General features: G+C 41.1%; 2 protein-coding genes across 18 annotated transcripts; one reads left to right on the forward strand and one right to left on the reverse strand.

Moving 5' to 3' along the window:
- Positions 1–8480: 8480 nt before the first annotated feature.
- On the forward strand, positions 8481–40134 carry CLCC1 (chloride channel CLIC like 1). Of its 7 annotated transcripts, none has more exons than XM_054499867.2 (12): positions 8481–8647; positions 21858–21997; positions 22386–22487; positions 24584–24691; positions 28242–28463; positions 28683–28823; positions 30798–30891; positions 32183–32280; positions 32543–32689; positions 34882–35223; positions 37329–37652; positions 39490–40134. In XM_054499867.2, the coding sequence occupies exons 2-11, from the start codon at positions 21869–21871 to the stop codon at positions 37605–37607; spliced, it is 1662 nt and encodes a 553-aa protein (XP_054355842.1). In that variant the 5' UTR covers positions 8481–8647; positions 21858–21868; the 3' UTR covers positions 37608–37652; positions 39490–40134. The 7 variants fall into 7 exon arrangements, 4 of the variants coding, with proteins under 4 accessions (XP_054355842.1, XP_063520645.1, XP_063520646.1 ...); XR_008504267.2 differs by having other exon boundaries at positions 8504–8647; positions 37329–37657; XM_063664575.1 differs by having other exon boundaries at positions 8509–8647; positions 21868–21997.
- Positions 40135–40239: 105 nt separating this feature from the next.
- Positions 40240–98019, reverse strand: GPSM2 (G protein signaling modulator 2). Of its 11 annotated transcripts, none has more exons than XM_054491162.2 (16): positions 96118–98019; positions 87748–88051; positions 76228–76449; positions 75692–75827; positions 75227–75369; positions 74568–74691; positions 74339–74454; positions 71372–71527; positions 70083–70191; positions 69063–69192; positions 58793–58863; positions 54396–54572; positions 50607–50763; positions 48987–49201; positions 41910–42183; positions 40240–40576 (listed from the first exon to the last, which is right to left on the reverse strand). In XM_054491162.2, the coding sequence occupies exons 2-15, from the start codon at positions 87801–87803 to the stop codon at positions 41944–41946; spliced, it is 2052 nt and encodes a 683-aa protein (XP_054347137.1). In that variant the 5' UTR covers positions 87804–88051; positions 96118–98019; the 3' UTR covers positions 40240–40576; positions 41910–41943. The 11 variants fall into 11 exon arrangements, with proteins under 11 accessions (XP_054347137.1, XP_063520643.1, XP_054353628.1 ...); XM_063664573.1 differs by having other exon boundaries at positions 87748–87819; positions 96118–96364; XM_063664568.1 differs by lacking the exon at positions 40240–40576 and adding an exon at positions 81530–81622 and having other exon boundaries at positions 41489–42183; positions 87748–87819; positions 96118–96373.
- Between the last annotated feature and the right edge of the window lie 16876 nt (positions 98020–114895).

The following is a 114895-nucleotide window of genomic DNA, read 5'->3' on the forward strand; positions in this document are numbered from 1 at the left end:
GGGGCGGCCGGGCAGAGGCGCTCCTCGCTTCCCAGACGGGGCCGCCCGGGCAGAGGCGCTCCTCGCTTCCCAGACGGGGCCGCCCGGGCAGAGGCGCTCCTCGCTTCCCAGACCGGGCCGCCCGGGCAGAGGCGCTCCTCACTTCCTCCCAGACCGGGTGGCAGCCGGGCAGAGGCGCTCCTCACCTCCCAGATGGGGCGGCCGGGCAGAGGCGCTCCTCACTTCCCAGAGGGGGCGGCCGGGCAGAGGCGCTCCTCACTTCCCAGATCGGGCGGCCGGGCAGAGGCGCTCCTCACTTCCCAGATGGGGCGGCCGGGCAGAGACGCTCCTCACTTCCTCCCAGACGGGGTGGCGGCCGGGCAGAGGCGCTCCTCACCTCCCAGACAGGGCGGCCGGGCAGAGGCGCTCCTCACTTCCCAGACTGGGCGGCCGGGCAGAGGCGCTCCTCACCTCCTAGACGGGGTGGCCAGGCAGAGGCGCTCCTCACTTCCCAGACGGTGTGGCGGCTGGGCAGAGGCGCTCCTCCCTTCCCAGATGGGGCAGCCAGGCAGAGGCGCTCCTCACTTCCTCCCAGACGGGGTGGCGGCCAGGCAGAGGCGCTCCTCACTTCCCAGAGGGGGCGGCCGGGCAGAGGTGCTCCTCACTTCCTCCCAGACGGGGTGGCGGCTGGGCAGAGGCACTCCTCACCTCCCAAACGGGGCGGCCGGGCAGAGGTGCTCCTCATCTCCCAGACGGGGCGGCCGGGCAGAGGTGCTCCTCACTTCCTCCCAGACGGGGTGACGGCCGGGCAGAGGCACTCCTCACCTCCCAGACGGGGCCGCCAGACAGAGGCGCTCCTCACTTCCCATACGGGGTGGCAGCCGGGCAGAGGCGCTCCTCACTTCCCAGATGGGGCAGCTGGGCAGAGGTGCTCCTCACTTCCTCCCAGACGGGGTGGCGGCCAGGCAGAGGCGCTCCTCACTTCCCAGACTGGGCGGCCGGGCAGAGGCGCTCCTCACTTCCCAGACTGGGCGGCCGGGCAGAGGCGCTCCTCACTTCCCAGACTGGGCGGCCGGGCAGAGGCGCTCCTCACCTCCTAGACGGGGTGGCCAGGCAGAGGCGCTCCTCACTTCCCAGACGGTGTGGCGGCTGGGCAGAGGCGCTCCTCCCTTCCCAGATGGGGCAGCCAGGCAGAGGCGCTCCTCACTTCCCCCCAGACGGGGTGGCGGCCAGGCAGAGGCGCTCCTCACTTCCCAGAGGGGGCGGCCGGGCAGAGGTGCTCCTCACTTCCTCCCAGACAGGGTGGCGGCTGGGCAGAGGCACTCCTCACCTCCCAGACGGGGCGGCCGGGCAGAGGTGCTCCTCATCTCCCAGACGGGGCGGCCGGACAGAGGTGCTCCTCACTTCCCCCCAGACGGGGTGACGGCCGGGCAGAGGCACTCCTCACCTCCCAGACGGGGCGGCCGGACAGAGGCGCTCCTCACTTCCCATACGGGGTGGCAGCCGGGCAGAGGCGCTCCTCACTTCCCAGATGGGGCAGCCGGGCAGAGGCGCTCCTCACTTCCTCCCAGATGGGGTGGCGGCCGGGCAGAGGCGCTCCTCACTTCCCAGACGGGGCGGCCGGGCAGAGGTGCTCCTCACTTCCTCCCAGACGGGGTGGCGGCCGGGCAGAGGCGCTCCTCACCTCCCAGACGGGGTGGCCGGGCAGAGGCGCTCCTCCCTTCCCAGACGGAGTGGCCAGGCAGAGGCGCTCCTCACCTCCCAGAGTGGGCGGCCAGGCAGAGGCGCTCCTCACTTCCCAGAGTGGGCGGCCGGGCAGAGGCGCTCCTCACTTCCCATAGGGGGTGGCAGCCAGGCAGAGGCGCTCCTCACTTCCCAGATGTGACAGCTGGGCAGAGGTGCTCCTCACTTCCTCCCAGACGGGGTGGCGGCCAGGCAGAGGCGCTCCTCACCTCCCAGAAGGGGCGGCTGGGCAGAGGCGCTCCTCACTTCCCATATGGGGTGGCAGCCGGGCAGAGGTGCTCCTCACTTCCCAGACAGGGTGGCGGCCAGGCAGAGGCGCTCCTCACCTCCCAGATGGGGCAACCGGGCAGAGGCGCTCCTCACTTCCTCCCAGACGGGGTGGCGGCCAGGCAGAGGCGCTCCTCACCTCCCAGACGGGGCGGCCGGGCAGAGGTGCTCCTCATCTCCCAGACGGGGCAGCCGGGCAGAGGTGCTCCTCACTTCCTCCCAGACGGGGTGGCGGCCGGGCAGAGGCACTCCTCACCTCCCAGACGGGGCGGCCGGGCAGAGGCGCTCCTCACTTCCTCCCAGACGGGGTGGCGGCCGGGCAGAGGCGCTCCTCACCTCCCAGAAGGGGTGGCCAGGCAGAGGCGCTCCTCACCTCCCAGACGGGGCGGCCGGGCAGAGGTGCTCCTCATCTCCCAGACGGGGCAGCCGGGCAGAGGCGCTCCTCCCTTCCTCCCAGACGGGGTGGCAGCCGGGCAGAGGCGCTCCTCACATCCCAGACGATGGGCGGCCGGGCAGAGGCGCTCCTCACTTCCCAGATAGGGCGGCCGGGCAGAGGGGTTCCTCACATCCCAGACGATGGGCGGCCAGGCAGAGATGCTCCTCACTTTCTAGACGGGGTGGCGGCGGGGCAGAGGCTGTAATCTTAGCACTTTAAGAGGCCAAGGCAGGAGGCTGGTAGGTGGAGGTTGCAGCGAGCCGAGATCACACCACTGCACTCCAGCCTGAGCACCATTGAGCATTGAGTTAGCGAGACTCCGTCCGCAATCCCAGCACCTCGGGAGGCCGAGGCAGGCAGATCACTCGAGGCCAGGAGCTGGAGACCAGCCCGGTCAACACGGCGAAACCCCGTCTCCACCAAAAATACAAAAACCATTCAGGCGTGGCGGCGCGCGCCTGCAATCCCAGGCACTCGGCAGGCCGAGGCAGGAGAGTCACCGGAGCCCGAGGCAGGGAGGTTGCAGCGAGCCGGATCATGGCAGTACAGTCCAGCTTCGGTAACAGCGGGAGACCGAAGAAAGGGGAGAGGGAGAGGGGGAGGGGGAGGGGGAGGGGGAGGGGGAGGGGGAGGGGGAGGGGGAGGGGGAGGGGGAGGGGGAGGGGGAGAGGGAGAGCTGTTTCAAACTATAAACTATAAATTAAGTTCCTCCCAAAGTTAGTTTGGCCCACGCCCAGGAATGAACAAGGACAGCTTGGAAGCAAGATGGAGTTGGTGAGGTCAGATCTCTTTTACTGTCTCAGTTATAATTTTGCAATTTCAACTTAGGAAGAAATAAAATACAGCTAGCTTGTGGGTATTCCATAGGTACACAAATTTTCTACCTTTCAGGCATGCAGAAGGGAATTCTGCTAAAAGTAGGCCGCAGTCTTTTTTTTTTTTTTTTTTTTTTTTTTTTTTTTTTTTTTTTTTCAGATGAAGTCTCTTGCTCTTGTCCCCAGGCTGGAGTGCAATGGCATGACCTTGGCTCACTGCAACCTCCACCTCCCAGGTTCAAGTGATTATCCTGCCTCAGCCTCCTGAGTAGCTGGGATTACAGGTGCTGGCCACCACTCCTGGGTAATTTTTTTATTTTCAGTAGAGACAGAGTTTCACCATGTTGGCCAGGCTGGTCTCGAACTCCTGACCTCAGGTGATCTGCCCGCCTTGGCCTCCCAAAGTGCTGGGAATACAGGCATGAGCCACCATGCCCGGCCCAGTCTCTTCTTTAGTTTACTTTCATGTTGAATTTCACACATTTTAGATATCTATTAGATAAGTTGTGTTAAGTTTAAAACTAGGAAAATAAGCTATTTCTTAGAGACCAGTTCAAGTTCATGGTTAAAAATATTCATAAAACTGTGTATTCAACTTTCATCACTGTCAGGGAGAAGAGATTCTCCTGGACATGAGGTATGGAATTCATTTCTTTTACTGCAGTACATTAGATAATAAGCATCAAGGCTGGGTGTGGTGGCTCACGCCTGTAATCCCAGGACTTTGGGAGGCTGAGGGGGTGGATCACTTGAGGTCAGGAGTTCGAGACCAGCCTGGCCAACATGGTGAGGACCAAGCTCTGATTTTTTTTTTTTTTTTAAATCTTCCTATCTAAGGGGTCTGGGGAGTCATGCCTTACAAACCATGAATTCTCATCAGATGGGTTTTATTTAATCATGTATATCGTGACTTACTTTCCAGTCTGACTCTGGCATAACAAGAAAATCAAAATGTTTTACCCCAAAATACATTTCCTTGCCATACCTTGAAATTGCCCTGCAAAGTCTTTTGTGGGAAAAATGCACATCCTATAGAGAATCCCTTTTCCCTTTGTTTTCCTTCCTTCCTTTCCAGATCCAGGAGATAATCAACTAAGAACCAGGCACCTTTTTAATTCCTGTAAGAAACATTTTACAACCTGCTCTCTCTGAAGTCTTTTATCTGAGCGCTTCCTCTGCCCAATAAAACTCCGTCTCCACAATCTTTTATCTTAACCTGAACATTCCCTTTGATCCCAGGTCTTCAGACAAACTCAACCAATTGTCAACCAGAAAATGTTTAAATTTACCTGTAGCCTGGAAGCCCCTGCTTTGAGTTGTCCGGGCTTTCTAAGCCAAACCAATGTATTTGTTAAATGTATTTGATTGATGTCTCATGCCTCCCTAAAATATGTAAAACTAATCTGTACCCTGACCACCTTGGGCACATGTTCTCAGGAGCCCCTGAGGGCTGTATCACGGGCCATGGTCACTCATATTTGGCTCAGAATAAATCTCTTCAAATATTTTACAGAGTTTGACTCTTTTAGTCAACAATGGTGCAACCCTGTCTCTACTCAAAAAAAAAAAAAATTAGCTGGGTGTGGTGGCGTGTACCTGTAATCTCAGTTACTCGAGAGGCTGAGGCAGGAGAATCGCTTGAATGCGGGAGGTGGAGGTTGCAGTGAGTCAAGATTGTGCCACTGCACTCCAGCCTGAGCGACAGAGCAAGACTCCCTCTCAAAATAATAAGCACCAGAAATTGTTATATTTGCTTCAATAAATAGCTGGTTACATATGTCCTTTTTTGTTTGTCTCCACATGTCTTCTGCATGGAGTGACTAGGTTCTCTGAGGTTCACATAAAAGAGAAAATGAGAGGACTGAAGTATCTATACTCTTGGGGTCCATCTCATTTGGCAGTGCAAGGACGGGGAATTGGGGTGGATGGGTAGTGCAGAGGTTCTTAATTATTCCCAGGGAGGACTTTTAGAGGTCTTTTCCAATTTTATTTGTGTGTGTGTGTGTTTTGCCTCAAGTTGAGAGATTATTTCTATTTTTAAAATGTTTAATTTTTTTATTGCATTGTGTTATATTGACAAAGTCTTGCTCACTATAGCCTAGAACTCCTGTGCTCAAATGATCCTCCTGCCTCACTCAGCCTCCCGAGTAGCTAGGACTACACGCACATGCCACCATGTGGGGCTAATTTTTTTTTATAGAGATGGGTGTCTCACTATGTTGCCTAGGCTGGTCTCAAACTCCTGGCCTCTTAACAATCCTCCCATCTTGGTCACCCAAAATGCTAGCATTACAGGCATGAGACACCACATCTGCCCCCAAATTTTATTTTTAAAATGTTTACTTTTCCAAAATTGTAATGTCGACGGAGTCAAACTCTGTAAAATATTTGAAGAGATTTATTCTGAGCCAAATGTAAGTGACCATGGCCCATGACACAGCCTCAAGAGATCCTGAGAAGATGTGCCCAAGGTGTCTGGGCTACAGCATGGTTTTATATACATTTTGGGGAGCATAAGACATCAATCAATACATGTTAAATGTACATTGGTTCAGTCCAGAAAGATGGGACAACTCAGAGGTAGGGGTTGGGGGATGGACCTGCTTGCTGTCACATTGGTATCTTACTGCTACAAAGTGTGTCAGTGTTAAGGTCTCTGGTTTTTGTTTTTGTTTTGTTTTTTTTCCTGAGACAGAGTCTTGCTTTGTCACCCAGGCTGGAGTGCAATGGCATGATCTCAGCTCACTGCAACACCCACCTCCCAGGTTCAAGCGATTCTCCTGCCTCAGCCTCCCAAGTAGCTGGCATTACGGGCCCACTGCTATGCCTGGCTGGTTTTTGTGATTTTACTAGAGACAGGGTTTCACCATATTGGCCAGGCTGGTCTTGAACTCCTGCCCTTAAGTGATTCACCTGCCTTGGCCTCCCAAAGGGCTGAGATTACAGGCATGAGCCTCCGCAACTGGCCTCAGGTTTACTTTAGAATGCCCTTGGCTGAGAGGATGGGTCTATTCAGTTGGTTGGGGGGCTTAGAATTTTATTTTTGTTTTATAGGAAGAAGCCAAAGGACACAACAGAGTGAAAAGGCAACCCACTAAGAGGGAGAAGATGGGGCTGGGCATGGTGGCTCATGCCTGTAATCCCAACACTTTGGAAGGCTGTGGCAGGAGGATCACTTGAACCCAGGAGTTTGACACCAGCCTGGGCAATACAGGGAGACCCTGTCTCTAAAAAAAAAGAAAAGAAAAGAAAAAGTGGGAGAAGATATTTGCAAATCCTATCTGATAAGGTGGTTAATATCCAGAATATATAGGGAACCAAAACACAACAAAAACCCATTAAAAAATGGGCAAAGCCAGGAGTTCAAGGCTGCAGTGGGCCATGATCATGACACTGCACTTCAGCCTGGGTGACAAAGCGAGTCCCTGCCTCTTAACAAAACAAAACAAAACAAACAGGTAAAGTACTTGAATAGACATTTCTCCAACAAACATATACAAATGGCATGGCCAATAAGCACATGAAAAGATGCTCAACATCACTGGTCATTAGCAAAAGGCATATCAAGACCACAATGAGATACACCTATTAAGATGGCCACTATACAAAAATAAAAAGATGTCAGCGGAAATGTGGGGAAACTGGAACTCTTGTGCACTCTTGGAAGGAATGTAAAATGTTGCAGCCACTATGGAAAAGAGAATGGCAGTTCCGCTGGGCGCAGTGGCTCATGTGTGTAATCCCAGCACTTTGGGAGGTCGAGGCGGGTGGATCACGAGGTCAGGAGTTCGAGACCAGCCTGGTCAACATAGTGAAACCCCATCTCTACTAAAAATACAAAAATTAGCCAGGCATGGTGGCACACGCCTGTAGTCACAGCTACTCAAGAGGCTGAGGCAGGAGACGCTTGAACCCGGGAGGCAGAGGTTGTGGTGAGCCGAGATCATACCACTGCACTCCAGCCTGGGCAACAAGAGTGAAATTCCATCTCAAAAAAAAAAAAAGAGTACGGCAGTTCCTCAAAAAATTAAAAATAGAATTACTACATAATCCAGCAATTCCACTTCTGTATATATACTCAGGAGTTGAAAGCAACAGATATTTGAACATCTGTATGTATACCCAAAAGGGTTAAAAAACAGATATTTGTATATCCATGTTTACAGTATTATTTCACGGTAGCCAGAAGTGGAAACAACCTGTTATCCATTAACAGATGACTGAATGAACTGGTATATACATAAAATGGAATATTATTCAGCCTTAAAAGAAATTCTGACACGTTACCACATGGGTGAAACTTGAGGACATTATGGTAAGTGAAATCACTTACAAAAAGACAAATGCTGTATGAGTCTTTATATGAAATACCTAGGGTAGTCAAATTCATAAAAGACAGAAAGAATAATGGTAGTTGCTGGGAAAGAGGGAGGGGAAGAATGAGGAGTTACCACTTACTGGGTACAGAGTTTCAGTTTTGCAAGATGAGTGCTGGAGATGGATGGTGGTAATGGTTGCATAACAATGTGAATGTATCTAATACCACTGAATTGTACCTTTAAAAATGGTTAAGATGGTAAATTTTACCATCTTCACGGTTTCCCGAGATTGCAAGGCCAGCAGTTAAAGACAAAACTATTTCCAACTGCCCTACAGTGTGCAGACCTTTCACTTGTCCTGCCCTGAGTAGAACTACATTTGTCATTCGTGATCCTCCCTTTAAAAAATTATGCTTGTGGCCAGGCGCGGTGGCTTATACCTGTAATCCCAGCATTTTGGGAGGCCGAGGCGGGCAGATCACCTGAGGTCAGGAGTTCGAGACCAGCCTAGCCAACATGGTGAAACCCTGTCTCTGCTAAAAATACAAATTAGCTGGATATGATGGTGCGCGCTTGTAGTCCCAGCTGCTCGGGAGGCTGAGAGAGGAGAATTGCTTGAACCCGGGAGGCAGAGGTTGCAGTGAGCCGAGATTGCGCCACTGCACTCCAGCCTGGGCAACACTGTGAGACTCTGCCTCAAAAAAAAAAAAAATCATGTTTGTGTTTCATGGCGAATGTTACACATTCAAACTTATCAAATATATTAATAGTAAGAAAATATGTTTCCTATCCGTTGTATATATTTGAGTTCCAGGCGAGATTTCCTTCGCAGAAAGAGTTCCTGTAAAAGAAAATCCGCGGCGAAAATAACCCGCGCGCAGAGGCCGGTCCCGCTACTAGCCCCGCCCAATCAACGAGGCCAATCAGCGGCCCGCAACGGGGAAGGGACACGCAGCCGTCAGCCGAGCAATTCGATGACGAGGCTCAGGAAGCGCGCTGAAACGCTGAGCGGCGGCAAGCTGTGCGACCTCTTCTGCGGCCGGCCTGGGCAGGTGTCTTCCTCGAGAGGCAGGCAGGGGATCCGAGACGTGAGTCCGTGCAGTTGGGTGTGTTGTGCGGCGTGTGGGGCGGGGCGTTACGCCCTGGCGGGTCCCGCGGACTCGCGGCGCGGACGCTGGAGAGGCCGCAGGCGCGACCTGGGGCGGGGACCGTGCTGGCTGCGCTGCGTCCGCTCTGGCCTGTGGGTGCCCCGGGCTCCTCCCTCAGCTCCCGCGCCGGCGGCTGCCTGTCCGCCGCGGTTGCGCGCATTCTGGGGAGGTGCTCGGCCCAGAGAGCGGCCTACGGAGAAGGCACAGCGAGGGCAAAGCGAGACCCGGGCGCACGTTGAATTCTGTTGGCTTTGGTTATCTCTGAAAACTTTAAGCATAATTTGAATAAATGCTGTCAGCAGAATAGGTCGGATTTAGTTGTAGTTAATTTTCTAAAATTTCAAATCTGTGAATTAACACAGTTAACAACAACAACAAAAACGGACACAAAACAACCTCCAAATTGGATTTTTTTTTTTTTGAGACGGAGTATTGCTGTGTCACCCAGGCTGGAGTGCGGTGGCGCTATCTCTGCTCACTGCAACCTCCGCCTTCCGGGTTCCAGCGATTCTCCTGCCTCAGCCACCTGAGTAGATGGGACCACAGGTGCGCGCCACCACGCCCGGCTAATTTGTAAATTTTATTTGTAGAGAAGGGGTCTCCCTGTGTTGTCCAGGCTTGTCTCTAACTCCTGGGCTCAAAGGATCTTCCCATCTTGGCCTCCCAAAGTGCTGGGATTACAGGCGTGAGCCATCGCGCCTGGCTCCAAATCTGATTTGAGTGTAAAAAGTTAGCCACACCATAAGCTGTAGGTTTATAACTGGGTGGTGAAAAACAATTCAGGTTTTATTTATAATAGTGATTATGAAGTGTTCTTCCCAGACTAGCTTTATCGTCATCTGGGAAATTGTTAAAAATGCAAATTCACAAGTTTGAGAGCCATGGTTCCAAGAAACTGCATAAACACACGAACTAAGTTGCAGCCTCCCGACTTATGCCCTGGTACTTCTAGCCTAATACAGGGTTTGACTCTACTAATCCAGGTTAGTCTTACCTTTCCCATTACTCATGTGCATTCGTTGAAACCAAAGACTTTTTCTTTTGTGACCATTTTTACTCACTGCCTGGCCGTCTGCACGACGATCTGTGTTTCCTGGTAGTTCTCCAGTCTAGTAGCTACTATAAACTACTCTCCCTATTTCCCGCTCTGTAGAGATGTCGTTCCAACAGGTCCTCTCCACTGTAAGACCGTATCCTCTCAGAGAAGCCCCTGAGAGCCATTAGTACTTTTGCCCTGGAGAGGCAGTTTAAGTAGAGCCAGTCTGGGTTTTACTAGCCTAGTGGTCTTAGGCAAGTTACTTTGTGTGATCTGTAAAATGAAGATGAGTGAAGATAAGAGTACTACTTCCAGTAGTTTTGGGAGGATTAAATTAGTGTAGCAGTGCTTAGCACATAGTAACAAAATATTAGCTACTTTTTTTTTTAGACGGAGTTTTGCTCTTGTTGCCCAGGCTGGAGTGCAATGGCGCGATCTCCGCTCACCGCAACCTGCACTCTCTGGGTTCAAGCGATTCTCCTGCCCCAGCCTCCCGAGTAGCTGGGATTACAGGCATGCGCCACCACTCCCTGCTACTTTTGTGTTTTTAGTAGAGACAGGGTTTCTCCATGGTGGTCAGGCTGGGCTGGAGCTCCCAACCTCAGGTGATGCGCCCGCCTTGACCTCCCAAGGTGCTGGGATTACAAGCATGAGCCACCGTGCCCGGCCTTTAGCTGCTATTATATATATTATAATTTAAAAATTATTAGTACCGAAGCCTGAGACAGGAGAGAAATGGTAAAAATAGTAGGGACTGCGGGAGAGAGAAAGAGTAGTGTCCCCTGACAAGTACTAGAATGACATAGGTGCCACCATTAAACGAAACTAGCTAGGATGGTTACTTTTGATTAACACTTTGCTACTCAAAAGTGTGGTCTGCGGCATCACCAGGAGCTTGTTAGAAGTGGAGAATCTCAGACCTACCTCAGATTTACTGAATCAGAATCGTTTTTGTTTTTTTTTTAACAAGCTCTTCAGCAGGTTTAGGTGCAGCTTTGTTTGGAGGAAGTGTGAGATTCGTTTTAGGATTTCTCAAGGAGTTCCAGCCTTCAATCAGTGACCATGGGGATCTGGCAGGAGGGCTTGAATTTCTAGCTGATTCTCCTATTCTGTCTTACCCTCCTGTCTTCCATCATTTCTGCATTGCTAATCTCTATCCCTGGAGAAATCTATGGAACTGCTTGGTCATTACTGTAGAAAGTAACATAGTTGCCAATAGTATGACTTTGTGGATGTCACAGTCAAAACTCAACTGCCTGGCTGGCACGGTGGCTCACCTGTAATCCCAGCACTTTGGGAAGACAAGGCGGGGTGTGGGGGGATCCTTTGAGCTCAGGAGTTAGGGACCAGCCTGGGCAACATAGCAAGACCCTGTCTCTATAAAAAAGAAAAAAAAATCTCATCTGCTTGACAGGCTTTTCATTCACTTCCCTTTTATAATGCCTTCTGTAGTACTTTTTTACCCCTCCAAATCTCCATTTCCCCCATCTTAACTTCCTCACATACAGTGTTAGAAATGCAAATTACTCTTAGTAATTTCTCTGTCCACTTGATATCATATTATAATATGAAATCTGTCAGTTTCTCTTTACTTTAGAAATTTTGTCTTTATCCCTCTTCATTCATTTCTATTTATGGAGTGTATAACCTCATTGCCTATGAAGAACCCTTCCCGTAATCTTAATTTCATGCACTCCCATATTGGAGCCTCTCTCCAGTTTACACACTCCCTTTGTCACCTACTTCTTAACCACTTAGAGAATTAGGCTTCTCACTGTCATTCTCTGAAAGGTCATAAATGGCCAACTAATTAACCAATCCAATGGCTTTTTTTCCAGACTTTATTCCTCTCCACTTCTCTGAAGTATTTTTTTTTTTTTTTTTTTTGAGACGGAGTCTTGCTCTGTTGCCCAGGCTGGAGTGCAGTGGCGTGAACTCGGCTCACTGCAAGCTCCGCCTCCCGGGTTCACGCCATTCTCCTGCCTCAGCCTCCCGAGTAGCTGGGACTACAGGCACCCGCAATCACGCCCGGCTAATTTTTTTTGTATTTTTTAGTAGAGACGGGGTTTCACTGTGTTAGCCAGGATGGACTCGATCTCCTGACCTCATGATCTGCCCGCCTCGGCCTCCCAAAGTGCTGGGATTACAGGCGTGAGCCACCGCAGCCGGCCTTCTCTGAAGTATTGAATATGCTTGATACTACTTTCTTGAAATTAAGTCCCTCCTTGGTTTTTGCCCATTGCATTTTTTGGCTTGCCTTCTATTGCCCTGATTAGCCTTCACTCTCCTCTCTGGTATTTGCTTCTTCCGTGGCTTTCTTGCTTAGTTGAACTCTTAATTTCTTCCCAGTTATTCAGTATTTCTAAGTATCTCCAGAGCATAACAGCGATTTTAGTGTTTTTTGTTTGTTTGTTTGTTTTTTAATTGAGTCAGGGTCTTGCTCTGTCACCCAAGGTGGAGAGCAGTGGCGTGATCACGGCTCAATGCAGCTTCAACCTCTCCGGCTCAAGTGATCCTCCCACCTCAGCCTCTCCAAGTAGCTGGGAATATAGACGTGTGCCACCACACCCAGCTAAATTTTGTTTTAAGTTTTGTAGAGATGGTAATCTCCCTAAGTTGCCCAGGCTGGTGTCAAACTCCTGGGCTCAAGTGATCCTTCTGCCTTGGCTTCCCAAAGTGCTGGGATTACAGGCGTGAGTCGCCACAACCGGCCAGAAACTATTGTTCTGTATATTTTGTGCAGAGCTTTGATTGTTCAGGCAGGAGGGTAAATCTGGTCGCTGTTACCCCATCTTGGCCAGAAGTAGGAGTTGGGGAAGTGTGTTGGAGTAGAGAGTCCCCCCTTTACCCTTGGGGGATACATTCTGAGATCCTAGTAGATGCCTGAAACTTCAGATAGTACTGAACCTTGTATACATTCTATGTTATTTCCTATACATCTACTCCTCTGCTAAAGTTTAATTTATCAGTTAGGCACAGTAAGAGATTAACAGCAATAACTAATAAAATAGAAAAATTATAACAATACACAATAATAAGTTATGTACTGTGGCTGGAATTTTTTCACTTGAGGTGCGACAGCAAAACTAGCATGAATTTCTTTCTCCTCCTGTACAATTTCATGGATACAAGTTTTGTTCTTAACATAGATCTTAGCAACCTCATCATATGAGCTTTTTTTCTTTAATTTTTTTTTTTCTTTTGAGTTGGATTCTCACTCTGTCACCCAGGCTGGAGTACAGTGGTGTGTTCTCAGCTCTCTGCAACCTCCATCTCCCAGGCTCAAGCGATTTTTGTGTCTCAGCCTTTCAAGTAGCTGGCATTACAAGTGTGTGCCACCATACCCGGCTAATTTTCATATATTTATTTATTTATTTATTTTGAGATGGTGTTTCACTGTTGTTGCCCAAGCTAGAGTGCAATGGCGCCATCTCGGCTCACCTCAACCTCCGCCTCCTGGGTTCAAGTGATTCTCCTGCCTCAGCCTTCCGAGTAGCTGGGATTACAGGCATGTGCCACCACGTGCTCGGCTAATTTTGTATTTTTTTGTAGAGATGGGATTTCTCCATGTTGGTCAGGCTGATCTCGAACTCCCGATCTCAGGTGATCCGCCCACCTCGGCCTCCCAAAGTGCTGGGATTATAGGCATGAGCCACTGTGCCTGGCCTATTTATTTTTTGAGATGGAGTCTCACTCACTCTGTCGCCCTGGCTAGAGTGCAGTGGTGTAATCTTGGCTCACTACAACCTCCGCCTCCTGGGTTTAAGCAATTCTCCTGCCTCAGCCTCCTGAGTAGCCGGGACTACAGGTGCTCACCACCATGCCTGGCTAATTTTTGTATTTTTAGTAGAGACGGGGTTTTGCCATGTTGGCCACGCTGGTCTTGAACTCCTGGGCTCAAGTGATCCACCTGCTTGGCCTCCCAAAGTGCTGGGATTACAGGCATGAGCCACCACGCCAGCCCTTTATTAAGTTGAGAACTTTCACTTTTTCACTTAAAGGAGGCACTTTATGGCTTCTCTTTGACATATCTGAATTGCCAGCATCGTTAATCCTGTGCTTTAGGGCCATTATTAAGTATAGATTTCCTTGAACACACACACTGAGATACCACAGCAGTCGATTTGACAACCCAGATGGATACTAAGTGACTGGAGTGTGACATCTACAGTGTGGACATTGTCCCAGGTGCGATGGAACAGGACAGCAAGAGAGTTCCTCACACTACCCAGAGCTGCGCATAATTGAAAACTTAGGAACTGTTTACTTCTGGAATTTTCCATTTAATATTTTCAGACTGCAGTTGACTGTGGGTAACTGAAACCTCAGAAAGCAAAACCATAGATGGGGGTACCACTGTAGAGTTACTGTGTCACCTTGATCCAAAACCTTTACCTGAATGATTCCTTTAACCATTCCCGCTATGCTTTCTCTGTTAAAGCTGCTGTACCAAATCCAGGGGTCAGTTTGCTGCCCTCTGATCGCCTGACCTCTTAGCAGCATTCAACATATTTGTCTGTTCTCTCCTTTCTTCACTTGGCTTCTGGAATTCCAGCCTCTCGGTTTTCTTCCTGCCTGATAGCACTCACTAGAAGTATCTCTTGCTGGTTCCTCCTTTTCTTTCTGATCCCCGAATGTTGGCTTGCCCAGTCTTTTGTCCTCATAATAGATCTTCTGGTGATCTTACCCAGATCATCTCTTTTAAACCCTATCTACATCCTGATGGTTCTCAAATGCAGTCCCACTGCTCTCCTTAGCTTCATCCTGCATATTTACAATCTCTACTTGGACATCAGTGGACACCTCAGATTTACTACATCCAAACAAAACTCTTGATCTTTCAGAACTTGCAGTCTTCCTCAGTCTTTTCCCTTCTCCCAGTTGCCCTGGCCACAAACATAGAAATCGTCCCAAATCTTCACTTGTCCTTACCTACATCCAAATTTTCAGCAATTTCTATAGTGTATTTCTGTATTAGAGTAGCAAGAGATGTTATAAGAAATAAACCCCTATATTTCAGGATATGCCATAAAGGAGATTGATTTTTGCTCACATGAAAGTGAAAAGCTATATTCCCACTTAGTGGCCTTCCAGGTGGTCATTTAGGGGCCCAGGCGCCTGCATAGTTTGGTTGCCCTCCTCCAGGGCTCAGTGTCCTGGGCATTCCCTGGTTGGGAGAGGGCAGCTGGGAGGTTTTCATGGGCCAGACTTGGATGTGGTGCGTATCCCTTCTACCCGTTGCATTGGCTAGAACTTAACTATTACGTGGCCATACTTCACAGAGAGGCTGAGACATACAGTCATCATTTGTCCAGAAGGAAGAAGAAATATGCCTAGTGACCTATTAGCTGGTCATTTGGCCAGATGCAGTAGGGTCTACCTACAGATTTTTAAAATCTGACCATTTGTTGTCACCTTTGCTGCTGTCTTTAGCTCATGTCACCTTCATCTCTGAACTGGATGACTACAGATCCTCCTAACCTCCTGATAATCTTCCATTCTAATCTCTACATAGTACCCATAGTAATTTCTTTTAGAATGTAAACCAGATTCTATCACGCCCCTATTTAAAAGCCTCAAGTGGCTTCCTGTTACACGTAGAGTGAAAACCACACTCTTTACTGTGGTTTACCACTCCCTCCCTCCCCACCTCCCTGCCTCCCAGCTCATTCCCAAGACCCAGCTGTTCTGGCCTCCTTTCTGTTCCTTGACTGCTTCAGCTTCTTCTCCACTCAGGGCCTCTATACTTGCTGTGTCTTCTCTCTGGATGTTCTCCAAATCTTCCTAAGATTATCTTATTTTTCTCCTTAAATGTTCTTGTGGTTATCTACTTGCATGTAACAAACCACTCTAAAGTGTAATGCCTTTTTTTTTTTTTTTTGAGACGGAGTCTCGCTCTGTCACCCAGGCTGGAGTGCAGTGGCGCGATCTTGGCTCACTGCAACTTCCGCCTCCCAGGTTCAAGCGATTCTTCTGCCTCAGCCTCCCGAGTAGCTGGGACTACAGGCGCGTGCCACCATGCCCGGCTAATTTTTTGTATTTTTAGTAGAGACGGGGTTTCACTGTGTTAGCCAGGATGGTCTCGATCTCCTGACCTTGTGGTCCGCCTGCCTCAGCCTCCCAAGTGCTGGGATTACAGGTGTGAGCCACCGTGCCTGGCAAAGTGTGTAATGGCTTTAAACAACACTTTTATTACTGCTGGTGATGTTGTGGTTTTATGGGGTGTGATTGGGCTCAGCTGGATAGTTCTTTTATTCTACATGATGTTGGCTGGGTCACCAAGTCAGTCACCAGAGGTTGGACTGGAACCACCAAGATGGCTCACCCACATGGCTGGCCATTGACATTGGCTGCAGGCTGGGAGCTCAGTGTGCCCCTGCACCTCTTCGTGTGACTTGGCCTTCTTACAAGGTGGCAGCTGGCTTCCAAGAGGGGCGTGTTCCCACAAAATATGTTCTGTCTTAGGATTCTCCAGAGAGACGGAACCAATGAAGGTGGGAGGATGGATGGATGAGAGGGGATTCATTAGGGGAATTAGCTCACATGATTATGGGTACCGAGAAGTACCATGATAGGCTGTCTACAAGCTGGAGACCCTGGAAGGCCAGTAGCCTGGCTCAGTCCAGGTGTGAAAACCTTAAAACCAGGGAAGCTTATGGTGTAATTTTCAGTCTGAGGCTGAAGGCCTGAGAACCTAGGGGCTGTTGGTATAAGTCTGGGAGTCCAAAGCCTGGAGAGCCTGGAGTTCTGATGTCCAGTGACAGGAGAAGAAGAGTGTCCCTGCTCCAGGAGAGAAAAGATATTCCTTTTCTCTTTTTTGTTCTATTAGGGTCCCCAGCTGACTGACTGGTGCTCGCCCCTACAGAGGGTGGATCTTCCACACTCAGTCAACTGACTCACAAACCAGTCTTCCCTGGAAACTCCTTCAGACACATCAGAAGGAATGCTTTGCACTTCTCTAGGTATTCCTTAGTTCAGTCAAGTTGACACTTAAAATTAACCATCACATGTTCCAAAGTGAAGTAGAAGCAGGCGACCCTCTTGAAGGCTAGGCCTAGAACCATTGTAGCCCCACTTCAACCAAAGGATTTTGGTTCAGTAGTCACAGGACCAGCCTAGATTCAGGAGAGGGGGAAATACACTCCATCTTTCTGTGGGGAGAGTGACAAAGCATTTGTGACCGTCTTAGATCTTAGGGGCCTACCCTGAAATACCCAGCATCGCCTAATCCATATGTACCACTGTCTTGCTTTGTCTTCTTAGGATTTATCACTATCTTGAGTTACATGTTTTTGTTTTTGTTTTTTGCCAACTTACTGTCCTTCCCCCCTAGAATGTAAGCTTCCTGAAGAAGACCTTTGTCTGTGTAGATTCCTGGTATCCCTGTCACTTAAGACAGTGCCCAGCACGGTGGCTCATGCCTGTAACTGCAGCACTTTGGGAGGCCGAGGCGGGTGGATCACCTGAGGTCAGGAGTTCAAGACCAACATGGAGAAATCCCTGACTAACATGGAGAAATCCCTTCTCTACTAAAAATACAAAAAATTAGCTGGGTATGGTGGCACATGCCTGTAATCCCAGCTACTTGGGAGGCTTAGGCAGGAGAATTTTTGAACCCAGGAGGCAGAGGTTGCAGTGAGCCAAGATCGCGCCATTGCACTCCAGCCTGGGTGACAAGAGCGAAACTCCATCACACACACACACACACACACACACACACACACACGAGCGAAACTCCGTCACACACACACACTGCCCAGTATACAGTAGGTATTTGGTAAATGTTGAACAAATGAATGCTGAACTCCTTCCACAACCATATTCTCATTATGAATTTCTTTTTAAAATTAACATCACTATTTTTGTTGCTGGTAGGCCAAGGTCTGTAGAATTGATCTTCAGAGTGTGCCACGTGTGTTCTTTCTGGTTTTGTTGCCACCACTCTTTTAGGTCAAGTCCCACATCCTTTTTCTGCTTCAGCCTCTTTGTTGGATAATGAATCCAGGTTTTCCTCCTCCTGTGCGCTTAGTGCTAGTTGTTGTTGTTGTTGTTGTTGTTGTTTTAGACCGAGTTTTACTCTTTCACTTAGGCTGGAGTGAAATGGCACGATCTCGGCTCACTGCAGCTTCTGTCCCCCACCCAGGTTCAAGCAATTCTCCTGCCTCAGCCTCCCAAGTAGCTGGGATTTACAGGTGTGTGCCACCATGCCTGGCTAATTTTTGTTGTTGTTGTGGTTTTATTAGTGACTGGGTTTCACCATGTTAGCCAGGATGGTCTCGATCTCCTGACCTCATGATCTGCCTGCCTCGGCCTCCCAAAGTGCTGGGAGTTAGTCGTAAGCTTTTTTCCTCAGCAGTGTCGTCACCACCCACCCACCTCTACCTCTCACCGTATCCATCCTTGCAATTGCAATTGCTGAAGCATACACTTTGCCCTCTGCCTCTCCCATCTTGAGCACTTAAGATGTTACCCATACCTCGGATTCCCATTCTTGTGCAGTCTTTCCACTTTCTAGTTTCTCCAGTCGGACGTGCTTTCTTTCTTTTTTTTTTTTTTTTTGAGTCGGAGTTTCACTCTGGTTGCCTAGGCTGGAGTGCAATGGCGTGATCTTGGCTCACTGCAACTTCTGCCTCCCAGGTTCGAGTTATTCTCCTGCCTCAGCCTCCCGAGTAGCTGGGATTACAGGCATGCACCACCACACCCAGCTAATTTTGTATTTTTAGTAGAGATGGGGTTTCTCCATGTTGGTCAGGCTGGTCTCGAACTCCTGACCTCAGGTGATCCGCCCGCCTCGGCCTCCCGAAGTGCTGGGATCACAGGCGTGCGCTACTGTGCCCGGCCAGATGTGCTTTCTTTATCCTTTGAACCTCTAAAATCCTTGAGTCCTTGCTATGGCTTTATTTGCATTTGCTGCTTAACAAACATTTACTGAATGTCTTTCACGTGCCAACCACTGGGCTGGGTGTTGAGGTTGGGGAGATGGAGGGACAAGATAGAGAGGCTAGTGGGAAGGTGACTTCAGATTTAGGTAAGATATTACCTTTCCCTAGAGAAGTTCACATTAACAGTGGTTTTCTATCTTGGCTACAGATTAGAATCGCTTGGGGAGCTTAAAAAAATCCCAGTGCCTGGGTCCTAATCCCAGAGATTCTGATTTAATGGTTTTGGGATATGGCCGAAACATTGGGAGTTTTAGAAGCTCCTCAGGTGATTCTAATATGGAGCCAAGGTTGAGAGCCATTGTGCTAATGGAAGAGACAGACCGATAAATGGCTAATTTCATTGCTTCCAATGCCAGAGGAATATACAGGGCACATGGGGAACAGGAGTATTTAATTTAGCCTAGAGTGATTTTTATTGTACAACTAGACTGTAAGCTGTTTATGGGCAGGGCCCAGGGCTTTGTCATCTTGGGGTTCTCTTGCCTGATTCTTATATGTAGTAGGTATAAGATAGGCTGCCCAACAGAACTTTCTTCGATGATAAAAATGTTCAAATGTTCTGTATCCACCCTGTCCAATATGGTAGCCACTACCCATATGTGACTATTGAGTTCTTGAAATGTAGCTAGGGGGAATGAGGAACTGAATTTTAAATTTTATTTAATTTTAAATAAATAGCTACATAGAGGAGTTATTAAGTGTTTAAATTATTTGACTGTTTATGCAGGGGCTTAGGTAAGGCAGGTTATTTTCTCTGAATGGTTTTGAAGTTTAGTCACTGCATTTGAATCGTAAATTCCCACCTTTTTTTTTTTTTTTTAAAGGCGGAGTCTCACTCTGTCACCCAAGCCTGGAGTGTAGTGGCGCGACCTCAGCTCACTGCAACCTCTGCCTCCTGGGTTCAAGCGATTCTCCCACTTCAGCCTTCTGAGTAGCTGGGATTACAGGCACACACCACCATGCCTGGCTGAGTTTTTGTATTTTTAGTAGAGATGGGGTTTCAACTTGTTGGCCAGGCTGCTCTCGAACTCCTGGCCTCAAGTGATCCGCCCAGCTTGGCCTCCCAGAGTGCTGGGATTACAGGCGTGAGGCATTGCACCTGGTAGTTTCCCACTTTTCTTATTTCTCATTTGTTAAAAAAAAACAGAGGGGGCCAAGCGCTGTGGCTCATGCCTGTAATCCCAGTACTTTGGGAGGCCAAGGCGGGGTGGAGGTCGGGAGTTCGAGACCAGCCTGACCAACATGGAGAAATCCCATCTCTACTAAAAATACAAAATTAGCCAAGTATGGTGGCACATGCCTATAATCCCAGCCACTTGGGAAGCTGAGGAAGGAGAATCGCTTGAACCTGGGAGGCAGGGATTGCAGTGAGCCGAGATTGCGCCATTGCACTCTAGCCTGGGCAACAAGAGCAAAACTCTGTCTCAAAAAAAAAAAAAAAACCCGAAAAAATAGGGGGGAAGTTTATTAAAATGCCTGTTTTTAAATTGACTTTATTGAGCTATAAATCACATACTATATAATCCACCCATTTAAATTGTCGAGTTCCACCAGGTGCAGTGGCTCATGCCTGTAATCTCAGCACTTTGGGAGGCTGAGGTGGGGAGGATAGCTTGAGCCTAGGAGTTTGAGACCAGCCTGGGCAATATAGTGAGACCCTATCTCTACAAAAAAGTTAATTAATTTTTAAAAATTAGCCAGGTGTGGTGGTGTAAGCTTGTAGTCCCAGCTACTCAGGAGGCTGAGGTAGGCAGATCACTTGAGTCTGGGAGGTTGAGGCTGCAGTAAGCTGGTATTGTGCCACTGCATTCCGGCCTGGGCAACAGAGGGAGAGACTGTGTCTCAAAAAAAAAAAAAAGTATACAATTCAACGGTTTTGGGTATATTTGCATGTATTTGCAACCATTATCATAATTTTAGAACATTTTTCATTACCTCAAAAGGAAACCCTGTACCCTTTAGCTACTATACTCCCAAACCTTCAGCCTTAACCACCTGTTAATCTACTTTCTGTCTTAATAGATTTGCCTATTCTGGACATTTCATACATATGTACTCATATAATGTGTGGTCTTTCATATCTGTTTTTTTTCATATAATGTAGCATTTTCAGGGTTCAACTGTGTTATAGCATGGTGTCAGTACTTCATCCCTCTTTATGGCTCAATAATATTCCATTGCATGGCTATACCACGTTTTATTTATCAGTTAATGGAAATTTGTTTGTTGTTTTTTCTGTGATGGGGGTCCCACTCTGTCACCCAGGTTGGGGTGCAGTGGTGTGATCTTGGCTCACTGCAACCTCTGCCTCCCAGGCTCAAGTGATCCACCTGCCTCAGCCTCCTAAGGGGCTGGGATCACTGGCTTGCGCTACCACGCCTGGCTAATTTTTTGGTTATTTTTTTCATTACCTAGCCTGGTCTTGAACTCCTGAGCTCAAGTGATCCACCTACCCAAAGTGCTGGGATTACATGTGTCAGCCACCACACTTGGCCCCGTTGATGGAAATTTGGGTTTTTCCCACCTTTTGGCTATGACGAAAAATGTGGCTCTAAACATTCATGTATAAGTTTTTGTGTGGACATATATTTTCATTTCTTTTGGGTATATACCTAGGAATGGAATTGCTGGGCCACATGGAAAAATACCTGTTTTCTTATATCAATGAGCATATTATGCATATATGCATGTTTTTTATATATGAACACCAATTTATTTTTATTTTGTGTACCTTCTTCCTTACTGTTCAGAAAGTGTTAACTCTAGAAGGAAGTAGTTTTCATTACAAAACAATCTGGCTGGGTGCAATGGCTCATGCCTATAATCCTAGCACTTTGGGAGGCCAGGGTGGGAGGATCAGTTGAGGCCAGGAGTTTGAGACCAGCCTGGATAACATAGTGAGACCCTGTCTCTACTAATTAAAAAAAAAATTATCCAGGTGTGGTGGCACACGCCTGTAGTCCCAGCTAGCCAGGAGGACCTCTTGAGCCCAGGAATTGGAGGATGCACTGAGCTATGATTGTATCACTGTACTCCAGCCTGGGCAACAGAGCAAGACTCTGTCTCTAAAAATAATAATAATAATAATAATAATAATAATAATAATAAACCCAAAACCCAATTTATTTTAAAAATAATTCTGTTTCATTATACATATTAAAAATTGTTTTAGCCTTATACAGGATGCTGTGTTCTTTGCTCCTTTGTGAATGTCTGTTGCTGGTAGCTGGTTATGCTCATGATGATGACTGGATTGACCCCACAGACATGCTTAACTATGACGCTGCTTCAGGAACAATGAGAAAATCTCAGGTATTAAAAAAAATTCGTGCATGTGTGTGTGAGACCTTATCAGTCCCATGATGGAAATAGTCTAGCTCTGTTGTTTTGCACAGAGCTATGAGGGTCATGGATCCATGATTAGCAGTTATGTAGAATATTTTCCTGACACTGTTAATCTAAAATTATTTCAAACATACCTGGTATTGAATTTGAATGTAAAGCCCTTGAAGTAGCAAAATAATATGATTTTAGTTCTTAGTGTGTACATTTGAAACTTTTTTTGTGGTTCAGTACAATTTCAGAATATAACATGCAGAGTCATAGAAATGATGAAGTCAGAATCTTAGTCTTCATTAACCAAAGGCTATTTTTGTAACTAAACTATAAAGAAATAAAATGTTTCTATACTCTCTTTTAGGCAAAATATGGTATTTCAGGGGAAAAGGATGTCAGTCCTGACTTGTCATATGCTGATGAAATATCAGAATGTTATCACAAACTTGATTCTTTAACTTATAAGGTTAGTTTTTTTATTCATAAATTTTATATTTTTATATTATGTTCAATCGCTCTATATTCTTGTCTCTGCTGATAAACTTGTATTTCTAGTGTTTCCGTGTACCGTATGATTTTTATATGTCAAATTTTTCTTTGGATACTCTAACCTTGGTTTCTCATTAGTTATTCCAGCCTTGGTTTTTCTAATAGTACCTTGTGTTTTCCTGTAATAACATTGACATCTCTGTGTTGTTAAGTATTTCTTTACCAGACTGCAAACTTCTTGGTGCAAGGAATTTGTTTCATTCATCTTAATTCTCTATCACCTGTCGCAGGGCTGAGGCATAGTAAACTCTCAACAAATGTGGCAAATGAAGAAATGTGTCTATTACCAGCTTATAAGCATAAGAGTTACTCTTAAGAAGGATTATCATAATTTAGTGTGTAATAGCTATTCATTCCTTCATTTATCCAATCCTCTTAAAAAATGTAGCTGAAGAAGAGTTTACACAAAAATAAATAAGTCAAAGGATGTGAATGTAGTCGTTATTTGCTGTGGGAGCCACCCTCAGTTGGCTGCTTAGGTAGGGTGAACTGGTAGCAGTGTGGAGGTAAGGAGGAAGGCCTGGAATGGAGAAGGGGGGTGTCAATGAGATCAGTGGAAGCTGCAGAGGTCCAGCAATGCTGAAGGTCTGAAATGAGGCAGTGATGGGTTGAAGATAAGAGGCAGATATTAAACTTTTATGAGGTAGAATAGGCAAATGTTGATGGCTTAGGGAAGTAGTGGGGATAAGGGATAGGGAAGAGCTAGAGTGAATGAGTCCCAGCTTGAGAGACTCGGAGAGTTTGTTAATTGAGATCCAGATATAGCCCAATAAGATCTATACCCACCTGCTTGTGATTCTTATTAAATGCGAATATTATGTCACCTGAGTGCTTGAGAAGACGTGCTTGGATAAAATTTGCTTCACTCCCATGACTTGAGGAAGCCACAAGAAAAGAAAAGGAAAAAAATTGCTTCATTTTGTGTATTATTACTGTATAGTGAGCTATACGAAAGTTTGATTGCATAGCAAAAATGCAGAAATACCTTTTTGCAGAATTTTTTTATTCCATTGCGACTGGTTTAAACATTGTAAGGAACATGATTAGTAAAATGGAATCTTGAATTTTTTTTTTTCCCTAAGTTGTTTCTTTAAGGTTTAGAAAATAAACTGGTTTTACAAACCTTGCCTGAGGGCAAAGGAAATTGCTGTGTCCTTCTATGTCCTTCTCTGCTCAGTGTCCTTATTTTAAGTCTGTGTGCTGCTCAATTATTGTCATGTTTATCCACTGACGTGCATTTCAGTGCTCGACTCATGGTCCACACTCAGTTAAAAAATGCAAGTTGATGATCACAAAGTTATGTTAGTGTTTGAAAGCTATCCACTACCCTCAGCGACTTGCCTGCTGGGTTGCTGGTGGCAGAGCTAAGTTCATAGGAAGTCTGCTTCAGTGTAGAATTGTGTGCTGAAGGGTTGCAATGTGGATGGTACCCTGTAGAAGCTGCAGTTCCTGCCTTCCTGAGCATTCCATACAGCATGGGATGATTAATTGCTAATTAAAACATTAATAAAAGGCCAAAAGTCATATGCACATTGAAGAAATATTCTGTTGTGTCCTTCATTTCATCTTCTGGCTTCATCTTGTCTGTTTCTCTGTCCCTTTGTCTCTCTCTGTGTATTTATTCTGCTCTTCCCTGCTGCCCTTCCTTCCTTCTTTCTCTTGTTAAATTGTTGCTTTGGAAGTAGAAAGGGGCAGATTGGTCCAGATGCTCTGCTTGTGGATCTCTGCCTCCTGGACTTTAGCTTTAAAGTTGCTGAAAGTCAGCAGAAAAACTGCCAGGTTAGGGCTAAGTACGGGATCTGTGCTCCTTATTTGTTGCCTACTTGCCCTTTGCAAAGATAACATGGGGAAGCAGGCCAGCTCTGCACTGTAATGTGTTATAGCTGATAAATGCAAGCTTGATCAAAACAACTAGCTCCTTACCTCGATTCCGATGGCAGCACTAGGCTAGAAACTTAACCCTTATATTATACGTTGACTCTAACTAATGTTGAATTGATTTTATGGTTGCAGATTGATGAGTGTGAAAAGAAAAAGAGGGAAGACTATGAAAGTCAAAGCAATCCTGTTTTTAGGAGATACTTAAATAAGATTTTAATTGAAGCTGGAAAGCTTGGACTTGTGAGTATTTGATGGTGTGATACTAATCCATATAGTATATATTTTTATTTATTAATTTCAAATAATAGGAAGAAGTGAAAGCATCATGATGCTTTTTAACAGAGACCACCTGACTGACTCTTTAACCAGCAGCTATTCATTCAGGATTAAAGGCACTACTATACTGCTTTGCAGTGGTCTGGTGGAAGATGAGCAGTGCAGACCGCTCTTTCTCCTCTAGTTTGTATGGATTTACTTACTCAGCTCTGTGCACTGCTCCACCAGTTAATGGAGGTGAGGAGGTGGGGTGATAATTCTGTCCTGATCCTATTCCTTGTTTTCTCTCAATATATGCTGAGAAAAAGAAAAATGTGTTTTATGTAGTTTTTGTCCTTGTTGTTTACTGTGGTGAGTGCTGCTTTATAGACATATTGTTCATAATTATTGTTAAAATGTCCTTTTTTTTTTTGAGACAGAGTCTCGCTCTGTTGTCCAGGCTGGAGTGCCGTGGTGCAATCTTGGCTCACTACAACCTCTGCCTCCCGGGTTCCAGCAATTCTCCCTGATTCAGCCTCCCGAGTAGCTGGATTACAGGCACCTGCCACCATGCCCAGCTAATTTTTGTATTTTTAGTAGAGATGGGGTTTTGCCATGTTGTCCAAGCTGTCTTAAACTCCTGACCTCAGGTGATCTGCTTGCCTTGGCCTCCCAAAGTGCTGGGGTTACAGGTGGGAGCCACTGTGCCCGGCCAAAATTTCTGTTTTTAAGAAGTCACTGTTTTCACTTTGGGAAGTGAAAACTTCCCAGACTTTAATGCATTAATTTAGTTTTAATTCACTTACCAAAGTGAAAACATCAAGAAAACTTAAATTTAATAACTTATAACATTTAGAAAGCTCATTTAAAAGCTCATAGACTTTTTTTTTCCTATTGTGTGTGCCACCAGAATTGATTTAGAGAGTCAGAGACCAGCCTTTGGTATTGATCTGGCCATTAGCCCCACCTACCAGAAGTGGTCACAGGCAGATCCCTGAAAATGAAAGGCCCTTGCATCAGCACAGTGTCGGCTGGCAGAACTTGCCATATACTCCATCTTCCTGGTACAGTAAGAAGTGACCAAAAGAAAAAGGAGTGTTAGATGAATAACAATGCCACCTTATTCTGGAATTGTAGAAGCAGATGCGTTCTCATACGTACAGTCTGTAATTTGAGTCTTACAGCTATGTACAGGGTGGAACAGAACCTAGATAAGGAAACAGATGGAACCAAAAATACTTAAGATGGAAATGCTGGAAAATATTTAGTTTCTGATTTTTTTTTTTTTTGAGACGGAGTCTCGCTCTGTCGCCCATGCTGGAGTGCAGTGGCGCAGTCTCGGCTCACTGCAAGCTCCGCCTCCTGGGTTTACACCATTCTCCTGCCTCAGCCTCCCGAGTAGCTGGGACTACAGGCGCCCACCACCATGCCCGGCTAATTTTTTGTATTTTCAGTAGAGACGGGGTTTCACTGTGTTAGCCAGGATGGTCTCGATCTCCTGACCTTGTGATCCGCCCGTCTCGGCCTCCCAAAAGTGCTGGGATTATAGGCATGAGCCACCGCGCCCGGGCATGTCCAGCTAATATTTTTGTGTTTTCAGTAGAGACAGGATTTCACCATGTTGGCCAGGCTGGTCTCAAACTCCTGACCTCAAGTGATCTGACCGCCTCGGCCTCCCAAAGTGCTGAGATTACAGGTGTGAGCCACCATGTCCCACCTTGTATTTACTGTTTATAAAAGAAAAAGGAATTTTATTTGTATCAACTGGCTAATTAATGCAAAATTTGTTTACAGTGATTTTGCTAAGCTGAACTCACACTAAAAAAGGTAGTTATAAATATGTATTTTATGGAAACCCATTATTTTGTTGCTCTTTTGAGATCCTTCTTGTTTTTCTTGTTTGCACTAATACAGATTTTAGGCTATCTGAAAACTGTCTGGAAATGAAAAGTCATGCAGTGAATCATAAAATGAAGATGCACAGTTGATCCTCATTCTTCATAGATTCTGTATTTATGAATTGACCTCATTAAGTCTGTGTAACCCCAAAGTCAATAATTGAGGTGTTTTGTGGTTACTCTGGGACACTGTGAAGAGTGGTAAAAAATTTGGGTTGCCTGTTGCAGGCATTCCCAGCTGAGATGGAACAAGGCAATCAAAACTGTTTTCTTGTTTCAGCTCTTACTGCAAACAAGTGTCTTTTTTTGTGGTCTATTTAGTGGTATATTTTTTCATGCTTTTTTGAGGGGAGAGGGTTTTTTTTTTTTTTTTTTTTTTTTGAGACCAATCATTAAACAGCATGATTTCGTTGTTTAAAATGGCCCTCTGATGTAGTGCTGAGCTGAGGTCTAGTGTTTCTAAGTGCAAGAAGGCCATGATGTACTTACAGAGAAAAGGAAAAGGTGTGTATTAGGTAGGCTTCAGTCAAGCGTAAGGTATAGGACAGTTGTCCATGTGTTCAATGTTAGTGAATGAATGATATGTATATTAAATAAGGTGTCCATAAACAGGAATGTACAGAAACACACATAAAACAAGGTTATGTACTGATCAATTGATAAAAATGTTATGACAGGTTTGCACGAACCAAACCCTATATTTATTATAGGAGTAATGGTTCAGTACTTGCTAATTGGTGTTTGAGGTGACTTTATAGAAGATAACTACTGTGAGGCCAGGCGCAGTGGCTCATGCCTGTAATCCCAGCACTTTTGGAGGCCATGGCGGGCAGATCACGAGGCCAGGAGATCGAGACCGTCCTGGCTAATGTGGTGAAACCCCGTCTCTACTAAAAATAGAAAAAATTAGCCAGGCGTAGTGGCAGGAACCTGTAGTCCCAGCTACACGGGAGGCTGAGGCAGGAGAATGGCGTGAACCCAGGAGGCGGAGCTTGCAGTGAGCCGAGATTGCGCCACTGCACGCCAGCCTGGGTGACAGAGCGAGACTCCGTCTCAAAAAAAAAAAAAAGATAACTACTGCGAATAGCAAGAATCAACTGTATTTTAGTGAAATTTACAGTATCTTTTTTGCGTAGAGTTCTAGAATTTTTAAATGTTTTTCACATGTATTATCTTTGGTTTTCATGTTGGCCTGTGAAGACAGGTGGATATTATTTTTTTTTTTTAGAGACAGGGTCTTACTCTGTCTCCTATGCTGGAGTGCAGTGGTGTGCTCATAGCTTACTGCAGCCTTGAATCCCGGGCACAGACAATTCTTTGCCTCAGCCTGCTGAGTAGGCAGGAGCCAGGTGCACACCACTGCACACAGCTAGTTGTTAGAATTTTCTGTAGAGATGGGGTCTCGCTTTGTTGCCCAGGCTGGTCTTGAAGTCCTGGCTTCAAGCTGTCCTCCCACCTTGGCCTGTCAAAGCACTAGGATTATAGGTGTGAGCTGCCTCGCCCAGGCTATTATTCTTATACATATGAAATACTGCAAACTAATATTTAGTTCCAAATGGGCTTTTGTCTTAAAATGGTTCACCAAGTAGTAATCAAATTCTTTTTCTATTGTTTGTTTTTTGGTAAATTTAATTTAGCCTGATGAAAACAAAGGCGATATGCATTATGATGCTGAGATTATCCTTAAAAGAGAAACTTTGTTAGAAATACAGAAGTTTCTCAATGGAGAAGACTGGAAACCAGGTGCCTTGGATGATGCACTAAGTGATATTTTAATTAATTTTAAGTTTCATGATTTTGAAACATGGAAGTGGCGATTCGAAGATTCCTTTGGAGTGGATCCATATAATGTGTTAATGGTAAGATGGGATGAGGGCAAGGGCAACGTCATTAAGTTTCCTTTTTAAAATACTTTCCAAACGCCACCATAATTATGTTAAGAACCTATACTAGGTCACTCATACCGTATTGATGAACAAGCCACAAAATTGTAGAAATGATTTTGTGCTTTGAGTCCAGTTCTTTTTAGCTGCCCTGAGTGTTTTTGGTGGCTGATTTCTGCTTCTCTCTGTTTTAAGGTACTACTTTGTCTGCTCTGCATCGTGGTTTTAGTGGCTACCGAGCTGTGGACATATGTACGTTGGTACACTCAGTTGAGACGTGTTTTAATCATCAGCTTTCTGTTCAGTTTGGGATGGAATTGGATGTATTTATATAAGGTATTACATGGATGGAGGGTATTACAATTTTAACACATTTATTCACAATGAAAGAAGACTCTAATCCATTGAGAGCAATCTTGCCTTGGATGTGTGTTGGAGGCAGTGATTCGAGGTGGCCCACGCTGGAGAGGAATTAAATGGACAATTCTTAGCTGACTGTTTTTTGATTCCTTGACCAGTTAGTGGGTAAAAAAGTTCAGTCCTAATTTTCATAACCCAGTTACTGTTAACATTTCGGCATCTAAGTCAGAATAAAGCCAGGTGGGTTGGGTATGGTGGCTAATGCCTGTAATCCCAGCACTTTGGGAGGCTGAGGTGGGCAGATCACTTGGTCAGGAGGTCAAGACTAGCCTGGCCAACATGGTGAAACCCTGTCTCTACTAAAAATACAAAAATTAGCCGGGCCTGGTGGTGTGCATCTGTAGTCCCAGCTACTCAGCAGGCTGAGGCAGGAGAATTGCTTGAACCTTGGGAGGTTGCAGTGAGCCAAGATCGCGCCGCTGCACTCCAGCCTGGACCACAGAGTGAGGTCCGTCTCAAAAACAAGGAAGAAAAAAAAAAGAATAAAGCTACGTGGATACATTTAAAAATTATCACGTAGGTAATTTAGGGTATGTCATTCTATGTCTTTGCTAGAAATGATACCAAAATATTATTTTTTAAAAATTAGGTTATTTTTTGAATAAGTGGTATATTCATGGCAGAGAATTTAGAAAAGACAGATACAAAGAAATTAATTTTTAAAATCACCTATAATTTTATCACCTAGAGAAAATCTGTCAATAGTTTGAGGTATTTCTTTCTAGATTTTTCTAGATTTTAATTATCTTTCAAAGTTGGGATCATACGGTATATAGAAATTGGAAAGGACCACTACTGTTCCCATTAACATAGCATAAATAATAATTATTGAAAGAAAATTTTAGATCTTTCTAGCAGAATGAGTCAAGTAGCCAAGTATTTTCAATGATTTCATCTGGTTAAAGCATTGTGACATTTCCTTAACCTTTTGCTCTAAGTATTATAGTATTTAGAACTAATTATTTACAAATTAAACGCAGATTCTGTGTGGAAGGAAAGTTGCTTGAGTATTGTCACCTCAATGATTGTATATTGGTCATTGTACTGGAAATTATCCAGTGCAAAATAGGATATCATCAACTATAAAAGAAAATAAGTAGTCATTTAATTTGTATGGCTAGAACTAATTGTTGTTGTTGTTGCTGTTGTTTTTGAGACAGTCTCACTCTGTCCCCCAGGCTAGAGTGCAGTAGTGAAATCTCGGCTCAGTGCAACCTCCGCCTCCCAGGTTCAAGCGATTCTCTTGCCTCAGCCTCCCGAGTATCTGGGACTACAGGGCCGTGCCATCACGCCCGGCTGAACTAATTTTTAAAAACAATATTTTTAGTAAAGTTTTCCTTTTTCATTATAATTACTTACAGAGAAGGCAATTGTAGTTAGTACTTTATGCTTACTTGTTGCATTAAGGCTGTACTTTTCCATGAACTGGAAATAACTACTCTTTACAAATAATATGTTTTCCTATAATCCTAGCACTTTGGGAGGCTGAGGCGGGCAGATTACTTGAGGTCAGGAGTTCAAGACCAGCCTGGCCAACATGATGAAACCCCGTCTCTACTAAAATTACAAAAATTAGCTGGGCATGGTAGCAGGCACCTTTAATCCCAGCTACTCGGGAAGCTGAGGCAGGAGAATCGCTTGAACCCGGGAGGTGGTGGTTGCAGTGAGCCGAGATTGTGCCACTGCGCTCCAGCCTGGGGGACAGGGCGAGACTCCGTCTCAGGAAAAAAAAGAGAAAAAATAGTAATATGTATTTTTTTAATTAAAACTTTTATAACAGTCTGGTTTGGATGAATGGTAAAGACACTCTTTGAATGAAGGTCTTTTGCATGTGTAGGCCTAACCTTCATTGGTAACGGCCTCTCCTGGTTCCCTTTTGGTGTTGGTCAGCTAGCTTTTGCACAGCATCAGGCTGAAGTTGCCAAGATGGAGCCATTAAACAATGTGTGTGCCGAGAAGATGGACTGGACTGGAAGTATCTGGGGTAAGGTGTTTGTGCACTTGTCCTTATTTTGAATAGAAATTCTGAGAATGAGAGAACATAGAACAAAGAGAATGATAAAATAACAGAGGAGGCTTTCCATGACTGAATCTTTAATATCAGAAGAACATGCAAGAAGCATTTTAGATTTAAAACCAGTGACTTTTTGTGCTCATCTAAAGTCACAGGGAAGGAATAGAAGTTGTATATATGTTGGCTCTGATATTATCTGTCTTCCTTCATAAGACTGTGTGAAGGATCCTATGCTCGCTTTTGTTCATCTCGTCCTTTGCACAGTGTCTGGCATATTCTCAATAGAAGTTTATTAAACAAGTGAATGAATGTATATATGAATTAATATCCATCTTAAATTTAATGGCCTTATATTGACTTGTGAAATTTTATGTTATAGCTTTACTCTTTTTTAACTACGGGAAAAATTAGTTTTTTTATTCTTTCACATTTTATAAACATTCTCATGAATGTCCACTACCTTTGGTTGTATGTATCTAGCAATGGGGATGGTTTAATAATGTTCCAAGGCATTTTATAAATGCAAGTCCATGACTGACACAGAATTCTGCAGATGGGTTCCAAAATAAATGTTTCTTAAAAAGTTGTGGGAACTAAACCAATTCAGCCTTGCTTCCTGGCTTCAGTGGACAGTGAAATGCCTCCTCTAGCTCAGGCTAGTTTCCCAACGTATATAAGCCTGATTTGGAAAAATCAGAACTAATATTCCACTTTATTTTGTAAACTCCATAAAGAACTGACTTTTTAAATTAAAAATTTACTGAGGTAATTGTGGATTCACACAGTAAGAAATACTAGAGAGAGAGCCCACGTACTCTTTCCCCATTTTCCTCCAGTGGTAACCATCTTGCACAGCTTTAATAGTACAATATCAGAGCCAGGATATTGACTTTGATACAATCCACCAGTCTTATTTCTTTTTTTTATCTACCAGTCTTATTTCGACTTCCCATTTTACCTGTACTCATTTGTGTTTGTGAAGCATTGCTTTTAAAGTGTTTACCTTTTAGACATTTTTATAAAATACAATTTTTTATCTGGATAAAACATGTATAATTTGAATGGATTTTTAAAACATGATTTTGGACATAAGATGAAAAATTTAAAAATCAGCATTACAGGGAGTCTACTTAAAACTTAAGATAATTTAAAACTCATTGGTGGGTGGTCAGGGAGGGTCAAAACCAAAGTAATGTCTTGTTTGGGAATGAAATGCAACATTAAAAGAAATGATCAGTGTTTTGTCTGTTTCTCTAAACAGAATGGTTTAGAAGTTCGTGGACCTATAAGGATGACCCATGCCAAAAATACTATGAGCTCTTACTAGTCAACCCTATTTGGTTGGTCCCACCAACAAAGGTATAGCATATATTTTGTAAAAATTACTTAAAGTAAGTCAGAAATCCCTTGTATTTTAAAGAAATTTAGTGTTTGAGTCATTTTGCTAATAAGCGTTTGTCCGAGAGAAAATACTTTTGCACAGTGATTTTCACATTAAAAATGGCACAACAGCATTTTAATTTATGTAACATACTTTCAGCATCAGTACACAATGAATTTTGATGCATTCTGTACTTTAGTCCTGTGAGGAGAAAATTAAGTTGCTTTTCTCTCATTTTAGGCACTTGCAGTTACATTCACCACATTTGTAACAGAGCCATTGAAGCATATTGGAAAAGGAACTGGGGAATTTATTAAAGCACTCATGAAGGAAATTCCAGCGCTGCTTCATCTTCCAGTGCTGATAATTATGGCATTAGCCATCCTGGTTAGTATTAATATATTAGCACTGTTGGGCCAGGCGTGGTGGCTCATGCCTGTAATCCCAGCACTTTGGGAGGCCTAGGCAGGTGGATCACCAGGTCAGGAGATTGCGACCATCCTGGCTAACACGGTGAAACCCCGTCTCTACTAAAAAAAAAATAAATAAATTAGCCGGGCGTGGTGGCGGGCGCCTGTAGTCCCAGCTACTCGGGAGGCTGAGGCAGGAGAATGGGGTGAACCTGGGAGGCGGAGCTTGCAGTGAGCCGAGATCGCACCACTGCACTCCAGCCTGGGCAACAGAGCAAGACTCCGTCTCAAAAAAAAAAAAAAAAATATATATATATATATATATGTGTGTGTGTGTGTATATATATATATGTGTGTGTATATATATGTGTATATATATATGTGTGTATATATATATATGCACTGTCAGTATTTAGCAAGATTTATATTAAATCTTAGTATTAATATTAGTAATACTGGTTAGTATTAAATATTAGCACTGTCAATATTTAGCAAGATTTACAGAAAAAAAGGCAATGCTAAAATTATTGGGCTTCTTTGATGTTGTAAATCAGGCTAAGTCACGCTTAATGAGAAGGTGATTTTTAAGTGATACAGATTTTTTTCCTCCTCTCTGCCCCTCTAAATGATACAGATATATTATACTTACTTGTATATTTTTATAATCAAGAAAGTAGTTCTCTAGTTTGATTGCATATGTCGTAGCAGTGATTTAGAATAATAACCTCTTTTTAAATGTGTTCTTTAACCTTGGTAAATTAATACACAGGAAATAGGAAGTTGATTTCTGTCTCCCAGAAAGGGGGCCTTCTTATTTCTAGTCTGAGTTTTTGCAGCAGTGAGAAGGATAGAGCATTGAGTTTGACACAGAACCAGAAAGGGATGTGGAAGAACATGGGTATGCTGAGAAACAGTTTGGGGATCCAGGAGCAGACATTAAGAAGAAATATTACTCGTCAACCATCCATGGTCTATTCAGTGTTTTTTGTTATCGATTTTTTAGCTATTACCCAAGTAAAGCAGTTGTCGCATAAAACAAAAAGAACTCAGATGTGCCAAGGGAAATTCTCTTCCCTAAGGATACAAGATTCACTATCTCTGTTCACTTTGAAATCGTTTCTTTTTTGGTTTTGTTTTTTGACTTGTGATTACAGGATTATGTGGTTGACGGGTATTTTTTTGTTAGGTGACATTAGTTCTATCGTCATAGTTTAGTCTCTGAAACTGAAATTATCAGCAGAGTCTTCACCATCTGTTTTTGTTTCATGTGTTCCCTAAGGAAAGTTATGCTCTTTGACTTTTGCTGCTTCTGTCTTCAAATAGTAGTGTTTGAAAAACCAGTACAGAAATTTTCAAAGTTTCTGTTCTCAGGACCTCTTTGCAGTCTTAAAAATTGAAGCCCACAAACAGCTCTTACTTAAGGTGATTATATTTATTGATACTTACATATTAGGAGTTAAAACAAATTTAAAACATATGAGTACTGTACACGCAAGCACGCATCCCCTGAGTCTGAGTGAGGCTGTCACTCTAGCATCTGGAACGCTCCGTTGTACACTCAGGAGGGGACAGTGAAAAAGACAAATAATAATGTCTTTGTATTATGAAAAGTTTTGATCTCATAGATCTCCTGAAAGTCTCAGGTATCCCCCGGGGGTCCCTGGGCCACACTCTAAGGAACTGCTGCCTACTTTTTCCCATGGAATGTGAATCAAAACCTGCTGAATTTTAGCTGTAACTTAAGCCTAGTTTATATTTGTAAAAAGAAAATGTACAGGAGATTGTTTACATAATGATATACAACTTTAAATATTTTCAGCATTTACCTTATATGATGGGCATGAATCTAGAAACATGAATAATTATCAGACTAGAACCTTCTAATTTAAATATCTAGGCTTCAGCCTGCCATTGTTATAGTTCAGTCGAAATGTGTCTAGCTGATTAAAATGTCTACTGAAAGATTTATTAAGTTTTATTGGCCACTCTGGCCTTGTATTAATCTAAAGAGGTCTCTAATGAAAAAAAGTCAAATTAACATGTTTATGTCTATAAATGCCACAAGTAAGTTAAATTACATAACTTTGTTAGCACTCTGAATAAAATGCCTCATAACTTTTGTAAGTTAGCCATTGAGTCCTCAGGAAAATGTATTTCTTTTCCTTATAGAGTTTCTGCTATGGTGCTGGAAAATCAGTTCATGTGCTGAGACATATAGGCGGTCCTGAGAGAGAACCTCCCCAGGCACTTCGGCCACGGGATAGAAGACGGCAGGAGGAAATTGATTATAGACCTGATGGTGGAGCAGGTGATGCAGATTTCCATTATAGGGGCCAAATTGGCCCCAGTGAGCAAGGCCCTTATGCTAAAACTTATGAGGGTAGAAGAGAGATTTTGAGAGAGAGAGATGTTGACTTGAGATTTCAGACTGGCAACAAGAGCCCTGAAGTGCTCCGGGCATTTGATGTACCAGGCGCCGAGGCACGAGAGCATCCCACGGTGGTACCCAGTGTAAGTCAGCAACTTTTTTATTCTGCTGTCCCTTCATTACTGGTTCTAAATGCTTCTGGAAGAGTTCTGATTGTTTTTACTCTTTTACCCCTCACCCTTAATTATATCATGAGTGATATAGTCACTCACTCTCTCCCCTTTCTGGTCAAAAGTTAGTTCAGCTTCCTCAGAAGAAATAAAATTAGATTTAACTTTTATGTAAAATACAATATAACAGTAGTCTGTTAGAGCAGATGGTAATTCACATGAACCTTCATGGGAAGCCAGCATATGAGATGACAGAAATTTCTATCTTTGAAGAGATCAGAGAGAAGGCAGCACTGAAGGCCCGGAGCTCTAGGGAAGGTGCAGTAGAGCCCTAAAGGATTAGCTGGATGGAAGAGTGGGCTGGGGCCAGGGATCAAAAACATTGCTTCCCCAAATCTTCGGTGTCATTGGCTGGCTAGACTATACTTTTTACCTGTAGAATGGTGAGAAGTTTTTCACCATTATCAGTCTTTTAAAGGGACATTTCCATTTCTGTTTGAGAGAGGAATTTGTATTGTCATTTGAAATGTTTAAATTGCAGCTGTTAAACCTTTGAAATAGTTATGAGCATAACAGAATCTGGGAAATTATAGAATCCCTTCCCATAGTTTCATATAAATAAAACATATCTACATGTATCTAGAAAGATGGACCAGGCACGGTGGCTCACGCCTGTAATCCCAGCACTTTGGGAGGCCAAGGCAGGCGGATCACTGGAGGTCTGAAGTTCAAGACTAGCCCGGCCAACATGGCAAAACCCCATCTCTACTAAAAATACAAAAAAATTAGCCAGGCATGACGTGGTACGCACCTGTAATCCCAGCTACTTGGGAGGCTGAGACAGGAGAATTGCTTGATTCCAGGGGGCGGAGGTTGCAGTGAGCCAAGATCGTGCCATTGCACTCCAGCCTGGGTGACAGAGTGAGACATCGTCTCAAAAACAAACAAAACAAAAACTTAAGATGGTCCTTCCAGCTTTTATAGTTAGTAATTACCTGTCGCCTATCTCAGAAGTCTTCCAGTGACTTCGTATCTCACTTGAGGGGAAAGCCAGTATCACAGTAGCCTAGAAGCCTCCTTGGTCTCCCCTTCCCCTCTGGTCACCTCTTCTCCCTCCATACTCACTCTACTTTAGCCATAAGGGCTCCTGACTGTTCCTTGAACTTGAGAGCCTTTGTACCTGCTGTTCATTCTCTCTACAGTCTTCATTTATATATCATATGGTTACTTTCTTCAGGCCTTTACTCATTTTTATTATTTTTGGAGACAAGGTCTCACTCTGTGGTCAAGGCTGGGGTGCAGTGATCGTAGCTCATTGCAGCCTCAAAATCCTGGGCTCAACCGATTCTTTTGCCTCAGCCTTCGAGTAACTAGGACTATAGGCATATACGACCATGCCTGGCTAATATTTTTTATTTTTTGTGGAGATGGGGTCTTGCTATTACCCAGGCTGGTCTCAAACTCCTGGCCTCAAGCAGTCTTCTCACCTTGGCCTCCCAAAGTTATGGGATTACAGGTGTGAGCCACCATGCCTAACCATATCACTTTTTCAGACCACCCTAATTTAAACTGTAATTTGACCCTACCAGCCCACCCACATTCAGCACTCATCTCTTCTCTGCTTTTTTTACATAGCCTCTTTAATTCAACATATCATACTTGTGATTTTCTTCTAACCTAAATATAAGTTCCAGTGAGAACAGTTTTATGTATTTTGTTCCTGCTGTATCCCTAACACCTAGAACTTAATATATGCTCAAGAAATATTTGTCAAATGAATTATTCTCACCAGGCAAGAGAAGTTGACAATACTGATGAACAATTCTCTTGACCCCTTCTAAGCTGGGCCACTAGACCACCCAGTATATGCCCTAAGCGTTCCCACTGCTCCGTGAGTGTACTGTGGAGTTTGGTGAGGTATAATAACATTTATATAATTATAACCCAGCACCGGACCCTGGATTTGAAAGAGTTTGGAGCTTGCTACAACGGATTTGGGTGGGAACTTTTTAGATATGTTTGATTACTAAGACTTCACATTACATTAAACAGTTAAAATGTAATTTTGTACTTTATAGCATAAATCACCTGTTTTGGATACAAAGCCCAAGGAGATAGGTGGAATCCTGGGGGAAGGCACACCGAAAGAAAGCAGTACTGAAAGCAGCCAGTCGGTCAAGCCTGTCTCTGGCCAAGGCCAAGACACATCAGGGAATACAGAAGGTTCACCCGCAGCGGAAAAGGTCCAGCTCAAGTCTGAAGCCGCAGGCAGCCCAGACCAAGGCAGCACATACAGCCCCGCAAGAGGTGTGGCTGGACCATGTGGACAGGATCCGGTCAGCAGCCCCTGTGGCTAGAGGAACACCAGCACAAACAACAGCCTCAAGTCTCTTTCGAGCTTTGTAAAGTATACTCTTCACTTTCTTTCTCTTCTCTGCAAGAATTCTGATTACTACAAAGGTGCCAACTTCAACATTCACATTTCAACTTCAACATTCACATTTTTACTGACAATTAGAATTAACAAACACATGTTATATATGTAAAAGCTTTTAATTTCATCTTCTCTTTGATATTTACATCCCATAAAGTAAGAAGTGTTTATTTTAAGATGAACAGATGACAGGCATCACTGATTCTGGATAGTTAAGGAGGCCAGTTTGAATTGGGGACATTGAAAAAGAAATTTTATCATTACAGGCACTTACAGGAACCCACTAACCAATTTACATTGCCTAGTGGAATCCACTAGAGTTAAGGCCACCCACTTGATGCCTCCAGCATCTTCATGCAGCCATGAAGTATCGTTACCAGGATCAGTCTGACACCTCAGCTTAATCTCTACGTAGGCTGCCCACAGGTCATTGTGGCTTTGTAGTTTCATCTTTTCCACAGCTATTACTACGCCTGCATCCTTATTGTCCCTTTTACTTTATGTTTACTTAGAGAAAACTGAAGACTGCCAGGGCAATTTAGATAACATAGCTTGTTATATTGGTAATCTGTTTTACAGAGTCAGTCGACTGAAAATGACTTTATTCTTTTCCCCCACCAACTGAAGTGCATGGGCTTTTTATAAGACCTATTTTTTGTGTTACTCAGAATCCTACCAGTGGATACTATTAGATATTACCATATCTTAATTCATATTATAGCAAATCATATTGTCTTGTCCATAGGAAGTTTGCATTTTTAGAGATCTATACACAGAGAATACCATGATGAGGAAGAAGAGAGTTGGGTGTCTTCCTTAACTGCAGACAGAACTTCAATCAGCACTTCACATTAGTCTTTCTGATTATCAAAAGCATTCCTCATTTTAAACTTTTTAAAAAGCAATGCATAAATGTTGTACCTGTCCTTAGCAGACTTCACAGACATCAGGTGTCCTTTGTTTTAACCATATTTCATACTACAAGTTATGTTCAACTGCTTACTAAAAGTGATACCAGTCAGGAATAAAGTCTTTAAATTTTCATGCAGATATTTGTATCCCAAGCACTTGCTTTTTCATTTTAATATGAAATGCAGAATACACATGTTTGGATCCAGGAAGTGTTACTATGTGCCTGTAACAATTTAATTTTAGGCCAGGTGCAGTGGCTCATGTCTACAATCCTAGCACCTTGGGAGGTTGAGGGAGGATGATCGCTTAAGCTCAGGAGTTCAAGGCTATGTACTAAAAATAAAACTAGCCAGGCGTGGTGGTATACGCCTGTAGTCCCAGCTACTTGGAGGGCTGAGGCAAGAGGATCGCGAGGTGGCAGTGAGTTATGATCGAGCCACTGTACTCCAGCCTGGGTGACAGAGCAAGACCTTGTCTCAAAATTATACATGTTAATAAATATATTCTAGTTTAATATTGTAAACATCTTTAAAATTTCATCAGAAAGGTTATTTTTTCTAAGAAGTGCAAAAGGATTTTAGGATTTTTAACACAGAGGACATGTAACAAATGAATCCTGACAGACACCTGCAGTTTAGAATAAATTTGTGAACATCCATGCGTATGAAGTGTCCTCTTGGGACAAGACATGTTCACACTGACTTGGGGAATATGCCTCCAAGGTGAGAGCTGTCTTTTGAACTGTGATCTGACTCTGAAAAGTAGTGAATGCCCCAGGTGATAGACTGTAACTGTGAGTGGAATTAATGCTGCTTGCATGCCTTTTAATCCAAAACCAAATGCTTTTAAAAAATTTTTAAATAAAATTTCACCTTTGTATTCTTTCATTACAGATATCCATTTGGGGATGAAGTCTACTTTGACAGCTAGCAAGGCAACGTGCAACTGCTGTTGAATGATGACAGCAATTCAGGAAAGACTTAAATATGAAAGCAAATTGAAGACATCAGGGCCAGTTTATTATCAGAAAAGAGATAAGACTTGTTTATTGACTAGCCAATATGTCATTAAAATTAAGGTTTATATTGTGAAGCTTTTTTGAAATTTTACTTTTTTTTGAGAGTTTTGCTCTGTCACCAAGGCTGGAGTGAGGTGGTACAATCTCGGCTCACTGCAACCTCCACCTCCCAGGTTCAAGCGGTTCTCCTGCCTCAGCCTCCCAAGTAGCTAGGATTACAGATGTGCGTCACCATGCCTGGCTAATTTTTGTATTTTTAGTAGAGATGGGGTTTCACCATGTCGGTCAGGCTGGTCTCGAACTCCTGACCTCAAGTGATCCGCCCTTGTCGGCCTCCCAAAGTGCTGGGATTACAGGCGTGAGCCATTGTGCCCAGCCTATATAGTGTGAAGCTTTTAGGAAAATCAGAACAGGGTAGACAGCTGTTAAAAACAATGTTTAAATGGAATAATGTTGAATGTTTATAGGCTGTAAGAACTACTGTATACACAAAATAAACTTTTTACGTTGTGGTTTGGTATACTGTCTTAACTGAATTTTCTTATAAGAACCCCATGAAACTTACTTACCTGAGTTTTTAAAATGCTATCCAGGACATCATACCTTATAGTATACATGAAACATAATGTAATCCAGGTTTTAATTTAGTACTTTTTTTTTTTTAGCTGAGCACTTAATGTAATTCCAGATTATGACTCTTAAAAAACATTGGCCATTTAGAGAAATAGTTCTATTTGCCCATCCAAATCACGTGAATGACTTTTTGAAAGAATAGGGGTCGATCCCATCCCAGCTGTGCACAATCAGAAGCAAGCAGAGTGGAACAAGTTGGCAACTTGTTCCAAGCGTGGGCTTTTTTTTGCAGTCTGTGATCCAGTGTTACTCCAGGACCCGGTCTGTCCCATACTTGTCTTTTGCTACCGTTACTTTGTTATCATCCCCTTGTAAACTGCCTTCAATATCTGGGATAAGGAAGACAAAGCTTAATGACAACTAAGGTTCTAGCTGACATCTTTCATATTTAATTTTCGTGAGTTTTCATCCGTTTTCTATTTATGTGTCCTAGGTTCTTGACCTAACCACATGGGTTTTTTTTTTTTATTTTTATATTAGAACTTAGAAAAGTTTGTTTTACAGCAGTATTATGGAACAGAAGAGACCATTTTAAATAATTTTTTTAAACAGCCCAAAACACACAAAAGATACTTGTTTTCTAGAGACAGGGTCTTGCTCTGTCACCCAGGCTGGAGTGCAGTGGCACGATCATAGCTCAGTGCAGCCTCCACCTCCTGGGCTCAAGTGGTCCTCCTGCCTCAGCCTCTTAAGTAGTTGGGACTACAGGTGTGTGCCAGCATGCTTGCTATTTTTCTTTTTTTTTTTTGAGATAGAGTCTTGCTCTGTCACCCAGGCTGGAGTCCAGTGGCTTGGTCTCGGCTCATTGCAATCTCTGTCTCCCAGGGGTTCAAGTGATTCTTCTGCCTGAGCCTCCCAAGTAGCTGAAACTACAGGCGCATGCCACCATGCCCAGCTAATTTTTGTATTTTTAGTAGAGACAGGGTTTCACTATGTTGGCCAGGCTGGTCTCAAACTCCTGACCAAGTGATCCGCCCACTTCGGCCTCCCAAAGTGCTAGGTTTACAGGCGTGAGCCACTGCACCTGGCTGCTGATTTATTTTTCAAAGACACGGGGGTCTTACTATGTTGCCCAGGTTGGTCTTGAACTCCTAGCCTCAAGCGATCCTCCTGCCTCAGCCTCCCAATGTGCTGGGATTACAGGAATGAGCCACCATGCCCAGCCCAAGAAGTAAGAGTTTCTTTTATACTGACTTTGGCCTAAAAAAATAGATTTTCATGGAGGAAAAAAAAAACCTAGATTTTTAATAAGACTATTTTATATACTTTTTTACATTGATCAAGTACATTATTTTTACTAAACAACATTGTTTCCCACTACATCCATGGTTATGGATAAAAAAAGCCATTGTCAAGATTTTAAAAAATTATTTCCATAAAAGGATTAAATTCTAATCTGTGATTCACTTAACTTCCTACTTTACAAACACTAGGTAAAGTAATCTAACAAGCTGCCAAAGAACACATCCCAAGTAGTAATCACAGATGAAGAAGCACCTTACAGGACACCTCCACCCTCAAACGCACGTGTCCAGAGAAGTATTAATGTCTTAATAGACTACTGAAGGTTAACTATTTACATCATTCTAAAAATATTTTAAGCTGTATTACAGTGCTATAAATTCTCCTTTTAAGGAAAAAAGTAATAGGTTGTTTCCTTACCGTGTTTGAAAGGAAAAAAGTATATCCATAGTAACTAATGGTCTGCTGATTTTTTCTCTGAATTTTTAAACTCCAACAAAGCATTACTTTGCAAAAAGTCCTTTAGCCCAATGTCAGTGTCTCTGTTTTGATCTCTTTGTAAAAGAACTCTCTGTTCATCCATTCTCTTTGCCTGGGACCGTAAAATAAGGCTGAAAAAGTCTTCATCTGGTACTGTCGGACCCTTTGTGGTAGCAGGTGGTGGAGCACATCTTTGATCATCTAATCTGGCTCCCTAAAAGTTTATGAGAGAGATTAAAAGACATACTGTGGGAAAGAAAGCACCAAGCTATGTTATATCTCTCAGTCATAACAAGAAAACGCAGTTGTAAACTTTTATTTGGGGCTTCTCAGAAATTAATCTTTGTTTTTATACTGTTCTATTTAGTTCCCAGCCTGATTTCTGAAAGAAATAATCTTTAAACCTGAAACTGCATAAAATTTTTCCTTTAAAATGGCTTATATAGGTATAGCTGCTTCATTGGTTTAGTACGTGCATTATGTTAAGTCATACTGTTTTAATTATAATTGGTCACAAGGAATAATCTGAGATAAAATACAAGGTCAACTGTATCTAAGTATGACAGTTCAAGGTTATAATCTAACAGGCATCAACAGTGTAACTTAACAAATCTTTAGAAATATGTACAAACTCCATGAGGAACTCTTAAAAAATCGCGTCTTAGGCTAGGGGACAGCAAACTGTAACCCAGTGCCTGCTTCTGTAAATGAAGTCATTTTCATTTTTCCATCAATACATTTGTTTATATACTATCTGTATGGCTGCTTCCCTACTAAATGGCAGAGTTGGGCAGTTGCAACAGAGACCATATGGGCGGCAAAGCCTAAAATATTTTCTATCTGGCCTTTTACAGAAAAAGTTTGCCTGCCTCTGTCTTAGGCTGTTAAATCTGTTAAGAAATAGCCCAGACTGAATTTTTTTTTTTTTTTGAGACAGAGTCTTGCTTTGTCATCCAGGCAGGAGTGCAGTGGTGTGATCCTGGCTCACTGCAACCTCCATCTTTCAGGTTCAAGTGATTCTTCTGCCTCAGCCTTCCAGTAGCTGGGACTACAGGCATGTGTCACCACACCCGGCTAATTTTTGTATTTTTAGTAGAGATGGGGGTTTCACCATGTTGGCCAGGCTGGTCTCGAACTCTTGACCTCAAGTGATCCACCCACCTTGGCCTCCCAAAATGCTGGGATTATAGGCATGAGCCACCACACCTGGTCTCTGAATTTTTCTTTCAAGTTTGAGTATTATGATTCTTATATTAGACGTGCTACTTGTCAAAAAATACATGCACTTACAAGTATACACCATAGTTTCTGGCACTGTAGCTCAAGAGTAAGAATAGAAGTGTGATAGCTGATATTTGAATACCCACTACATTGTTACGGACTATGATAAGACATAGATCCTTGAACATTTAAGCCCACAACCCTCAGAGGGTGCAGTTATTTACTGCCCTCCTAAGTGAGTGCCACCTCCACACATACCTGGCTCACTCATTTCTCCTGTCATAAATTGATAATTTCAATGTCCTCCAATTAACCCAACACTTGGGCACTTAGTTCCTAGACTTCCTCTGATTGAATGTTCTCATCCTTCACTTCAGCCTTAGCCATTTGGCTCCCATGGTCATATTCTAGCCTCTTGTTACCTCTATAGAAATGCCTCTTCCGGTTCTCTGCCCATTTTTGAATCAGGTTGGTTTTCGTTGAGTTTTAGGAGTTTTCTATATATTTTGGATATTAATCCTTTATCAGATATGTGATTTCCAAGTATTTTATGTTGGGTTGCCTTTTTACTGTTGATAATGTCCTTTGATGCACAAGTTTTTAATTTTGAAGTCCCATTTGTCTATGTTGTTGTTGTTGTTCCCTGCTCTTTTGGTTTTATAACCAAGAAATCACTGCCAAACCCAATGCCGTGAGGCTTTCCTTTTTTTCCCCTTAGAGACAGGGTCTCACTCTGTGGCCTAAGCTGGAGCACAGTGACGTGATCATGGCTCACTGCAGCCTTGAACTCCTAGGCTCAAGTGATCCTCCCACCTCAGCCTCCTGTGTAGCTGGGACTACAGGTGTGTGCCATTAATCTAAAAAATTTTTTTATAGAAATGGGGTCTCACTATGCTGTCCAGTCTAGTCTTGAACTCCTGGGCTCAAGCAATCCTCCCACCTTGGCCTCCCAAAGTGCTGGGATTACAGGTGTGAGCCACCACATGCTCCTCTTGAGTTTTATAGTTTTAGTTCTGATGCTTAGGTCTTTGATCCACTTTGAGTTTTGTATATGGTATTAGGTAAGGGTCCAACTTCATTCTTTTTGTATGTGGCTCTCTACCCAGAACCATTTGTTGATAAGACTGTCTTTTCCCCCACTGAATGGTCTTGGCACCCCTGTTGTGTATCATTTGACCACACATGCAAGGGTTTATTTCTGGGATCTGTATTCTATTCCATTGGTCTATGTGTCTGTCTTTATGCCAGTACTGCACTGCTTTGATTAGTGTAGCTTTGTAATAACCTGAAATAAAAAAATGTGAGCCCTAAAGCTTTATTCTCAAGATTGTTTCGGATATTTGGGGATCCCTTGAGGTTCCATATGAATTTTAGGCTATATTTTCTATTTCTGTAGGAGGAAAAAGCCATTTGGAATTTTTTTTTTTTTTGAGACAGAGTCTCACTCAGTCAGCCAGGCTGGAGTGCAGTGGCATGATCTCGACTCACTGCAACCTCTGCCTCCCGGGCTCAAGCAATTCTCCTGCCTCAGCCTCCCGAGTAGCTGGGATTACAGGGGTGTGCCACCACGCCCAGCTAATTTTTCTATTTTTAGTAGAGATGGGGTTTCACCTTGTTGGTCAGGCTGGTCTTGAACTCCTGACCTCAGGTAATCCACCCACCTCGGCCTCCCAAAGTGCTGGGATTATAGGCATGAGCCACTGTGCCCGGCCTCCATTTGGATTTTTACAGGGATTGCATTGAATTTGTAGGTCACTTTGGATAGTATCGAAATTTTAACATTATTAAGTCTTCTAATCCATGAACATGGGATATTGTTCCATTTGTTTTCTTTCATCTCTTTCAGCAATGTTTTGTGGTTTTCATTATACAAGTCTTTTGGCTCAGTGATTAATTCCTAAGTATTTTGTTCTTTTTGATGCTATTTTAAATGGAATTTTAAATTTCTTTTCCAATTGTTCATTGTTAGTGTATAAACACACAACAGATTTTTGTGTTGATTTTGTATCATGCTACTTTGCTGAACTTGTTGATTACCTCTGTCAATTTTATTGACACTTTGTCCTTTCCAATGTGAATGTCTTTTTTTCTTTTTTTGCCTAATTGCTCCAGCTAGAATTTCTAGTACTACATTGAATAGAAGTGGCAAAAACCTGCATTCTGATCTTGTTCCTGATCTTGGAGGAAAGCTTTCAGTCTGTCACCATTGAGTATGATGTCAGCAGTGCATGTTTCGTATATGGCTTTTACTATGTTCTGGTAGTTTCCTACTGTTGCTAATTTTTAAGTTTTTATCATGAAAGAGTTTTGAATTTTGTCATTTTTTTCCTGTATGTGTTTTTTCCCTTTATTCTGTTTATATTATGTGTTACACTGATTGATTTTCACATGTTGAACAATCAATCCTTGCGTCCTAGGAATAAATCCCACTTGGTCATGGTATAAAATCCTTTACAACAGGGGTGCTGCTGAATTTGGATTGTAGTATTTTGTTGATTTTGCATCTGGATTCATGAAGGATATTGGTCTGTACTTTTCTTGTAGTGTCTGTCTGGCTTTGGTATTGGCAATACTGGCCTCACAATGAGTTATGAAGTGTTCCTTTACTTTCAGTTTTTGGAAGGAACAGTTTGAGAAGGCATAGTGTTAGTTCTTTAAATGTTTGATAGAATGCATCAGTAAAACTATCAGGTCCAGGGCTTTTATCAGGAGGTTTTTGATTACTGATGCAATCTCCTTACAATGGGTGTATTTTCTGTTTCTTCATCATTTGTTCTTGGTAAATTTGTGTTTCTAGTAATTTGAATCTTTTTAAAATTAGTCTGTCTAGCTAAAAGTTTGTCAGTTTTGTTAATTGATTTTCAAAACGTCTTGGCTTCACTGATTTTCTCTATTTTTTTTCGGTTCTGTATTTTATTTATTGCTGCTATAATCTTTATTTTTCTTTCCTTCTGCTAGTTTAGGGTTTTGTTTGTTCTTCTTTTTCTAGTTCCTTAAGTTGTAAAGTTAGGTTGTTGAGATCTTTCGTTTTTTAGTGTAAACATTTACAGCTATGAATTTCCCCCTTGACATTGCCTTTGCTGTGTCCCATACATTTTCGTATGTTTATTTTTATTTGTCTCTATTTTACAATTTCCATTGTGATTTCTTCTTTGACGGATTAGTCGTTTAGGAGTGTTTAATTTCCACAAATTTGTGAGTTTACCCTGTTTTCCTTCTGTTATTGCTTATTTTATCCTATGGGGTCAGAGAAGGTACTTTATATGACAGTTATCTTTTAAATATGTTGAGAATTTGTGGCCTAACATACAGACCGACCTGAAAAATGTTCCATTGTGCACTTAAGAAGAATGTGCACACGGCTGTTGTTGGGTAAAGTGTGCTATATATGCACGTTAAATATAGTTGGTTTACTGTGTGTTCAAGTCCTCCATTTCCTGACTTACCTTCTTCTAGTTGTCCTATCCTAATGAGCACAGGATATTGAATTCAACTATTTTTGTAGAACTGTCCATTTCTCCCTTCAATTCTGTTAATTTTTGCTTCATATATCTTGATGGTTTGTTACGTATCTTTAGCATTCCTTGAATCTACTGGGACCACTGCTACTTTTTACTTTCACACCTTTCATTTCTTTATTTCCCTTCTTACAGCCTAGATTCTTAAGTCCATTATTAAAATCACTTCCTGGCACATGTCTTAAACTACCATTCTCTCCCCTAAATCCCATTCTCCTGACAAAATATCAGTCTTGATTTATCTCTCTGCCTCAAGCAGCTAGTTATGACTGGATAAAATACACAATTGCCCTCACTAGTTTTACTTCCAGTGACTGAACCTCAGGTGGGTTCTTAGCACAGCACAGTATTCTTAATACTTTCCCTCTAGTTTCAGTTTCTCTAAGTCAACTATTTCCCACTTCCTTTCTCTTCAAATTTATAGTGCTCCCCAACTCCAGTCTTAACTAATGACTACTTCTTTCTTTGGTGAGAAAATAAAAGCTGCCCGAGAGAATTCCTACTTGCTCCCAACTCCAAATCTGTACTCTGCTTTCCCTCTCTCACCTACACAAAAACTGTGTTCTTCAGTTACCCCAGACTTACCTACATCACTAACTCTTCTCTACTTGACCATTTCCGTCTGTAGATAAACTATGTTATCACCCCCAAAAAGAAAAAAAAAACCCACATTTGCCTTATATTTATTTTCTAGCTAATGGTCCATTTAACCCATTAAAGTTTTCTATATTTACTATCTCCCCTTTCACACTTTCCATTTTCTCACCCCACTCAATCCTTTGTCCCCACCATGCCACTGAAACAGTATCTTTCAAAATTATTCATAATCTCCATGTTATCAAATCTAGTAGTTCCCTCATCATCTGACTCAGGTTCTTAGCAACATTTGCCACAGTTGAGCACTGCTTAAGATACACTCTTTACTTGATTTCCACCACACCACACCCCACCCCTCCCCAGCCTACCCTCGGGGTATCCTTCCAACTCTCTGGCTGTTGCTTCTTTGCCAGCTCGTCTTCCTCCATCTAACTAGTAGATTTTGAAATGCTCAGGGCTTAGTCTTCCTGTCCTATTCTTTAGGTACTTTCTTCCCAGGGCTTTAATACCAGCTATATGCTGATGTCTCCCAAATTTACTTCTCCCTTGGGCTCCAGACTTTACATCAAATTGCCTATTTAACACCTCTACTTAATTGTCTATACCAGTCACACTTGCCATTCCATGAACTGGCTAACAGTTTACCAAATTTAACATGTCTAAAACAGAACTCTTGCTTTTTCTCTCCAAATTTGCTTTTCCTCTAGTTATCTCCATTTCAGTGAATAGAACCATTCATTTCCCAGTTATTCAAGGTATAAGTCATCCTTGATTCTCTTTCCCTGAAACCCTCTACCCAATTTATTAAGAGGTCCTGTCAACTAACCATAATATATAACTGATATAATAACTAATAATGTAGCCCTATGCTAACTACTTCTCACTGTTACCACTCTAGTCCACATCACCAATATTTTTTGCCTGCATCACCATACAATCTTTCTAGCTGGTTTTCATACTAACACCCTTGCCACTCTACATTCTTCCATCAGTAGCCAGGATCCTCTTTGAGGACACTCCCAGTACCTTCCTCATACATCTAAAACACAAGACTTTATCATGATGGCCTCCAAAAGCCTAGATGATCTAGGCCCTGATTACTTCTCCATCCTCATTTTGTACAACTCTTCCTTTCCCCTACTCATCCCACGCCAGTCACATTTGCCACTCCTTGAACTGGCTAAGTTTTATATCCAAGAGGGGACTTGCTGCCCCTGCATGGAATACTCTTTCTCTAGATACTCACATGGCTGACTGCTTCACTGCATTCAGGTCTCTGTTCAAATGACAATCCAGAAAGGTCTTCTCTAACCACCCTACCTAAAACAGACATTCCCCCTACCACCAACACCTTTGCTTACCCACTACCCCTTTATCCTCCTTTAAAGTTCTTCATAGCAAGTATAATTACCTAATACAACACACATATACTCTCTCTCTATATGCACACACACACACACACACGTCTCTCCTAAAATGTAAGATCCTTTAAAAATCAAGTGTGTCCTCGATGCCTAGAATAGCAGCTGAAATATAATCGGTGTTCAATAATTTTTTTACTGAATGATGGACAATAATAACTAATACAAAATAAGCCCTTCCTGAATGAGAATTATAACACTGCCAATGTTCTCAGTGGTATCTGAGCTGTATGCAGAATGAAAAAAATATACAGACATACTTGACATTTTACAAGGATGTCAAAGAAATCTTCATCAGCTTCTTTGTTGTCATTAGTCATCAGGTGGCTAAGTACCGACTGGCTGTTTTGTGTTAGACGAAGCCCTGGCAAATTACTGAAACTAGCCCTCTGGTCATCCAGACGGCGACTCTGTGAGCTGGCAAGAAGATCTAAAAACTCATCCGTGTTGGGGGATACCACAGGAACAGATGGTGCTAAGAACAGAAGAAGAAAGCCAAAGATTAAAAAAAAAAAACAAAAAAAAAACCCAGGCACATTTATTATATACCTAGATCTCTTCAGCCTTGCCAGTCCCAAGACCCGCCCTGCCCTCCTGCTATGGTGCTGACACTGATGGGCTTTGGCTAGATGGGTGTGGTTTTTATTGGCGGGAGGGAAGAATGAACCCCAGAGTACTTCAGATGACCCACTTGGAGGTTATTCAGATTTGACTATATTTCTCTATTTAATGCTCACTCAAAATGTAACTATAAGATATGTGACCAGATTTCAGAAAGTGAACAAACTGTTTTTCTTACATAATTTCTCAGACCAGGTTGTGTAGGACAGTGTTTTTTATTCCAGGCCCTGGATACAAATCATTTAGTAAACTAACAGTTAAGTGCTGCTGGCAAGGCTTGGTCTATGGTACCAGAAGTCTTTTGGTAGCTGAAATAGAAAAATATAAGTAACCTATTTTAGTCCTTTCTAACTCAGCCAGGCCTTAGCCTCAGCCTTGGCCATAAGTTTCTCTTCAGTCTGTCTTCGTTTTTCTTTTTTAATCCAGATATGAAGCATTGACATTTTATATATAATCATAAGGTATGTTACTTTCTTCCTCATTTTTATTTTTAAAAGTTATATTTAGGCTGGGCACAGTAGCTCATGCCTGGAATACCAGCACTTTGGGAGGCTAAGGCAGGAGGATCACTTGAGGCCAGGAGCTTGAGACCAGCCTGGACAACACAGCAAGACCTCATCTCCACAAAAAATAAAAATAATTAGCCGGGCATGGTGGTGTGTTCCTGTAGTCCTAGTTACTTGGGAGGCTGAGGTAGGAGGATCGCTTGAGCCCAAGAGTAGAGGACAAGGCTGCACTGACTATGATCATGGCCTGGCACTCCAGCTTGGCTAACAGCAAGATCTCATCTCAAATAAATAAAATCAGATTTTATTTGTATATATTTTTTAGACATAGGGTCTAACTATGTTGCCCAGGCTGGAGCGCAGTGGCTATTCACAAATGCAATCATTGCACACTATAGCCTCAAACTCCTGACCTCAAGCGATCCTCCCACTTCAGCCTCCCAAGTAGCTGAGATTACAGGCATGCACCACCACACCTGGCTCACAGTCACATTTTCCATAACAGATTTTTCAAAGAAAACTAGGGAGGTAGTATAATATAGTTAGTAGAAAGCACACTGCACTAAAAACACAGATATACGTAAGGGAACTGAAAAAACCTTGTTTGAACTGTATAAATACCAGCATTTCAGATATACCTGGATTCAGGCTCATTTATTATATCTCTTATGATGGGAATTCAATTCTCAGAAATAAGCCACAAGAGTATCAAAGAGAACTATTAAAATCGGAGGAGAAACAGAGATGACTTACTTTTTAGCATCATTTTGGGGGGAGTGGAAGAAGTTGTTGAAGCTGTATGGCAGTTCTTTTCTTGTAAGCAACATCTCTGATCATCCATCCTATTGCTTTGAAATCGGCTTAATAAGTCAAAGAACCCTTCGTCTCCAATAGTATCTGCACTGATTTTCTAAAATATTGAGAGGAAGTCTAGTTCGTTTGAATATTCCAGTACTATCTTTAGATCATCAATGAACATCATGATGCATTCAAATGCAAAAGGTAAAGGATGAGGATTAAAAATTGACATTTTGAAAAAGAATACAAGATGGCAAATATTGGTAATAAAATGTTATTTTAATCCAACAAAAAGCACTTGTAGTTTTTAATTCCTGTATTTCTAAGGCTAAAGAAACAGACTTAACAGAACCACTACAGATACTGAATTATGCAAACACTGGTGATACAGGCCTGTACTTCAGGCTCTACATTCAGTTCTAAACATTCTGCAGGGGAATTTAGGTACACTTATCTCTTTGTAAGAGCTGTCTAAGAAAGAAAACAAGTGTATTTTCCTACCATAGTGATTTCTAAGGTCTTTTTATTATACTTAGGTTTGAAGATCCTGAAAAAATACAAACTTCAAATAAATATTTGTGAGGAGAGCAAGAACTATATACTTCATTTGGAAGGCTTCAAAAATGAAATGATGAATGTAATGTTTAATACAAGTAATTATTTTAATTTTTTCATCATGATGTATTATAATAGAGGCACATATACAAAAATGTTATGGGCCTGAGGAGGAGAGAGGAACTAATTTTTAGGAGAAATAGGGAAAATTTCACAGCATGTATTTGTGTTGGCTCCTTAAGAATGAAAAGGCATTTGGAGGTGAGAGATGTTTCATACTGGTTAATATGCAATACAAAAAGTTTTTAGTATTCAACTGATGATGAACTGAAGGGTAGGGGTAGGTATAGAGGAGGGAAGAGGCCTTTGTATGCAATACTAACAAATGTAGACTTTATCCTATGTGAAATAAGATGAGCACTGGCAATAGTCAATTTTAAGCAGTTTTGTTTAGAGATAATAAATGAAGGCAGGGAGATCAGTTCAGGTACCTATTGAAGTCTAGGTAAGAGAGTAAGTACTAGGCTAAGACATGGTAGCAGATTTTTTTTTTTTTGAGGAGTGTCGCTCTGTCATCCAGACTGAAGTGCAGTGGTATGATCTTGACTCACTGCAACCTCTGCCTCCCAGGTTCAAGCAATTCTCCTGCCTCAGCCTCCTGAGTAGCTGGGACTATAGGTGCGTGCCACCACACCTGGCTAATTTTTGTATTTTTTGTACAGTAAGGGTTTCACCGTGTTGGCCAAGCTGGTCTCAAACTCCCGACCTCAGGTGACCTGCCTGCTTTGGCCTCTCAAAGTGCTGGGGTAGCAGATATTTTTTAAAAGGAGTGAGAGCAGATCTGAGGGACACAGTGGATTTGATGTGGTTAGTGAAAGACGGAATCTTGCATGACACTGGGATTCCTGGCTTAGGGACAGAGTAAATGGTATTCCTTTAACTGGGATAAGGAAAACAGGAGTGACTGAAAGAAGTTTTTAACATGTTAAATTTGAGGTTTGGGAATGATACATACATAAGCTACAGTCAAATGTGTTAATTACCAACAAAAGACTTTTTCCTAGGGGCAAAAAAGCCTAGAATTCAAAACTCTGAATGTGAAAACACATATGGCTCCAAAAGTATGGGCATTTTCAGTTGAGCTAAGTGAGCTTAGTTAAGACCCCAAACCTTGAACAAAGGCATGGCTTCCTTGAATTCCAGTCCTGCTCTAGACCTACAAAAAATCCCTGAATTTCTGTATACCCCATAATTTTTCCTTTTATTAGTCATAGCTACCCCAGAAACGCTATGTAAGAAACCACTGATAAAAATCGAGGCATTCTATAACAATACCACAGACTGGGGGGAAAGAAATCGAGACAAAAGACACTACAAAGGTGTAGGTATAAATGAAATGCTGACAAAAGAAATCTCTAATTTAAAAAAAAAAAAAGGCTTTATTTTGCAAAGGCTCTCATTGCTGGAAAAATGAATTTTATTTATTTTACTCTTTTTAAGACAGAGTCTCACTCTGTCACCCAGGCTGGAGTACAGTGGCGCGATCTTGGCTCACTGCAACCTCCACCCCCAGGTTGAAGCGATTCTCCTGCCTCAGCCTCCCGAGTAGCTGGAATTACGGGCATGTGCCAACACGCCCAGCTAATTTTTGTATTTTTAGTAGATACAGGGTTTTGCCATGTTGGCCAGGTTGGTCTTGAACTCCTGACTTCAAGTGATCCGCCTGCCTTGGCCTCCCAAAGTGCTGGGATTACAGGTATGAGCCACTGTGCCCAGGCAATTTTATTTTATTTTTTATTTTTTTTGAGATGGGGTTTCACTCTGTCACCCAGGTTGGAGTGCAGTGGCGCAATCTGAGCTCACTGCAACCTCTGCCTCCCAAGCTCAAGCAGTCCTCCCACCCCAGTCTCCTGAGTAGCTGGGACCACAGGTGTGTGCCACCATACCCAGGTAATTTTTTGTATTTTTGGTAGAGACGGGGTTTTACCACGTTGGCTAGGCTGATTTCAAACTCCTAAATTCAGGAGATCTACCCACCTTTGCCTCCCAAAGTGCTGGGATTACAGGCATGAGCCACTGCACCTGGCAGATAAATGGATTTGATAATATGAAGTACCTTCTTTGTAATTTACTTTGATCCTTTTCCCAGATTATAGGGTAGCTGGATTTGAGATTTCCCTGATACTGATTATCAGTAAACCCACGGTACTTTTATTTCTAAATAAATTAAATAAACTGACTGCTATGATCATTTTTCTCTTTTTTTTGAGACAGGGTCTTGCTCTGTTGCCCAGGCTGGAGTGTAGTGGCATGATCTCAGCTCACTGCAACCTCCACCTCCTAGGCTCTGGGACCATAGGCATATACCAACATACCCGGCTAACTTTTTATTTTTTGGTAGAGACAGAGTTTCATCATGTTGCCCAGGCTCATTTTTCATCAAAAGTTTGTAATTCTATCATTGCAGTTTCAATAATGTGATTAATACAAGTAAATGCTAACAGACACTTTTCATTCTAAATTAATATTTAGAAATCCTTGAGCATCTGAATTTAATTTGTTCTGCCTTCTGAGCTGAGTAGAGGGTGGTTTTACTGGGAGACAATGCAGTGAAATAACTGGTAGTATTTTTGCAAACAATAGTGACTCAAATAAATAATTATTGGCCAGGTGCAGTGCCTCACACCTGTAATCCCAGCACTTTGGGAGGCCAAGGCAGGCAAATCATTTGAGTTCAGGAGTTTGACACCAGCCTGGCCAACGTGGTGAAACCCCGTCTCTACCAAAAACACAAAAATTAGCCGGGCATGGTGGTGTGCACCTGTAATCGCAGCTACTTGGGAGGCTGAGGCAGGAGAATCGCTTGAACCTGGGAGGCAGAGGTCACAGTGAGCTGAGATTGCGCCACTGAACTCCAGCCTGGGTGACAGAGCAAGATTCCATCTCGAGAAAAAAAAAAAAAAAAAGAAAAAGAAATAATTATTGTCCAATACAAGGGAGCAACTTATCTACTAGGACAGTAAATACCATTTCTAATTTTGAAGAAGATAGAAAAGATAGGGAAATATGAATACAAACATATTTTATATTAAATGTCTAATTTAAATTACTAAAAATTCAGTATGAATACAAGAAAACCCAAATGTCGGTACTCAAAACACAATACTTAAAAACTTAGTTTAAACGTACCCTCTGAGAATTTGGAATTCGGTGGTCAATAGAATTACCGGCATCTTGGAGAACTTTAGTGGAGGAATTCGTTTTGTATTTTTTCCCCTTCAGTCTGTTGACAAAGAGTAGCTTTGCAGAAGGTTTGGCAATAAGAGGTTTTTGCTTAGCAAGAATTTCACTGTTCCAGTTCTGTACCTACAAAATTATAAATGGAAGGCAGGTGAATAAACACCCCCAAATCCCCAGCTCTCTTCTGGTTTCCCATAATATTAACCTGACATACTCACTTATTTACTATTGGGGGAAAGAGGAAGAATTTTAGATCTCTTTAAAAATATCTTTTTTAGTATACTGCACTATTTTCAAGATCTTGTACCAAACGCATACTGTGGATTTCTCATTATCAAAACATTAAAATGCTGGTTTTTAAGAACCTATGAATAAGAAAGCAAGGTTTACCAAAACTCTATAAAAATAAAATATGAATGGTCAGAGAAGGAGCCAAAGTTTTACTCCAGACGTGACTTACTTAAAAATCTGTTACAACTGGAATTTTTGGATGTATGTAGAATTTTTAAACATAAAAATTAACATCTAAAACATAGCAGTAATTTTTTAAAAATAAAACGGTACTGTTTTTACTAATACCATACTAAATTCTCAATAGGCAAAATCAATTTATAAAGGTCTAGATCTGGTTTAAATACATGACAGCCTACAAATAACGAAATAACATTTATTGAATACAGTGGAAAAATATGCACTACATACAATAGCTCTGACATTTGCAGCTTTAACATTCAGTCTTAAATGTTTACAAGTAAGTCTAAAGGTTCATGCTATGTAATAATTTTAGTGACACACATTTTTTCGTAGGTAAAATTACAGTCAAATGCACAGATTTTAAGTCTATGATTGGAAGCCATATAAACCCAACTCCAATCAATACATAGAACATTTCCACCAATCCAGAAAAGTGCCCCATGAGGCACAAATTGCAATAAATGTACAGGGGAGTGAGACATGTAGCTGGGGATGGTGGCTCACACTTGTAATCCCAGCTACTCAGGAGGCTGAGGCAGGAGGATTGCTTGAGCCCAGGAATTTGAGGCTAGCCTGGACAACATAGTGAGAACTCATTTATATATATATATGTGTGTGTGTGTGTGTGTGCGCGTGCGTGTGTGTGTGTGTGTATATGTGTGTGTGTATGTATATATATATTTGTTGCTTTTTTTTTATTTTTTTGAGACGGAGTCTCACTCTGTCGCCAGGCTGGAGTGCAGTGGCACGATCTCGGCTCACTGCAACCTCTGCCTCCCAGGTTCAAGTGATTCTCCTGCCTCAGCCTCCTGAGCAGCTGGGACTACAGGCGCCCACCACCATGCCCGGCTAATTTTTTGTATTTTTAGTAGAGACAGGGTTTCACCATGTTGGCCAGGATGGTCTCGATCTCTTGACCTCGTGATCCACCCATCTTGGCCTCCCAAAGTGCTGGGATTACAGGCGTGAGCCACTGCTCCCGGCCTTGTTGCTGTTTTTAAAACATATAGCTAGTAAGTGAACCAAGCCATTGATTCCTTTTCACATACAGGTTATAAGGGGAAATTATTTACTACAGTGGATTTCGTGGTCTATTGTTTAGAGAAAAGGAAAATGGTCCTTAATGTGAGAACATAAAACTGCACCCAAAACCCAAGAAGAAAAATTAAAAATGTTCCTTATATATTTATTTGAACTTCTCAACAATACTGAAAACAAGAATACAGGGTGAAGCAATGTCTTAAAAACTGTGAAGAAAAATTATTTCTAACCAAGAATTCTAAAGTCAGCAAAATTATCAAATGTGAGGTTAGTAAAGACATTTTCAAATATCCAAGTTCAGGCATCCAAGTCTTAAAAGTTCCCTCTCACTGCACACTCTCCCAGGAAGCCTCTTAACCTAGAAGTCTCCCATTTTCCTTATATATGCTTCTTTACTACGTTGAGAATGAAATAATGCATTCTTTGACAGCTTTATTATGAGGAAAAGAAACCAATACAAAGAACTAATTACACTTAAACATATTTTACATTAAGGATAGAATTTTATCACTTGGCTCTTGGAGAATTACAAGGTTGAATCTGGTCAGCTTCTTACATAACACTGTTAGTACCACTACATAGGTAGGCAGAAGATAGCAAATTAATTTTGCTACTTATTAGTATGTTCCTAAAAGAAGAAAGTAGACAAAAATTGCCTTTTTAAAAGCTTTTAAAAATAATTTGCGGATTTAACAAACTTATATTTGAGAACCACTCACAGAGAAGAGCTGGACATTTTGGGAAAATCACAAAGTCCTTTAAAAATTACTAGAGTTTCCAAATAAGTCTGTGAATGGCTGGAATAAAAATATCTTGGATATGATTCTCACACAATTAGATTTTGGTTTTTTGAAGACTATTCACACATAAACTATCACTATTGAAAAATCATGTTATTGTTATAATGACAGGGCAGAATAATATTTAATGACATGGAAAGATGTTCCTTTTTCTTTTTCTTTTCAGAGACAGGGTCTCACTCTGTCACCCAGGCTGGAGTGCAGTGCCACAATCATGGCTTATTGCAACCTCTGCATCCCAGGCTCAAACAATACTCCTGCCTCAGCCTCCCAAGTAGCTGGGACTACAGGCATGGCATGCGACACCAGGCCCAGCTAATTTTTCTATCTTTTTTTTTTTTTTTTTTTTTTTGGTAGAGACGGGTTTTCGCCATGTTGCCCAGGCTGGTCTCAAACTCTGGGGTTCAAGTGATCTGCCTGCCTCAGCCTCCCAAAGTGCTAGGATTACAGACATGAGCCACTGCGTCCAGCTGGAAAGATGTTCTTGATAGATTACTACATATTAGAAAATAGTGTCTATAATATCCATATGAAAATGCCAGATGAATAGATGCCAAAATAACTGCAGCTACCATCAGGAGGCAGGATTACTGATTATCTTGATTGCTGTGTTCAAATTTTCTAAAGTTGCTGTAATGAAGGTATTTTATAAAAAGTATTTTTAAAAATATACCACAGTGGCTAAATAAAATAAATAAGTAAAATAAAGAAATAAAGGCCAGGAGTGGTGCCTCACGCCTGTAATCCCAGCACTTTGGGAGGCAGAGGTGGGTGGAACACCAGGTCAGGAGATCGAGACCATCCTGGCCAACACGGTGAAACCGTCTTTACCAAAAATACAAACATTAGCTGGGTGTGGTGGTGCCTGCCTGTAGTCCCAGCTACCCGGGAGGCTGAGGCAGGAAATGGCGTGAACCCGGGAGGTGGAGGTTGCAGTGAGCTGAGATCGTGCCACTGCACTTCCGCCTGGCCACAGAGCGAGACTCCGTCTCAAAAAAAAAAAAAAAAAAAAAAAGAAATAAAAATATACATAAAAGAATGAGAACCTTTTTCTTTCTTTTTTTTTTTTTTGAGACAAGTCTTGCTCTGTTGCCAAGCTGGAGTGCAGTGGCGCGATCTCAGCTCACTGCAACCTCCACCTCCCAGGTTCAAGCGATTCTCCTGCCTCAGCCTCCCGAGTAGCTGGGACTACAGGCAGACACCACCACACCCAGTGAATTTTTGTATTTTTAGTAAAGACAGGGTTTCACTGTGTTGGCCAGGATGGTCTCGATCTCCTGACCTCGTGATATGCCCACCTCGGCCTCCCAAAGTGCTGGGATTACAGGCATGAGCCACCACACCCGGCCGAGAGCCTATTTTGACAATGTAATACTCAGTTCAAAGGAAATGGAAGAAAGTAGCCTTGATGTGTTCTTCAATAACCTGTTTCTAATTATGAAGTCCCTTCCCTTTTACTATGCACCCCTCTCCCGCAAGAAAAAGCCTAGGGAAGATGTATCTTCAATACAAAGTACTTGTTAAAAAAAAAATGCTTTTCAAGAATGCAGCTAGAAAAACAACTCTCCTCTTGATCATAAATTTCATTAATCTTGGCAATAATGTTGCTATGTAGTTGGGAAAAAAAGCTTGTCCTTTTGATCTTCCTGATCTTCTATTAACTAAAAGTAATACATTTGCATAGTAAATGGTTCAAACAGTTCAAACTGGTATATAAAGTATTTCTAGCCTAACCCAGACGCTCAGTCCTCTTCCCAGAAGAAATCATTGTTAGCCCGTTTCTTATATCTTATTCCAGAAATGTTTTAGGAATCTACAAAGGAAATATATGCGTGTATTTTTCTTAAACAGATGGCAGCATACGATACTCATTCTTTTTGCACTATACTTTTTCTGATTTTTTTTTACAGGCAAATTTTAAAGTGATACCTATATAGGGCAAGCCTTATTTAAATTATTTCATTAAATTAAAAATTACTAAAACATTTTATAATAGTTCATGAAATTTAAAACATAAAACCTGCCACCCACCTTTTCTGGTGTTAACTTCATAAGTTCCATATTTTCCATACTGTGCCGGCGTCCCAACTTGGGGCGTACACCTTTGTTTAAAAAAAATTAATTCAAATAAACCAGGGAGCCTTTAAGAGTACAAGTTCAGCATCATTACATTATTCAATTCTAAAATCTGATACACAAACCCATATGAAAGGAGAAAACCTATACAAATATGTATTCTTCCAAGAATAATAATTTTCCATACCAGCTACACAAAAATAGAACAATACATTCCCCTCTAAAATGCTTTGATGTAAGGAAGTTACATTTTGGTTGGAAACTAACACTGGTTACTACATTACCCCTTAATTTGAAAAAGGCATTTTATAACAACTGGTTTTATACTATCCACACAGTTTCAAAAATAACAAACTGTAGAGCAGTTTATTCCTTATAACAGAAGGAAAAGGCTGTAGGCCTTCAATTGTGTGAAAAGAATCAAAATAGCATCCCCACTACTATGCTGTTACTCCTTTCTAGGTTACCCCTTTCTATTTTAAGATCTCATTAGATGACAGACTTACTGCCAGTCAGAAAACAAGTAAACAAGGCCTTAAACTTTTTTCAATAAAGTTATTAAATACAGAGAATTTCCATATCCATTCAATGTTTTAAAATATTAGGCAATATTTTAAAAGGCATAATACCTAATACCCAGCTTAAAAAAATGAAACATTACAAACACATTAAACTCCCCTTGTATAACTCCACTAATAATTTCCCTTGTCTTCCCTGCGCTTTTATGCATTTTCATTACAAATGTATGTATTTCTTAGCAATATAGCATGTGCTATATTGCTTTTGAAACTATATTGGTTTTGAAGCTATATTGGTTTTGAAACATTTATAAATGGTATCATACTGTATGTATTCTGCAACCAGCTTTGAGAAACCTTATGTTTGTGAGATTCATCCAAGTTGCCATGTATACCTTAATTCATTTTCATTGCTGTTTTTGGCAAAGGCTTTTTATAATAACTGGTTTATACTATCCACACAGTCTCAAAAAAGACTGTAGAGTGGACTAGGAATCATCCATTTTACTAGTGACAGATATTTGGGTTGCTTCCAATTTTTTTGCTGTGATAAGCACACTACAGATATTCTTGGAAATGTGTTTCAGTGTTCATGAACAAGCATTTCTTCTAGTTTGGTGGATATCAGGAGTATATAACTGGGAGCAGAACAGGAGTGGAACAGCTGGATCATACAGTTGGTGCATCTTTAACTTCACCAGAATGTTGCTGGATTGTACTTCAAGGTATACCAATTTCTATCCCATCAATACCACGTAAGAGTTTCCATTACCCTGCATCATTTTAATACTGGTAGTAATTTTTGTTTACCTAAGTTTCTAATAGTACTCCACTGTGATTTTTGCTGATGAGATGAAGTTAAATATCTTCTCATACATTTATGGGCTATTTGTGTACTGTTCATCGCTTTTGCACCCCTCCGTGTCCCCCCCACCCTTTTTTTTTTTAAAGTAGAGACAGAGTTTCACCATGTTGGCCAGGCTGGTCTCGAACTCCTGACCTCAAGTGATCTGCCCACCTCAACTCCCAAAGTGTTGGGATTACTTGCGTAAGCCACCATGCCTGGCCAGCCCCTGATCTCTTTTTTTGAGAAGAGGTCTTGCCCTGTTGCCCAGGCTGGAGTACAGTGGCGCAATCACAGCTCACTGCAGCTTTGACCTCTTGGGCTCAAGTGGTCCTCCCACCTCAGCCTACCAAGCAGCTGGGGCTATAGGCATGCAACACCATGTCCAACCTTTTTTTTTTTTTTTTTTGATACAGACAGGGGTCCTATGTTGCCCAGGCTGGTCTTGACTGCTGGATGCAAGCAATCCTCCTGCCTCAACTTCCCAAAGTGCTGGGATTACAGGCGTGGGCCACTGCACCTCTCCTGCATCATCACTATTACTGCTCTAAATCTGTCTTTCACATTGAAATCCTTAATCCATCAATAATTCATTTTTATGTGAGATTATTTTCCATATATGTGAGGAATATAGGCTCTCTACTCGATTCCACTGGTCTATTTGTTTGTCTTTATGCCAACAGCACACTGTCTTATTACTTATATCTGTAAAGAAAGCACTTCTCATGTTCTTAGGGATGTTTTGGTATTTCTCAGAACTTTTTTGTTTCATATAAACTTATGAATAACTTCATGAAGTTCCACAAAATAATTGTGATGTGTTTGGCAGTGCACTTAATTTTTATCAATTTGAGAAGAACTGAAATCTTTTATAAAATTTTGTCAGCCGGGCATGGTGGTGCATGCCTGTAATCCCAGCACTTTGGGAGACTGAGGTGGGCAGATCCCTTGAACTCATTAAGTTCGAGACTAGCCTGGGCAACATGGCAAAACCCCATCTCTGCAAAAAAATATAAAAATCAGCCAGACATGGTGGCATGTGCCTACAGTCCCAGCTACTCAAGAGGCTGAGGTGGGCAGATTGCTTGAGCCTGGGAGGTAGAGGCTGCAGTAAGCTGAGATGACTCCACTGCACTCCCGCCTGGTGACAGAGTAAGAGTCTGTCTTAAAAAAAAAAAAAAAAAAAATTGTCTTCCCACTTGAGTATGGTTTATCATCCATCAAGTACTAAAAGAGATGTATTAAAATTTCCCATTATGATTGTAGATTTTCCTATTTCTTTGGTCAATTTTGCTTTATGTACATTGAGGCCTTGTTATAAAGGCCTATTACGCCCAGACACATTTAATGCATTCATCTTCCTGGTGAATTGAACTGTTAATCACTGGTAAGTACCACCGTAAAGTGACCTTCTTTATTTACTTTGGTTTTTGTTTGTTTGTTTTTGTTTTTCTGAGATGGAGTTTCGCTATGTTGCCCAGGCTAGAGTGCAGTGGTGTGATCTTGGCTCACTGCAACTTCCACCTCCTGGGTTCAAGACATTCTTCCGCCTCAGCCTCCTGAGCAGATGGGATTGGATTACAGGGCCCTGCCACCACTCCCAGCTAATGTTTGTATTTTTAGTAGAGACGGGGTCTCACCATGTTGGCCAGACTGATCTCGAACTCCTGATTTCAAGTGATCCACCAGCCTCAGCCTCCCAAAGTGCTGGGATTACAGGCGTGACCTACCACACTCAGCCAACCTTCTTCATTTCTAGTAAGACCCTTTGCCTTAAAGTACATTTTATCTATTAACATAGCTGTACTGACTGACTTTTGGTTAGTTTTTGCATGGTGAATCTTCTATTCTTTTACTTTCAGGTTTATTATATCCTTATATTAGATATTTCTCTTGCAAGTAGTGTGTAGTTGGATTTTATTCTTTCTCCAATCTGCTACTGTGTCTTATAAATGGAACATTTTCATTTAATAGTTCTAATGAAATAGAACTATTTCATTAGTTCTATATGAAATAGATTTAATAGATTTGGATATTTGGGTGATTTTCTCTTTACTATGTTCATTGGTGAATTACATTAATTGGTTTTCTAATGTTGAATCCACTTGAATTTTTTTTTTTTGAGACGGAGTCTCTCTCTGTCGCCTAGGCTGGAGTGCAGTGGTGCTATCTCAGCTCACTGCAACCTCTGCCTCCTGGGTTCAAGTGATTCTCCTGCCTCAGCCTCCTGAGTAGCTGGGATTACAGGCACGCAACCACCACCCCGGCTAATTTTTGTATTTTTGGTAGAGACGGGGTTTCACCACATTGGTCGGCCTGGTCTCAAACTCCTGACCTCATGATCCGCCCGCCTCAGCCTCCCAAAGTACTGGGATTACAGGGGTGAGCCACTGCGCCCGGCTCCCTGTTTGTTTTAAAATACATTGCTGGATTTGCTTTGCTAGTATTTTGTAAAGATTTTTATATCTTATGTTCATGAGTAAGGCTGGCCGGTAATTTACTTTTCTTGTATTGTTCTTGTCTAGTTTGGATATCAAGGTTATGGTTCTCAGAAAGACTGATAAAAGTATGTCCACTTATTCAGTTGCCTATAAAATTTTTGTGTAAGGTATTATAATTAGTTTTCTTAAGTGGCTGGTTTACCTCACTTGTACAATCATCTGGGCCAGGTATTTTCCCAGTGGGAAGATTTTAAACTACTGATCAAATTTCTTTATAATTTTAGCCTTTAGCATACCATTCACATTACATTTTACCATTGGATCAGTTTTGGTAACTTGTTTTTCCAGAAATTGCCCATTTCTCCCAGATTTTCAAATATTTTGTCATAATGTTATTCAGAATCTCTTTTTAATCTCTGCATATTTATTATGCCCTCTTGCTGTAGACTTGGTAAAAATTAAACTAAACAATTTGGAACCAAATTTTGACTTAAAGAAAACCCTCTGTTTTAATTTTATTAAATTCTGCTCTTTTTAAATTTTTGCCTTCTTTCAGTGTTTTGTTTTTTTTTTACTTTTTAAGCTAGATGATATTTAGCTCACTTTCAGCCTTTTTCCTTTTTTTTTTTTTTTTTTTGGAGACGGAGTCTTGCTCTGTCACCAGGCTGGAGTGCAGTGGTGTGATCTCGGCTCACTGCAGCCTCCGCCTCCTGGGTTCAAGCAATTCTCCTGCATCAGTCTCCTGAGTAACTGGGACTACAGGTGCGTGCCACCACGCCCAGATAATTTTTATATTTTTAGTATAGACAGGGTTTCACCATGTTGGCCAGGATGGTCTTGATCTCTTGACCTTGTGATCTGCTTGCCTGGGCCTCCCAAAGTGCTGGGATTACAGGCGTGAGCCACCACGCCCCGGCCAGCTTTTTCCTTTTTAAATACAACATAAATTTTGCTCTAAGTACCAATGTAAGTCAGGTGCCACAAAATTGAAACAATATTTTTATAATTCAGTCCTAAGTTACTTTCTAACTTTAAGATTTCTTTTTCAACCTGTAAGTTACTGAGAAGTGTGTTATGTTTTCAGATGAATGTTTTATATATTATCTTATTAATTTCTAAATTAAATGCACCATGCTCAGGGCATGTGTGATACAGATGTGATACAAATCCTTTTAAATTTGTTGAGATTTGCTTTATTGTCAGTTTTCTGTAAATGTTTCATGAATAATTAAAAATAATGGAAATTGACCAGTTAGGTCAATATATTTCCATTAAATCAGTGGTTTTCACTTTTAAGTTGTGACCCCATATTAAAAAATACACATATATACCTAGAACATACACAAACATACAATAAAATCTTCACACAACAGTTTTATATACACACATACACATATGCGTGTAGTTTTTTGGTTTTTCTCTGTTGCCCAGGCTGGAGTGCAACGGCATGATCATGGCTTACTGCAGCTTCGACTTCCTGGGCTCAAGCGATCCTTCCACCTCAGCTTCCCGAGTAGCTGGGATCACAGGCTCATGCCACCATGCATGGCTAATTAAAAAAATTTTTTAGAGAGATGGCAGTCTCCCTGTGTGCCCAGGTCGGTCTAAACTCCTGGGCTCAAGTGATCCTCCCAAGAGCTGGGATTACAGGCATGAGCCACTGCCCTGGCTGGCGGGCGGGCGGGCGTGCGTGCGTGCGTGCGTGCGTGCGTGTGTGTGTGTTTTGAGACGGAGTCTCCCTCTGTCGGCTGGAGTGCAGTAGCCTGATCTCGGCTCACTGCAAGCTCCGACCCCCAGGTTCACGCCATTCTCCTGCCTCAGCCTCCCGAGTAGCTGGGACTATAGGTGCCCGCCACCACGCCCAGCTAATTTTTTGTATTTTTTAGTATAGACGGTGTTTCACCGTGTTAGCCAGGATGGTCTCGATCTCCTGACCTCGTGATCCGCCCGCCTCGGCCTCCCAAAGTGCTGGAATTACAGGTGTGAGCCACCGCGCCTGGCCTCCTGTATGTGTTTTTTGTTTTGTTTTTTTGAGACGGAGTCTCGCTCTGTTGCCCAGGCTGGAATGCAGTGGAGCGATCTCGGCTCACTGCAAGCTCCGCCTCCCAGGTTCACGCCATTCTCCTGCCTCAGCCTCCCCAGTAGCTGCGACTACAGGTGCCTGCCACCATGCCCGGCTAATTTTTTGTATTTTTAGTGGAGTTGGGGTTTCACCATGTTAGCCAGGATGGTCTTGATCTCCTGACCTCATGATCCGCTCGCCTCGGCCTCCCAAAGTGCTGGAATTACAGGCGTGAGCCATGGCGCCCGGCCCTGTATGTGTATTTTTAATGCTAACTGCAACTCATGAGACTCATTTTATAACTCATGAATGGGTCAGACACAAAGTTTGTAAAATATTGCATTAGATGAAGCCTATTAATTGTGTTGGTCAAATCTCAACTTTATTACTGATGTCTGACTCCTGACTGATTTTTATCAATTATTGAGGTGTGTTAACATCACATTAAGACATAACTATCACATAAGACGGATTCTGGAGCCAGAGTGACTAAGTTTAACTCCCATCTCTACCACTTACTACAAAGGTAACCCTGGGAAATTTACCTAACCTATCTTGCCTCCATTTCCCCATCTGTAAATTAAAGATAACAGAAACTTAACTACTAGAATTGTTACAATTAAATGAGTTAAAACATGTAAAGGACTTAAATCAGTGCCTGGCACATCATAAGCACTCAATAAATGTTAGCTTTTTTTTTTTTTTTCAGTCTACCTAACATTTTTGTTATTCTCTTGTTTTCACTTCCTTGTTATTTCTGTAAACGTTTAACCATAGTCATTTTATTTTCTGTATCTGATAATTTTAACATCTGAAGATCTTGATGACCTAATTTTGTTATTTTTTTCCTTAGTATCTTGGCTTCTTTCTTTACATATTTGGTAATTTTTTTGTTGTGAAACCCTTATGACCTGGAATCAAGGATGCCTCTCCCCCAGAAACTATTTGGTCTTACTTCTGCTAAGTCTCTAGGAACACCTCTAACCCAAAAGTGCTTTAATGGATTAGGGTTTCTTAGACTGTGCAGATGGTATAAATCAAATTCCAAACCACTACATAGGGAGGCTTATGAATTCATGAATTAAGATTTTTAGCAAAGGCTCCTTTTTTCTACCTTGAGCCAACACCAAGAAATAGACAAGTTTTCTTACAAATCCTTTCTCCTCACACTGGGGATATAGCAATGAACAAAAGAGACCAAAAAACACCTGTCCTCATAGAGCCACAGTGAGCAAGAGGTGGAGTGGCAGGAAAAGAGGCTGAAGAGATAGGCAGGTTCAGATTACATAGGGCCTTTCAACCATGGTGAGGACTGAGGATTTGGTTCTAGGTGTGATGGGAACTAACTGGAGGGTTCTGAACAGAGGAACGACATATGTTCTAAAGGAGCACTCTGAGGCCAGCCACGATGGTTCATGCCTGTAATCCCAGCACTTTGAGAGGCTGAGGTGGGAGGATCACTTCAGCCTAGGAGGTCATGCCTACAGTTCCATCACTGCACTCCAGCCTGGGCGACAGAGCGAGATTCCGTCTCAAAACCCACCTCTCAGGTTCAAGCAATTCTCCTGCCTCAGCCTCCTGAGTAGCTGGGACTACAGGTCTGCACCACCATGCCCGGCTAATTTTTGTATCTTTAGTAGAGATAGGGTTTTGCCATGTTGGCCAGGCTGGTCTCGAACTCCTGACCTCAGGTGATCCACCTGCCTCAGCCTCCTGAAGTGTTGGGGATTACAGGCGTAAGCCACTGTGCCTGGCCAAAATATTTTTTTTAATTTAAAAAAAAAAAAAAAGGACTCTGGCTCCTGTGTGGAAAAGTTAAGTGTGAGAGATGCAGAATCGAAGTAAGAGAAATTATTGGTAGGCTAGGACTCTGCTGGGAGCTGTTGGTAGCTTATACTAAGATTGTTGCAGAGTACACTGTAGGAGAGATTAGGGCTATATTTTGAAGGCAGGGTTTCTGATAGGTTTGATGTAGAAGTGAGTGAAAGGGAACACGTCCAGCTACTTGAGAAGCTGAGGTGGGAAGATCTCTTGAGGACAAGAGTTCGAGACCAGCTCGGGCAACAGAGTGAGAGCCTGTCTTTTTAAAAAAAATAAATAAATAAAAATAAAAGAAAGGGAACAAGTATGACCTCCAGTTTTTTGACCTGCTTACTTGAGTGAATGGTGATACTATTTCCTGAGATAGGGTGGGGTACAGGAAGAACATATTTAGGAGAAAACATTTTAGACATGCTAAGTTTTAGATGCCAATTAGATATGGCATGACAATGGAAAACGTTAAACAAATGAGTCTCAAACTCATGAGAGAAATTTTGGCTGGAAATATAAATCTGAAAATAATCAGTATATAGACAATATAAAAGCCAAGTAACCAGATGAGATTATCTAGAGTGGTGCTGTCCAATAGCCAGTAGCCACATGCGGCTCTCTACATTTTAATTAAGCAAAGTTAAGTAATATTAAAAATTCACTCCCTCTTGTAGTAGCCACATTGCAAGTGATCAACAGCCACATGTAGCTAGCGGCTTTTATATTGGATGGCAGATGTAAAATGTTTTTATCATCACAAAAAAGTTCTGTTGGAAGCACTGACTTAAAGCACAGAATAGAAGGAAAAAGGATAAAATCAGTAAGAAGGAAGGAGAGAGAGATGGAAAATAGGGAGGGAAAGAAGGTAGGAAGAAGAGTTCCAAGAACTGAACCCTGAGCACTACAAACGTAGGGGAAAGATGAAGAAGAGGAGAGAAGACAATAAGGACGAGAGTGGCAAACCAGAAAAGCAGAGTAATCCTGGAGGCTGAATGAAGAAAGTTTTCTCAGAAGGGAATGATTGGCTGTAGGAAATATTGCTGAGAAAAATCAAGTAAGCTGACATGTGAAAATTGAATGACATATTTGGTAAAATTGAGGTTTCAGAGTCATGGTGAGGGCAAAATCCAACGGGAATGGGTTGAAGAGAGAAAGGGAGGCAAGGAAGTAAAGACAATGAATATTAGTGTCTTTTCAGGTTTTGTTATAAAAGTGAACAAAGGAACAGCTCTATAGCTAGAAGGGTCCATGAAGACAAGTGACTGTTTGTTTTTGCTTTTTAAAGATGAGAGCTCTTATGGCATAACCTATTTGAAAGTTCAACACAGAAAAACGTCTTAGCCCATCATTCAACCACAAAGTACGCAGTCACAATTATACAGCTCACACTTCAGAACTTCTCACTAAATGTTCTTTGAAAGTCTAAATCAGATGACTAGCCACTAATTTCTTTTCCTTTTTCATGAGTTTAAAGAAAAAAACTGGAAAAAGTAAAGGTAGATTTATCACTGACTTTAAAATTCAAAATATTTGTCAGTAGTTCTTTTTAGACTGAGAATTTCTCAAGCTTAGGAAAATGATCTCATACAGAATCACATACTGATGAAATTTAAAAATGTGATCCTAATCTTATCCCTTTTATTTCTTTAAAAGTAGACTTTCTTTCACTCAAAAAGAGACATTATAGCAAGATTCCTCGCTATAGAAATGTCAAACAAATTGGCACCTAAGGAAGGTTTCCTAAAAATAGGTTTTGCCACCAAAAAAAAGAAAGAAAAATAAAGAGAGTATTTTAGATTTTCTGAATTTAAAATAGAAAGTCCTAAGAAAATTCACCTTGGAAATGAAATAGAGGAAAAAGAACTAAACACAAATCAGATATGTAAAACTATATGAGATAAAAAAGATAAACAATAACATTTTAAAATTTTGGCACCTTCACATTTATAAATTTTTTTTCTTTTTTTTGGGACAGAGTCTCACTCTTTCGCCCAGGCTGAAGTGCAGTGATGCAGTGTCAGCTCACTGCAACCTTCACCTCCCGGGTTCACGCCATTATCCTGCCTCAGCCTCCTGAGTAGCTGGGACTACAGGTACCTGCCACCACGCCCGGCTAATTTTTTGTGTTTTTAGTAGAGACAGGGTTTCACCATGTTAGCCAGGATGGTCTCGATCTCCTGACCTCATGATCTGCCCGCCTTGGCCTCCCAAAGTGCTCGGATTACAGGCGTGAGCCACTGCGCCCGGCCCACATTTATAAATTTTTGAATGAGCTTAGAGATAGCGAATTAAAATGTATTTTTACAAAAGAAAAGAACAATACCATCACCATTCCTAAGTTCACGATAAAAACTATGAAATATTGTTTTATGTTTATAAATTATATATTATATATAATTATATATATTTACAAATTAACAGAGCAAAAAAAGTGTAACAAGTTGAACTGCCTATGTTATTCTCTCTGAATATGCCAAATTTGTGATAAATAACTTTAATCTAAATATTGAGGATAAAAAAATTGTGTTTTAAAAGTCCTATTACTTACCATTCAAACTGCTATCAATTTCAGTATTTTCAGACATTATGGAGTTATTTGTGCTGTAGCTCAGACCAAGAACCATTTGAAGGTCTGAGAGATTCAGTCGTGCTGTTAGTTCACCACTTTTATCCCCAACCTACAACACAAATATTTATATTTCAGAGTAGTATTTAAAGACAAAGAATGGTGAAGATTATTTGTAAATGTAGTGAACCTAAAACTGGAAGAAAATATAGAGAAATGAAAATAGTTTTATTAGAATTATGAGACTACGAATGAATGAAAATTTTTTTCCATTAATAGTTGTCTTAAAGAATATAGAAAGAAAAAGCAAGCTTCTAAAATATCACAATAGGACAGCTAATTGTATTCTTTTAATTCTTTAGTTCTCTAAACATTAGATTGCTCTTGTTCTCTGGGATCATACTAAGTAATAATGTAGATTATCCTGGACACATTAACTTGGTATACGAATAAAATTTCCTTAGAATATTTTATTTCCATAGTATAATAATGTTTATTAAGCCAGCATCAGACATTTTGCTAGGCACTTTTAATATACGTTAGCTCTAATCGTTATAACACTTTGCAAGGTAGATATTATTATTCCCATTTTGCAGATGAGAGAAACTGAGGCTCAGAAAAGGTTTCCAAGCTCAAATAGCCAGTAAGTGGCAGAACTACAACAGGAAGCAGTCCTTAATTCTAAGAACCATGCTTCTCCTTCAATACCATGCTACTTCTCCATGTAGAGATGCGGGTAGAGTAGGGGCATATTTTAGTACTCTCCTTCCACTTCCCCATGCCTGGCCTTACTTTCCTGTCTTCCTACATCAAAGCCAATACAAATATAACTGTGATCTGTACCTCAAAATGCTTTCTGGGGTTCTTATGCCAAGAGAATGATATATAATCAAATTTATTATTCAGCCACATGATCAATCTAGAGAAATAATAGGGTTCCCTCCCCCAACCTCTAATTTGTAAATTACAATAGCACAGACAGCATTTTTTTTAGTTTCATACCTCTCTTGAAATTTCCAAGTGCTTTTCAGCAAAATGCATTGCTTGATCATGATTTCCTAGTGCTGTGTATGCATTTCCTAAGCTCCAACATGCTCTTCCTTCACCAATTCTAAAACATTATTCAAAGCGAACATGCAGTTATTTGAAAAGAGGTCCTATGTATAGAATAAAAGCTATCTAGCAGGAACTAAAGGTATAAAGAATGCTTTGGATTGATTTGGTCTTTCATATAAAGAATATACTATCATGATATTATAGACATACTAGAATACCCAGATTAAAAAAAAGAATACCCACATAATACTAAACTCATAGTCAAGTATTACAACATAGAAAACATTCTTTTAAAATACGAAATACATTATAAAGTAATAAATCTCAAGGATAGGTATTCTGGTCCACTACCCCGTTTTCCTTCTATAACAGCCCTACCAGCTAATTATTCAGTGTGTGTTTGAGCAGCAGGGAGAGAGAACTCACTACCTTTTGAGGTAGCATACTTCATTTTGAACAACTGCATTGAAAAGTTCTCTCTCATACTGAGGTAAAAACAAAATCGATCTTCTAAAGCAAACATCACAGACTAAACGCTGGCAAATATTGTTTTCTTAATACAGTAAAACAAAACAACTGAATTAGCCACTAACATTTAAAAATCAGATTTCATATAAAACTCAGCACTTCCAGCTTCCCTTTAAAAAACAGGAAGATGTGGACATAATGGATTATCATTCCTGCCTGGCAACAATTACTTGGAGTTGGGTAGCAGTTGCCCCCTTCACACTGGGCATTATCTCTAAGTTCACCACAATTCCCACACTTACGTAGTTAGGAAGACTTTTTTTTTTTTTTTTTTTTGAGATGCAGTCTGGCTCTGTCGCCAGGCTGGAATGCAGTGGCGTGATCTCAGCTCATTGCAACCTCCACCTCCTGGGTTCAAGCAATTCTCCTGCCTCAGCCTCCCGAGTAGCTGGGATTATAGGCATGTGCCACCACACCTGGCTAATTTTTGTATTTTTAGTAGATACGGGGTTTCACCAGGAAGGCTTCTGAAGAGGTAACTGAGTTTGGGACCTAGTCATTGATCTTGGGTCAAGGGCATATGGAACGAGACTAATCCTCTATCATAGACTAGCCCTTCATACAACGATATACAGAGGATATCACTGAAAGAGAAAATTCCTTAAAAGGGATTTTAAGGAAAACAAAGGAAACAAAGGAAAAATTCTAGGGATTCAATAATGCATCTATATTTTACCTTAGTTATGGTAAAAAGACGTAAAACATACCTATCATTCAGCTCTTGAGCAATCGCTAAGTGCTTCAGATGATAATCAATGGCCTTTTCATAGTCTTGAAGTAAAGTATATGTATTTCCAAGACTGTAACAAGACTGTGCTTCTACAGCTCGGTCTTTAAGCTGTCGAGCCAACAGTAGTGTCTTCCTACAAGAAGAAATTAATTCTTACATAATGATCATTCTCAGTTTGGGCTTTAAGAATCACAAAAAAAACCTCTCATTTTTCCTCTCTGCTGCTTTCTGCTGCCTTTAGATCTCTGAGAGCCTAATATTCATATCCCGTACTTTCTCCATTACTTTTAGACAAAATGAAAAGACGTTTTTGAAACACAGAAAGAAGATTCAAGACTTTTAGAATAAATTTGAGAATCCTAACAATTCACCAAAGTAAAGGAGTATTGAAACATGAAATCAAGAGGTTCTAGAGATTTAACATAACTTTAACATTTAAAAAAACTTTCCCTTTAGTATTGGCAATAGCTAAAAGAGGCTTTTTTCCACGTGACATCTGTTTTCAATCATACCATCACCTTTGCATTGTCAAAATTTAAAATATTTAGGTAAAATTCTTATATGTAGGCTATTAGTCACCACTTAGGTAAAATTCTTATGTATAGGGCATTAGTTACCAACTCATGAAAAATACTGAATACTGCATCCAAACATTACCCAAATTCTACCCGTGGTATTGTCAGCGAGAAGCTAGCGTAGCAGTTAAGAGCATAGATCTTGGAGCTAGACTGGGTTTAAATCCCAACTTTGCCAATTACTAAGCTAAGGGCAAAGTTACTCAATCTCTCTGTATACCAGTCTCTTCATATATAAAATGGGGGAAATATCTCGAAGGATTTTTGTGAGGATTAAATTAATATGTATAGATATAAAGTGCTTAGAATAGCATCTTGTGCATAGTAGATGCTGTATAAATGTTAATGTGTTATTATTATCAGTGCTTAAACCTAGAGATGCTTTTGGATTCAGTAATTTAAATGACTCTATCATTTCTGTCAAATAGTATAATTACTTCATATCACTTATAACTATATGACAAATTACTATATGGTAACGTGATAGCTTTTTTTTAAGCAAACAAATCTAAAATTACATATTTAATGATGATACCTTCAAATCTGTCGTCTTGGGAGGCTACCTACTTATTCTAATGTTGCCTGTCTTTTCAAATATTTTTGAAAGACTTTTGGAATTGCTTTCAGATCCTGTGGCATAATGCTTTCTGGCATACCATTATTCTTTGATGGTACAGTTGATTTGTAAATGATCAGAAATCTTTCTGGAACCAAATTCAATTACTAACATAGGTTTACCAAACTACTGCTTTGTATCTGGAAGGATATGGATCTACATTATGTTAGCCTTCTTGTTTGGCCCTGATAACAATTCCAGGCTGGGTACGGTGGTTCACGCCTGTAATCCCAGCACTTTGGGAGGCCGAGGTGGGCAGATCACTTGAGGTCAGGAGTTCAAGACTAGCCTGGCCAATATGGCGAAACCCCGTCTCTACTAAAAACACAAAAATTAGCTGGGTGTGGTGGCAGACGCCTGTAATCCCAGCTGCTCGGGAAGCTGAGGCAGGAGAATCGCTTGAACCTGGGAGGCTGAGGTTGCAGTGCACCAAGATTGTGCCATTGCACTCCAGCCTGGGTGACAAGAGTGAAACTCTGTCTTTATTTAAAAAAAAAAAAAGTCTAAAGAAGAGTTCTGAAAATATTTCTAACCAACGACTTGGAATACATACAAAGTTCTGAGTTCTAGCCTGCTTATTGGGAGGAAAAAAAGTAAGTTTCATTACTTTATATTCATGCTTCTTTAGTCAAATAACCACTATCCATTTTATAATAGAACCTTTCAGTATTTAACACAAGTACATCATTTAATAATTAAGACTTCTCTATATCCCTTGGCTTTAAAATATAAGAAATTTTTATATTTAAAATCAAAATATATACTCCTTCACATAGTACATAGTGACATATTTTATTTGGGAGGCTATTTCATATCTAATTAACCTAACCAACCAACAAATATTAAGCATTAGTTGATGTTTAAAGCAAAGTGGAATGCTATTCAATATTTTTAGATAGGCCTAAAACAATTTTACCTTTTTTATGAAGATGACAAATTATCCAGAACTCTCTCATATTGGATTCTTTAACAAAATACAAATCAATCACTGTGTCTTCGGTTTAGTCAAACTGGCTTCTACCCAAAATCTATAAGAGGCTTCAATCCCCACTAACTAGGGAAAACTCAATCTAGAAAGCACAGATCAGGCAACTTGAAGCTGTCTAAACTTTCTATCATCTATGTCTCAAATCTACTGCTAAGAGAGATCCTGCCACAGAAGAAGCTGGGATTGCAAACTCTTCAGGTAAGTGAATGGGGACTCAGCTTACAGTGACAGTCAAATATGGGCAGAAAGAGGGTAAAGGGAGAACTGCTCAATAAGAGGGTGGGAAGGTAGAGAAAAAAATTCAGTGATCACTGGTAGAGACTATAAATATTTTTGTTACCAGGCTTTCTTTTGGCCTCTCTTTTAACCCATAATTGAGTGAAATAAAGCATATACACAATATACACCACATATGCTAAACAGGTTTAAAAGATATTAAAGGTTGAAAACTTCATTTAAAAACAATTACTTTTAAAGATAAAAACCAATATTATAAATGAGCCATAATGCTGCTATTAAATCTTACGTACAATATTTATTGAGCACTGTGTACCAGGTACTGTGCTAAGTGTTTAATATATTATTTCATTCAATCCTCACAGCATTCCCCAAAATGAAGTATTGATATATTCTGTTACAGATAAGGAAATTGAGGCTTAGATGCCAAAAGTCCTGCTGCAATCAGATTTTAAACCTAAAGCCTATGAATTAATGGGATTGAGTAACCATTCATTTTACATTTATCTACAGAAATATTAGACTAACTTGTAGTATTCCGAGGCAGTTTCAAATTCACCAAGAAATATATATGCATTTCCAAGGTTGCTATAAGCTCTTCTTTCAGCCGCTTTATCTCCAAATTCTTTTGCAATAAGGAGACGCTGAAACAAAAAATTTTAATTAGATGTAGCTAAAATAAAACTGAAGAATGATCTAATCACTGTTCAGAACTTTGATGGAGGAAATGATCTGGCTCCAAGGCCTTCCATTGTACCTGCTCATGAGCTATAACTGCATCCCTGAAGTTGCCAAGGAGGTAATGTGTGTTTCCAAGATTTCCAAAGGCACGTCCTTGTGCCGCTCGGTCACCCAAAGCCGTCACTAATGATAGGTTTTCCCTAAGGGAAAAGTGATGAAAAAATAAGTTTGCAAAACAATTTTATTTATGTGATTTACATATATCTAATTCTTTTTATCAGAAAAAAATGTAAGGAAGCTTCAGCCATAATGTGCAACATTTTAAGGATGACATCTATGACGAAGAGCAATTATAGGAAATAGCTGGGAACACTTTATTAAACTATTCAGATAGGTTTCTGCCCAGGGTCAAGCACAGAGTTAATCTTGGAGCTCCTATAGTTAAGTAGTTCTATGAAATTCTATTAGTAAAAGACTAAATTACTCTAAATAACAGATCAACTATTGACATTTCTTGTTTTTGCCACTAAGTGGCACTGGTCTGCAATTTAAATGAAAGCTGCAGATTACTACTAATATAACACTGTAACATTTAAGCAACTGAATTGATGATTTTGCTAGTTCATAACTTTAAAACCTTTGCCAAACTTAAAAATTTACTACTGAATAAAGAACGTATAGCAGATCCATGGCTTAGATGGGCCTACACGACTGCCCATATCAGCCCCTACTCACTCATAAAAATCCACGGCTGCCTGCAGAGCATCTCTCACTTCTTCTGGAAATTCTCCTACATCCTGGGAACCAGGGCAACCAAAACTTTTCCCTTTGGCATGATACACATTCCCAAGATTGTAAAGTGCTCTTGCTTCTCCCACCTAAATGAAGACATCAGCAAAGTTTACATTTTGAAAACACAGGTCAGGTTTATCATATATATTTGTAATATCCTTAGTATTATGGACAAGGGAAAAAAATTTTTATATTGGCTCTCCATACAGAACCAATCAAATAATTACTTATGAAAGAAAGACCTCTCACTATTTCCTTCTTTTTCTCCATTAAATTTTTTTTCTTTTACTTCTATTAGTCTATAAATGTTTTCTTTTTTGGTATTAATTTTAAAATAAACTATAGTATTAAAATGCAAAGCCCTTTGAATGAAAATATTAGGCCTACCATCTAATGCTGCGGTATTACCTTGTCATTAAGCTCTCTGGAAATATCTAGGTGTCGCTGACAACAAACTATGGCTTCATCAAAATTCCCAAGAACTTTTAAGGTGTTTCCCAGATTACCACTAGCTTTCGCTTCCCCCAACTGGTCTCCAATAGTCCTGAAAAAAACAAAAAACCAAAAAACCAAATGGTATTAAAATACAAATGGTGTTAAAATATAAAGCAGCCAGAGTACAGTTTTCCAAGAGGACAAACTGACATGTTTAAGGTAAGAAAAACCCATTGGCTTTGAAACCTACTTTAAATAAATATTTAAAACTTACATTTCTGGATTTGAATGTAATTAGTTTTCATCCATTTAATTAAACTCTAGGGTCATTTCACTACTATTCATTCAATTAAACTGTGTTCAGCCTAAAGGTTAGTTTTAAAAAGCGATGCTACTGAAGTAGAACTCATTAAATGTATTAAGTTAGTTTTTGTTAACTGAATAGAAATATTTCTTAAAGTAATAGCTAATTTCAGAAGGAAGAATATTTAAAAGCTTAAATTAATTACCTTGCAAGAGTTAAATCATGATGGTGATATTCTAATGCTTTGGCATAATCATGCAAATAGAAATAAGCATTGCCCAACTGGCTGTAAATAGCGCTAAGTGTTTTTAGGTCTTCAGTTCCAACTTGAACTGCAGCTTCAAAGAATGACACGCCAGCGCGGCAGTCTCCTGATTTACATAGACGTTCCCCTTCCAAGGCCAGCTCTAGGCAAGAAGCTTCCATTCTACAAAATTATACAGGACAGACATTTAAACATAACATTACAGCTGCATCACAGTATTTTTAACTTCCAGTAATATAATTTAAATGTAGACTATGTGGCTACTCTTGTTCAGGGCAGCTGCCTCTATAACTGAAGTCTATATACATTCCTGATAAAACAGTAAAACAGTTATTTGTAGCAAGAGATAATTTGCGTATTCAAATTTCATTGAGCCTGCTCAGAGAGGTCAGGATAGCTAAATATCTTTATGTGGAGCTCATTTTAACTGGCCCAGAGCAATCCACGTTACTAGTGAAAGAACCTAAAGCAGTATTTCCCAAACAATTCTGAGTTGTAACAGACCTCTGGACTTCCTTAGAGTCTGAGGAGACGAGTATGTGGGAAAGTGAGGCCCTACAATTATTAATATTGTTCTCTACCCAGGTATCCAAGTAATCTAGTCACCTGTTCATCAGTCCCTCTGACCATCCAGCCATCCATCCCTCGCTCTCTCTCTCATACACACACAACACACACTCACTCTCCTTCCTCTTCTTACCACCACATGACCACTTATACCCTAGAAAAATAGAGGAACAAAATATTCTTGATCTGTAAGGCACATTTGCACAAGAGAACTAAGTGTCAAGAAACTAAGTTAGAAAACAATGATTCAAAAATCTGCAGAAATACTAATTTTGAAAGTCTGTCCCTGAATTGAAAAAGAAGGATTAAGTCACTGTAAACATATCTGGGAGAAAAAAACACTGATACTTTGGATTCAAATCCTAAATTTTAGAGGGTGCCCCTCACCAAAGTTGCCATTGTGTTTCTTCAGCATCTTCATGATTTCTGCCATATGTATGAACTACCTATTCGTTTAATTATTTCTGTAATTTGGCAAATTTCCTTTAAATTGGCACACTATCTGTAACTTATCATTTTAAAAAAATGGAGCTTCATCCAAAGCAGTATTCATGAAACTGTGAATTTGATATGATACCTATATTTATAGTCTAATACAGCGGTCTCCAACCTTTTTGGCACTAGGGGCCGGTTTTGTGGAAGACAATTTTTCCATGGATGGGTGGCAGGGGATGGTTTTGGGATGATTCAAGCACATTACATTGTGTACTTCATTCCTCTTGTTACTACACATACACTATAATGTACAATCAGTGGGAGCCCTGAGCTTGTTTTCCTGCAACTAGATGGTCTCATCTGGGTGTGACTGGAGACAGTGACAGATCATCAGGCATTAAACTTTCAAAAGGAACGTGCAATCTGGATCCCTCGAATGTGCAGTTCACAATAGGGTTTGCACTCCTATGAGAATCTGATGCTACTGCTGATCTGACAGGAGGCGGAGCTCAGGTGAAAATGCTCACTCGCCCCGCCCACCTGCAGCTTACCTCCTAACAGGCTACAACAGTAATGGTCTGTGGCCCTGGGGTTGGGAACCCCTGTTCTAACACACATTAAACAAATACGTAATTATTAAAATCTAAAAGTGGGTAAAGTTACCTTATGTACCACCAGTGGCATATATATCACTCTTTGAAAAGCTCTGATTAAGCTCATCAAATGTTTTAATTTTTGGAACAGCACTAAGTTACTCCTTACTAGAATGAGCTTTGAGCCACTCCAATAGAGCAGTTGTTCTTAATGCTGGCTATACAACAACAGCAGAGCTCACCTGGAGCACTTTCTAAAACTCCTAATGCTGAACTCCACTCTCTGGGTGATGTCTGGCCACCTGTATTTTTTTAAAGCCCCAGGTAATTCTAAAGTACGAGTTAGGGTTGAGAATCAGTGCTTTTATAAGAAATGTGAATTAAACCACCACCCACCCTAATACCATTCAAATATGATTATACTCTGTATATCTAGTGGTAGATCAATTAACATGTTTTTGTGAGTGCTGTTTTTCAGTCTGTAAAATTTGAAGGGTCCTTAGAGCCATAAATTAAAATGGGATTGTAAAGTAGAAAATATATCTGATGATTCAAGCTAAAAGCCTGGACAAAAATTAACTGAGCCAATTGTAAAGGTTCGAAGCAGACTTCTGGTTTAGAACAAGCAGATATAAGTAGCCAATTCCAATAGGTAATTTTCAAGTTTTCTATCTAGGTATCTTTTTTTTTTTAGAATTCAAATGACTTAGCCAATGGCTACTGCTTGCTCATCTTCACTTTTTTTTTGAGACACAGTCTCGCACTGTCACTCAGGCTGGAGTGCAGCAGTACAATCTCGGCTAACTGCAACCTCTGCCTCCTGGGTTCAAGTGATTCTCGTGCCTCAGTCTCCTGAGCAGCTGGGATTACAGTCGTGCGCCATCATGCCTGGCTAATTTTTGTAATTTTAGTAGAGACAGGGTTTTGCCATGTTGGCCAGGCTGGTCTCAATCTCCTGACCTCAAGCAATCCACCCACCTTGGCCTCCCAAAGTGCTGGGATTACAGGTGTGAGCCACCATGGCTGGCCCCATCTTCATTTTATGGATCTATGCAAAATAATGCAGGTGAACCTCCAACATTTTGCTACAACATTAGACTACAAGCCAATTAGATACAGGAGAGAAGATCTAAAATACATAGTAAGATAAGCAGTTAAATTAGAAACCTTAAACAGCTATATTTATGTTCCTTTATATGTCACTTCACAATTAATAAAGCCTATTTTTGTCTTCCAAAAATGAAAATTGCCCTTTAGAATTGCATTTCTGAAAATGAGAGATTTCATAAAAGAAAAAATTGAGTATATCTGTTTAAGATTTTATGAAGTTATTGTCATATTCTATGCATAAAGATAAATAAGTCAACAAAAGATATGTAAAAATGTGATTTTTTTTTCTTGAGATGAAGTCTCGCTCTGTCACCCAGGCTGGACTGCAATGGCTCACTGCAACCTCCGCCTCCTGGGTTCAAGCAATTCTCCTGCCTCAGCCTCCTGAGTAGCTGGGATTACAGGCGCGCGCCACCGTGCCCAGCTAATTTTTGTATTTTTAGTAGAGATGGGGTTTCATCGTGTTGGCCAGGCTGGTCTCCAACTCCTGACCTCAGGAGATCCGCCTGCCTCAGCCTCCCAAAGTGCTGGGATTACAGGTGTGAGCCACTGTGCCCGGTCAAAATGTGATTTTTATTAAAGGATTATTTTGCTAGATGAAGTACGTGAACTGGTTGTCTTTATTTGTCAAAAACTGAAACCAATGAACTTCTAAGAAATATTATTTAAAAAAATGGAAAAGATATTTTCATATGTAAAATAATTCTTTTCCTACAAAAAGTTTTTAAGCATTCTAAATTATGTTAAAAAATTATATCTCAAGCATTTTCAGTGCTAAGAATTGATCTTAAGGTATACTTATACAAATTTAAGAAGATATATATGAAAGGATATTCACAGCAGCAAAAAAACCACAAATGAATTAAATGTCCACCAATACAGTACTGGGTAAAAAAAATTACATGCCACTATACAATGGAATACTAATAATGGCGCATCATTTCACTGAGGGAGAGGTGGGGAAATGGTCACACATGACAGCACCATCAGTTCAGGATGACTGGGCTGCTGGCCAGGAAATTAGGAATAAGGCAGAACTGGCTATTCATGTGAACAACATTTAAAAATTGGAAGTATAAAAAAGTGTTTGCCTGTATTCATATAAAGCTGAGAATTATCTTCTTCAAATAAATAACTTCCCCAGAAATGACTGATCTTCTGGATTTAAGTTTACAGAACATTTTACTGGAACCATTGATCCAAATGATGTGGCATCCCACAAAACTTAGCTATAGGTTGAATGGCATCGTAAGTGTTACACATTTTTAAAAAGGCATTTTACATAATTGTCATAAGAAACAATGATAGCAAACTGGAAGCTTGCTGGCTACATGGCTGTCCTTGAAGTCCATGTAGTGAGAATGCCCTACAGGAGAGACTATCTTAGAAAAGTTATTCCAGTGACTAATACCTGAAATAATGTCCCAAACTCTCTAGTTTATGATTAATTCTTAGATAGATTTGGGCTCTGGTGTATTTTATTAGAAAATAAGTTAATATTCTGGCAAAAATCTCTAACACCTGAATCAAATATAGGTTTATGCCTGCAAAATAGGGCAGCTTGGTTTATAAATTTTTTAGAAGATCATTAAATAGTAACAGATAAAGTAATTTCATATCCTCTCTGTCGCCATGAGAGAATAGAATTACTTCCTTTGTTTACCAGTTGGGTTGAAAACAAAGAACATACCCACATGTAGAAGAAAAACCAAGAAAATACCCCTCCATTAAAATACATCCCACATATAAAGGTTTTTTTTATGCTTCTGAGAGCCTATCTAGTTGTATAATCAAAGAAAATATGTTTCTAATAAACTTCAAATAGATACAGTACTACTATCCTTAACTGACGTGTTCTCATTTTTGCTAATAGAGTGAACATTTTAGCTAGAATTTCTCATTTTCTGTGCTAACTCATGTCATTTCAATTTTTTTTTAATTTTTAACTTTTCTTCCACACTAGATTTTGAACTTGACTATTATCCTCTTTACCTCCTTAATTTTGTTTTGTGTTCACAGTACATCAGTGAATGCAGAAGATAAAACCATGATGCTACATCTTTCTAAAAGACTTAATAACATCAATTTTGTCCAGATTTGACTCTTGCTTCAAAGGGCTTACATACTATTTAAATGATAGAATTCAGGACTTAAGAGCCAAAACAAGACTACTTTCCATTTTCTCTATTATGCTTTCCATTTCTGTGGAATCTTCTTTCATAAGTCCTAGCTCTACCTTCTCTGTATTCTAATTGGGCATGAACCTTTTCCATCACCAGTGCTAGCCCCAATAAACAAATTTCATCCATTCAATTTATCACATGTATCTAGCTGTTCTCATTTATTTTGTAAAAAGAAAAGTAGTGCTCAATTGTTTACATTTTGTATGGTTAGATGATTAATAACATAGAATAAGAAGGAAGAAAATGATTAAAAAACAAAAATTTGTACAGTAATTTAGTTTTAAAAGTGATTTTAACCTTTATCAAACTTAATTCTCAAAATAACCCTCTGAGGCTGGGTGCAGTGGCTCATACCTGTAATCCCAGCACTTTGGGAGGCTAAGAGGGGTGGATCGCTTGAGCTCAGGAGTTCGAGACCAGCCTGGGCAACACGGTGAAACCCCATCTCTACCAAAAAAAAAAAAAAAATTAGCTGGCTGTGGTGGCATGCACCTGTAGTAGTCCCAGCTACTCAGGAGGCTGAGGTGGGAGGATAGCTTGAGCCCAGTAGGCAGAGGGTGCAGAGAGCTAAGATCACACCTCTGCAATCCAGCATGGGTGACAGAGCCAGACCCTATCTCAAATAAAATAAAATAAAAATAACCTTCTAAGATAGGTATTGCTACAGAAGGAGAAAGTGATGCTGAGACAGGTTAAATGACTTGCTTAAGGACATGGGATGGCAAAGCTGAGATATGAAAATTTATCTTTGTCTCCAAATCCAGTGGTCTTTCCATCACTCCATGTTACCTTAAACTACTCAAGAAAGCACATGAACAACTACATTGAGCTAACAAAATTAAAGAATTCAACACCATATCTGTATTCCTTCACAACTTACATGCAAGAATCTAACTTTTACAATATTAAAGTATTAAAATGTTTATTATTCACAGTAAGAAGTATAAATGACATTTCCCAAAGAAACACAAAACCAGAGGAACTAGTGTAACAAACCCAATGTATCCATCTTTCAACTTCAATAATTACACATATATAATCAATATATTATTTATTCATCTCTACTCTGATCGTTACTCTTCCAACCCCAGATTGGTCTGAAGTACATTCTGGAAAGCATATTATTTCATTTGTAAAAACCTTAGTATGTATCTTTAAAAGATTAAAATTTTTCAAAAAATATAATCACAATACCATTATCACACATAAAAAATTAATAACTCCTTAAAAATCAACCATATAATTTTTTTAAACTTAGAAATAAATTGTACTTTGCTATCAGTCTCCACCTTCTGAAATAGGTGCAAAATATTTCATAAAGCATTCTGATGTCCCCTTAGGAGGTTACTTAGTGTTCCAAGAAACATTCCATTTCAAAATTACAAATTCATTGTGCCACAGAAACTCCTCCAGGGATAGAGGAGGACCTCTGCAATGGAAGAACCAGATGGATAAAACATTTCATAAGTATTTACTACAGCAGAAGAATAACTTATACCAGCCTATGGCCTAACATAAAGAGTTCAAATCATTACCCCCAATTACATGGCAATCCAATCAATATACAGAATGCTGGTCTTAGAGCACTGATAAAGCCAGGGATTTGTTTGGTATAGTCCTATTACAGACAGTATAGATTTTTAAGTTTCCCTTGGTGAAGTCCTATAGCAAAGTGCAACCATGTTTGATCTAGACTGTATCATGGAAAAAGGACAATTCTAAGATCTTCCAACAGGCAGAGGTACAAGCCATTCCTACTTATCTACTGCTCTTACCATATTAGAAAGCACAATACTATTCAAAACATTCAGCAAGACAGATAAATATCTTATTACGCTCATATTCCGTTGAAGTTCAATATGTGCCAGACAACACGCTAATTATCATAGCTGCTGAGGAGCAACCATAGCTGAGGAGCTAATGCTCAAAGGGAGAGGTGAGGAGGAAGAGAGCACCATAAAAAACAGATTCACTTAATTTTAATACTGTTGGTGCTAAGAAAGAAAAACACACAGATTGTAATATGAGCACACGGAGGCTACAGAGCCTAATTATGGAGCTTAGAAATGGTTTCCAGGAGGAGATAATCTCTGAGCTGTATCTTAGATATTGAGTAGAATTAGCTAAACAAAGAAAGTGGGAAGGGAATTCAACATAGGGTATAGCATGAGCAAAGACACTGAGACATAAAACAGCATGACATGCAGGAAACCAGAGCTCAAAGTGCAAGGTGAAGAATGGCAGGAAGTAAGGTCCCAGGAATAGGCAGAAGCCAGATAATGAAGATCTTGTGTTCTATGTTCAGCTTGGCTCGGTGACTAGGAGCCACTAGGAGCCACCCTAGGTATTAAGCAGAGAGGTTGCATGGTTAGCTCTGTGTTTTGAGACTGAGCCCACTAGTGACAAGTCAAAACGATGGGTTCCAAGAAGTGAAGAATGGAGGGAGTCTGGAAGGAAGATCCTGAGGATCTCAATTATAGCTATGGTGATGTAAAAAGTAAAGTAGAGGTTCCTCTTCAAAGACTTTCCTCCCCATCTAATTAGGAATAAATAGTATTTATTCCTTAGACGCAAAATTTATTCAAAGACCTGGGCTAACATTCTTAAATATCTGCTAGCCGTAATAAGGAAATCAATGTACTTTATGCTTTTAGCTCCCACAATTTAGCCTAAGTATTTGCCCTAGCATGCTTATACTGGTCCAAGAAAGCATTAGGTCATAGCCTGTTCCTCTTCCTTATTTAAAAGTGTTTTTACCTTTCTCAACATTCCACAAGTTACTTCCTCCTTCCTTTGTTCCCCTCTACCTTTGCCTCTTTTAAAAAGTTCTAAGTGCTAGCCTATCAGGACAAATACACAATGTGAGTTCCCGTTCCAGCCAATGGAAACCAGACACAGCAGTAGGGTGGACGCGTCAGGTTATAAATGACCCTGTCTCCTTTGTTCAGTGTACTCTTGAGGCAAAACTGCTGGCAAGAGTACCCCTTCTGCAGAAAGTAAAAATGGCCTTACTAAATAAATTAAATTTATGTTCAAGTGCTATTTCTTTACAGCACCGGGGAACAAGCCTTTCAAACAACTGGGAGGATGCACATGAGTAGATGAATCTGAGAAACATTTAGGAGATGAAACCAGCAATACTTCATGCTGGATACAGAATGAAAAAGGAAAAAAGTATGTAATTCCCAGGTTTCTGGAAATTTATGTAAAGGGTAGGATGACAGCATTTCATATATTAAAAGCTCATCTTAATTATCTTAAATGTCTTCCATTTTATTTTACTTGAATCTCTTTTTTAATAGAAATGGCCTCATCTTACCTATGTTAACTTCCTTGGCATGAACCTTCCTAACGTGAACCATTTACTCTACAGGATGATAAATCTCCTATTTCCTAAATATGTTAAGACATCTAAAATTTGGTACACCCTCCTTCTGAGATTTTGAATTCTATTAATCGCTACGATATTCTGATGTTCATCTAACAATTAACTTGTAACAGTTTTGATAAAGAATCTATTACCAGCTGGGCACGGCAGCTCATTCCTGTAATCCCAGCACTTTAGGAGGCCAAGGTAGGTGGACTGCTTGAGCTCAGGAGTTCGAGACCAGCCTAGGCAACAGAGTGAGATTGCATCTCCACAAAAAGATTTTAAAAATTAGCCAGGCATGGCTGTAGTCCCAGCTACTCAGGAATCTGAGGTGGGAGGATTGCTTGAGCCTGAGAGGTGGAGGCTGCAGTGAGCTGTCATCATGCCACTGCACTCCAGTCTGGGAAACAGAACAAGACTCTGTCTCAAGGGGGAAAAAAAGGCCAAGTGCGGTGGCTCACGCCTATAATCCCAGCACTTTGGGAGGCCGAGGCGGGTGGATCACCCAAGGTCAGGAGTTCAAGACCAGCCTGGCCAACATGGCAAAACCCGATCTCTACTAAAAATACAAAAATTAGCTGGGCATGGTGGTGCACACCTGTAGTCCCACCTACTCAGGAGGCTGAGGCAGAAGAATTGCTTGAACCTGAGAGGCAGAGGTTGCAGTGAGCTGAGATTGTATACCACTGCACTCCAGCCTGGGTGACAGAGTGATACTCCATCTCAAAAAAAAAAAAAAAAAATTCCCTAATCACCTTATTAAATGATTATAATATTTAAGTTTGCATTTATTTTATCATTTAGTGCAATTACCAGAACTTCCAGAATATTAATAATCACAGTGCAGATAGCCTTGTTTTGTTCCTAATTGCATTAGAGATGTCATTAATATTTTATCACTAAATATTAAACTGGCTATCGGTTATCATGTTTACAAAGTACCCACCTATTCTGACTTTATTTAATACCCATTCCTTCAAAATGCTCATTTATGAAGGCTGAGCTCCACACACGGATGGCGGTGGGCTGCATGCTCTCACAGACTTTCACTGGGTGCCTGGTGTCTGTGGGTGACACTGACCTAAGCAGCCCATCTAGAAGGATGCAATAGGAAGGTCTGCATGCAACCCTCTAGGAGTGAGGAATGAGAATGGGAGCCTGGCTTGCAACAGGCAGTGCCTGGGAGGATGGCAGGTAATGGCATTCTAGGCCACGCAAGGAATAAAGGGCAAAGTCTGGGAGGCAGAGAAACCTATGGGGCTTGGGGAATGGAAGGTGTGATGAGGAGGTATGGAGGGCAATGAGGTGGGCAAGGCCAGGAGATGGGGACTTTGCACTTGGTGCTCTGGGCCTCGAGGTGCAGGAGGGTTACAGCCTTGGAGTCCCAGGGTAAGTGCATGTTACGTCCTGGAGAGAAGCTTTCATCAAAACCTCGAGCTCTACCTCCCCCAGCTGCCTGTGTGGTTTTTTAGAGAGTTGTGTCTGTTACAGGCCTTTTTCTCCTCCTTAAAATGCTCAACCCACATTAAAAAAAAAAATTTGCATTAGCTGCCAACATTTCAGAATTTGGAGACAGCACAATAAAGATTTAGATTTCCGGCCAGGCTTGGTGGCTCATGCCTATAATCCCAGCACTTTGGGAGGCCGAGGCAGGCAGATCACTTGAGGCCAGGAGTTCAAGACCAGCCTGGTCAATATGGCAAAACCCTGTATTTACTAAATATACAAAAAATTAGCTGGGTGTGGTGACACACGCCTATAATCCCAGCTACTCGGGAAGCTGAGACAAGAGAATCGCTTTAACATGGGAGGCAGAGGTTACAGTGAGCCAAACTCGTGCCACTGCACACTCCAGCCTGGATGTCAGAGTGAGACTGTCTCAAAAAAAAAAAAAACAAAAACACACACCCACACACACACTTCAGATTTTCAGATTTCCTGGGCTCTTCTGAAAAATCAGGAAGACCTGCCCACTCTGTACCTTCATTCTGCCCAGCTATCACTTCCTGGCTATCTTCACTCCTTTCCTGATGTGTATGTCTGATTTGGATCCTGATCTAGATCAGTGGGAAGCATCCCCCACCACCAACACACATACATGTGCATAACATATTATATATAAGGTGCAGCCAAAGGGAGTGTGTTGTATTTGTGAAAGATACTTGTGGATGCAGAACAAAGGTGGGAACACTGACTGGTCCTTACAATCTGCAACCTTCTACCAGGAATGTAGACAATCCATTTGGGCATCCAAGGGAACACCGTTAAGTCCTAGAGGAACCAGACCATTTCCCCAGGGCCCGTGAAGCTTGTGAGAGAATGTGGGTGCCTTTCCTCAGCCTGACTTGCTTTCTGGAGTAAATTAGGGATTAGCAAACCACTACTTCATGTAAAAATGTGGTCTTATGTATTAAATCAGCAAAATAACACAAAATGTCACTAGACATTAAGCTTAAAAATGACATTTCTTTTGAACAGTGCTTGTTTGTATTTTAATAATAATGTATTTATATTAATGTGGATTAGGTACATATTTAAAATGTACTAATGGTTGTGAAATAAAATTTCCTTTAAAGATAAAATAAAAAGCCAGGTGCAGTGGCACACACCTGTAGTTCCTGCTACTCTGGAGGCTGAGGCAGGAGGATTGCTTGAGCCCAGTAGTTTGAGACTTGCCTGGGCAATATAGTGAGACTCCCATCTCTAATAATATAGAAAAAGTAAAATTAATAAAATAAAAAATACACAAAAAAGGAAATGAGAAGGGAATCAAAACAATACACTACAAAAAATGAAAATAAATCAAAAATAAAAAGTTCACGTCTAAAAGATCACATTAAATTATAATGCAAAGGTTAGGTCCTTCAGCTGACCACATTTTTTAAAAATCCATCTTTTAGCTCCAAAGATTTTCAAACATATTTCATTTACATATTTGCATTATAAAATAGTTACAAATTATAAAGAAATTATTCATAAACTCTTCCAGAGAACATTAAACAAACCATAGTACATAATTGGTCTCTACCACCATTTTCCTACAGAAAGGACACAAAAACTTAAAAAAGAAAGTATTGTCTACAGACAATACTATGGCTGGTATATTTGAGTATTTTCAACTGAAACTTGAAATGGTCATCAGAGTTAAAAACATTTTAAAATAAGGATTAAAAGTCATCCATTAAGACAGCAATAGTCTTACCTGTAACGAACATGAAAAGAATGGTCTTCCCTCATGCTTATCAAATTTTCCTCCATCGAGTCATATTATAAACTGAATAAAATAAAATTATTTTATTTTGTGCCAATCCAGTCCTTTACAATGTAGAATTGTTTGTAGAACATTGTCCGGTTAGTATATTAATGAGTTGGTGTTAATACATCCTAAGCTCCTGCTTCTTCTTTATTAATAATGAAAGGAAGTCAATGTCAGACAGCTTAAAGGTTCAAAATGTGTCCCAAATCCTTGCATCTCTGGCCCTTTCAGCAGCACTTCAGCAACGTTTCTGCAAAAGGAATACAAGATGCTTTGCTTGAAGTCCTATTTTCAAAGAATAACCTACAGTAACCCTGAGCTGTACACAATCACAAGCTAACTCTGCAGACTGCTGTCATGTCAATCACTACAGAAGACAGCACAGGGCTTAACTGTCATCATGGAGTTTCTAAATAGGGGTGGGAATAGATGAGATTTGAGAACTGTACTTTAATTTTTAAAATACATTTGAAATTTAATACTTTTATGTAATATTTTCTGCTATAAACAAAAAAGAACAGTATGTATCATATTAGCATCTAAAAACAAAATTGCTGCTTCAAACTTTTAAAAACTATTAACAAATCAAATGAAAATTCAATAATTACTTGAAATAGTCAACTCCAAACTCAGTAAATTTATTTCCTCAAAGAAGATATCACACTGATACTTATGTTATAGTTGGATTCCTTTGCTTTCAAAATATATTCTACTTAAACTCTTTAAGGTCTTTAAAACGTTTTTTAGTAATATTGGGTAGGTACAAAAGACATTTGGGAAATATGTATATGGTAAAAAGAATGACACAACAAATATTTATATAACACCATTCAGTTTAAAATAAGAACATTACCACTGCCTTTAAAGTCTCCTGGGTCCAACCTAACCCATCTCCTTCCTTTTCCCTCTAAGGTGATTTCTAAATTGGATTTTGTTCCTTATTCCTTTGCTTGTCTTTACAACTTTACCACAAATGTCAGTATAGTCCTAAATAAGATACCATTTAGTTTTGTATGATTTTGCTGAACATTGCTTCTGAGATTTTTCTCAATTGTTGTGCATAGCTACAACTTGCATGTATATTCCATTGTATACCAAATGTATTTTTCATTCTGCTGTTGATGGACATTTGGATTATAGTTTTTTGGACTGCTGTTACTAAAAATATTAATATTCATGCCACTGCACTCCAGCCTGGGTGACAGAGCAAGACCCTGCCCCAAAACACAATGAAACAAAAAACTACCATGAACACTGATATTAATAACTCAATGTACTAGTTAAGGCCAGGTGCAATGGCTCATGCCTGTAATCCCAGCACTTTGGGAGGCAGATGCAGGTGATCACTTGAGGCCAGGAGTTCAAGACCAGCCTAGCCAACATGATGAAACCCTGTCTCTACTAAAAATACAAAAATTAGCCAGGTGTGGTGATGCAAGCCTGTAATCCCAGCTACTCAGGAGGCTGAGGCATGAGAATCAGTTGAACCTGGGAGGCGGAGGCTGCAGTGAGCCTGAATCCGGGAGGCAGAGGTTGCAGTGCGCCAAGATCATGCCATTGCACTCCAGCCCAGGCAACACAGTGCAACTCTGTCTCCCCCCACCAAAACAACAACAACAACAACAAACCCTCAATGTACTAGTTAAGCAGCTAAAGAGAGAATAAGCAGATGAAAAATAATAAAGAGAAGTTCAGAGAAAAGGAGGACAAAATGAGCAGCTCTATAATATATCTAATAGGAGGGTGAGAAAGAAAAATAGAGGAATAAAGGCAAAATCTTCAGTGATAAAGACAGAATTTTTAAATAAAAACGAATCCATACCGATACACTAGAGAGAGCTACAGCACATCAGATACAAACTATAACCTCTGAGGTAACAGTTGAGAAAGACAAAGAAGGATATACATATACATATATGAGATAAATTGGTAGATATACAATCATAAAGTCCTGGAATCTCGGTGTTATAAACAATCCTAGAGGTCAGTTAGTCCACTATTTTACTATAGCATTCCTACATAGGTCATGAAGCAGCGAATCTTAATTTTGAATATTCCTATAAGAAAATTGTTCCATACTTTGAGCAATCCTTCCATTTCTACCCATTTGTTCTACTTCTTCCTTCTGCTGCCATATACAATAAAGCCTAATTCCTCTTCTATATAACATCCTTTTAAGTATTTCAGCTATATCATAAACCAGACTCTAATGAATACTCACTGCTCTGTTAATTAAGAACAGCTAGAAGTTAATAGGGAACAGAGCAGTAAGGTGAAAGGAGGGAAGGTAGAAAGAAACAGCCTTGGGAATACTGACGAAGTTTCCTAGAGGATATGAGGTTCTCATATCAATAATAAGTTTAGCATGCAAGAAACACAAAATATTACTCCTCTTATCCCTTCCCTTGGCCAAAAAACGAAGCACTATCTTTTGTTGTTGTTTTGTTTTTTTTAGAGATGGGGTCTTGCTATGTTGCCCAGGTTGGAGTACAGTGGCTATTCACATCACAAGCATAGCACACTGCAGCCTGGAACTCTTGGTGATCCTCTCGCTTCAACCTCCCAAGTAGCTGGGACTACACGTGCATGCCACAGCATGGACTAGGGAGCAGTATTTTAAGAAAGAACAAAAAGGTAGCAGCTATCAACACATCAAATAGCAGTTATCACATAAAATCTCTTTCCCTTTTGTTCAGAATTCCACTGTGCCTCTTTTTTCCTTAATAAAAAAATTAATAAAGGGAATCAGTGTGGATACTCATTGCAATAGCTCCAAAGTGCATCTAGATTACACAAATAGCTAAACTGGCAATGAAATTCTCTCCCGTTATCCACTATGAGGTTTGGGCTATTATTTATAAAATGGAGCAGAAAGAGAGGTATTAGAATTAATTTACCTTAGAATTAAATTAAATTATAGCAGGCCCTCCAGATCTGTGGGTTCTGCATAGTGGATTCAACCAACCACGTATCAAAAATATTCAGGAAAGAAAATGAAAAGTTGTGTCTCTACTGAACATGTACAGACTTTTTTCCTTGGCATTATTCCCTAAACAATACCGTATAACAACTATTTACATAGCATTTACATCGTACTAGGTATCATAATAAGCTAGAGAGGATTAAAAGTTTGTGGGAAGATGTGTATAGGTTATATGCAAATACTATACCATGTTATATAAGGAACTTGAGCATCCATGGATTTTGGTATCCTCAGGGGGTCCTGGAACCAATTCCCCACAGATACTGATATTAAATTTAAATATTTTTCTCAGGTAGGCCTGGTGGCTCACATCTGTAATCCCAGTGCTCTGGGAGACCAAGGTGGAAGGATCACTTGAGACCAGCAGTTCAAGACCAGCCCAGGCAACGTACAAGACCCCGTTTCTACAAAAAATTAAAAAATCTGCCAGGTGTGGTGGCCTGTGCCTATAGTCCCAGCTACTTGGGAGGATGAGGCAGGAGGATTGCTTGAGCCCAGGAGTTGGAGGTTATAGTAATCGATGATTGCACCACTGCACTCCAGTCTGGGCCACAGAGTGAGATCCTGTCTCTAAAAAAATAAAATAAAATATTTTTCTCATCCATGAGTTCTTAATGAAATTCTAAATTTCGCAATTATAAAATGTTAATTTCATACTCCTTAAGATGTAAACATGTAGCATTTACATGTTTAACAAATTAACGAATAAGTAAATGAATATAAAGTTGCAAAATATTTTACTTGATGAAAACTGCACATAGAACCATTTCTAAGACCATTAAAATAAGGAAGAAAACAGAATGCTATTCACTATTTCAATAAGAGCAATTTATAATATAGTCTTACTATTCTCAAGGGAAGAATATCTTTAAAAGTGCCTCTTACATTACAATCTCCATAACAATTAGGTAGCACTTCACACAAAAAAAATATTCACTGAACAAGCAATTCTTGACTCATGATTCATGTTTTAAGAACTCTCTAGCCAATTTAGCAATAATGTGTTCACTCATGTTCCTCATTACATGGAGTTAACAAACCTACTTCCTAGATACAATGTGTGTGTATATAGTGTAAGACTAGTAAAATTTGCAACAAATATTAAATTACAAATTTGTTCATCAGGATAAGAAAATTTAGTCACAGGACCAAGAATTGGAAAATAAATTATAGGTTTGAAAGGATATTGAGAAGTCATCAAGTTCAACCTCCAACCTCCATTACTATTTACAACTAACAATCTGCAAGGAACAAATCTGTCTCTTAATAGCATCTTCCAAGCAATGCTCCAAAAACCTCAAAATTAACAAAATTACTAGATCACAGCATCTAACCATAAAGAAAAGGCAATCATTTTTTCCATATCCCGGGAATTGACAGAAACATATAGAAAGATCAACTAGTACATAACTCTAACTGCCTCACATTTAATTATCTGATTAGGAAGTCAAAATAGACAGACTCCCTTTAGACAGCTAGGTGGACTTCCAGGCACTGTCCAAGGTATGCAATCAGAGCAGACAAGAAAGGCTAGCTCTTTATCAAAGAGATCCTAGCCCTGCTTTACTCCACTGGCAGTAAAAAGTTTGCAAACCAGGTTACATTTTGTGCTTCTTCGAATTTATCTAAACTATCTGATCCTGACTGCCACTTAAATGCCAATAACTTTTGGTCTGTTTCTTTGTTTGTTTTTGGTCTGCTTCCATCCATGGATCTATACAAACTGGTAACATTCATCAGACAATAAATATAATTTACTTTTCTTGCCTCCAGGTTAGATCATCTGAACAATATATGAACCTTTTTGGTAAGCACAGCCATTTATTATTACCAACGATGGTCAGTCATCAGCTTCAATCAATTAATACATATACATAATTTTAAAGCTCAATAGTGAAATAGAAAAGAAATGGTCCTTTCCACTAACCATGGTTTTTTTTTTTTTTTTTTTGAGACGGAGTCTCACTCTGTTGCCCAGGCTGGAGTGCAGTGGCGCCATCTTAGCTCACTGCAACCTCCACGTCCTGGGTTCAAGTGATTCTCCTGTCTCAGCCTCCCACAGGTGCCCAGCACCACGCCTGGCTAATTTTTGTATTTTTAGTAGAGACAGGGTTTCGTCATGTTGGGCAGGCTGGTCTCAACTCCCTGGTCTCAAGTGATCCGCCCACCTGGGCCCCTCAAAACGCTGAGATTACAGGTGTGAGCCACTGAGCCTGACCCAAACACATTTTAAAGCAGAAGTAAATCCCAAATGCAGAAATACTATAAATGCTTAGAAACGGTCCCTGGAGAGCTTGAGTTTAGAATTCTCCATAGGAAAATATATTAAACATGATTTTGTCTTCTCTTCCCAAAAGTTATCACCATTCTGTGGGAAAATAAATGTTTCTATTCAATAATGTTTTGAGATAATATGGGAATAATAATTCTAACTAAAAAGGACCAGGGAAAACTTTTTGGAAGCAAGGAAGTTTGTACAGCACCTTGAAGGATGGGTAGATCTTATTAGCCAAATGAAGGAAAGGCATTCCAGTCAAGGGAAAAGAATGGCTCAAGAAAAAGGGAGAGGTAGAAATGCACAGAATGTGTTCCAGGATAAGCACACAGTATTCAGAGTAGTGAAAGAGAAGGCTGAGAAGGTACAACAGTAACAAATTGTGAGGGACTCTGAATATGTGGCAGAAGCATATATTCATATTCAGCCTTTTTTATTTTTTGAGATGGAGTCTTGCTCTGTCACCCAGGCTGGAGTGCAGTGGCGTGATCTCAGCTCACTGCAACCTCCTCCTCCGGGGTTCAAGCGATTCTCCTGCCTCAGCCTCCTGAGTAGCTTGGATTACAGGCGTGTGCCACCACACTGGGCTAATTATTGTATTTTTAGTAGAGAAGGGGTTTCAACCATGTTGATCAGGCTGGTGTCGAACTCCTGACCTCATGATCCGCCCACCTCGGCCTCCCAAAGGGCTGGGATTACAGGTGTGAGCCACCGTACCCGGCCTCAGCCTTTTATTTACACAATGGGGAACCTTGCTGGTATTTTTTCCCCACAAAGGAATAGCCAAGTTGGATCTCTGCTAGGAAGATAAACCAGCAGCAACATATAAGGCAGGAATGGGGAGGAAAGAAAAATACTACAAAAACTCCAGAAACAACTACTGAATAGGAAGCATTTTCTTGTCATCTCACAACACCAAAGACATTGCTTTGCACATAAGAGAGGCCCAACAAACTTTTATTTCTTGTCTGGGAAGAAGATAGGAAGTATGACGAGGCCAAAGAATCCTATAATAGTGAGAAAACCAGACTGTAATACATTTCTTCTCCACAGTAAAGGTTGTATTCATATTCATGTAAGAAACTCAGAAAAGTCTTACTCTTCACTTATGTTTTGTATAAAGATGATTAAGAGGATATTGAAAATATAATGTGATTTATATGATGATTTATAAAATAATGAAGCAAGATAGTTCCAACAGAAAGATGGAAATATTTCTGCGAAGCTACAACAAGACACAGCACCTAAAGGCACCTTTAAAGTAGAACTTGTCCCTGCAAATGGAATCCAGAGACACAGCAGAGATTTAAAAAGACACACAGAAGCAATACAGCATGTGCTTTGGGATCAGGCCATGATTGGAATCTCGGCACAGTGACTTACTAGTTATATGATCTTACGCTAAACTCTCAGTTGGTGTGGGCATAATGACACTTACCTAAAATGTGCTGTGATAATTACAGACATGATTTATAATTACAGACCCAGCACCTGGCTCTGATAAATAATAAAAGTACTCAACATAGTGCTGTATTAATAACAGTAACTGTTATTATAAAATAGACATATTTAATATATATTCAAATAAATTTAGAATAACCTAAATCTATGTCAGATTTTCAATTTTAAAATTCCAGAGAACTAATTACAAATTTCTAAAGATAGATCTTAGAAATATTTTATGTTTATGAAAAGGTCATTTTTAAAACTACTATATCTTATCACTGTTTTAATTAGTCTAGTAACCAAGTCTCAGATCTATATTAAAATATGTTTGTAACACCGAATATCTGATTTAAGAATGTAAGAAAATACAACTAAACTGCTTACCTGGCCAGAGAGGATTTTGGAGACATGCCTCTACAACAACATCACACAACTTTTTACTTTGAAACCGCTCCAATACTTAAATTATAAGTAATAGCCTGGGAAATAGCTTGCGAAAACGACTCCGTGGTAGTTGTAAAGAGGAGTAGGTGTGAGACCACCCCTAATCCCTGAGGCCCCCCTCTCCTTACACACACCATGTCAACCAACAGTGATCTACCCTTTTTAATGTTGTTTATTCACTTCTAAACAATCAACTAAAGCTGCTCCTGAACAGTGAGAACCCAAGCAAAAGTGGTATTTATCAGAAGCAATCACACCGGCTATTATCAGGCCAGAAATCTTCGGTACACCCTTCTAAAGTGGCAGCTTGAAAACTCAGCTCGGTGGGTCCTGTTAACTTCCAACACACCCCACGAACGCTCCAATGCAAACCCGATAGAAAGGAAAGCCAAGAACCTACTTCGTTTAATTCTACGGTGTGGTTAAATTATGTATTAAAGCAAATAAAATTTCCATCCTTACTCGTTTTCTTTAACAGAGTTCAAATGCTACTAGTGCAAATGCTCTAATTGGTTACTATTAAAACAAGGAAATTACAGATTTTTTTCATTTTTTTATTTGAAGGTATTCTATAGATTTCAGGGAAGGGTTTTCTTAACGTTTTATGTTTACTTACTCTTTTTGCAGCAACTACCAATTTCTATGGTAAATCGACCAGTTGGTGCCCAAAAGTTCACTAATTTAAACACGGTCAAGGCAGGTATTTGCCATAAACTGCCTGGTTTAGGTAGGAAGCGCCCGACTCCAAGTGATTGCAATCAGCCTCGGATTGAATTCCACGGGGATTCGGGCTTTAATTCACAATTTGTTACTCACATTCAGAGTGGTAAGAAGTCGCTGGACCCTAGTATACTTTTTATCTTAAAAAAAAAAAAAAAAAAAAGACTCGAGAGTGAGGCTCTTACGCTTTACTCTCATTTTAAGACTTTACAACAAAAAAGCAGCAACTCCTCAAGCCGAGTTTCTGGTTTCTTGAGCATCGACGCCGCGTTCCCGCAGCGCCCACAGGTCCCGCAAGCCCCCCGCCCGCCTCCTGCCCAAAACAAAGGACGTCACCCCCAGACCTCTGGACACAGAAGCCCCACACACACGCACACGCACCCCTCCCTGTCACCTCCCTCCGAGAGCCCCTCAAACACCTCAGACCCCGCGTCGCGGAAGCGCTCACCTCCCGCGGGCGGGCGGGTCCCGGGTACGCGGTGAAGGTGCAGCGGCGGCCGCCTCGGGCGACAGGCGGGTGGTCACGGCCCCTCCCCAAGGCAGGGGCACCCCAAGAGGCCGGCGCGCCCCCTGTTCCCGCCCCCGGCAGGTCACGTGGGCCAGAGCTCGTAGCGCCCCTCGCTTCGCCGGAGCGTCCCTCCGCCACCTAGGGGTCCCACCGCTCCGTCGGCCTCAACGCCGCCCTCCTCTGCGCCTGCGCCCCGGCTCCAGGCGCTCTCATTCAAACTGACAACGCCCCGCGTCTTTCGGACCGGCCAATGGCGGGCGGCGCAGCGGGGCGGGGCGGGGCGCTGGTTGCCCCCCTCTTCGCAGTCCTGGCGAACCATCTGCGTGTCGAGGTGACGGGGGACTTGGCAGCTTGGTCCTTCTCTGCTCCGGGACGTGTCCTCAACCCTCAGTTTGAAGTTTCTTTCCTGTCCTCTTCTTTCTTCTTCAGACACTAAAAAGTAGAGCAATAAATATTGTTTAGAGTTGGCCGGGCGCAGTGGCTGACGGCTGTAATCCCAGCACTTTGGGAGGCCGAGGCGGGCGGATCACCTGAGGTCGGGAGTTCGAGACCAGCCTGTCCAACATGGAGAAACCCCGTCTCTACTAAAAATACAAAATTAGCCGGGAGTGGTGGCGCATGCCTTTAATCCCAGCTATTCAGGAGGCTGAGGCAGGAGAATCGCTTGAATCCGGGAGGCGGAGGTTGCCGTGAGCCGAGATCGCACCATTGCACTCCAGCCTGGGCAACGAGAGCGAAATTCCATCTCAAAAACAAAACAAAACAAACAAAAAACATCGTACAGAGTTCAGATAGAGGCCGGCCTAGATCCCTTTAAAAAAGGAGCGCAAAACCAGCGCCGCCTTTTTGGAAGACTTGGTGCTGCGCTACAGAATCAGTGTCCCAAGCGGCAGATGCGGGATGTAGAAGAAAAAGAGGCCTCTGTGGAAGGAACAGAGGGACCGTGTGAAAGTCTAAACAAGGCAGCCTCAGTTCTTAAGGCTGTGCCACAACCCTGGCGTTTCCAGCTGTTGAAAAAGCAAACTTCTGTTGACTACAGAATCGCTTGTTCCCAGGAAAATTGGGTGGCAGTTTTACTCAGTTTCAGCGCCTACATTCTAAAGACACTGGGAAGAATAAGTTTTATTTCCATTCACCTCTCCTCCATGTCAAGGTGACCCCAAAATAGTAGTCACCTTGTAGTTTGTTCTTCACAAAATACCGGCCGGGCGCGGTGGTTCACATCTGTAGTATCAGCACTTTGGGAGGCCGAGGCGGGCGGATCACCTGAGTTGGAGACCAGCCTGGTCAAAATGGTGAAAACCCGTCTCTACTAAAAATACAAAAATTAGCCGTGCCTGGTGGCGGGCGCCTGCAATCCCAGCTATTCGGGAGGCTGAGGCAGGAGAATTGCTTGAACCCAGGAGGCGGAGGTTGCAGTGAGCCGAGATCACGCCACTGCACTCCAGCCTCGGCGACAGAGCGAGACTCCGTCTCAAACAACAACAAAAACCAAAATACCAAGACCAGAGTCTCTCTGGGGTAAAGCATCTGATGAATTTACTTAGATTATTTTTCAAATAGATATTTCTCTTCTGAAATGAAGTTTAAATGTTTCTACAGGGTAAAGGCTATGTTAAAGAAAACTCTGGGTTCAGTATCTCTGTGAATGATGGCCATAACCAGTGATCCAAGCAACATTTCCCATTAGGTGCATGTTATGGCAAATTGCTTAAAGGAACAGCTTTGTCATCAAACTAGACCTGGGTTTGAGTTCCAATTCTGCTACTTACTGGCTGATTGACCTTGAATGAGTTATCTTCTTTAGTCTTAGCTTCCCCAGCTGTAAAACATAATAAAGCCTCTTCTAATAAGGGTTGCTATGATGCTTCTGTGAGGTAAGGTTGTTAAGTGGTTGACATAGGGCCTGACACATAGAAACTGCTCCATACTTGATACCTATTATCGTTATTATCAACAACCATCTTTAATATCAGGTTCTTGTAAATAACAATGGAATTGGTTGGCTGTACTGTTTCAGAGGTAGGTATTAATTCCTTCTTAATCATAAATTCTTTTAAAGTATGGATACTGTGAAAGCCACAAAGGAAGTTTTATATATATATAGAGAGAGACAGGACCTCCCTCTGTCACCCAGACTGGAGATCACTGCTCAGCAGCCTCAACCTCCCAGGTCCAAGTGATCCTCCAATCTCACCCCACCCCTACACCGCAGTAGCTGGGACCACAGGAGCTTGACACTGTCTGGCTAATTTTATTTTTTCAGTAGAGAAAAGGTCTCACTATGTTGCCCAGGCTGGTCTTGAACTCCTGGGCTCAAAGGATCCTCCTGCCTCGGCCTCCCAAAGTGCTGAGATTATAGGTGTGAGCCCCCTCACCCAGCTGGAAGTACAACATTACATTCAACATGTCCAAAGTTATTTACCCCCTGCAAATCTTCTCTTACATATGTGATTTCTATCTCTGATATTAGTTACTTCCATCTTCCTAATCACTCAAATTGAAAAATATCTTTTAAATGGCATAAGTCAGATTATGTCACTCTCGTACTTGTAAATCTTTAGTGATTTCCTATTTAATTTAAAATAAAATCCAAACTTCCTATGGGGGAAAAAGGCCTTCAGCCATCTTTCCCCTGCCAATTTCTCTCTTCTCTCCTATTTTTTCCTCCTGCTGCCTCACTTTCGTCCAAGTACACAGGGCATTCTTCATGCCCTAGAATGGACTAAGCCTCAAGGTTCTCTCAGGACCTCCTCCCTGCCTAGATTTTCCCCAAGCTCTTTAAATGGTTGGCTTCTTTTCATCCTCAGCTCTCAGCTTATTCATTACAGTATTCAGCAAGTATGTATTAAGTTTCTGCTGTGTGTCAGGAACTTTTCTAGGTACAGGGAATATAGTAGTGAGCACAACAGAACACAGCCCCTGATCTCTTGGAGCTCAACAAAAATAAACAACAAGAAAAATATCAGGACTGGGTGTGCTCACACTTGTAATTGCAGCACTTTGGGAAGCTGAGGTGGGAGGACTGCTTGAGGCCAGGAGTTTGAGACCAGCCTGGGCAACACAGTGAGACCCTATCTCTACAAAAATAATTTTTTTGTATTAGCCTGGTGTGGTGGCACGCACCTGTAGTCTCAGCTACTCGGGAGGCTGAGGCTGAGGCCCAAGAGTTCAAGGCTCCAGGAAGCTATGATCCAGCCACTGCACTCTAGCCTGGGACAGAGCCAGACCCTGCTTCAAGAAAGGAAAAAGAAAGAAAAAGAAAAATATCAGGTTATGATAGGTACCATGCAGAGAGTTAAAAGAAGGGTGATGTGAGAGTGAGTAAGTGACTACTTTAGATTAGGGGCCAAGATAAGGAAGTCCTCTCTGAGAAAATGGCATTCAAACTGGGATTTGAATTATGAGAAGGAGCCAGCCTTCAAGCAAACTTCAGGGAAAAGCACATTAGGCAAAAGCAACAGCCAGTGCAAAGTCCTGCGAGGATTTTGCAGGATTTGAGAGCTTTGTGGACTTGAGAAACTGGAGGAAGGCCACTGTGGCTGAAGTGAGAAAGAAGAAAACATACAAAAGGCAATGTAGGCCTTTGTAAGCCAGGGTAGTGAGTTTGGACTTTATTTTCTAAATATTATAGGAAGCCTGTGGAAGGTTTTAAACATGGGAATAACTTCATCTGATTTATATATCTATATCTATATATAGATATATGTGCGTGTATATATATATACATATATATGTATGTATATATGTATATATATATATACACGCACATATATATATATATCTTTTTTTTTTTTGAGATGGAATTTTGCTCTTGTTGCCCAGGCTGGAGTGCAGTGGTGCAATCTCAGCTGACTGCAATCTCTACCTCCAGGGTTCAAGCAATTCTCCTGCCTCAGCCACCTGATTAGCTGGGACTACAGGCATGTGCCACCATACTCAGCTAATTTTGTATTTTTAGTAGACAGGGTTTCACCATGTTGGTCAGGCTGGTCTTGAACTCCTGACGTCAGGTGATCCGCCTGCCTCGGCCTCCCAAAGTTCTGGGATTACAGGTGTGAGCCACCGTGCCTGGTCCTGATTTATATTTTTAAAAAAGCACTCTGGAACAAATCCAGAATTTGAGACATTCTACAACTAGCCCAGACTCTTTATAAATGTCAATGTCATGAAAAACAAAAAGGCACATTAGTCTTGCTGGAGATCCTGGATCAGAGAGAGAGAGAGAGAGAGAGAGAGAGAGAGGGGAAGGGATCTGTTTAAAAACATATTGTGATCTGCTCCATAACATTTATGTTTAAATGCCTATTTTATGCCAGGCACTTTGCTGGATGCTGGGAACACAACAATGAAGTTTTTACCACATCACTTCCACAGTACTAGATGAAACCCCCTGGTGCTCACACTGCTGACAGGCTTCCGCGACCATTTTCCAGTGTGTTGGAGTAGGGGGAGAGCACTGAGAATGTACATAGCCTCACAACATGTGGGGTTGTTAGGATAGGCCAAGCTTTGCTTTAAGATGAAACCAGGGTGGCTAGACTTCCATGAATTATAAACGACCACACTGAGTCAAGGTAAACTTGAATAACCAAGTAAACATTTGTTGCTTCCCTCCCCCAACAAAATCTATCAGAGTAACAGTGCTCCCTTGACTAAAAGAAAGTTAGAAGACTGGTTGCGTCGTTTCCTCAGCAAGAATGTGGACTTGATAACTCCACCTTTTAGAATAAAAGGAGATCCAGTGTGGTGGCTGATGCCTTTGATCCCAGCACTTCAGGAGGCTGAGGTGGGAGGATCGCATGAGCCCGGAAGTTGGAGACCAGCCTGGGCAACATAGTGATACCTTGTTTTTACAAAAAATTAAAAATTAGCCTGGTGTGGTGTCATGTACCTGTGGTCCCAGCTGCTTGAGAGGCTGAGGTGGGAGGATCACTTGAGCCCGGGAGGTCAATACTGCAGTGAGCTGTGATTGCACCACTGCACTCCAGCCTGGGCAACAGAGCAAGGCCTTGTCTCAAAAAAAATATGTGTGTAGATATGTATATGTGTGTACATATATATATACACACATACATATGTGTCTATATATGTATGTACGTATATACACATATATAGGTGTATGTGTACATATATATATATAAAATAAAAATAGAATAAAAGAAGGAAAAAATGAGAGTGCGGAGTAGGTGAGTGAGTAAGAGCTTTCCAAAGGAACAGCTAAGAAAAAGAGAATGGGAAGGAGACTTCAAAATGCAGGGAAACAGCCTGCTAACATGCCTAATCTCTCATGTGAAATCTAGAGTAAATCAGTCAATAATAATAGCTAAGATTTATTGGTGCTAAATATATGCCAAGCACTATTCCAAACTTTTTTCATGTTTGAGGATTATACCTGGATATTGACTGATGTAAAGACGAAATGAATTAATACATATAAAGTGTTTAGAACAGGGCCTAGCACATATAAGTGCTAAATTTTGCTATTATTACTATTTTAACTATTATTTAATCTCCACAGCAACCCTATGAAGTAGGTACTAACATCATCCCCATTTTACAGTATCTTAGGCTGGTTTCCCTAGAAGCCGATCCCGAGATGGGATTTAGATCCCTGTAATTTATCGAGGGAGGGCTCTTTAGGAGGAACCCATAAGGGAGAGAGTGAAACAGGATAGGGAAGGGGTAACATCCAAGAAAAACGGATCTTAGGAAATCCTAGCCTTGATCTGCTCCATTGAGGGAGGGCTCTGGAATCTAGAGCATAAACCAAACTGCAGAATTAGCCCCCATCTTACACAAAGGTGTTTGTACCTTTGTATCAGGATATAGTGGGGCATAACCCCCCCTACAAGTGTGGCTGCCTTCCCTAGTGTAGACTCTCCAGAGAAAAAGGCACCTGTGAGCTCTAGCAGCCAACCTCACAACAGTGGAGAGACAGGTGTACTGGCCAGTAAAGGGTATCCAAACAGGGCACCTAACATAGCATCCACCAAGGCTAGTAAATGGTAGAACCAGTCTCTCTCAGGAGCCATGCTTTTACTCTCTCTATATATACTGACTTTTAAAAATTCAAAAGGAAAATGACAAATGGAGACCTATGTTACTGATAAAGAGTTAATACTAAATACTTAGTATTTAAATGAAATTACCTTACAGTCTAACCTCTTACAATGAAATAACCTCAAAGAAAAAAAGACAACAACCCAATAGGGCAAAGGACAAGGACCAGCACTTAAGTGACCACAATGAGCTCACTTATTAACTTCAGCTTCATTATTATTTAAATAAATGCAAACTAGAACAGCAATGGGACTCCTTTTTTGCCCATCAGACTTCAGATTTTAAAAAATTATGTTACCCATTGTTGCTGAGGATGTGATGAAACGAATCCTCTCATAAGCTGAGGTTGGAGCTGCAACTAAGTATGGCCATTTTGGAGGGAGATTTTGTAATATGTGTCAAAAGCCTTAGTACCTCTTGACCAAACAATTCCTTTTTTTTAGGACTTTACCTACATAAACAATCAGGCAAGTGTGCAAAACAAATGCACCAGGATGCTTATCACACAATCACTTTTAATATTCAAATATTTGAAACCACTTACATGTCCAAAAGACTAGTAAAAACAATCAAGTCATCCATACAGTGGAATATTTTGCAGCAATTGAATTTATTTGCTAGCTAAGATGCATATTGGTTGACATGGAAAGGTATTCACAATGTATTGGATTCAGTTCTTTTAGGAGCAGGTTATAAAGTGCTGTAAGTATTAATGTTTTCTAATATGTTTTACAATGAACATGTATTACTTGTAATTTAAAAACAGTTATATTGTAGATAATAGCTAAATATGCAAAGGACAGAGATAATTCACAAATGAAGAAATAAAAATGGACAATAAACATGAAAAATGTCCAACTTCATGAATTATTGAAGTACTACAAATTAAAACACTAAAATGTCTTTTTTAATTAACAAAGATGTTTAAAATATTACAATTTAGTATTGCAGAGAGCATATCAATATATTATTCCCACACTGTTGATGAATATATGCTTGTAATCAATTTTGTTTTTATATTAAGAGCATTAAAGTACTACACTCTGTCCTAATACTTTCCCACCTAAGAATCTATCCTAAAGAAATAATTAGAAATACAGACAAGGATGTTTTACTGTTGTGTTATTTTAAAATATTGAGGCCAGGTACAGTAGCTCACTCCTGTAATCCCAGCACTTTGAGAGGCTGAGGTAGGAGGATTGCTTGAGTCCAAGAGTTTGAGACCAGACTGGGCAACATGGCAAGACTCCATCTCTACCAAAAAATTTAAAAATTAGCTGGGTGTAGTGGCACACGCCTGTAGTCCCAGCTACTCGGGAGGCTGAGGTGAGAGGATGGCTTGAGCTGTTATTGTGCCGCTGTACTCCAGCCTGGGTGATAGAGCAAGAACCTATCTCAAAAACAAAAAAAGAAAATGTTGAAAACTTGGATATACCCTAAATGTCTGTCATTAGGGAAATGATTATAGTATAGCCATGTAGTGGATATAACTATTAAAAACAAGTTTTCATTTCAAAGTTTTTAATAAGGTGGGGAAATGTTCTTGACATTAGGTGAAAAAAAAATTGTATAAAATTTTTTATATATTATGACCTTGTAACACTAGAAACAATTATGCTGAAGCATTGTCTTTCTATACTTTCCTCGATTTTTCACATTTTCTACAATAAGCAGATAAATATAAAATATAAAAAAGTTAAAAACTGGCTGGGCATGGTGGTTCACGCTTGTCACCCCAGGACTTTGGGAGGCTGAGGTGGGTGGATTGCTTGAGTCCAAGAGTTCAAGACCAGTCTGGCCAACATGGCAAAACACCATCTCTACTAAAAATACAAAAATTAGCAGGGAGTGGTGGCACGTGCCTGTAATCCCAGCTACTTGGGGGGCTGAAGTTGGAGGATAACTTGAGCCTCGGAGGCAGAGAGTGCAGTGAGCTGAGATCATGTTACTGTACCCCAGCCTGGGTGACAGAGTGAGACCCTGTCTCAAAAAAAAAAAAAAGTTGAAAACTAAGAAAAAACACTGTGAATTTGTACATATTTCCCTCACGTGCCTCTCTCTATCACTTCCTTCTGGCATCTTTTTCTGTTAAAAAAAAAAAAAGTATGAAAAGAGAGTAAGTGCTTGGGGGAGGTGGATAATACAGATGTTAGTGGTTGGGTGGAGTGGAGAGAATCTGTCCTGAGCTGGGGTGACCAATCATCCCAAGACTAAGAGGGCCCCAGGATGAGGGACTTCCAATTTTAAAACCTTGAGGAGTTGGCAAAGGCAATAGCATGGAAACCCTTTGGGACTTGTAGATCAAACAAAGATGGTAGGTTTAAGAAGCCTGTCTGAGAAAGAGAAGCAAGTAAGTAGCTTAGGGCTTTAACCAGGAGACACCTCTCTTTCTTTACAGGGTTGGTGAAGATATATTAATACCTCTTAGGGTTCACTAAAGTTGAGGTGGGCACTATCACTGGTTAACAGCAGATCTAGAGGCTGCCTTTGCTTTGCCAGCAAAGCAATCAAGTGCTTTTAATTTACATTGTGTCAGGTGTAAAGGAAGTTGCAAAGAAGTTGACTGGTAAAACTTCATTACTACCATACTGTTCAAAAACTCAGTAGGGTGGCTTGCTAAGAAAGGAAGCAAGACTCTTATGATGACCCTAGAAGTCTTCCATGTACCTAACTTCTAAGAATCTGTTTGCCTTTAGGGTAACATGCTTGCTCAGATGTTCTCCTCTGAAGATAATGACATTGTTTTATGATGTTATTATCAGTTTTAATAAGGGGATTGCAAATGTGCCCAGAGGTTTAGGCAAATCATAACAATCCAAATTGTCATCATTTGGAATTATTTCTACCTTAGTGGCTAGACTCCACCTCAGATAGTTGTCACTGACCCTTCCCAAACCATTGTGTTTTGCATTAGTAGAACAGAACTTTGGTAGGTCTCTGGTCTCAGAGACATTAACCCATTTATGCCTGAGGTTGCATTTTTTTGAATTTTTGCAATCAGACCTTAGCAGTAGGAAGCTAAGATGCTTAGCAGTAGGATGCTAAGATGACCTTGAGCAGTAGGATATAAATAATTCCCACATGCTTAGCGTCCCAATAATGGAACACTAGGCACAAAAACTAAGTAAATTTTTAGCAGTGTCTCACTTCCCCATTGGGTCACATTCTTTCCAAGAAACCAAGTATAGTCATCCTATAGATACTTGCTAGCATGTGGAGGGATTGTGCAGAAAAGGGTAAACCTTTTATGAATATTTGAGCGACATGACCATGCCAATGTCTATGAATTCTATCCATTGCTTCCACTCTCACCAATTATGACTGTTCATCCTCTGACCACAGGCTTCTTTTAAGACATTTTTGTGTTCACAGAGCCTCTCAAACCCATTTAGGAGGATTATAGATGTTCTCTCTAGCAAGCTAGGTACAAAGGCTTTTTCAGTCCACCTTTCTCAGTTAAATTTTCACCCCTTACTTGCCCTTCCATTTGGGGGAGAGGGAGAAGGAGAGAAGGTAAAAAGATTTGACATTTTTTGAGCACCTACCATGTGTCAGACACTGAGCAAGGCACTTCCATATACTTATCTAATTTAATTGCCATGAGCACCCTTTATCTCCATTTTGTGGATGTGGGGACTGAGGTTCAGATCACTTAGATAACTTATCCAAGGTCCTCAATTATTAAGGAGCAGAGCTAAGGGTCAAACTCATTCTGTTTGTTTTTGAGATGGAGTTTCGTTCTTGTTGCCCAGGCTGGAGTGCAGAGGTGCAATCTCAGCTCATCGTAACCTCTGCCTCCTGGGTTCAAGCGATTCTCCTGCCTCAGCCTCCCTAGTAGCTAGGATTACAGGCATGGGCCACCATGCCCGGCTAATTTTGTATTTTTAGTAGAGACAGGGTTTTTCCATGTTGCTCAGGCTTGTCTTGAACTCCCGATCTCAGGTTATCCGCCCTCCTCGGCCTTCCAAAGTGCTGGGATTACAGGCGTGAGCCACCGTGCCCGGCCCAAACTCAGTTTTTAAACAACTTGTGCTTTTCCACTCTCCTCAAGCAGCCAAATTGGTCTTCTTCCCTTCCTTACCTCCTCCCTGTCTGCCTTCCCTTTTCTCACTGTCTCCCCTCCCTCCTTCCACCAGTATTTTATTATTGTGATAAATGCTACTAAGAGATACATGGAGTACTCTGGAGGCTTATATCAGGGGACCCTGGCCTACTGTAGGAATGAAAGAAGGTTCTGGAGGAAGTGGCATGCTAAGAGTTGAGTAAGAAATAGCCAGGTAGAAAGGCAGGAGGAAGTTGGGGTGGATACTTCAAGCCCCGTGAACAGATGAAGGGAAGGTCTAAGGTAGGCAGGAGGCAGTGTATTTGAGGAGCAAAAGAAGTTCAGGGGACAGGGGACCCCCAGGGGGCAAGGAGTAAGTGCAGAGAGTGAGCGCTTCAGGGAGAGGATTCCAGTCCTTATCACTAGCTGCACATCCCACTCACATGAAGCACTAAGGAAGAGGATTATTTGCAGTCTTTTATTTTTTTTTTTTTGAGACAGAGTCTCGCTCTGTCACCCAGGCTGGAGTGCAGTGGCGCGATCTCGGCTCACTGTACCCTCTGCCTCCCAGGTTTAAGCGATTCCCCTGCCTCAGCCTCCCGACTAGCTGGGATTACAGGCGCGTGCCACCACATCTGGCTAATTTTTTGTATCTTTAGTAGGGACGGGGTTTCACCATGTTGGCCAGGCTCGAACTCCTGACCTCGTGATCCGCCCGCCTCGGGCTCCCAAAGTGCTGGGATTACAGGCATGAGTCACCGCGCCCAGCCCATTTGCAGTCTTCACAGAGAAAACACATTTTATCCTTGAGTAGTGTTTCTAACTGGGGACCCTATTGGCGTTTTGGACGAGAGCATTCTTCTTTGAACAGGACTTTATTTCCACTGTGGCCCCTAAGTACTAAATGCCAGCTGCACTCCCCCTCCATTTCTAAAAGCCCCCGAGGGGTCCTGCCATCCTATTGAGAACCAACTGCTCTAGTTCAGGCTGCAGGAGTGTCACTGCCATCAACTTCAGGACCATGCTTTATCCCTTCATCCGGCAACATCCAAACTCCTCTTTTGGTGGATCTTCTTCCCTGTAGACATCCTAATGGTTCTCATGTATACCACCACGACACACTGGGAGAATTTCCAGTTCCATGAAATAAATGTTGAGACCCTGCCATCCTTGCCATATGCCCTGGTTGGGAGTACAGATAGGCTAGTGACAGGACAGATACGAAACAATTAATTACAAGATAGTGGGGAAAGTGTAACCGAGGAACCTTGTACAGGACATGAATTGGCAAAAGATGAAGGGATGACCTCTCCTGGCCAAGGAGGCCAGAGAGGAAGGGCATTCCAGGCGTGTCTTCTTCAAAGACTTGGGGACATAAAACACCAGGTGAGCTTGGGAAGCTATAAATAGCTTGGGATTGTTGAAGCATGAATTTCAAGGCAAGGTGTGGTAGGAAGACAGGTTGGAGAGGTAGGCTGCCACAGTTCACAAAGGGCCTCAGGGGCCATGTGGAGCTTAGACAGTATGCAAAACAAACTGCCAGATGTGTTACACTTGCAAACCTGCAATCATCCTAAAATGATAACATCTGAATGAGGTCATTAAAAATTTTCTGAAGAGCTATATAGATAAGGTTACTGCTGTTTGATACAATTTTCTCCCTGGCTCTATAATCTCATTTTATGAAGTTCCTGTGTGCCTTGGAGGACTTTAAAGTCTCTTTTCTATTATTATTATGTTTTTGAGACAGGGCCTCCCTCTGTTATCCAGGCTAGAGGGCAGTGGCGTGATCATAGCTCACTGCAGTCTCCAACTCCTGGGTTCAAGCGATCCCTTCTGCCTCAGCCTCCTGAGTAGCTAGGACTACAAGCTTGTGAGTTTCTATCACCATGCCCAGCTCTTGTGTGTGTGTGTGTGTGTGTGTGTGTGTGTGTGTGTTTTAAAGACAGGGTCTTGCTATGTTGCCCAGCTGGTTTTAAACTCCTAGCCTCAAGTGATCCTCCACCCTCAGACTCCCAAAGTGCTGGGATTACAGGTGTGAGCTACCAAGGCCTGCTCATGTATTATTATTATTATTATTATTTTGAGACAGGATCTGGCTCTGTCACCCAGGGTGGAGTGCAGTGGCATGATCTCAGCTCACTGCAAACTCTGCCTCCTGGATTCAAGTGATCCTCCCACCTCAGCCTCCCAAGTAGCTGGGACTACAGGTGTGCACCACCACGCCCAGCTAATTTTTGTATTTTTAGTAGAGACAGGGTTCCACCATGTTGGCCAGGCTGGTCTCAAACTCCTGACCTCAAGTTATCTATCTGCCTCAGCCTCCCAAAACACTGGGATCATATATTATTTTTAACAGCTTTCTTGAGCTATAGCTGACATACAATCAACAGGACATATTCAAAGGGCACGATTTGTGAAGTTCTGAAAAAAAATCACCACAATCAACATATCTATCACTTCTAAAAATTTCCTCATGTCTCTTGGTCACCCCATCTCCCTTCTCAACCTCCACCCAACTCAGGCAACCACTGATCTACTTTCTATTATTATATATCGCTTTGCATTTTTCACAATTTTATATAAATGGAATTATACAATATATACCCTCTGTGTGTGTGTGTGTGTGTGTGTGTGTGTGTGTGTGTGTGTGTAACCTGGCTTCCTTCAAACAGCTAAATTACAGTCATGCACCACATAATAGCATTTTGGTCAATGACAGATTACATCTATGATAGTGGTCCTGTAAGGTTATATTATCATATTTTTACTGAACCTTTTCTATGTTTAGGTACACAAATACTTACTATTGTGTTACAATTGCCTACATAATTTAGTATGGTAACGTGCTGTATGGGTTTGTAGCCTAAAAGCAATAGGCTATACGATATAGCCTAGGTGTGTAGCAGGCCATACCATCTAGTTTGTGTAAGTACACTCTATGATGCATTTCTCAGAATGTATATCTGGTGTTCAGTGACACATAACTGTATTTTGAGATTCATCCATATATTACAGTTGCACGTATCAATAGTTATCATTTTTAATTTTTTTTAAACTTTCCAATTTTGAAGGTATGCCCTCCTGCTGTATCTCAATAAATTACAATTGTTCCACGGGATAAAAAAGCTTCACATCAAGAGGGACTTTGGGGTAGTAGTACCCCCTGGAGATACAATAAATGCTGCTTGGGGATGAAATGATGAGGCATAGATCCTAGTTTTCTAAGAATCTTCCAAAAGAGTACTATGGTAAGCAAAACAATGGCCCCAAAAGATGTCTAAGTACTAATCCCTGGAATCTGCAAATGTGTTACCTTACATGTCAAAGGGATTTTGCAGATGCAATTAAATTAAGGGTCTTGAGATGATTATCCTAGGTTATCCGGGTGAGCCCAGTGTAATCACAAGGGTCCTTGTAAGTGAAAGACTGAGGGAGGAGTATCACAGTCAGAGGAGATTTGAAGATGTTGTGATGTTGCTTTTGAAGATGAAGAAAGGGTCCATGGGCCAAGGAATGCAAATGGTTTCTAGAAGCTGGAAAAGGCAAGAAACTTGATTCTCCTGTCAAGCCTCCAGAAGGAATGCAGCCCTGCCTACACCTTTATTTCAGTCCAGTGAAATTATTTTCAGACATTGACCTCCAGAACTTAATCAATTTGTGTAGTTTTACACTACATTTGTGATAACTTTGTGAAATAAAATTTATGAGAGGTCATTGGTTGACTGAGCTCCTGCACTAGGCCCCAACAGACCAGACCAAACTAGAATGGAGTCACTTGTGCTAGGGGCCACATAACCAAACTGAACTTAGAAATGGGTCAGTTTTCCAAAAAACAGGAAACTCATAGCAACCAACCTAATGGGGCCCAGTCAATTTGATCAGGCATGATAAGGAAATCCCCTCTGCTTGAAGTCACTTTGAAACAACCAATCTGTTTATTGTTCCTTGTTCCTTATTTCTGCTTACTTCAGCCTTTTCTGCCTGTAAAGCGCATCCTCGCTGCTCAGCTCATTGAAGAGCCTTTCTGTTTCATAGATGGGATGCTGCCTGATTCATGAAGTGCCAACAAAAGCCAATTAGATCTTTGAAATCAATTTGTTGAAATTTTGTTCCTTAACAATTTGTTATAGAAGCAATAGGAAACTAAAACAATAACCAATCTTATTAAAAACAACAACAACACTGATGAGTCTGACTGCTTCTATTTCTTCTTCCTGTTTGTGACATGTGGTCTTACAGGAGTAGAAGCACGTTGGCTTTGGATGACCTATCCTAGCTCTGTCCCTCTGAGCTTGGTTATCTTTTTTTTTTTTTTTTGGAGACAGGGTCTCACTCTGTCACCCAGGCTGGAGTACAGTGGCATGCTCTCAGCTCACTGCAACCTCTGCCTCCCAGGCTCAAGTGATTATTGTGCCTCAGCCTCCCGAGCAGCTGGGACCACAGGTGCATGCCACCATGCCCCATGCCTGGCTAATTTTTTTTTTTTTTGTATTTTTAGTAGAGACAGTGTTTCACCATGTTGGCCAGGCTGGTCTCAAACTTTTGTCCTCAAGTGATCTGCCCGCCTTTTCCTCCCAAAGAGCTGGAATTACAGGCATGAGCCACGGCGTCCTCAGTTCCCATCTTAAAGAAGCAATGATATTTACTTCAGGGGCCGTGGAAAGGACTGAAGAGATATACGCAAAGCACCTACCACACAGTAGGCTTTTAATCCCACCTCACATCTGATTCCAAGGGATTAAATCCTGGCTGCTACTGGCCTGCTGTGTAATTTTAGCTAAACTGCCTCCTCTTCTTCAATCTGTTCCACAAGGTTAAAGGGAGATACTTAAGTCCCCGAGAGTGTTTAATTCGAGTTTGCAATGTGACTGGATACTGTTGGTTGAAAAGTGTTATTTAGAGGCAAAGTGCTGTTATTTTTGAGCAGATAATTGTTTCCTCTCCTAAGTTGTTTAACCTGGTACTGAGTTTCCTTCTCTGAGATAATGACATTGCTTGAGAGGGTAAAGAAATACCTCACCTAGGTGTTGTGAGTAGTAGTTAATTAATGCTTTTGAAGCCTACACAAGCCTATCATAAAACGCTAAACGTTGATTATTTACCTTTCATAGGGTTGTCACTTCTGGTATCTCAACACTGTCTAGTAAAAATTGGCATTGCAGCATTGGATCAGGTAATATTTACTTCATAGTTGTGTTGGGGGCTCTAACTTATGACTATGCGAAGAGCTTTGTGCTTTTTACAAGGGGTTAGGGAAGTATTGATAGCTATTTTTTTTCTACCATGGAACAACTTATAACAGATTTACATTTCAAATCCTCATCTCATATAAAACCATACAAACTGACTAAAAAAGCTAAAATTGTTAAATACTGAGAGAGGTATTTTACATAATGGTTAATAAGTTTTTAAAGCTAGCATGTATCAAGACATTATGTGTCAGGCACTGTTCTAAACCTTATGCATGCATTAAAGCTAAAGTAGGCATAGGCTGAGTGCGGTGGCTCACATCTGTAATTCCAGCACTTTGGGAGGCCGAGGCAGGAGGATTGCTGGAGCGCAGGAGTTCAAGGCCAGCCTGGCAAACAAAGTGAGACCCCCGCCTCCACAAAAAAAAAAAAAAAAAAAAAAAAAAAAAAAAAAAATTAGCTGGGTGCACTGGCAGGAACCTGTAGTCCCAGCTACTTGGGAGGTTAAGGCAGGAGGATCACTTGAGCACTGGAGGTTGAAGCTGCAGTGAGCTACAGTCATGGCACTGTACTCCAGCCTGGGCGACAAAGGAAGACCCTGTCTCAAAAATAAATAAATAAACAAATAAGTTCAAGTGATTCTCGTGCATCAGCCTCCCAAGTAGTTGGGATTACAGGCACGCGTCACCATGCCGGCTAGTTTCTGCATTTTTAGTAAAGACGGGGTCTCATCATGTTGGCCAGGCTGGTCTTGAACTCCTGGCCTCAAAGGATCTGCCCACCTCAGCCTCCCAAAGTGCTGGGATTATAGGCATGAGCCACCACACCCGGCTTACAAATATGTTTAAAACGTAGAACATGCCCTAACAAAGGTAATCATCTTTTTATACATTTAAGTGTCATGTATATTTGTATATCTTTTTTCTCTTAATTCATGTCCATTGTTCTTTGGGATCATTTTTTTTTTTTTATTGATTTGAGTGACCTTTATTCTAAAATACTTGGAAAAATACAAGAAAGCATGACAAGGGGTACTGATTAAATTCTCCCCTGCCTTCACAAGCACATTGCCAGGTTTTGTTGATTGTTACTCAAAAATGTCTTATGTCTTGAACACATCAACTTGTTTAATCTCTGCCACCACCATGCTAGTTCCTTTCAGCTTTCCCAATAAACAATGTTATTTTCCATCCTCAGGTCTTTGCACACATGTCCCCTCAGCCCAGAACACTCTGCCCCGACTCTCTGCGTCATTGGTTTGTGTCCTTCAGGCTCCAGTTGAAATGCATGGCCTTGGAGAGCCCTTTCCTGCCTATCCGATCTCGAGAAAGGTTTTCCTTCCTTTCTTACATTCTTTCTTCCAGCAGTCTCTTCCTATCATTCATAGCACTTATCACCATTTATAATAATATACAATGTGTTAAATCCTTTGCACTCAGTTAACGAATATTTGGAAAGTGATTAGAATAGCATCAGGTGCATTGTGCTACGTAAGTGTTGATTTAAACAACTCACATGCTCTTCACAACAATCCTATGTGGTAGTGCTATTAATACCCCCATTTTACAGATGAACAAACTAAGGAACAGAGAAGTTAAGCAACTTCTCTAAGATAGCACAGTAGTGAGCAGCAGAGCCTAACTACAAACTCAGTCTGGCACCGAAGTCCATAACCTAACTGTTCTCTATACTTCCTTTTGATTCCAGGACCTACATGGTACTGTGTGCCTAACAGGTACACCCAATAAATATTTGTTTAATAAATGAAGGAACAGTTCTAACGGGAAAATAAAAGTTACCTGTAATCCTACCACATGTTTTGAGATTCATTCTATAGATATTTCTTCTAATATAAAAATAGACTTTTAATCAAAATCTTAACTTTTTGAAATCATTTTGAGGAGCATAGATTAGGTATCAATGTGCAATAAATTTAACCTTGTATTCATTATTTTAAAAAATTATAATTGCAAGTCAATCTTCTTCCTTTAGGCAGGCGGAGGAGGGCAGAGGAGAGAGGCATAAGTCTTTGGTTAAGGGAGGAAGGGTTTTCCTAAAATATTCTGGCCCTTCTTATCTCCAGGCAGAGGTTGCAAAACTTAATTTTGAAAGTTTAGGGAAGGGCAGAGAAGTTTCAGGGACAAGATTAAAAACAAATTATACTTATTCGAGGCTGGGTATGGTGGCTCATGCCTGTAATCACATCACTTTGGGAGGCCGAGGAGGAGGATCGCTTGAACCCAAGAGTTCGAGATGAGCCTGGGCAACATAGCATGATCCTGTCTCTACAAAAAAAAAAAAAAAAAAAAAAAAAATTAGCCAGGTGTGATGGTATGTGCCTGTGGTCCCAGCTACTCGGGAGGCTGAGACGGGAGGATTGCTTGAACCCAGGAGGTAGAGTCTGTGGTGAGCCATAATCATGCCACTGTACTCCAGCCTGGGACACAAGACTCTATCTTTACAAAATAAATAAATAAATAAAATTTAAAAATTATACTTTGGCTAGGCGTGGTGGCTCATGCCTGTAATCCCAGCACTTTGGGAGGCCAAGGCAGGTGGATCACGAGGTCAGGAAATCAAGACCATCCTGGCCAACATGGTGAAACCCTGTCTCTACTAAAAATATAAAAATTAGCTGGGCTTGGTGGCGCGTGCCTGTAGTCCCAGCTACTCGGGAGGCTGAGGTGGGAGATGGTGTGAACCTGGGAGGCAGATGTTGCAGTGAGCCGAGATTGCGCCACTGTACTCCAGCCTGGCGACAGAGTGAGACTCTGTCTCAAAAAAAAAAAAAAAAAAAAATGAAATTATACTTCTTTAAATCAATGTGTTTTAAAGTTTACCACTGGAATTATTTTCAGAAAATCAACTGGTAAGTTTTCTAAATGTTCCCAAAGCACAGCAAAGGTCCATGGTTTACAGCACACACTACGCTATGTCAATGGGAAAACTGGATAAAAAGACAGGGCTAACCTCACCAAAGAGCAAGGAAAACCAGCGAAGTTTTCTGGTAAAACACAGGCAGGAAGTTTCTCCAAATACTGCTTTACTCACACTTTTAAAAGGCTTTCCTCCCTTCCCCCCAACTTCTAAAATAGTTTCAGGATAACAAATTTGTAACAGCTGGTCATCAAATTCATGCACACTCCCAAAAGGACGACAGCCCTAAGACTGACTATAAATAATACATCCATCTGGTTCTTGTAGGAGTATTGGATTGACTTGTTGCCCATCACAGTGTCTCCCTTCTGCCACCCCACAATGACAGGGTGAAGCTAGACGGCCTCATTGAATGGTATATTGTTACAGTTGAGGCACTGCATTGTGGGTACCCCACATTTCTGAGATAAAGTTAGCTGATAGAATTACCAGAGCATAATCAAATGCAGTCATTACAGAGGGAGCCTATATCATGTTACCTTTG

This window comes from Pongo pygmaeus, chromosome 1, assembly GCF_028885625.2.
Source record: "Pongo pygmaeus isolate AG05252 chromosome 1, NHGRI_mPonPyg2-v2.0_pri, whole genome shotgun sequence".
Lineage (NCBI taxonomy): Eukaryota > Metazoa > Chordata > Mammalia > Primates > Hominidae > Pongo > Pongo pygmaeus.

Bases quoted from the DNA above. Each gene is read 5' to 3' on its own strand.
- CLCC1 (XM_054499867.2), top strand. From the start codon at position 21,869: ATGCTGTGTTCTTTGCTCCTTTGTGAATGTCTGTTGCTGGTAGCTGGT. The intron at 22,488-24,583 runs GTTAGTTTTTTT...TTATGGTTGCAG, and splicing joins TTGATTCTTTAACTTATAAG to ATTGATGAGTGTGAAAAGAA. The intron at 35,224-37,328 runs GTAAGTCAGCAA...TGTACTTTATAG, and splicing joins ATCCCACGGTGGTACCCAGT to CATAAATCACCTGTTTTGGA.
- GPSM2 (XM_063664568.1), bottom strand. From the start codon at position 87,803: ATGGAGGAAAATTTGATAAGCATGAGGGAAGACCATTCTTTTCATGTT. The intron at 74,692-75,226 runs GTGAGTAGGGGC...CTTTTCCCTTAG, and splicing joins GCAGCCGTGGATTTTTATGA to GGAAAACCTATCATTAGTGA. The intron at 42,184-48,986 runs GTATGTCTGTAT...ATAAACTTTTAG, and splicing joins ACATCCTTGTAAAATGTCAA to GGAGCCAGATTAGATGATCA.